The sequence below is a fragment of the Hoplias malabaricus genome, chromosome 3 (genome assembly GCF_029633855.1).
Source record: "Hoplias malabaricus isolate fHopMal1 chromosome 3, fHopMal1.hap1, whole genome shotgun sequence".
NCBI classification, from domain to species: Eukaryota; Metazoa; Chordata; class Actinopteri; order Characiformes; family Erythrinidae; genus Hoplias; species Hoplias malabaricus.
The window spans coordinates 41991179-42108830 of record NC_089802.1 but is presented as its reverse complement, the minus strand read 5'-3'; the positions used below and the strand labels follow the sequence as shown (position 1 = coordinate 42108830).

The 117652-nt window shown below is 39.8% G+C and overlaps 4 protein-coding genes across 6 annotated transcripts; 1 reads left to right on the top strand and 3 right to left on the bottom strand.

Moving 5' to 3' along the window:
• Positions 1 to 32744: 32744 nt before the first annotated feature.
• Positions 32745 to 40063, bottom strand: avpr2b.1 (arginine vasopressin receptor 2b, tandem duplicate, 1). Its single transcript, XM_066663510.1, has 4 exons — positions 39608 to 40063; positions 36963 to 37151; positions 35187 to 35499; positions 32745 to 34894 (listed from the first exon to the last, which is right to left on the bottom strand). The coding sequence occupies exons 1-4, from the start codon at positions 39911 to 39913 to the stop codon at positions 34695 to 34697; spliced, it is 1008 nt and encodes a 335-aa protein (XP_066519607.1). The 5' UTR covers positions 39914 to 40063; the 3' UTR covers positions 32745 to 34694.
• Positions 40064 to 41153: 1090 nt separating this feature from the next.
• Positions 41154 to 48897, bottom strand: trnt1 (tRNA nucleotidyl transferase, CCA-adding, 1). Of its 3 annotated transcripts, none has more exons than XM_066664626.1 (8): positions 48661 to 48790; positions 47447 to 47585; positions 46894 to 47087; positions 46314 to 46452; positions 46058 to 46184; positions 44243 to 44436; positions 43491 to 43744; positions 41154 to 42957 (listed from the first exon to the last, which is right to left on the bottom strand). In XM_066664626.1, the coding sequence occupies exons 2-8, from the start codon at positions 47583 to 47585 to the stop codon at positions 42709 to 42711; spliced, it is 1296 nt and encodes a 431-aa protein (XP_066520723.1). In that variant the 5' UTR covers positions 48661 to 48790; the 3' UTR covers positions 41154 to 42708. The 3 variants fall into 3 exon arrangements, with proteins under 3 accessions (XP_066520723.1, XP_066520724.1, XP_066520722.1); XM_066664627.1 differs by lacking the exon at positions 48661 to 48790 and adding an exon at positions 48526 to 48604; XM_066664625.1 differs by having other exon boundaries at positions 41155 to 42957; positions 48767 to 48897.
• Positions 48898 to 51865: 2968 nt separating this feature from the next.
• On the top strand, positions 51866 to 57914 carry arl6ip5a (ADP-ribosylation factor-like 6 interacting protein 5a). The gene is made up of 3 exons (XM_066664747.1): positions 51866 to 52137; positions 53856 to 54073; positions 55947 to 57914. The coding sequence occupies exons 1-3, from the start codon at positions 51959 to 51961 to the stop codon at positions 56120 to 56122; spliced, it is 573 nt and encodes a 190-aa protein (XP_066520844.1). The 5' UTR covers positions 51866 to 51958; the 3' UTR covers positions 56123 to 57914.
• Positions 57915 to 64149: 6235 nt separating this feature from the next.
• Positions 64150 to 112461, bottom strand: frmd4ba (FERM domain containing 4Ba). Its single transcript, XM_066664718.1, has 23 exons — positions 112300 to 112461; positions 104096 to 104161; positions 103462 to 103556; positions 102968 to 103060; positions 101809 to 101893; positions 99050 to 99106; positions 96985 to 97007; positions 88091 to 88174; positions 87009 to 87074; positions 86073 to 86130; positions 84801 to 84887; positions 75904 to 75980; positions 74975 to 75113; positions 74268 to 74406; positions 73941 to 74074; positions 73682 to 73798; positions 73282 to 73510; positions 72710 to 72766; positions 72223 to 72355; positions 71522 to 71686; positions 70388 to 71136; positions 69646 to 69778; positions 64150 to 66258 (listed from the first exon to the last, which is right to left on the bottom strand). The coding sequence occupies exons 1-23, from the start codon at positions 112459 to 112461 to the stop codon at positions 66141 to 66143; spliced, it is 3066 nt and encodes a 1021-aa protein (XP_066520815.1). The 3' UTR covers positions 64150 to 66140.
• Between the last annotated feature and the right edge of the window lie 5191 nt (positions 112462 to 117652).

Sequence of the window (117652 nt, the reverse complement as noted above, 5' to 3'; positions counted from 1 at the left end):
TGCAAAAGACATAGATCATAAAACAATACACAACATTAATGTACAACTAGTGCAAGGCTAGTGCAAACATAAAACAGTGCACACACATTAAAGTGCAAAAGACATAGAACATAAAACAATACACAACATTAAAGTGCAACTAGTGCAAGGCTAGTGCAACATAAAACAGTGCATACACATTAAAGTACTACAGTAGCACCAGATAGTTTTGCATGAGCAACATTTATTATTAGTTAAACAGTAATTCTAGGTGCTCACTTGATAGTATTTGGTGCACACTGTACAGTATTTGCTGTTCAAGTAACTGAGTAAATCCAACAACCACCAGATATTATGATGTGCGTTAGACTCTATCTGGTGTGCACCTGATACTACTTGCTGCTCACCACATAATATCTGATACTCATTTGACAAATTCTGGTACTCACTTTATAGTATTTGAAGTCAACCACCAGTATTTGGAGCTCACTTAATAGTACTTCATGCTCATGTGGTGGTATCTAGTGCTCACTTGATAGTATTTTGAATTCACTTGATAGTATTCAGTGCTTATCACATAGTATCTGGTTCTCAGTTAATAGAAACTGGTGCTCAACTCATAGTATCTCACATAGTAACTGATGCTTATTTAATAGTATCTAGTGCTGACTCAATATGATCTCAATCATGTTTAATGCACACATAATCTTTTTCTCACTTGATAGTGTTCACTCGATAAAATATTTGCCCGAAATACCTGATGCCCACTTGATAATATGCCATTCTCACTAGTATCTTCTGCTCACCCTGTTGCTCATAGTTGTAGTGCTCATTTGATATTTTCTGGTGGTCACTACATAGTACCCCCACCCCCACCTGGTTCCTGTACCACTCCACTCACTGTACGGGAGCATGATGTCAGAAGGATGCTCGTGGCAGTGAACCCCAGGAAAGCTACTGGCCCAGACAGGGTACCTGGCAAGGTCCTTAGAGCATGTGCTCACCAGGTTGCCCTCACCTTCACCAGAATATTCAACTTCTCCCTGGCCAAGGCAGTCATCCCACCCTGCTTAAAATCAGCAACTATCATACCAGTGCTGGACTTCGTAACCCTGGACTTCTTATCCACTTCCTATCCACTTACTGTGCAATAAAGTTGACAAAAGCACTGCTAAATTACTTACTGTGCAATAATGTTAAATACAGTTATGCCCATTAAACAACTTCCATAATATGCTATATTAAATTTATGTGCTATAACTATGTATATATAACACCATATATATTTTTTTATATTTTTTGTAATTGTATATAGAAATCCTCTTCTTTATTTATTTTACTTATTTTATTCTTTAGTGTTACAGTGTTATATTTTATAATTCATCTATGTTTACACTGGAAAAGGAGTGGCTTTTAATCTTATTGTACATGCGTATAATGACAATAAAGACATTCTATTCTGTTCTATTCTTCCCTGATCATCCGCTGTAGTGCTCACTTGATAAAACCACAACAACAAGGTGTTCAGTATACAGATATCTCTGTGAACTCTATAAGGTAAATTAATTTAATTTTCAACTTTTTTGCTTTAATTTCCTCTGACAGTGGAATAAAAACAAGAGCAATAACTTTTCTCTTTCCTAAGTTACGTAAGGCACTACTGGTGCTTGTGTAAGAGTTGGTGGTGAGGATAATAACATGGGAGGGGGGGCTGTATGGGGGATGCAGGCTTGAAACAAAGGAGGAAAATACCACTATATCAGGGCATTATTTAATCCGAAGGGCACAGTGTTCCGATGCACTCATTTCACATCTCAACTTGATGAAATTATTGTGAATTATTATGGGAAATGAACTTATCACATGACGGATTCTAAATTAAGAGCAATTTCGAAGTAATGTCCAGCTTTGTATTCAGTCACACTTGTTTGGGAAATGCATGCATCTCTGCTGTGACCACAAACACACACACACACACACACACACACACACACACACACACACACACACCAAAAATACACCTTCACCAGGGAACAAATTTTGAGTTATGAATTAAAAAAGTCTGTTTGACTTTGATTTTTTGCTTAACCATTGCACAACATGAAGAAAGTAAATTGCTTACAAACAATCAGTCAGACACAGTGTGTAGTATAAAAACTGACCAGGGAAAACAAGTCATTCCCACTGTTTTTGTATTGATTTCACTCTTATGAAACTGTTGAGAAGTCTAACAATTCATTAGAAATCAGTGAGCTGAAAAACGCATTGGCTTGTCCTTAAAGCATGTGTTTTGGTGCAGTATTTGTCTCAGCTCTGTGTCAAGGCTAGTACTACTCACGACTGAAGATTAAAAGCATGCCAATTATATACAGATATTCAACATTCAGCCAAAGGTTTGCAGAAACCCACACATCCAACATTTCTTCTGAAATCAAGGGTATTATTCGGTAGCTATACCACCAATTGCTGCAGTACTCTATTAAAAATACTTTACAATAAACATGGGAATGTTACTCTGAATATGTCACTGATTCCTGCCTCATAAAATATGTTAGGTCTGGTTTGAATGCTGGATATTTATCCCAGGCTTAAAAATCCAAGTTCTATCACTCCACAGCCTAGTTCTGGGGCTTTTCACACCATAAAACAGTTTGAAATAGCAGTCACACTAGAAATCTGCAGCTTGCATTATTGTAGGGCATCGTAGTGTGGTTAGCATCTTATCCTTGGCCAGCTTAGTGCTCTATTTTCACATATTTTCTGCCTTCTTGTAGTAGTAATAGACATAATGGACAATTTTCAGTGTACTGAAACAATCCCACAGTCCACCGCAAACTGTAATGTACAACCCTTGCACAATAGGTGAAATTATTTGACAGCCCATACCCATAATGCACTGCACTTCTTGGTAAAACTGGCATGATGTAGTGTCTGAAATCGTTCACTACCCTCCTTAAATCAGTTCACTATAATAGTGCACAGTATAGTGAATATGGAGACATTTCAGACGCAGAGTAAATTTATTTCTTCTGAGCGGATGCAGGGCTAGAAACCCAACAAAATCACAAAACATAACCATTAACAAAAAAATATATAAAATAAAAAGAGGAAAACACACAAAAGAATGCTCTGCTGTCTCTGAGGCAGATTCTGAAGAACTACAATTGCACACTTGGTTTATGATTGCTGCCTCTGAAGAAGCTGAAGAATGACATACAATAATGCTCTGCTTTCACAGAGGGTGCAGCAATCATGTGCTATTCCACCTGGTGTTAGTCACTGCCCAAGAGGAAGTATTAGTGTGTAACATCCTGTAGCTACTTCTGAGGAAATAATCATAACTCATATTTTCAGGAAAGCACAGAATCTGCCTCAGAGAAAGCAGAGCATTATTACTTTCTGCAGCGGTTACATTTTCCAACACAAGTAAAACAATATAGTGGAACACTTCCAACAAATTATGAAACAGAACTAATTTACAGACAAAAAAAAAACAAAAAAGGCAGTAATGTTGCACGTTTATTCTTAGCTTTTGTTTCATTATTTGAAATACACTACTAGATTAATCCAGTTGTTGGGGTATAACAAGCTCAATCCCCAGCAATGCCACTGCTATCCATGGTCTGTTGTGCAACTGAATAGTTTTTTCTTCTCTCTTTTGAGTGTTCTGTATATTGTTGAAAATGGATATCATTAATTAGATATGATTTCAAGTTTTAAATATAACTTTATATCACAAATAATGCAGACATGCAATTACTCTCAAATAACTCAATTAGCCTCTTCACCCAAGCATTTAAAAACTGCCCAGAGCCAACCCACAACCACCTACCAACTCATGAGTAATCTAAATGAACACATGGTTCTAATGAGGAGGGAATGTCCATGTGATCTTCCCTGCTGGACTAATTACTCTAAAAACCCATATGCCATGATACCCCCAATCACAGACCATACTCCCTCCATCTGGATCAAAACGAGGGCTAAGAGAGAATGTTCTCCTCAGCTGCATCATATAATTAAAACCGAGACATATTGAGTGAGCAGTGAAACACACAGTGGAAAGGAATTAGAGAGCTGTCAGCATGAGATGTGTCTGGAGGCAAAAACATGCCCGAAAGACAGGAAAAACTGCACATCACAGATCATTGTCTTTTAAAAAAGAAATTCCACCAGTTTAGGACAAATACATGACATATAGCAATGGCTCAGATAACAGTTAAGTTATTCAGAATGGTTTGCTGTGAAATTGTTCTAGAGAAACCTAGATTTAAACCTCTTTTTCTTGTCGCGCTCCCATGCATCATGATGCCTGCTGCTCTCCAAGGTGTTGACCTGATCCAGCCTCTGCCCTTATGCATCCTGTTTGAGATCTTTGCCTTGCCTCTCCTACCTGCCTTGCATGGCTATGCAAAGGCTGTTTTAGCTCAAATTGACTTTGCACCAGTTTTTTCTCTCCCACAGAATCACTGACCATCTCTATGAGTTCATTTTTACAGCTGTGTAGTTATATGTTGTGCTCCGGTGTTAATCAGACGAAGACAGGTTCCCCCCTTTTGAGTCTTCGTTCTTTTCTTGTTCTTTGTGTGATTGCTTGTAAGAGGCTTAGACACAAGAGCTCTGTAAAGCTGCTAGAAAAAAACCATCAAGCCACCTAACAATGAACTTTGTCTAGAATAATTCAAGTGTTCTTAAATGCCCCACATGTTTTATAAAATTCTCAGCATGTTTGCTCACCATTTGCTGCTCTCCAGGTGGTTTACGTGCTCAAAACTGGTCTAATGTGTTTACAGAGCCCTGGTGTCAGTAAAAAAAACTGTATGCTAGGCTTTCTCTGTCTCTCTCTGCTCATGGAAGAGCAAAGGCATCTGGTGTTTTTAGATAATAGAGAGAATTCCAAACAATGAAAATTCCAAAACGACAGGAGGATATTGTTCTATTTCTGCTCCATAGGTGGGTAAATTGATATTTTGTGTTGCTCTTATGTATTACTTAAGGTGAAGTGTCTCCAAATTTTGTAAACAGCTAACTGCATTACCAAAAGGGCTAAAAAAAACTAAACAACTCAAGTTACAAATGAGTTTCTGTGGTAATTCACACAGTGAATAAAAAATTACAGACAAGTTAAACTTCAGTCACGTAGACATACCATTACACCTTAAAAGACGCAGAGATTCTGAATGTAAAGAAAACCAATTATAGAGATGCCCAAACAGCCTTCACTCCGGTTTTCCAACTTCTTTGTGCACCTTCAAGTGAATAATGCTGTGAATAATTATTGTTTTGTTAAACAAGGACGCATAAGAGACAATGTCTCCAATTAACCTTTGCCTTGCCTGCCGTCTGTCAATTTTTCCTAGTGGGTCATCTTGTTGTCAAGGTGATGCTAAAGTGGGAAAATGCTAGCCTTTGCTGTTAAAGAGTGCTAAACCATCAATTCTGTATAAATCCCAAGCCTTGAGCACACTTAAATTGTTTACCAGACAAACAGACCATCAAGACCTCATACTCAGTGACTCAATAGAAAACAGTCAGTACAGACCTGGAGGTCATACCAAGGAATTACAGCAGAGTGCATTCATGGCCTTTATGTTCACGTTCATGTTTTGGAATAGAAAGTAGAAGAGTAGAAGTAAATGTGGATATTTACAATGAGGGGACTCAAAAATGCAGTAAATTTATAAATTGATTCATAAATGGTAAGATCAGGTGTAGGATGGCACGGTGGCGCAGCAGGTAGGTGTCGCAGTTACACAGCTCCAGGATTTGATTCCTGCTCCGGGTGACTGTCTGTGAGGAGTGTGGTGTGTTCTCTCTGTGTCTGCGTGGGTTTCTTCTGGGTGACTGTCTGTGAGGAGTGTGGTGTGTTCTCCCTGTGTCTGCATAGGTTTCCTCCAGGTGACTGTCTGTGAGGAGTGTGGTGTGTTCTCCCTGTGTATGCATGGGTTTCCTCCGGGTGACTGTCTGTGAGGAGTGTAGTGTGTTCTCCCTGTGTCCGCTTGGGTTTCCTCCAGGTGCTCCAGTTTCCTCCAACAGTCCAAAAACACACGTTGGTTGGTGGATTTGCGACCCAAAAGTGTCTGTAGGTGTGAGTGTGTGAATGAAGGTGTGAGTGTATGTGTGTGTTGCCCTGTGAAAGACTGGCGCGACTTCCAGGGTGTATTCCTGCCTGTGGCCCAATGATTCCAGGTAGGCTCTGGACCCACCGCGACCCTGAACTGGATAAGGGTTACAGATAATGAATGAATGAAAGATCAGGTGTACAAGTGGCACTGCAGGTAGAGTGATGGACACACAGCTTTAGGGTCTAGGGGTCTTTGGTCCCACAGTCCAAAAGGGGCATAAATACACCAGGGAATTAATATTATATTTTTAAATATTTGTGATTTTTATTTTGTATTTGTCACCCTAACTTTTTCATCACTAACATAAAGGGGCTGTCATCACCATGACTACTAAGAGATGCTTTTCCCATCTGGCTCTGTCTTGCACAACATTATTATTCCAGCATCTACAACAGGAACAACAGTGGCACAATGAGTAGATGGACAGTGTGAGTAGGGAGCAGATTCAAATTGAGGATTTCTTACTGCAGTTTGATTTAATTTGATTGTCCATCAAAAAGGTCCAAGGGCCCTTTACACTGAGTTAACAGCATCAGTGCCAGGAACTGGTCCTTGAGAATTTTCTCCTTTCTGTAGCAGTGTTTCTCACTGAAGTAGCAGTGCTGACTGCCCATGACCTAGGGAAAGATTTGCCAGTTGGGGAACAGTATGTGTATCTTGTCTGCTATTGATTTCCTATAATTGTTAGTTGTTTGGCGGTGGTTAAATTGGTCTACTTAACAACAAGATAGGGCTAAAGTGAACAGAGAGAGAAATAGACACACAGAGGGAAAGAGAACGATGGCATGTTTGATGTAGGGTTTGTCAATGTTATTTTTGCATCTTAATTACTCTAATCTAAGCCACACATCTAATGATTCAAATGCAATTTGAAGCATCCTACACTCTGACAGTAATATTACAGTAAAAAAATATACACAAAGTTGGCATTTAGATTAATCTTTTATTAATAGCATGTTCTAGAATGTTTTAATTCCATTGTCTAACTAACTGAGCCACAGGTGGGCGAGGGTCTTCTCTAATTCTGATGCTGTTATTGAAAATAGTAGCATTTCTCCTCAGAAGGATTGCCACTCATGGGTAATAGAAAAATGGCGAGTTAAAAGATATGAGGAAGGACATGTTTTACAGCAACCTTGTCCCTGTTTAACATACAGAATCATATAGTTGCCATCAGCAAAATCTTGCAACGTTCCAGGAGAAGAAACTTTCCATTCCCTTCATAACATTTTAATAAAGGTCGATAGAACAAAAGTTATCCAGTACATTTAGGACCAGTTCTATCCGTCAATTCACTGTGCACCTGAACTAAAGATGGGAACACATGTATTTCAAACTAAATTAAGCCCATGACCATTTTGATCCAGTAAAAACGGATCTTTTTTATTATAATTTATTTTTAATAAAAAACATAATATGAAATCACCACCATTTTGAATCTACAATAATAGTGTAAGATGGTTCAATTATGTTCCCTAATTTAAGGTAAAGAATATGTACCTTTGAGGGTACCACTACAGGGAAATTTTTTCTAACAGTGTATTTAGGGTTCTGAGCAAAATCAGAAACAATCATTCAATGATTTCTTCTCCAGGAGATGTTTCTGAGGAGAAGAGAAAAGAGATTTATCCACTTGCACAGGGAAAGGAGTTCTAGGAATATCAATGGTGTCACGCCCTCGTCTTGTCATGTCTGTTTTCCCGACCATGTGCTCGATCTCAGCACATGGCTTTGTTTTGTTGTTGTTCTAGTCCCGCCTTTGTTCCGCCTCCTCGTTTGTCACCAGTTAGATTAGATTTGGTTGTTGAGATGTCCCTGTCCTTTTATACATATTTTCAGCATTAACCCAAAGGTGACTTTTACAGAAAATATAATTAATTATTGGGTGGTCTCTTACATTTGCACAGTGCTGCATTTATGAACATAAACTTCTACAAATGGGGTTCTGAGCTTATGAATAATCTAAATAGCATAACATTATCGCATTGTTGGTCCTTTATTACCTGCAATACTGAGACTTGTCGTTTGAGAAGGAATGTACATACGGTAGCCAATCATTTCACAGGAAACCACCCAGGCTTGCTGACCTATTTAAGAGTTGAAGCACATTCCTAATGTCAATGCATAGAGCAATTACTGGGTCAAAAAGCCAGAGGGAAGATTAGGTTCGTTCAGAGAAGTCCATTTGTTTATTTTTTCAGAAAGGCTGATGTGTCCTCTTTAGTGTTAACATGGCTCAGGAAACACACTTACCTTGAAATAACATAGGCCTTTTATCATTATCTGGAGGCTACCTTGAATCCAGGTCATAAGGACAGAGAATTAGGTCTTCATTATGGTGTGTGTACATTCTGGATGGTTGGTGAACCACTTAATAAAGACAGATGTTATACACATGCTGCTTCCTGAAGTGGACTACCAACACTAATGTACTGGACTACTTTCAGAGCCAGCATCACACATATTTACTCAGGTTTAGTGAAAAATCTCCATTTACTTCAAACACTACCAAATAATGAGATGAGCTGTGACCCAAGTCCATGAGTGTAATAACCACTCTATAGAAAGCACATTGTCCATTGTCCCATACTCACTTCTGTGGAACAGTGGAGAAAATGTGCATATATATATATATATATATATATATACACACACACACACAACAATGGTGAAATACACTGGATGCTCATGTGTCTTCAACACTTGGTCAAATAGTAGTTATCTCAGGCAAAAAGATGCAAAGAACTAGATATACAAAAAGCCACCTGAGTGTGCTATACATACCGTATAAAATACAAGGTGTGGATCAAGACTGGAGAAGGCTCAATCACTGAGACTTTGGAGTTTAACAATGTTGTGAAAGTGGAGGAAGGAGGTTTTTACCAGGAAGCTAACGTGTGAATCAAGTTTAAGTGCAGAGTACAGGATGACACATAAATTACAGGCCTCAGGAGTGGGAGACAGACTATCATCAACTGAACGTGAAAGGGAGCTGGTTTTATTGCTAATAAATTTAGAGCCTGAGAATGATTTCAGTTTATATTAACTTTCAAAATAATTGCATGAAAAGCTCATCCCCATGTTAATGCACTGCAGATGTGTCGATTTCACTTGCAGGTGTGTCAGTGTACCAGTCTCAGTCAGTTTTCAAATCACCCAACCAATATATAAATGTGAAAATAAATAAATCAATATAGAAAACCATTTTAAAAAATACACTTATATAAAAACAAAAATAGCTGAAAGTAAACTTCATGTATGAATTTATAAAAAAAAAAGATATAGATATAATAGAGTGTATTTATGTCCTGTTTCATGACAAAAAAATGTATTCATTTAATTACTTGTCTTTTTCTATAGAAGCCAGAGGGGGCTGGAAAAACTCTGAACCAATTTACTGGGTCATTTCTATGTAGCATCAGCATAACAGATAGCAGGGGTCCAGATCCAAGCAGAGAGAGTAATCACGGAAACCAGAGCACAGACAAAGAGAATAATCAGCACAAACAAGCAGCCTCCTGAGAGAATTTGATAGCATTCAGCTACAAAAACATTAGGCAAAATGTACATTACATTTAACTGAAACACGAAAAAGGTACAATTTTAAATGACTGTTCTTAAAGTTTGGGGATTTGAAGACTTCTCTGGAGTGAATGCATAATTGCACAGAGCATATGGAAGATTACATTTAAATGTGATTTGTGGTGCTTTCTCTTCTCAGATTGAATCTGTAGAGAATTCTGTAGAGTATTCAGTGTGGAGTATTCAGAGAGAGCTCAGTCAATGCTTGGTGAAGGAAGTATCTTCAGGGGTTGTAAGGGAATTGATTACATAATGCTGTAATTTTGTATGCAGATAAATTTTCACTGTCTGCAGAAAACTCGTGTGTATGGAATAGTGTGGTATCATGTCTACTTTTATCAACACTCTGGTTTGTAGAAAAATTGTACATATAAATGTGTTCCCTGTGGACAATGCCTTAACTGATCTTCACTCAGAAAATCAATAAAACATCATATGATCAGGGGTGTGCACATTTTGACTGCAGCTGTATATGACCAAAACCTGCTGCAACCTGGTGAATAAAAGGAACTATCCTGCTGCTCCCTGAGAGAGAGAGAGAGAGGGATGGGGAAATCAAGGGAGGGAGGAGTGAAACAGAGAAAGTGAGTGTTTTTCATTCACATACTGAAGAAGAAAATCAATGCACTGAACAGAGCTTTGGAGATACAATAATAGCCTTCCCTGCATATTTTGCTCTGTTTTTGTGATAATCATGAAAAACATCCAATGCCGTACTCTCTGCCTTGTAATTGAGTTCAAGAGCAGATCAAAGGCAAAATAACCTGCATTTTGCTTGGATAGTGCGAATTAGATTCAAAACCCTTGACCAAGGATTAACAGTTCAATAAAATTAACCTTACAATGAAACACCCTTCCATCAGGTAAGTGTTAATGGATTCATGGAAATATTTTTTTGGAAATACACTCATATCCACAGTTAGACTGTGAAAGAAAGAAATTCAGTCTGAAAAGCCCACACTCTACAATTTTCATGTATTCAACCTTTCCCCTGAGTGTCACTTGTGTTTACCACATTCTGTTCTGAGTCATTTTGAATGCTTCAAACTCTCTTTACTTCTTACAATAATAATAAAAAACTTTCTTTCACTATACAGTGAGTCATTCAAAATCAGTTCAGGCTGAAACCTATGTGGATCCAGCAAAACTGCTTAATACATTCCTTTTATATATGTCTATATCATCACTCTCCAAAGAAACATAAATCTCAACAATAGTAACTTTACTGGAAAAGGAAAAAACTTTCAGCAGAAATCAGTGTAAAATTGTGGAGTATTTCTATTGGTCATCATCAAATTTTCATAGAATGTAATGGACAGCTGCTGTGTTTAAATGATGTCGTAAACTAGACATACACAAAAAAGGCTATAGATGTTTTTTTTTTGGAGAGTGACAAAAATAAATGATAAATATGAAAAAAGTCATTCATTCATTCATTTTCTGTAACAACTTAATGGTCTTCAGCGTCTATACACCTTGAATGGGGCATCACACAATTAAACACACATCTATAGGCACTTTGATTCAGTTGATTAACAAACCCATCCACAAACATGTATTTTTTGACTGTGAGAGGAAACTGAAATACCCAGAGAAAACCCACACAGACACTGGGAGAACACACCAAACTCCTTGTTACTCAGTGCTGGAACTGCTACTCCTCAGCTGTCCAGTTTTAATGTCAGCGCTTGGTGTTTTGTGATGGTTGTAGAAAGCATTGTTAGAGGCCCTCCCCAAAAACTTGTCAGAAAGACCAGGTTGAAGAGTTTTGCTTTCAGTGTGCTTTGTGAACGAAAAAGCTTTTTAAATATGCCAATACCACATATGAACATGCCTGTTTCTGTCCAGGGCGGCATGGTGGCGCAGCAGGTAGTGTGGCAGTCACACAGCTCCAGGGGCCTGGAGGTTGTGGGTTGGAGTCCCGCTCCGGGTGACTGTTTGTGAGGAGTTGGTGTGTTGTCCATGTGGGTTTCCTCCGGGTGACTGTCTGTGAGGAGTTGGTGTGTTCTCCACGTGTCCGTGTGGGTTTCCTCCGGGTGACTGTCTGTGAGGAGTTGGTGTGTTCTCCCTGTGTCTGTGTGGGTTTCCTCCGGGTGACTGTCTGTGAGGAGTTGGTGTGTTCTCCCTGTGTCCGCATGGGTTTCCTCCGGGTGACTGTCTGTGAGGAGTTGGTGTGTTCTCCCTGTATCCGCGTGGGTTTCCTCCGGGTGACTGTCTGTGAGGAGTTGGTGTGTTCTTCCTGTGTCCCCGTGGGTTTCCTCTGGGTGCTCCGGTTTCCTCCCACAGTCCAAAAACACACGTTGGTAGGTGGATTGGCGACTCAAAAGTGTCCATAGGTGTGAATGTGTGTGTGTCTGTGTTGCCTGTGAAGGACTGGCACCCACTCCAGGGGGTATTCCTGTCTTGCGCTCAATGATTCCAGGTGGGCTCTGGACCCACCGCGACCCTGAACTGGATAAGCGGTTACAGATAATGGATGTTTGAATGTTTCTGTCCATGTTTCAACCTTAAAGTTTCATCTTCATTCTTGGTGTGAAAACATGGATATGTGCACTGACTGGGTATTAATAGGTATCACACATATGCTGTGTTTAACTCCCTTTATTTCTAGGTGTAAGCAATGGCCCTGTTCTGGCAATTTTTGTGGTCAATGGAATTTAAGGCTTTAATCGATATGTACTAACTAGGATACAATATGGAACTGAACACAAAGCACTTTTATAAGTTGCCTTGAATAAAAGTGTCTGCTAAATGTCTGTATGAACTGTCAAAACTAACACTGTGAACTAGAAACTATGCATTATCCATATATTGCACTGCAATGCAGAGGCCCCATAAAATACTTATCATACTTAACATAACACTGCAAGTACATTAAAGTCTACTTATCCAAAGTTACAAAGTGTAAAGCCAATGTCAGTTTTGTACCTCCATTAAATTACACAATCCTTATTGCTGAAGAATGACAAGAAAGACAATGGGATCACTTATGACTGTGTTGAACTGCTTCAGCCTTATGTCTATGGAACAAGGATGTTTTCTCTTTGCATTTTCATGTGGATGAAGATTTTTTGGAAAAATCCCCTGTGGTTTGGAAGAAAATGTGTTTGACACATAAGAACAGGTCTAACACATTTGTCAGAAATCTTTCTGAAACATTAGACAGCCTGTGTGACTGAAGCTCCTGCTCTCCGTGCCCCAAAAATAAACCCTACCTCAAAGTCACTTAGCTGCTTGAGGTCATCTAGGCCTGGTGGAAGAACACAGTAGGATGTTAACTGCTTTAATTGCACCATTATCTGGACGTTTCTGTTCTTGTTATGTTCCTCCACCCGTGTTTCAGAGACAAACAAAGCAACCCTAGCTGGCACCAACACACATCCCTAGCAATCAAAAAGCCTCTTGTCCAGAATCCTCCGGACACTGTAGGGAAAGTGACTGCCAAATAATCGCCCTCTCTGAGACCTTCAAAGCAAGCACTTACACAGAAATCCAAAGTGCGTGGCAGTGCTGAAGTCACAGAGCCATTTCCATCGCCCAGAACATGTGCTCGTCTATGCTGGCAAAGTGGATTCTGTGGAGGGAATTATAGTGAAATTGTGTATGATGGAATAAGAGAAAGTCTTGGTAGAGCTGGGAGTAAGAAGGAGATTGTAGGATGGTGAGGTAGTGACAGTAATTTTGAGGCTGAGTGGGATTGAAAAGATGTAGAAGCAAGTCGAGACACAAGTGAGGTCTGCCACCTGGGCACACTGATTTCTGTAGAAGAAGCAGAATTATGTACAGATCCCTGGAGGATGTTTTTTATAAGGGTATAACCTTTAAATAAACCTTACTTTAGTTTACTAAACCTGGCTTTCTTTGCTGTTATTTTATCTTTACTGGACTGTGGAGATCACTGATGAATCAAACATCTGGCTCACACTGGTGATGTGCCCATAACCACAACACTATGTTATTAACCATCAATGTATAAACAGTTAGATGTAAACAAGAAAATCAAAAAATGTCTTTATGGCCAGATAATCTTATACAGCTGAACAGTCTGGTTCCAGAAGTAAAAATCTTGTTCATGATCTCCATAGGGATTTTGATTGTTACCCATTATAATTTTAACAGCTAACATAGACTTCCCATGTCTGTCCAGAAAATTAATGGGATTCTTACTTCTGGAAACAAAGCTGCTAAAAAAGTGGGTGATTATTATTCAGCTCAATTTCTTTCCATTCAAAATCTGGACCCAAACAATAATAGCATTAATTCATTCCTTTTCTGAAACCGCTTTGTCCTGTTCAATGTTGTGATGCATTCAGAGCCTACACTGAATCTTCCACCTATCAACATGTGTTTTTGGACAGTGGGAGGAAACCTGAGCATCCTGAGGAAACTCATTCAGACAGCAGTTTAAAAATAGTTTTTGCTTTTAACACTTTTTATATTACACTGTTTGATTTCATGGACTAGCAAAGTCCTTTGTCTTTTTGCTGTTGCTGTCATAATGCAGGGTAATGATTGTGATGAAGTCGATATTTGTATGAAAGTGGGGTGCATGACTGACTAAGAAGGACCTAAAAAAAAAAGATAAAATCAATCTGAAAACGCACACAAATAACAGCAACGGCTGACAGAAAAAGATGTAGCTTGGACATTTTTGGTGATTTAGAAATCCTGAATGGATGCATTTTTTTACATCCCAAAAAGAGGATATGTCTGGTAAAAAAAAAAAAGGATGTATATTTCTTAATGTGGATTGTCGACTTGAAAGTGGCCGTAGGTGTGAATGTGTGTGTGTCTGTGTTGCCCTGTGAAGGACTGGCGTCCCCTCCAGGGTGTATTCCCGCCTTGCGCCCGATGATTCCATGTAGGCTCTGGACCCCCCGCGACCCTAAATTGGATAAGCGGTTACAGATAATGGATGGATGGATGGATGGATTTCTTAATGTTCTTAAACATTTAATTCTACTGATCAGCAAATTCCACTGTTTTAATGTGATGCTCTGGAGCAGTTGCCCACAAGCAAAAGGTCTCCAACCCAGTGCCAAGTGTCAGCTTGAGGGGTATAAACCTACCCAAGCATTGGGCAAGGCAGCTGTGAAACTGTATCTTTGGAATGAGTTGGTGTGGCATTTGAGATCCAGATTTCAGTTTTGTTTTTCCCATGGCTTAATACCATTAAATCCTCACTTCAATGACCCAACATAAAATATAAAGCTTTCTAAGAACATTAGACGCTGTTACTCCAGAAAAGAGGGGGACCACACTCATTTACAAGAGATGTCTACAAACTTTCTAGACAGGTAGTGTACACCCATATCCACTTCACAGCAGCATGTCCCACCTGGACAACAAAGCCTAACCCAGGCAGATGAAAGTGAATTAAACGAGCCTAAAAATGGGTTCTTTCACTCTTGGAGGAACAACCTGAACTGTGCAGAATTTCCTCATCTCTCTGATCATTCAGGGGATATAAAAATGGATGGGTGAAATGAAAGGAAACACTACATTCACCATAACTGGAGTAAAAACAAGGCTCACATGGTGGTGTTGGCCTCCTACAAAGCTGGAGGTGATTCAAACCCTTCGAAACCTCTCTCTAATGGCACCAAGTGTGACCCAGCAGGATGTGTGAGCCCACTAAGTGCATGTGCATCTAATAATCCTTTCAGCCCACAGCCTCCAGAGACGTAAATATGAAGGACACTTAATGGCATGGAGAGACTTCCATGTCATGTGCATATTGGATCACACATGACCATCACATAGAAACCTGCCCCCAGACTTTCTGCAGAGCTCCAATTTATTTTGTGGCTTGTTGAAGGAGAAGTGACTGGGGTCCCTGAAGAACGTACAGTGATAGGAATAAAAATTCATAGATGATTTCTTCCTCTCTCACAGAGAAACACAACAGTGCACAGCAGGTGAAACACGTGCCGAACACTGTGTCTTTTTCTTGGCAGGATGCTGTAGCACATCCCAAGAAGCTCATTTGCCAATCAGGAGCCAGCGTGAAAGCTTTTTGCACAACACAAGAGCCCCTCTGAACCCTGGGTACACGTGAAAGCACTGTCTCAGGTCAAGATGAATGGGCTCTTAAAACGGCACGTGTAACTGAGCTAAATTGGCATCCTTGGTTTAGGACATTAGATGGATTTTTTTGGACACCTGCTCAACCAACATTTCTTCTGCCTCCAGAAGTAGGACTACACTCTCAGAAAAACTGTCAGTGTTGTGTGAAATTGTTTCATATTTTATCTCATTTGTAAATGTTAAAGTTTAATTGATTTCATAATCATTTTTAATCCACTATGAAAATACAGATATTCAATATTCCTTCTAGAGAAGTGTGTGTAATGGACCTTCAATGTGCACAACTGGATTTCAAGATCCCTGCTGGATGTTTAGTGGGAGATTTAGGCTGTAGTTGTGAGTATTTGACTGCATTCAGTCAAGAGAACAGTGTTAAGGTCAGGTACTGATGTTGACTGATAAATTGCAGAGATCTACAACTTATTATAAAGATACTGGATGGAGCTCCACCTATCCAGATAATGCAGTTCCGGTACTATATTGCCCAGAGCTGGTGCAGATTTATACACTTCTGATGGACTCTTGGCATTGGACTTGGTGGTCTAGATTTTGGTGCAGCAGCTCCAGAGCATCGAATAATATAGGAATTGCTTATATATAGAAATTAAATAAGAAATGAATGTGTGGTTCAAAATTGATCATCCAACATCAGTAATCGGCATCACTACTGTTCTCATTGTTTAATGTAGACACATCATTCCATAACTATTCCAACATCTCATGTTGCAGGAACACTAAGTACTATTTTAATCTTAAAATTACTGTTTCAAATTATTTCAATTGGCTCGGCACTGCAGAAACTGCACTATGTATTTTTTGGAAGCAGGTAGAAGGCCCCCTCCACCTTGATTTCAGGACAGAGCTGTAAAAGTGCATTACTTGATGCAAATATTGGGGGATTCCAGGAGCCAAAATACCAAACCTTTACCTAGTGTCCTTTTAATTCTTGTCAGAGAAGTAAAGGCTATTACAGCAGTAAAACACAAATAAATACTTATTTATTACATTCATTTCAGAATGAAAGTGGAAGCTGTGGGAAAATACAAGCTGAAAGGAAGGAGACTGGGTGTGGTCCATCTCCTAAGATTTTGCTAAGTCATAACTACTGACCCCTTACACATCATTTGGGTGGGCCTCTAAAATGATACATGGCATTTTGCTTCTGAAGAGATGAGTGTCCATTTTCGCTTCTTTCCAGAAAGTATTATGTTTTCATAACAGGAATTATGAAAAATATTGATCCTGAGCATATCCACATTCAAGGTCCAAAGCTGTGGTAAACAGTCAGGTGTCCAGAGGCAGGTTATGTTCACATCCAGTGGAGAGTTCCCTTAATTATTTTCCATCATGGTCAAAGTTTTATGTTGTATATTATAAACAATGTTAAATGATAATCTATGTATGTTAATATAAGTCAAAAGTCTGGCTTTAAAATCATCATTTAAAAGCATACTACATTACAGCTAAGTCAGTCCTGCTTCAAAGCCTGTGTGAAATGTATGTGCCCAGTTCATTCTGCCCCATGTTCAAAGTGCAGTGCATTATTAAGATGCTTCAGCCCATGTCTAATTCCTTTGATGAGTTTCAGACCTACACTCTCAGTGCGCATCAAAGTGTGGCCATGTACTGAGTGGGCTATTCATCCTACAGCTCTGTTCTTATTTACCTTCCCATAGTGATTCCAGTGTGAAACCCAGTGCATTTGGCTTGAAATCCAGGCTGTTTGATTAATCCAAACACATTCAGGTAAACACACATGTTCTGTATTCGGAAATACCCTGCTGATGAGTCTCTGGACAAATAGTCAAGGAAAACATAGTTTGTAAATTATAATTACTGATCCAATCTTCATTAGCTCAATTTATGCAATTTCAATTATTCAATTTATGCATTTCTTACTTCTCATTGTGACTGTAATGAGATAAGCAGCCAGGTTCCTGGACATAGTTTTATATTAAACATCATTGGACATTCTTCACTAAACAGATTTTACTGGTCCAGGAAAAGGATTAACCTGTGCAATTCAAGCTAGTACACACAGAACAAGGAGATTTCCATCTATGAAGCCATAACATTGTCTGCTATGTTTTGATTTTACATTTGTTCAAGACTGGGAATAGATTACAGTAGTTATGAGTTAGTTCTGTGATGTGGTAAATAATATACTAATATTACAGTAACTAGTTGCACTTACCCATAATTGAAATGTAATTTCCTGTTGTTACTACAACATTCTCCAGTACGTTTTATAACACAGACACCCCAAAATACCCCATGTTCTGACCTGTTTTGTCCTTTAAATGCTCAGGCACAGTGCTACATAGAGTCATTAATACAGAGTGAAATTACAGTGAAAGTACACAGTGTTAGAACTGTAAAATGCAAACATTTCATTCAGTCTTAAAATTCAATTTATTCTTAACATCATGGAACAGCATCAGTTCCTTTGACTAATGAGAGAATTGATGTACAACCTACACAGAAAACTAGTCTTTGTTTCAGTGCTCAAGTAAAGCACAGGGCTGGGTTTCCCAAAAGCATTTCAGAACAAAGAATATTCTTAAGTGGTAGAGAAAGCATCACACTGATCACTATCTCTCCTTGTTAAGAAGATATTAACACTAACATGTTTTTGGGGAACTGGGTTTAGATCAGGAAAACCAATGAATAGGGTTCAAATACTCTGCTCAGGTGAAGTACAGATTAGGGACTTGGAGGTTGTGGGTTCGAGTCCCGCTCCGGGTGACTGTCTGTGAGGAGTTTGGTGTGTTCTCCCTGTGTCCGTGTGGGTTTCCTCCTGGTCACTGTCTGTGAGGAGTGTTGTGTGTTCTCTCTGTGTCTGTGTGGGTTTCCTCCAGGTGACTGTCTGTGAGGAGTGTGGTGTGTTCTCCCTGTGTCTGCATGGGTTTTCTCCGAGTGACTGTCTGTGAGGAGTGTGGTGTGTTCTCCCTGTGTCTGTGTGGGTTTCCTCCAGGCGACTGTCTGTGAGGAGTGAGGTGTGTTCTCCCTGTGTCTGTGTGGGTTTCCTCCGGACGACTGTCTGTGAGGAGTGTGGTGTGTTCTCTCTGTGTCTGCGAAGGTTTCCTCCGGGTGCTCCGGTTTCCTCCCACGGTCAAAAAACACATGTCGGTTAGTGGATTGGCGACACAAAAGTTTCTCTAGGTGTGTGTGTAGCCCGGTGCTATGACAGCTTCTATATATTCTGTGAAATTAATAATGTTATTAACAGTTTTTGGAAGGTCCAGACAAATCCAGTTTCAAATAAAATACAAACAGATGCAAGTATTTTATAGAAAATTGATTTAATTTTCAAAACTGTTATTTCTTAATAGTCTTGCCATTGATACAGTAAAGTTGTGCTCCAATGCACAAAGTAAACAAAACACCTTTGACACCAAAATCTGAACCATTCACTTTTAACCAAGTTATAAAGAGGACAAGCTATGCATGCAACTCTGCTCTGCTCTATATATAATTAATTGGTGTAACCTTTCAGTCTGTTCTCACCCCAATTGTATCACCAATTACTAAAAGCCTGGACACACCACTGCATTACCACATCTTACCTTTTGTAAACTCAGATGATATGAAATTACTTCCCATCACAAGCACAAATAGCATTATTAGACTTGATTACACTGGTTTGCTGCACAGAATTACGTGTAACTGTAGTAGTGTACTGGTTGCTGTTATGTAACCTTTACTATTCTTCTAAGAACGAAACACACTGTGTACAGCTGACACCTCTAATGAACGATTTCTACTTCTTCAAGGAGCAACTGATAATACAATACAAAACCCAAATGTGAACTATCATTAGTCACCAATAACCTCTATAGGAAAAACGATATTGGAAAAGTTGTTTTTTTCAGAAACCAAGAAAGTTAGGAACAGTTGAGTGATAGCTTTTTTGGTTTCTTGTATCTGAGGTAGGTTGTGATGAGCATGTTATGTAGTGGAGTTTAAAAGCACACCGATGTAGTCCAATCATTGTCCATTTTATCAGCTCCACTGACTATATAGGTGCACTTAGTTTTTCTACAATTACAGACTGTGATGCATTTGTTACTCTCCATACTTTATTTGCAGACTTTCCCCCTGATCTTCAATACTCAACATCCCCACAGCGCAAGGTGTTGGTGTACCTTGTTGAGGAAATATCCAAGACAGGAGCTCACCTGTCTCTCAACCTCTGTTTCTAGTCTTGTCAATATTCCAAGTGATTTTGTTTCTCCTCTCCTGTCATGCCCCCATCATTTGCCTGTTTCTCTCCATGCCCTCTTATCTCTTTATGTAAACAGTTCTTCTTCTCCCTTGTATTTCCATGTAGGTTGGTTCATATCTTGGTGGTTCATAGTGTGTGATGAGGTCTTGCAAGTATTCAGGGGCAAGACTATGTAAGGATTTATACGTGAGTAAAAGAATTTTGTAATCAATACGGAATTTAACTGGAAGCCAGTGAAGGGCCGATAATACTGGGCTGATATGATCAGATTTTCTAGTTTTAGTGAGGACCCTGGCTGCAGCATTTTGAATTAACTGGAGTTTACTCAAGTTTCTGCTGGAGCATCCTGATAAAAGTGCATTGCAATAATTTAATCTTGATGTAATAAAAGCGTGAACTAATTTTTCCGCATCTGGGAGGGATAAGGAATTTCTTAACTTAGCGAGGTTCCGAAGATGTAGGAAAGCTGTTCTTGTAATGTTACCTATATGCTGATCAAATGATAGATCTGAATCAATTATAACACCCAGATTTTTAGCTGATGAGCTAGGGAGAACAGGGAAGTCAAAATTATGTATTAAGTCTAATACCTTATTTATAGCATGTTTTGGACCTAGAAGGAGAACCTCGGTTTTGTCGCTGTTTAGCAGAAAGAAATTGTATGACATCCAATGTTTCACTTCTTTAATACAGTCCTCCATTTTCTTTAGTGTAGGTTTGTCATCTGGTTTGGCTGATATGTATAACTGTGTGTCATCTGCGTAACTGTGGAAGGTAATGCCATGCCTGCTAATAACTCTGCCCAGTGGCAGCATGTATAATATGAATAGTAAAGGTCCTAAAATGGAGCCTTGGGGAACTCCAAATCTCATTTTTGTATGAGTAGAAGAAACATTATTTACGTTTACAAACTGATAGCTATCTGTGAGGTAAGACTTAAACCATTATAGGGCTGTTCCTGTTATTTCAACCATGTTTTTTAATCTTTCTAGCAGAATAGTATGATCAATTGTATCGAAAGCTGAGGTCTAGTAGAACTAGCATGAATACGCAGCCTCGATCAGAGGCAAGAAGAAGGTCGTTTGTTATCTTAACTAAAGCTGTTTCGGTGCTATGGTGTGGCCTAGAACCAGATTGAAATTTTTCATATATGTTATTCTTATGCAAGTATGACCTAAGTTGTTGGGCCACAACTTTTTCTAAGATGTTAGATAGGAAGGGAAGGTTAGAGATGGGTCTGTAATTGGATAGTACACTAGGATCAAAATTCGGTTTCTTGATCAGGGGTTTAATAACTGCTAGTTTAAATGCTTTGGGTATGTGACCTAGTCTAAGGGACGAATTTATGATTGTTAAAATGGGATTGATTATGACTGGTAATACTTCTTTAAATAGTTTTGTTGGTATTGCATCAAGTGTGCAGGTCGTACAATTTGACGAGTAGATAATTTTCTCCAGTTCTAGCTGTGGTAGTGGGTCCTCTAGTCTTTCTTCTATGTTTTGTTCTATATCATCCACACCAGATGACAGACAGGCTGGCTTTAGTAATATGGTATTTATTGTTTGTCTAATATTTTCAATCTTATTGTTAAAAGTCCATAAAAGCATTGCTGGTGTGAATGGCTGGGATCTGTGGATCAGTAGCTGCCCGATTGTTTGTATGTTTAGAGATTACATTAAAGAGTGCTCTAGGATTGTGTTTATTATTTTCAATCAGTGAGGACAGATGTGTTGAACTTGCATTGACGAGTGCCCTTCTATATTGGATAAGGCTGTTTTTCCAGGCACAGTGAAATACTTCCAGTTTAGTCGACCGCCATTTCCGCTCTAATTTCCTTACGGTTTGTTTTAGGGTGAGTGTTTCTTCATTATACCAGGGAGGGGTTTTTTTCTGTTGTAGCTTTTTACGCTTAAGCGGTGCTACACTATCTAAAGTTGATCGAAGTGTGTTATCTAAGTAGCCCGTTAGTCTGTCCAGCTCCAGTGGGTCCGCTGAACTACTAACTGAGGTCAATAAATCAGTGATGTTTTCAGTAAATTTAGGGGCTTTAGATGGGGTTAGTGAGTGCTTTAGATAATAATGAATCTAGACAGAAACATAGTAAAATAAACAATACGTACCAAATACGACAAATGAGACTAGGAATGAAACTTAATAGAACATACTAAAAGAAACAAAATACAAAACAATGGGACAGTGACCAAGACAACGAGCAACAAGAGCTAAACTAAACAAGCAAATACAGGAGAAGCACTAGGAAAATAAAGAGAGAGACAGAGTAAGAAACAGAGCAAACAAAAACAAAAGCCTACACCATGGAAAAATAAGAGAAACACAGAAGAAACAGGAATAGAGTCAGAAAAACTAAAACAGCAGACCACAAACAAGAAAATTACCATAAACGACTACAACGTGACTGGGCTTATAAAGACTGACTAATAAGACACACCTGAGACTGTCACAACAGAGAAGGCGCAACCACTGAGGGAGAAGTAAAGCATATGAAAATCTTAAACAGACAGAGCACAAAAAAGGCATAATCAACAAGAGAAAAAAGAATGAATCAAAACCAGGAAGGAAATACAAGACCAAGACAGCGAGGGATAGTAACTAAACCTGACACACTGACAATGATGATGTATGTTGTGGTTTGTAGTCCGGGCAAATAGCCTCGATTTAAGGCATGCAGATTCTGGGCTGGATGTTTGGCAAAACCCAATGCACTGTAATCTGTGTATGTAAGAAATGTAATCTCTTCATGACTGACAATTACTACAGTAATTACTACAGTAAACAAAAATATATGTGTATGTTGTAAGACATTCTGAGGAACTAATTTTTCTGGCACATCAAACATTACAATACAGAGTAGTTATGTCCAAATGTTTCATTCGACTATCAATAAGTGAATTCATCCATGGATGCACCCACTGTGAACACAGGCTTTCAACTGTGTGCATTGCTCTGTATCTCCATACAAAAGGCATGGAACACTGTAGAACAGCTCCATCTGATTCTAAGGTCACCATGACCATGTCAAGCATTGTCTAGACAGGTATAAAGTCAACAAGAACTGAGCACGGAGCTGTTACACGGAGCCTTAGGAATGATGTAGCTCCATCCAAATACATTTGGGATGAACTGGACAGCGGTTTGTGACCCAGAACTAATTATCCAACATCAGTACCTGACATCACTTAAATCCTTGTGGCCTAATGCCATCAAATCCTCACAGAGAAGTTCCGAAATCCTGGTTAAAACTTTCCCAGGATTGCTGCAAGCAAAGGGGAGAAGCATATTAACACACATTAATGTATTATACACAAACACTATTGTGGATGATCTCGGGTATCTTGAACTAAAGTTTACAGACACATTAAGAATAATCTCAGTCACAGACACACTGTCTATGAGTAGCTGGAGATTCTGATATCTTTAGTGCAGCCAGTAAGCCACAGATAATGAATGAATGAAGAAAAAAATTCAGGTTGACAAGTGTGACATCAGTACCCGTCAAGCTGAAGGAACACAGTCATTCATTCATTCATTCATTCATTATCTGTAACCCTTTTCCAGTTCAGGGTCGCGGTGGGTCCAGAGCCTACCTGGAATCATTGGGCGCAAGGCAGGAATACACCCTGGAGGGGGCGCCAGTCCTTCACAGGGTAACACACACTCACACATTCACTCACACCCTCACACCTACGGACACTTTTGAGTCCCCAATCCACCTACCAACGTGTGTTTTTGGACTGTGGGAGGAAACCGGAGCACCCGGAGGAAACCCACACAGACACAAGGAGAACATACCACACGCTTCACAGACAGTCACCCAGAGGAAACCCACGCAGACTCAGGGAGAACACACCACACTCCTCACAGACAGTCACCCAGAGGAAACCCACGCGGACACAAGGAGAACACACCACACTCCTCACAGACAGTCACCCGGAGGAAACCCACGCAGACTCAGGGAGAACACACCACACTCCTCACAGACAGTCACCCGGAGGAAACCCACGCGGACACAAGGAGAACACACCACACTCCTCACAGACAGTCAACCGGAGGAAACCCACGCAGACACAGGGAGAACAGACCACACTCCTCACAGACAGTCACCCGGAGGAAACCCACACGGACACAGGGAGAACACACCACACTGCTCACAGACATAACCCGGAGGAAACCCACGCAGACACAGGGAGAACACACCACACTCCTCACAGACAGTCACGTGGAGGAAACCAACACAGACACAGGGAGAACACACCACACTCCTCACAGACAGTCACCTGGAGGAAACCCACACAGACACAGGGAGAACACACCACACTCCTCACAGACAGTCATCCGGAGCGGGGAATCGAACCCACAACCTCTAGGTTCATGGAGCTGTGTGACTGTGACACTACCTGCTGCGCCATCGTGCCAACCTTGAATACTATTAAACATCTCAAAATTTTTATTGCACTTATACTTACAAGCCATACCTACAATTTACCTATTTACACTTAAATGATGAATTGATTTAGAGCTTTAAGGATATATCAAAGGAGCTATTGGTATCAAGTAAGCATCAAATACTATGCTGTGCTCACCAGCAATGTTCTTTCCGCAGCTTAATAGCACATTCAAGAGGAACCAGTTTCTTCTGCCTCAGGAAAGAAATATTTAACAAAACTGTCTAAAAAGTCCAGTACGTCTAATAGACATGAACATACAAGTAGCTCCACATTTGGTCAAACCTGAGAAGCTCTGATGTACTGAGGTTAGCGTGCCAAAAGAAAGCCCAGTGGAATTCAACTAAAAGCATTAATTACCTTCAAGGGTGACCAGTCCTGACCACATATTTACACTTCTCTGTAACCAAAGAGACATCATGTTCACTCAGGTCCAGTTTGCTCAACAGGACACAAGGACCTCTTCTTTTGGATGGGGCTACGTTTCCATTTTAAAAGCGTTCCACATGGCTCAGACATCTGTTATTGCAAAGTGTTGCCAACTCCACGAAGACTAATCCGTCAACAACTGAAAATTAACTTTCAAACAGATCGCTCGTCTGATGTTTCATACCCTATTCCCTCAGTAGCTGAAACAGCCACATAAAAAGCCAGGCTGTGCCCATATATTCTGACCGAGAGAACTGCTATGCACTTTCATGGGTAGACTCACCATTGCAACTAATGACACACATGAAATGCATGATTCATATTACAGGAGGGCAACTGGGGGATCTGACCCTAATTAAGATTTGACTCTACTGTATAAGTTAATGTAAGTAGCTAATACACTTTATGGTCTTCTGAGATTGTGAATTTGATTGTGTTAACATGTAGTTTCTAACTTTTGCCAGAAGTTATGTTAACTGACTTTAGCTGATAGTATGCTCTTTCATTTCCAGTGTAGGTCTGGCAATTTATTAGCAATATAAATGTCATTTTATTTATTTATGTAATATTGTTTAATTTTAGCTAACACCGGGGCTTAGTCAAGAGCAGTGAGAAAATGTAGGATTTGTGGAGATACATTTTGACATCAATATATGGTTTATTATTTAATGTTAAAGAAATGAAGTCTAACTGTATTAGTTCAAATGTGTGACTACTTTCTTGAACTCAGATTAGATTTTATTCACAGAGTCAGTATGGACTGTAAAGCACATGCCAGCACTGTACTTGCCTCCTATTTTTTCCTGGAGAAAATGTTTGCTATATTACAATGCTAATGTGTCCATTGCCACATGGTATTTGTGTTAAAACCTCTCAGATCACAGAATAGTTTCAGAACAATGGGTTCAATACAGTGGTTCATACAAAAAGCCAGACCAAACTAAATCATTTAGATTGCTTTGTAGAAATTATTAGTTAACAGAATGGAGAAATGCAGCCTATTATTTCACCAGAAAATGAGGGGTTAGAAATAGCTGTAATTGCTAAGTACAGAGAAATCGAGACGTTATTCTACAGCAAAAGCTTCAGGAAAATAACAGCCCTGAACTCCATGTCTCAGGGGTCAATGAGAACTACTTTTCATTTATATACACTACTGCAACTTATACTGATCAGCCACAAGATTAAAACCCCTGATCATTGCAGGGAATACCACTGACTATTTCATTATAGTGACACCTGAGTGGCTTTGAAAAAGCCAATTTGTGATGAACTCTTTTGATCAGAGCTTCTCCAAAATGACAGGTCTTTTGGAGTGTTCCCAGTACACTTCAGTTAGTAATACCAAAACCGGTACAAGTAATTACAACTGGGGAACCTCAACAGGATCATGGGTGCCCAAGTCTCATTGGTGCATGTGGGGTGTAGCCCGTTTGGTTCAGTCCCACAGAACTGTAGTAAAAAAGGATTTGACTGAAAGGTGTAGAAACACATTGTATTGCAGCTTGCTGTGGGGCTGTGTTTGTGTAACCACTTTCCATATACTTCTTGGACATGAATAAGCCTTGGCTGCCTCTTGGGCAAGACTCCTAAAATTGGGCCTCATTCGTGAAATGCGAGCAGAATGAATTTGCATGTTTATAAGTTGTTGTTTTTTTCTTCTTTTTGTTTGTTTTTTTGTTTTGTAAATGTCCAAATTCATTAAAATGTTCATAGTCTCAAAATGTTTGTAGGTATGAACAAATTGTACACCTGCTGATGGAATTGTGTAAAGTGTGTTTAATGTTTAGTTTTTTATTCATTCATTCATTGCCTGTAACCCTTATTCAGTTTCAGGGTTGTGGTGTGTCCAGAGCCTATCCGGAATCACTGAGCACAAGGCGGGAAAACACACTGCAGGGGGCGCCAGTCCTTCGCAGGGTGACACACACATTCACTCACTCAGTGTGTGTTTTTTGGACCATGGGAGGAAACTGGAACACTCAGAGGAACCCCAATCGGACAAGGGGAGGGCACACTCCTCACAGACAGTCACCCGGAGTGGGGCTCAAACCCACAAACCCAGGCCCCACAGTGTAATTAAAAGTATTTCACTCAGCTACCAAAAAGTTGTCTTCCTAATACAGCTTGTTACGCAGTCTGTAACCAGTAGTTATAGGGCAATTGTTTGCTAAAATACTTTTACTCGTGATCAGGTGCTTAAAGGAACAGTAGGTAAGGATGGCCTTTTTGCTTCCTGGATTCCCTTTACCTCTTTGCAATACTTTTGTTAAATCATCACACACAACACACACACACACACACACACATACAGTAACCTAATGAAATGAATGAAAATAACATAATGATAAGGTTTTACATCTGTTGCAACACCCACAACTCTGTATTGTAGCAGGCCAAGCTTACAAAAGAAAATATGCATATAAACACATGAAAATAAAAGGTGCAGATTTGAATTCACTTCAATAAAATGTAGATTGCAGCTCAGAACATTTGTTTTCTGTTGATTTTCTGTTGAGATTTTGAAGGCTTTTTTGCTGTGATTCCTCAGTCTAAGAGCTTCCTTATATTGTGGTCATTTGAAGTTCATGGGCATGGATATATCATTATAATGGTATTAGTGTTCATTAACATACAATATTCTACTAATTAATCCAGGGTTTTATGCAGCGTTCATGAATCTGGCAGATTTTTTTTTGTCCATTAATGTCCATTGTACTTGTAACTTAATCACCGTTTGCTTGTGTTTTTATGAGGGTTTCAGGAATGAGGCTTACAGTTTGAACATGAATCACCCAGCTTTGCACATTGTGTCTTATCTTCAGTCAAAACAGCAAAATAAAGATCTGTTTTTAGCCCGCACAGTAGCAGGTGGCTCTTCATGAAGCATGTAAATAAAAAAAAAAACAGCATTTTTGCTCTACTCAGGTCTCTGTCCATAAATCCACATGCCCTGCCGTGCTTAGCCACAAGGAAAGAACACACACGCAAAAACACAAACCTCAAATAAATAAAATGCCGGATATTGATCAAACAGTTCAGAGATGCCACAGAGGTGACAGCAGCATTTGATGGTGACTGAGTGGACACGGTCGATAACCTCACAGGTGAACAATAACTGTAAAACTGTCCGGTAATGGACTTGTGTGACACACTTAGGGACCATTTCAGAATGCTGCTTTCATCCTTTACACCATTACAGTCTGAAGGTGCAGAAGGTGATAGTGCTCTTGTTTGAAAGAACTGTTCTTACTCCTAGTGCACCAGAAAAGACAGTGTGTCTTCTGAGAGGAAAAACTAGTCTAAATGTTGTTTGCGAGGTCACAAGTTCAAACCCTGGTGATCTGGGTTAGTAGTATGGTTTGTTTATGTGAGAGCACAAAGACGAGGTTAAACAGGGCAAAATAAATACAGTGAGTTTAAGGCTGAACTGCAAGCAGCTCATTAAACTTTAAATGAACAGGGCTGTTTAGACAGGAGGAGAGCACTGCTGTGGCGCTTGTGATATTTTGACAATAGCAGGTCAGAGACATTTCTTTAAGACCCCAGAACTGCATACTCTTGTAGAAAAAGGGTATATGTCCCATTTAACACTGTTTTACTAGTAAATCTAAAACACCTGTCTAACACACTGAATTTCTGTCCTTTTTGTTACATCACATGTAGATGGTGCTACTGTAGCGAAGACTCTGCTAAACTACAATGTACAAACAAACAGTCACTATACTGGAAAAATATTAAATCAATGCACTTAATTTTTAAACAGTGAAAGCAGAATGTTTTCCGCAGAGTTCTGAGACCTCCACTTAAAAACAAAAGAATGCAGATTTTATGTCAAAACTGAATCCATTCAGGGGCGGCACGGTGGTGAAGCGGGTAGGTGTCGCAGTCACGCAGCTCCAGGAACCTAGAGGTTGTGGGTTCGATTCCCCGCTCCGGGTGACTGTCTGTGAGGAGTGTGGTGTGATCTCCGTGTGTCTGTGTGGGTTTCCTCCAGGTGACTGTCTGTGAGGAGTGTTGTGTGTTCTCCCCGTGTCTGCGTGGGTTTCCTCCGGGTGACTGTCTGTGAGGAGTGTGGTGTGTTCTCCCTGTGTCTGCATGGGTTTCCTCCGGGTGCTCCAGTTTCCTCCGACAGTCCAAAAACACACGTTGGTAGGTGGATTGGCGACTCAAAAAGTGTCCGTAATTGTGAGTGTGTGAGTGAATGTGTGAGTGTGTGTGTTACCCTGTGAAGAACTGGGACCCAATGATTCCAGGTAGGCTCTGGACCCACCGCAACCCTAGCGGTAACAAATAATGAATGAATGAATGAATCCATTGATACTTGGCCATACTCCTTACTTCAAATACTGTAGAAATTGCAGGACCGTGGGGTAAATAAAATGCAGTGCACACATCAGACTGAAATTCAACAGCATGAGGAATGATTTGTGTATACCCGTTCACCCAATATAACCTCTGAAATGAATGCCATTTGATTGGAGTTTGTTCCTCTTTGCAATTCAACCAAACGCTTACCATCACACATACGAATATTTCTGTGAGAATTTCATTGCGTTCAGCCATGAGAACATGCGAGAATAGCAAGGTCAGGTGCTAGATGACAAAAAGCAGTAAAGTAGCCAACACTTTGCACTGGGCACAGTGAGGTTCGGATCATGTGCGACTTCTTCAGAGCGCATCATTCTGTTGATCAGTGTTTTTGTGCAGTGGGTACACACTGACTACACATAACAGGTAGCTGTGTGCTGATTACTTTTCAAGGTGGACTGTTTCAGTTCAGGTTTGTTTACCAGAGAAGAAGTTGAGTGATGTGAGAAAAGTTCTGCTTTTCATTTCAGTGCATGTTGTGCATATCACTATGGAAATGCAGTGAATTTCTCTGCTGTTTCTTCTCCAATCCCCTCCATGAACTGCAGAAACAGTGGGGAGGCTGTTACTGTGTGTCTGAACTATGGAACATGACTTCATTGAAGAAGTGTGGATTATCCATTCAATATTCATTGCTAAACACTTGTTCCGTTTCAATCAATACAAGGTTGTTATGGCTGAAGATACGATGCATATAGACAGGTGCATTTTGTGCTGAGGCCTCTATTCAGGCTTCTATTACAGCCTGCAGTGCTCAACCAAAAGGAAAGAAACCGGAGGAAGCAATCTCACAATCCCTGTAATCAAGTCTGTATTTTGTAACATGGAAATTAACTTTTGTCCTCAACTTTGTAGACACCCTTATAATAAATGTACTCAGCTACTTTATTGTGTACCAGTTTTCGACACAGAAATTCAGTCATGCATGCACAGCTCATATAGTCTATATAGAAAAATATAAGCCAAAATTGGATATTCTGGAAAAGCTCAACACCGTGCTCAATGCCAAATGTCAGCTAGAGTGGTATAAACCTGAAAGTTTAAAAAAGGGCCAGGAATACAAATTTTACCAGGTTTTTAAAAAAAATGCTCCACTCAAAACAGTTTATTGGATACTTGAGGAGAAAAAAATATGAAAAGAAAGAAAAATAAAATAACAGAAATATTTCCAACATTCCTTTCCTCCAGGGTGTATTCCCGCCTTGCGCACCAATGATTCCAGGTAGGCTCTGGACCCACCGCGACCCTGAACTGGATAAGCGGTTACAGATAATGAATGAATGAATTAATCAATGAAAAATAGCACAGTAAAATTGATCCAAAATAAATTACTTTGCATCTTACTCTGAAAGTCCTCCTGTGGAGGTGGGGTTAGTTTGTTTGAGATATGAGCTGTGAATGAGCTATCAATGAAATGAAATATAATCAGTTTCACACTGCGGCCATGTTCTAAGAGCAATGAAATATATTAGATGTTTATTAAACCAATATTAGAAATGTAACCTGTAATCATCTCTTCCCAAAAACTGTTATGAAACCAGCACCACTACTCTCCCACACCCAGAGATAAGAACCTGTTGGTACTGACCTTCTCTGAGGCAATCAACCAGACAAAAAATTAACACATCACCTCTGAAATACATGTCCTAGATTAGGACTCCTCATAATTCAGCTTAGCCTGCACATATTGCAAACACAGATCACACTTGTGAAATATACAATATACGTATATGAAATGAAATTTGATACTGAGGAGCAGTGGTATATGAGCTTAACATCAACATACTCCATAGTGCCATGTGAGGGATTAGAGGGATATAAATCCTGAGCTTTGGAGCGGTGGAACTGCATGATGCACATAGAGTTTGGCCATATATCGTACACCAACATTCTGTTTTGACATCTCTCCAGCTCAAAATAAACCACTCCATGTGTTTCTCTGAGAGATGGTCAATTCCATGAATAAAAGGTAAGCAAAGATCAATGAATGTTTATTCGGTTTATTCCATGAATGAAAGAATGTGAGCTCCGTAATTCCTCATCTCATTTCCCTTTTCCCTTTTCATATCAAAGCCTGGGTGGCCCATTTGCAGGTGCATTTGAGAGCCTTCTCTTCCACTTTGAAGCCTATTTGATGTAGCAATGTGGGCCAAACACGTCTCTGTGATCAGACATACATTTGTGGAAATGTAACATATTTCCCTTTGCAAACAGATGGAGGGACACATCAACGAGCTCCATTCTTGTTTTGAATATTTCTGCCTCTGCTGGAACATATTACATCCCATTCACAAGGTGTATTACTACCAACAACGTACCACCAAAGCATACTCCTTCTGAGGAAATATGTTATATCTTAATCTGGTAAATTTTGACCTAGAAATCTGCAGAACATGGCTTTGATGTGCACAGGACAGAGAGGGCAGTGCATTACATTCAAAACAGAGAGGGCAAAGCATGCAGAAGTTACTGATGGGGGGGCGGTAGTTGCAAATGATCTCCCATTATGCCCTGCGTCCTCAGTAAAACAAGCCCTTTCTATTTGTTGCTATTGTTGTTGTTTCATATCGTGCATTGTTTTAGTGTGGTTTTGTTGTGGTGTTTAGTGCTCACTGTTTTTGCCTCCTGCCCCCTGCATACTGTGAGTTTAGACTTGCGCTTGGGCTTTAATAAGTCTTTCTAATGACAGTTCTGAAATGCCTCTTCTCACAAAGAGCTTTTTATAAAAACAACAGAGAGTAATGGACTCTTCCTCAAATTCTGTGTGGTTCTGAAACGTAACATAATTAAATTGTTTATAATATATTGGAATTTTTCTTACCTTCTCTCTGTATCTGTCTCTGACCACTGCCATTTACACTGTGTCACAATCTATGATGAATGGAACAATGGAAATGATCCAAAATAACTAGTAACTAACACTGAATATTAATACAATTATATACTTTCAGTAACAACACAGGAACACAACAATGCACACTCTCTCTCTCTCTCACACACACACACACACACACACACACCTATCTCAATGACCTGAGGAAAGGATCGATCCCAAGATACCTACAGTCCAAGCACAACTGGCCTTGCTCTCTCTGGGTGGGTAGAATTGCTTTCCCTCCCTTGCCCATTATTACATGCCCAGTGCATGCTAACAATGATGTCTGTGAGATGTCATACAAATGTAGACAGCATTCTCCAAGAGAGCTGAGCTGTCCAAAGCTGCTGTGATTGCAGCAGTTTGAAAAAAGCTGTTAGGTGGCTTCATTTTATCAGAGAAAACATGTGCTCCCCTACTAACATCTCTACATCAGTGTACAGCTCCTTTATGATTTTAAAGCTTAGAGACTTAAATGAAGTGGCGGTATATTTGTTGCCATTCTGAAAGGATCTTGCTGATTTTTGCATGAAGCTCATTCAAAGAACAGGAGTCAAATCAAGCAACACAAAGCAGCACTTTATTAATGCTTACATACAAAGCCGACAAAGCAAAAATATACAAATAATGAGTATAGAAAACAAGACAATTATCACTGCACAGGTTTGCTATTCAGCTCAAATGAATGGGTTTCACATCCATATATTGTACATTAATGATCTTCTATAAATGAACATTCAGGTCAGATCACATTAAAGGACTTCTATAATTGGACATTCACATCATTTACATTAATGACCTTTCTACTGGAATCAAGTCTGATAGTGAATGTGTTTTTAGTGTATACACTAATGTTATAATATTTGTGTAGTGAATAGTTGAAAGCAGTCAAACACTGTGAGGGCCTGTTAAACACTAAAATAATTAACACTGTGAATGTGGTGACATAAGGCAAATAATACATTACATCTACATTCATTTTTTACATTAAAATGGCCACTGTATGTAAATATTTAAATAATTATATTTATTCATTCATTGTCTGTAAGCACTTATCCAGTTCGCAGTGGGTCCGGATCCTACCTGGAATGACTGGGCGCAAGGCAGGAACACACCCTGGAGCTGGTCCATCATAGGGTGACACACACTCACACGTTCACTCACACTCACACCTCTGGACACTTTTGAGACACCAAATCACCTACCAATGTGTGTTTTTGGACCGTGGGAGGAAACCGGCACAGACACAGGGAGAACACGCCACACTCCTCAAAGACAGTCACCCGGAGGAAACCCACGCGGACACAGGGAGAACACACCACACTCCTCACAGACAGTCACCCGGAGGAAACCCACGCAGACACAGGGAGATCACACCACACTCCTCACAGACAGTCACCCGGAGGAAACCCACCAAACACAGGGAGATCACACAACACTCCTCACAGACAGTCACCCGGAGGAAACCCACGCAGACACAGGGAGATCACACCACACTCCTCACAGACAGTCACCCGGAGGAAACCCACGCAGACACAGGGAGATCACACCACACTCCTCACAGACAGTCACCCAGAGGAAACCCACGCAGACACAGGGAGATCACACCACACTCCTCACAGACAGTCACCTGGAGCGGGACTTGAACCCGCAACCTCCAGGTCCCTGGAGCTGTGTGTCTGCGCCACCTTGCCGCCCTAAATAACTATATACAGACATAAAACACAATTTAATTCCAAATCACATATCTTACTGCCTAAAGGTAACAGTGTGTTCCCTCTGATTAAAGTACACATAAGTCATAGAAATAAGTCTCCAGCAAATTTCTCTAATGATTCTCTTACTTATCAGGATAGGATCATTATACTGGCACCTAGTGACTTGGCTGTGTCTAAGATTTCTCTCCTAAACGTTTTTTTAAATCTGTCAGTTATTTCTAACTTCTTCATTCGGGGTTTTTTTCATCTTGAGCACTGCACTTGCACAAATGAAAATGTAATATTTATTATAATAATGACATTATTTTTTATAATACTGATATAATAAATTACAATTTACATAAATATTATTTGCTATCTTACTTTTAGGAATTAAAAATAGCACATATAATAATGTGTTTTCTCAGTTTAAACTACTGTCACTTCCATTTATTCATTCACTCCATTCCATTTCACATTAGTCTGGGACCACTCAGATAAACACAGAGAGTTTATTAAATCCTACGCATTGTGTATCAAACTGAGGGACGCTTTAAATATGTTTCAATTTTTTTTTCTAGCATGGCACCTTAGGCCCTCTGTATTACAGTAGTGCACACTAGTCACAGTTACATCTGTTAAACCTGTAGCACTGAAATGTACTGATAGAAACAGTTTGCTCAGATTAACATCTGACACATCAGACAACAATGTAATCCAATACATCATCATTAAATATTGGTCAGAATGAGACCCAAATCAATGTAATGGCTGTTTATAACATGCATCATCATCATCAACTCCTTTGACTGAAGGGTCCAGGGTTTGTGTGCTTTTTTTGTTGTTGCTTGTTTGTTTTTTTACCTGCAGTCAGAGAGACTTTTAAAGCTCAGATAAACCGAACTGAGTATAGTAGCCTCCTCAGGCACAGAGTACTTCCTCTGCTTTTGTGAGAAACAGTGACAGAGTTTGGGCACCTCTCCGCTGAAGAGCAGGTAAATGCAGGGGTTTGCACAGCTGTTCAGACTTGCCAGCAACATCAGGATAGTGAACGTAGCAGCTGCAGTTCAATACGGAACAACATTAGTGAATATTTCATGCCAAATTCATGACAAATTATTTCTTATTTAATAAATAAATAAATACATTTAAAAATGGTTAAATTTATATAGTGAGTTTCTCATACCCAAGGTAGAAAACAACGTGCTAATATTGACTAAAATAGAAAAAATAATTAAATAGAATAATTTTTATTTTATAAATGGACATAATGGACTTCTATAAATTGTAGAAGGTTTACATTAACTATACTATCTATATCTCCAAAGACTGAGAGTTTTCCATTCACTTACAATCAGTGGGTGCTTGGCTGTCCCACACTGACCACAGCTGGACCGTGAAGAATGGCGACCAGCAGAAGATGTATGCAAGTACGATCACCACACTCATCCTAACAGTTTTGGCACGAGCTTTAGAGACACCAGAGGCTCGTGTCTGGCTGTGTGCCTCGCCACTGGCTCTGACCGCACGGCAGATCTGGACCTGGCACACCAGCACCGCACCAACGGGCACCACAAACACAGCCAGAGCCGTCCACGTTACGTATGCCTGCAGACCCCATGGCTCTGTAAACTCCGCCCAGCAGTCGAAAACCCCCGGAGCCACCTGCAGACAAATAGACAACATGTCCAGACAAAACGTCTACGTACATAAATAAGGAGTCAAAGCATGTCACTGCGGTGTTAAAATACATTTAGACATGGGCGATGATGATATTTACATGTGGAACTGACACCACTTCTTTTCAAACTGCTACTAACATCACAGCTTTTGAGCTTTACATGCTTGGAGGAGAATATTAAATGTCTTGTTTGCTGTGTCAACTAACAGACCCAGACTTTGCCATATTAGCTAGCACAGTGTTGAGTGATGGGTGGCCATCTTACCCACCCAAATTATAAACTCTTTACCCGAGTTAGCAGCAGAGGGTTATACAACAAATCAGGATTTCAGAATTAGCCCAATCACTTAAGCCTAAATTAAAATGCACCCAATAGGAAAAAAGCAGAGGGACATTCATAGTGAACAGTCCTTAAATCTGGACTTAAGTCATCTAGCTAACTCATAAATCCTGCCTTGTACGACAACCTACAGGGATCAAACTTCATTAATTCATTCATTCATTGTCTGTAAGTGCTTATCCAGTTCAGGGTCGCGGTGGGTCCAGAGCCGACCTGGAATCACTGGGCGCAAGGTAGGAATACACCCTGGAGGGGGCGCCAGTTCTCCACAGGGCAACACACACTCACACATTCACTCACACTTACACCTAGGGACACTTTTGAGTCGCCAATCCACCTAACCAACATGTGTTTTTAAAGCATGGGAGGAAACCGGAGCACCCGGAAGAAACCCACGCAGACACAGAGAGAACACACCACATTCCTCACAGACAGTCACCCCGAGGAAACCCACGCAGACACAGGGAGAACACACCACACTCCTCACAGACAGTCACCCGGAGGAAACCCACGCAGACACAAAGAGAACACACCACATTCCTCACAGACAGTCACCCCGAGGAAACCCACGCAGACACAGGGAGAACACACCACATTCCTCACAGACAGTCACCCAGAGGAAACCCACGCAGACACAGGGAGAACACACCACACTCCTCACAGACCGTCACCCGGAGGAAACCCACGCAGACACAGGGAGAACACACCACACTCCTCACAGACAGTCACCTGGAGGAAACCCACGCAGACACAGGGAGAACACACCACACTCCTCACAGTCACCCAGAGTAGGACTTGAATTCACAACCCCAGGACCCTGAAGCTGTGTTACTGCGACACTACCTGCAGGTGCCCTGAATTAAATCTTCAAATGGTAATACCAATGCTTTGACAGTTGCACCATTCCAGATGCTAATAAAAAGATCTTAACCAACCAATGTATAGGTGTGGCAGTAGTTGAGAGCAGTAAAACTAATTAAACTTGCTATATTTAAAATGTGGATAGTAGATAAATGCAAATGCATTAGGTGAGGAGTGAGCTATGTTCTTATGAGTGTAAGTCAACATAACATAGGGGCAATTGAACCCTGCTTTCCATACACACACCTGCACACGTGAGAAGATGAACACCTGAGGCAGACCCCCGGCCAGAGCCACACCCCATGCTGCACACACTGGAGCCGTGCAGCTCGCTCGACCACCTCGCCGCAGTCTCGCCATCGGGTCACACACGGCGCCGTAGCGGTCCACTGTCATCGCCACAATCATGTAGGCAGACGCAAACATGCCCACCACCTGCAGTCACGGTAAAAAGAAATGTTCTCACCTCACTTCACTCTCATTTTTCCCTTGGAGAAATCCAGCTTAGACTTAGATTTCCCAAATATGGGCAAGAAGCCTGGTGATAAAATGACAGCATGGCTACAGTGGTCTATTGGCCCCATTCATGGAGAACAATTCATGTTAAATTGAAATGCAATGCAATGAATGCAAGGCATAATTTCAATTTCACTGATTCACATCATTTGGCCTCTTTAGTGAAAAAATGTGTGCAGATTAGCATTTAAAAACATAAGGAAGAAGTTGTTTTGCCTTCAGCTTTGTGGTACTTGTAACGTGCGTGACTCATTGTGTTCCAGTGAATGCAAGTTATATTAAAGATTTGACAATCAAAAGGCACTTGTCTTGAAGTACATTCATCCTGCTGAGGGAAAAAAATACCTTGCTGATCTAAACGGCTCTTAGCTGGTTTATTCTGGTCTGGTTTTATTCTAGAGTCACACACAAAATATTGTTGTGTGTGTGTGTGTTTTTGTGGTGGTGTATCTGAAGCGGACATGAATGTGAAAAAAGTGAAATGCAATGTGTGATTATGATTGCTTTTAAACAGTGATGAAACCAGAATGAAAATTAGCTTCCAATTACACTGATTTAACAAGGTTTGTAATTCTGCATGATATAAGCTGTGCACTGACAACATGTCAATGTGTATTTCATTTATTTCTGACATGAATCAACTCTTTTACATATTTTTAATGAATATCCTAAAGTATACTTCAGTAAAGAGGCATGAAAACCATGTAACAGAGGCTTAGCTTTTCATTTTGGAGCCTGTTCTACACATTACCATGGGAAAGTGTCCATTGCATTTCACCAAAACTCTTCTTCAAATGTATTTCCAAGTGTGTTTCATAGGTGTCAGAAACCCTATATATTCACTCATTCTAAAAGGAGGAATATTTTGTCCACAACCAGAAATTTAAATTTATAAAGATTTAATCAAAAAGGTCTGTTTTATCTCAGCTGTGTTTTAATACTTTATTTTGGTGAGTGAAGCTCTGATATTTTGACTCCTTTCTCATGTGGAGTGATATCTATTAGTTTTTTCTGTGTACAGCATGAGACATAACATACACATGTATCAGTTTACCATCTCTCAGTCTGAGCATGTGTTTTTGAATGCGATATGAAAGAACAAGAGAGAAATCTGAGGGTGGTTATTATACTGATAAATGTTTTAGAATTCCCATCTCAGAAAAACAGTACATGCTAACAGCTGGACACATGCAAAACCTCCTTTATTATTTTAGGACACAGAACATCACCCTTCTCTATGCAACGCAGCATAGCAAGATAACACATCTATACACAGTGTACCATATATATTGTATATACACAGTATATATAATATATAACTACAATATAACTATATACACTATAACATACTGTGTATATACAGATGTGTACCACCTTCCACTGCAAGTATATATTTTAACATTGATTGCACACAGAAATATTTTGTGAAAACATGCTATAAAAATTTGAAAATACAAACACACTATATGTCCAACAGTATCCAGACACCTCTTCTAATCCGTGAACTCAATTTCCTTTTGCTGCAGGGATTCAGTTGTTTCACACCACTTCTACAATCTCTAGAATTATGCATCAGTCGCTAAAGTTAACCATGGCTCAGTGAAACTAAACCCTCACATCATTGTTCCTATGTTGAGTGCAAAGCATTTCCAGAAGAGAAGAAGCTGCCACTGAATCCACTGCCAAACAGTTAACAACCATCAATCCATAAGAAATGCTGCTAAGCAGATGTCCACAAAATGTCTGAAACAAAATGTATTCACATTTCCTTGGGGAAAAGTGAAGGAACTCTAAACCAGCGTGAAAACTCTTTGGATCTTTAAGACCACTGGGTGGCAGAGGTTTGTAGTCACATGCTCGTCCAGGGAGGTATTCCAAAAAAGCAGAATTCCTCAATTAGCCAAAGTCAAGCCTCTCCAATAGGAGCTGAGTTGAAGGACATCCCTATTGGACTGTCATCAACTTTGGGCTTAAGTTAGCTGGCTAACAGAGAAATTCTGCTTTGTGGAAAACCCTCAAGATGTTCACTCTGAGATTAAGTGTACTCATAAACAGTTCACCTCTCTTTGCAGCAGTAAGAGCTTCTGCTCTTCTGGGAAGCATTTACACTAGATGCTGGAACATTGCTGTGAGGATTTGACTGCACTCAAACGCAAGTGTATTAGAAAAGAATGTGTTTCGCATGTTACAAGACCCAATGCTGTTATACCCCCAGTGTTATACCCCTCTAGGCAGCACTTGGCATTGGGCATGGACGACACTGACATGGCAAGATCTTAGGCTCATGTGCAGCTGCTTCAATTTATCCCATGTCGTTTCAAAAAGAGGTTTCCAAACACTTGTGGACATGTAGTGCACGTTTACACAGTAGATACCTGAAGATACTTGACCGCGCGGCACACGGGGTCCGGCCCCACGAAGCGGTCCGTGATTTCCCACACGAGCTGCGGACACACCTGGAAGAAGGCCACACCCAGGTCCGCCACGCACAGGTGCAGCACGAACACGCGCATGCGCGAGAGGCGCTCACGACGCCGCAGCAGCAGCAGCATGAGCGCGGAGTTGAGGAGCGCGGCGGCAATGAAGATGAGCGCGAGGAGAGCGATCTCAACACGGGCGAGCTGCTCGTCTCTCGGGTCGCTGAGCTCCAGGCTCTGGTCACTGAGGTTTAACACTGACATCGCGCTCAGCTGAAGAGACGGTTCCTTCCCTGGAGCTTCATTCCGCGGTGGTGTCAGAGCTTGGAGAAAAGTTTCTGCTCCATACAATAGTGAGTTCTTCTGTTTTCACTAGAAATTAACATACATCTCAATATAACGCCCACCTTTGCTAGTTCTGAGGTTTTGGAAATAAAAAGCTCTCCGCATCACACACCGTGCGTGAACTTGACTTTATAAAGCGGAGAAACAGAGGGCGGGTTTAACGCGGAGGGAGAATAAAGCGCCAGCCAATCACAGCACATGAGGGCGGGGTTTGATAAAATAACGGTTGGAAACACAATGGTTTAGGAGCACTACCCTTCTACTTACCACACCGAAGATAAGATACATTCACTGCTGACACAAAACTGAGGGCTGTGTGTGTGTGTGTGACAGGAATATTTCATATTGCGGGGAAAAAAACCTGTATACACATTCACATTATAGGGACGTGTGGGGACCTCCAGCTCGTACCTACAATTTAGATGATATTTTAAAGTAATATTTTATGATTGAGGTTATGGTTAGGTTAGTACTTATGGAGAAAAAATAATGGTCACTCTCCTCAAAATGAGTAGAAATGCCCCCACAATTCATAGATACAAGATTGTGTGTGTGTGTGTGTGTGTGTGTGTGTGAGAGAGAGAGAGAGAGAGAGAGAGAAACTGCATAAACTAATCAACCAAAAATTAAAAATGACCTTGTTTCTACGCTCATTGTCCATTTTATCAGCTCCACTGACTTATTCCACATTTACAGACTTAAGATAAGATTAACAGAGCAGTATTTAACATTCGTTAGGACCCACATACCGTATTAATTTATTAGCGTTTGTCAAGCTAAAGCCGTTTTTTTAAAGTAGCAATACCAAATACACTGTATGACCAACCCCAGACGGCGAGCATATATTGGTCCTCTGGCATAAAAAGGCTGTCACACCACTGACTGTAGACCACTGCTGGTCCACCATCGCACCACTCAGATTACTGTCCTGTACAGGATAGAACTCATTTATAATCTCCTCAAACAGATTTTACATTCACAGAGACTTTTATTCTGGAAAACACACTAATACAAATATTACCAACAACTCTGAGAGATATAATAATGAGTATAAGCCTGATATAAAATTATTCTGATAAAATTGTTGACACTGTACTGGATTAAGATTATTTACTAATCTTTTATATAAAAATATTATATTTAATCACCAGTGGCTAGATCATTGCTGTGAGGATCTGATGGTTTACTGGACCACGCTCAAAACTAGACACAGGGAGAGTAAGCCCTGAGAATGTTATGGAGTTTTGTGAGGCTTTGCTGTGAGCACAGAAGCCTGATCCCCACTGTCCCTCAGCAGTCATGGAAGAGCAAGAGGCGACGTTTCTTAGGAAACTGAATGGAGTTTTCTGTAATTTATCTTAATGCTAAAGATGCATTAATTTATGTTACAACCCATGCTTTAATTGCTTTTATTTCATACATTAGGTACCTCTTTAAGCCCTTTTCCAATTGACCACACTTGACTTTGGGCTTAAGTTATTTACATATATTTACATATAGCTCTACAAGCTCAGGAGGAAGTGAAAAACACATCAAACTAAAAAACAGATTCCCTCAAATCTCTGTTGATTCATTGTCTGAATACAATTTCTGTTTCTCTAGACCAAGAGGGTATTAACCCGTTAACCAGCTAACTTAAGTCCAAAGTTGAAGACTGTCCAATAGGCATCAACCTCAGCTCTGTAACTATTTGTCAGATTTGACTTTGGGCTTAAGTTAGTTGGCTGAGAATTCAGGTGTGTTAAACCAAATCCACAAAGATGGTGTGGGTGCTGGTTTTCTTTCCAACCAAGCAGAAGCGGCACCTCATTCCACCTGTTTTTGATCAATGGATCCTGGCTTTCAGTAGATTGGGGCTTCTGCTTGGTTGAAAGGAAAACCTTTGTGGATTTGGTTTGAGAGCCCTGCTCTAGACCATAGAGACAACAATAACGCAAACAGTTTTTTGTTTTATTTACTCCAAAACATGACATGAAGTTTTATATAGCTCTGGAAGACCACTGTACTTTTCATCCTTCGCTCTTCATAAAGAATCAATGCCCAACATCGCATTGGAGGAACAGCTCTGCCCAGATAAAGTACTCCTCATCCTCAAACAAGTAATAACACCACCTCTACATTGAGAGGGCAAAATGTCACAATAAATTATAACTGAAAAGCAGATATTGCTGAAATCAGATGAGTCACTTACATTGCTCTCCAAATTGGCAAAAAAAATGGATGAACATAAAATGCCAAACAAAATCGCTAATGAGGAAGAACAGAGCTAGGTTTAGACTGCTGTGCTGTGGTATGAAAAGAGAAGCATGCAGAGCTTTTGTATATGTCCATGACTCCTGTTGTTTTACTCTTGCTCATTTCTCCACCATTTTCTAGTTCTTACCAGATCCTTGGAGCCCAGCTGTTCTGAGGCACTGTCAGCATTTCTACAAAAATGCCAACAAGCAGAAAGCTCATGGGCTTCAGATTATTATCAATGTTCTTATCCCTCAGCCAGCTGGGGCAGCAGGGAGCTCGCCAACAGTCTGTACAGAACCCGAAAATTATTAACCTCATATACAGCCAATATTTCTGCCCGTCTCATCTCTGTGTTAGCTGTACATTATTATATGGAGGTAGGAGTGCATCACTAGTGCTGATCTCCTGAATGAATAAGGCATTACAGCAGATTACACACAGCAAACCAATTCAACACTGGTTCTATTGATGTCAGATCAGGAGCTGCTGATACTGCTGAGGAGCTCTTCCTTGCTGAGCTGATAGTGGCTCTTCTTCCACACATCGCGAAGCTCCTGCAGAGTTGTGCCGATCTCTTTCCCTGAGGTAATGCCCAGGCGCCGTAGGTCATGGCCACTGACTGGGAAGCGAGGGATGGACCAGCGTTTCAGCTCAGCCAGGAGCTTCCCCTCACCCTGGTACTTCAGCAGCTCCAGAACTTTGCTGTGAGCATCAGGCTCTCGACTCTACAAACACAGTCAGATTCAAGCCTCCTCAGTTAGGGTCGTTCATTTAGACAAACAACTCACTGAAACTGCCATTTCACATTGGGGAAGGTTTTTTGTTTTTTTTTTTAAAGAGTTTATTGTCCTGTGTCTCCGAGACAGATACTACCGTACAGATTGTATGTTTCCTTTCAGCACATGCAAAATGTAGTGTATATATCTAGCAGTATTAAGTATCAGCTAAATTATAAAAACGATGTCTGAACTTCAGACCGATCAGTCTCTACTGAAATTTCTTTAAGAATGGCTGTCTCTCAAGTTCTCTTTGCTGTATTAACACCAGACTTGAACACAGTGCTCTACCTTTCAGATGCAAACATTGGACCAAGGGTTTCAATTTAATACAACTGTAAATGGTACAAATTTGTATAAGCTGTAACAGAGTTCTGTGGCCTTGTGTATGTCAAATAACAACTGTTAATATGTATAAAAAACACTCAGGGCAATATGTTAAGTCAAAATATGCATATGCAGCGTACATTCAGTGTACTTACGTCAATGATGAAATCTGTGAATGGTTTGAGGCTGTCATGCTCATCTTGGTTCTTAACAAGGTCTCGTCTGTGTTTCACCAAAAAAAGGCCCAGGGTTTTCTCCTCTCTGGAGATCTTTAGCCTCAAATCCAGCCTCTCTACATCATCTGAGCCTCGGAACAGAGCGGAGAGCACAGTCATGGGCTTGGGAGACATGCCTTCTGCCTTTTCACATACCTGCTTCATGTCCTCAACACTGCCCTCTGCTGGGAGACCTGGAGAACAAATCACAAGACTGCGGCTTTGGTAAAGTGTATAATATACAATGAGGATCCAATACAAATCAAATTTTTAATTTTTAAAAATAATTTAATTAATAATAATAAATTAATTAATAAAAAATTAATTAATTTCAACTTTCTCCCCAGCATGAGTAACAGAGTACCCAGTAAAAAATAATTCATTCAATCATTTTCTGTAACCACTTTATCCTGTCCAACAAATTTCAACAAATTGAATCCCCTCTGCAGTAGTTACAAACTCTAATCTTCTGGGAAGTTTTCATAGTAGATGTTGGAACATTTCTCTGAGGAATTTCAACTCAATAACTATAGGTGCAATGGCAAGTTTGGACACAGAGAGAACACCATTCAACACATTAGGGAAGAACTGTGCTCCCTATTCATACCCTTGATTTCAAATTAATCTCTACATAAATAAATGTAACTTTCAATCAACAGTAGAGCTCCAGCCAAACTGTGAGCATATCTCACCCATGTATTGAGCCAGTCCAAGCTCATAAATGAGCTCCAGCAAGTGTGACACATGGTTCCCCGTCAGCATCTTCTTCAGCTCCACCCAAATCCTTTCTCCTGAGATTCCTGCCAGGCCACGAGCATTCTCCTTAATTGCCTCCAGAGTTTCTGGATCATGCTGCCCTGGATCAGACGCCACACGGCCAAAGAACCTGTAAAGTGAAGCCACAACAACTAAGTAAAGTATTTGAAAAGTAATATTTAATTGCAGAAGGTAGGTGTTACAGTCACACAGCCCCAGGGTCCTTGAGGTTTTGGGTTCGAGTCCCGCTCCGGGTGATTGTCTGTGAGGAGTGTGATGTGTTCTCCCTGTGTCCGCATGGGTTTCCTCCGGGTGACTGTCTGTGAGGAGTGTGATGTGTTCTCCCTGTGTCTGTGGGTTGCCTCCAGGTGACTGTCTGTGAGGAGTGTGGTGTGATCTCCCTGTGTCTGCGTGGGTTTCCTCCAGGTGACTGTCTGTGAGGAGTGTGCTGTGTTCTCCCTATGTCTGCGTGGGTTTCCTCCGTGTGCTCCGGTTTCCTCCCACAGTCCAAAAACACACGTTGGTAGGGGGATTGGCGACTCAAAAGTGTCCGTAGATGTGAGTGAATGTGTTGCCCTGTGAAGGACTGGCGCCCCCTCCAGGGTGTGTTCCTGCCTTGGACCCAGTGATTCCGGGTTGGCTCCAGACCCACCACAACCCTGAACTAGATAAGCAGTTACAGAGAATGAATGAATATTTAATTGACACCACGAGGCTTTTAATATCCCATTACCCCTCAGCATTGCAACATGCATAAAGCTACATATGCACATGGGCATTGACACAAATCACTGGTAGTTTCATTAAGCGCTATAAGGAAAATTACCACTGTAAACATTTCCTGATGAATAAACTCATAACCATTCATGCGGTGTGATGATTTGTTACATTTCAAAATACTGGAGCCCTATCACACTGTTCTAAAATATTTGCCTCATGGATAATGTACTAGATACAAATAAAGTGTTTAAATATTTCACTCATCCTGCTGTGGCCCTACAGCTTCAAAATGTAGCACCGTCAATTGATATCTTCAGACCGAAATGCAGGAGCAATGTACGGTTACTGTGTTATTTAGAAAGAAACTGCAAACTGAAGGATGTGCCAAGCTGCTTATTATTATTTATAATAAAGGTGATATATCCTAGATTTTAAACATTAATATAGTAACAAACAACTAGTTTCTATTGAAAGATATAGTGGAGTAAGGATGTCCTGAGCAGAAAAAGAAGTCACACACCCTCTGTGTGTGTTCTCTGCTCTTTGTTTATATATTCAGGCCAGTTGTACATGCATGTAAATCCCTCCCTGGCGAAACACTGGGGACAGCATTGTACATGCACTGTACATGGCAGAGGGCAGTATGAAATGTTCAGGTGAAAGGGACTGTCCAAAAATTAGACAAAACAAGGACTGTTTTTTATCAAAAAGGGCTGTGGAATGCCTCCAACAGGCAAAAATAATGGCTCAGTTGTGCTCATCTTTGTTTAACAGCCTCTTTCTCTGGGCTTCACAACACTGAGCTGACACTGAGATTGTTTTAGCTTAATGTACTAAAACAATGACACAGGAAAACCAAACTTCTCTCACTTATTACTGCTCGCGAGTAAATGTGCTGAAATAAAGAATCTATAATATAATAATAATATTGTACAGTAAGTTTTCCTGCCCATTGTAAAATTGTATTAAGCTTTAATTATAAAAGTGTTTTTTTCAGCAAAATGTCTTGTGATAATTTAACACAACCACACCTGAAATATCTTAAAATTCGCAGGTAGTCCTCCTGGATCCTAAGGGCAGCACTTCCAACAAAACAAACCTTTCTGTTCTGAAGATCTTCATAACCTTGGAAATAATCATAGAGTGTCCCATCCAAACCTGAGAGGAAAGCAACAGCACACCATCACACAAGGAATCCCACATTTATTTCAGCATATAATAATTAGTGTCTAACATGTTACTGAATGCGGAAGTGAGCTACAATAACAACTGCCGTATCTCGAGTACCAAGGAACATGGAGTTAATGGTGAGGTCTCTGCGTTCGGCATCTTTTTGCCAATCTGTGGTGAACTCTACTTCAGCGTGTCGTCCATCTGTCTGCACGTCCACTCGCAGCGTGGTCACCTCAAAGTTCTCATTATGCACCTGCACGAGGTATAAACAATAGCACAAACTCATACTGTTAACACACCTCTCCCAGTTTCACGTTAAAAGCAGTACAGTGTTCTGGAGTAACTTTATTTCATTCCACAGTCAACACGTGTTTGTGTGGATTAGTGGGTACCACTGCTGCCCTCTAAATGGCAGACTCTAGTTCCATTTCCAAAGTGACAGGAATACCATGTTATACCAGTTAAAGTCCTTAGGCAAGACCCTGCTACTCCTATAACACAATTAACACTGTTAGTAGCTCTGGAAAAGAAAGTCTGCAAATGCCTTAAAAGTAAATGTGGTGAAAGAGGGGAGGGGGGAAAAAACACTTCATTTTAGTGCATCTAATGGACTATGCATGTGTCCATTATAAGCCCACTGCCGCAGTACTACGGAAAATACAAAGTGGTCTCTGAGGCCCTGGACATCTCTCACCCTGGCAGTGATGGTCCCATGTTTCTCTCCTTTGTTGTTGATCATTCTGATCCCTGCACTCTGGAACATGTGCTTCATTTCTTCTGGTGTTGCTGTCGTGGCAAAATCCACATCTTCAGGTCTCTGTCCTGAGAGTAGGTCCCTCACCGCTCCCCCAGCGATCCTCAGCTCAAACTGGTGCTTCTCAAAAATCTCTGGAAGAGTCATTTAAGTGTTTAAATATTTCTTAATAATAAAAGTGGTGCCACATACACCTCATTAAAGAAGCATTAGAATCAGGTTTTATTTCACAAAGGAAGTAACAATATGTGTTTTGTCAAGTGCACTACTGTGCGTGTGAGTGGGCAACAGAATACAGGCTTAAAAACAGCCAAAGACATGCGTTTTTTTTACATTATGTTCTTTTTGTTCTATTATAATATTTTGGAAAAAAATTATATGTGATTTAATTCATTGTCAGTAAACAAAGGTACACTCTTGGATTATTTATGCTTCTCTAGATAAGAGTATGTTTACATTCCTGAATGAATTAATGTACCGTGTTGAATCTCACCTGCCAGGCTGTTCAATCCATCAGTGAACAGTGACTCAAATTCCTTGGTTTTCAGCTTCATAGTGAATAAATATCGGTGACTCCAAGTGGGATGAATTCTGTTTAGTAATTTATGGCTGAGGAATATTCTTCCCCACATCTAAGAAAGAACAAACAGTCATATGTTAGAACTGAGCTTTAATACAGTCATAAATTAAACAGACACACATAAATAATTGTTAAAATGGGTTTTATTCTTTCCTAGCATATGACCTTCACAAAATAAATAACTGTGATCATTACTCATTTTGCAATTTTCCGCCAGTTTAAAATGCTACCAGAGTGCACAAGTTATGACTTTCCTGTGTTTCTACTGAAAGAATCTGAATTAGCCTAACAGTAAGACAAAATCTGGACAAATCCCAGTTTTTAAATGCATTGAAAGAGTTAAAATATAATTCCACAATAACCTGGAAAGAAACACAAGTATCAAGTGAGGTTAAATTTATTTTTATAGCACATTTATAAAACACCAGGTGTCTTCTATTTTGCATTTGAACTTAAACTATAGCTAAATTTAGACATGGAGGACGAATTGAATAATTAAAAACTACAAAGAAAATAAATAAATAAAAATACTAATTTTCTTAAATATGCACAGTAAAAGGATTAAGGAAAAAAATCAACAATAACACAAAAATTAATAAACACAAAGGGCAGGACAGAAATAAACCCAGGCAGAACAGACGAATAAAGTGTGATCTGCGTGTTGCCCTCTCCATTCAGTTTCCAATTTCTAAAGATACGTACTGTTTCTAAATCATTTTCTGCTGGTTTTCCTCGGTGTCTGCATACTATAATATCGCGGTAATAATACACTACACGCGGTAGAATAATAAACCAAATCCTGCATTCATATTTGCCTGACACTAACATCCAAACCTGTCACGTTAATGGTGGGCTCAGTCCCAAATAGCTTCATATTCCCTACTTGGTGCACTACGCAAATCTTGGAACCATGGCTTATATCGTTACACAGATCATTTTAAAACTAAAATCCAAATATAAGTTCAAATTCGAGTTCTCCACTCCACACCTACCCGTGCAGTTGAGTTTGGAACCCGTTAATTCATGCCCTACATAGTGCACTATTTAGGGAGCAGGGAGAGATTTGACATATACACTTGGTGAACATCAAATATAAACGCAAATAATGTTTAAAATCTTAGCTTTACTGGCTGCTGTGTGACTGCTGTAGCATCTGGCCAGATAAACGACACCACCAGTCGTTTTCATGAGCGGATAATACCGGACTAAACAAAGTAAAAATGTAAGTTATACCTGTAAAATAAAAGTGTGTTTCACTGAGCCGCCATCAATCCGCCATCACAGCTCTCTTCTACGTCCTCAAACACGAGAGCGCGCTGAGCGAAACCGTCCAATGAGGTGTCCCTACCTCACTAAGAGGGGCGGGATCAAGGAAGAAGGTGTCTTTTCAGGCGATTCCAATATTTATTTCCATTTTTAATATTCAGAGTGAAAAATCGTTTATATGGTTTTCTGTATTTAGATTAATTTTACAACATAATGCTTTTGCCGTTTTCAGTCATAATAATATAAATTATCCTTAAGGTTTTTATATATTTTTCTCAGTTTGTCAGTGTATTAAATACAATGGAAATAATAATTCATCCATCCATTATCTGTAACCCTTATCCAAATCAGGGTCGCGGTGAGTCCAGAGCCTACCTGGAATCATTGGGCGCAAGGCGGGAATACACCCTGGAGGGGGCGGAAATAATAATGTGCTATTTTATTATTATTAGCAGTAGTAATTGTAGTAGTAGTAGTAGTAGTAGTAGTAGTAGTAGTAATAGTAGTAGTATTTGTAGAAGAACTGTACCATTATCAATGCCATTAAGCAAATTCTCTACATTTAACCCATACTTGGTCGTAAACACACAACACTTACACATACTGGTCACTACATGTAGCTAAACACACTAGGGGAAGTGAACACACCAGAGCAGTGGACTTCAACCATGCCAGCAGCTGGTGAGCAATTTGGGGATTAGACGCCTTACTCAAAGGCACGTTAGCCATGAATGAATAATAATACAGTAATTACTCCACCCAATACCAAAGTAATTAGGTGTCAAACCTGTTCATTCATGACCTACATAATGCAGTATAGAAAGCAGGGAGAGATCTGAATTAAACAAACTTGAATAATAATAGTGCTATTGTTATTATCAGACATAGAAGCCACAGTAGTGTGGTGGTGCCGTGTCCTCTGCTGATGTTGGTCCACTGTGTCCAAGGTCAACGCAGCCGTCTACCAGGAAGTTTTAGAGCACTTCATGCTTCCTGATGCTGTCCAACTTTATGGAGATGCAGATTTCATTTTCCAACAGGACTTGGCACCTGCACACAGTGCCAAAGCTACCAGTACCTGGTTTAAGGACCTGTTCTTAATTGGCCATCAAACTCACCTGACCTTAACCCCATAGAAAATCTATAGGGTATTGTGAAGAAGAAGATGCAATAAGCCAGACCCAACAATGCAGAAGAGCTGAAGGCCACTATCAGAGCAACCTGGGCTCTGTAACCTGGGCAGTGCCACAGACTGATCGACTCCATGCCATGCCGCATTGCTGCAGTAATTCAGTATTGAGTGTTGTACGTGTTCATACTTTTCAGTTGGCCAGCATTTTAAAAATCCTTTTTTTTGTATTGGTCTTAAGTAATATTCTAATTTTCTGAGATACTGAATTTTTTTTTTATTAGTTGTCAGTTGTAATCATCAAATTAAAAGAAATAAACACAAAATATATCTGTCTGTGTGTAATGAATGAGTATAATACACAAGTTTCACTTTTTGAATGGAATTACTATCTAAATAAATACTAAAAAAAAAAACTATTTCATGATGTTCTAATTTTATGACCAGCATCTGCATATTTAATCTTTTTAAAATGAACGCATGAACATTTTATTTGGAGATTATGTAATTACCCTTTCTCAGCCTAGTGTGATTTTCTTTTATTTTAAAACAGCACTAAGTTCTTAAGTAAGCAAGAAATGTGCAGAAAAATGTTATTGTGTAGGTTGTAATAACTCTATTTCCCAGAGCTGGTTAATTTGATGATTGTGAGTTTATTTTCAAAAAAATATTCAAAGAGAACACCATCATAATTCTGTTAATCTATCAATAAAAGGCCTGAAAAAGTCTTATCAGTGCAGTGAGTCATGCCTCTCAATATCATTACTCAGTTTATCATCCCACTGACCCAGAACTACCTTTTTTGAACCTGTGGTTGTAACATTAATAAATACTTGATGCTTGATGTGCTCCAGTACGCTGCCTAAACCAAAAGACCGCTCTGAATGTAGATTAAATGATAAAGGCTTTACAGTGTGACATACATCAGCAAAAGTATATTAGGAGATGTTCTCGCTTTATTCAGTAATGCCACATATTTCTGTCCTAGCAAAAAAATCAAACCTTGGGGGTAGCTGGGATCAAAATTTTGCACGTTTGACCCCCAGGACTGGAACAAAGAGCCTCTCCTCCCTCAACATCCATAGCACATGCGCACTTAAACAAGGCACCTGGCCCCCAAAGGGGCAAAATGGCTGGATGTCCACTGCTCTGTCTGTGTGTGTTTGTGTGTGCCCAATGGTAGTGGTTAGGGGACTGGGCGTGTAACAGGAAGGTTGCCGGTTCGATCCCCAGAGCCAACAGGTCATGACAGAAGTGCCCTTGAGCAAGGCACCTAATCCCCAACTGCTCCCCGGGCGCCGTGGCTAGGGCTGCCCACCTCTCTGGGTGTGTGTGCTCACTGACCCCTAGTGTTCACTAGTGTGTGTGTAAATGTGCCTTTCACTGCATGAATCGGGCTAAATGTGGAGAACAAATTCCTCTCTGTGCAAGTAGAGGGCCCAATAAAGTGATTCTAATTCTAGTGTTTGTGTGTGCTAAAAATGGCTCACTAGTGTGTGTTTTGTGTGTGATCAATGCCCCTACTGTGCGTGTGTGCTAAAAATGGCTCACTAGTGTGTGTATGTGTGTGCTAAAATGGCTCACTAGTGTGTGGGTGTGTGGGTGTGTTTTGTGTGTGATCAATGCCCCTACTGTGTGTGTGTGTGTGTGTGTTAAAATGGCTCACTAGTGTGTGTATATGTGAGTGATCAATGCCCCGATTGTGTGTGTGTGCTAACAATTGCTAGTGTGTGTGCATGTGTGTTTCACGGATGTGTTAAATGCAAATACTCAATTTCCCAAAGGGGTTAATAAAGTAACACTTCTCCCTCTTCTTTAAAAGATATGATGATCTCCAGTGAGCTATTCACCCCCTCGGGCTGTTTTCCTATCGCGAGACTTCCGGGAGACTCACTCTTTAACTTACGTTGTATCGCGAGATTTGCCGGACACCCGCTCCACGTCTGAGCGTCTGGTGGACGGACTGTGTTTAGGCTCTGGTTTAGTTGGAGTTGGAGTTGGAGTTGGGGTTCAGATCAGGGTGATTTCTAATGGCGAAGGTGGAGCTGAGTCCTTTAAGATCGTGGGATGATTTCTTCCCGGGGTCTGAGCGCTTTTCTAAGCCGGATCTTAAAGACTTACAGAAATGGAACAACAGAGTCGTCAGTAACCTGCTGTATTACCAAACCAACTACCTGACCCTGGCCGTGCTGGTGTTTCTCGTCGTGGGGTGAGTGTCAGGGTGTGATACATTGTGAACTGACATTCTGTATGAAGTGTTTAATCTGAGAAACTGAACACTCCTCCTTTCGATCCACAGCTGTGTTCATTTGTGCTTCTCCTACATCCGGTTCGACTGTGCTGTTTGTTTAACTTTGTTTTTTTATTATAAGGTTTGGCTCTTTTTATAAAGTCATGTAGGCTGTTTTATATAACACTTATATAACCACACGCGCAATATGCTTAAGTTTTATGAAAAATAAAATTAAAAAGTAAAGCAGAAAATGCTACAGAAGTAGTGCAGGTGTTTCCTCCCATTTCTCAGTCTCGCCAAAGAAGACCCAGACTCCAGTGAGAATGACAAAAATCTTTACTTTTAGTCTAGAGCGTGAAAATAAGATTTTAAATATAATAATAATAATAATAGCCATTCTATATCTTACTGGTTTGTTTATACTCCTGTAGCCAACTTGGCATTGGCCATGGAGACTTTAGGCTCATGTGCATCTGCTCCACTCCCCCCCCACCCCCCTCACCCCAATTCTATTGATTAGTGCTTTTCAATGGAGATTATAAAAGCTGTTTGTTTGTGCTGTGCTTGCCCTAAATATGAACTTTGACTTCTCTGTATCACGTCTCATGCACAGGACTGAGACAAACAAACATCTGAAAGTGCTCCCACAACTGTGTGATGTATTAGGCCGAGTGTTGGATTGTTCTAACATTTCTTCCCATTTTGGAAGCATTAGATAATTGTAGGATCTAAATTTATCCAGGCGCGGTGCCGTTTTAACCCCGATGACACATGGTTGCTAGGAGCTGCTGTCTGCTCTAATGCCTGATCCTCTGGGGTAGAGGGGGCTGTGAAGGATGTCCAGCTGCTGGCAAATTTCAAGCAGAATGATTTGCAAACAAATCTAATCTGCAGTGTTTTCTATTCGACTGTAAATATCAGCTTAATATTTTATAAATTTATTTGAATTCACTTCTTTATTTTGTTGTTGATTACATTTTCAACTAATTTCAAAACACCAGCCTTTGGTCTTTCTTTAACTGCCTTCATCCCAAGCTCATTACATCCTGAGATGTGCTATTCAATAATGACATGGGAAGAAATATAAATGTCTAAATTCTAACAGAGTATGAGTGAGCAGTGGGAGCCTGAACTCACTGGCCAGGCCCTGGTTATAGCTATTTGGAACTAAATAGTAAAGGCACATGAGCATAAATACACTGCCTGATATTTCATAGTATATGTATAGGTGGGACCAACAGTGGGCACTGTCCCTCTGGTCTGTGTGGATCCCAGTTACTGAGTCCTGTGATAGGGACACCGTCCTGAACAAATGGCGCTGTCTTTTGGATGAGAATTTGAACTGAGGCCAGGGCATTTCCTCAAAAAGCGTGGAGCGTGACTCCAATGCCTCATCGTCTCCATCTTCAAATCAGACTAGACTAGAGCTTAATCTGTTCCTCTAGTCTCGTCCTTGCCTAATAACTAAAGTGTGGTGAGCCTGCAGGATCTGCACATTAGTGTTGGTGGAGGTGACTCCCTCCAGTGTCCCAAGGAATGTACACCACTTTTGGTTCATATCCTCACCACTGAGAGCAAATCTGATTTTTGTATTTTTTCCTCAAGCAACTAATTGCTAGCAGCCTTTGGCCAGTAGATGTCCCCGTTGTCAAATTCACACTGAATTGTGTCTCTAAATTTCCATCTGTCCTCAGGTTTATGAATCCTCTGGGGATGTTCACTGGAGCTGCGGTGGTGGTGTCAGTGTTCCTTGGATTTCTGTGGGTCGGGGACAACAAGGCAGCCATCAACAACTTTAAAAAGGAGAACCCCACACTGTTTGTGTTTTTAGTGATGCTGGCCAGCTACCTCCTCATGTCTCTCTTTGGAGGAGTCATGGTCTTCTTGATGGGGATCAAGCTTCCACTGATTTGTGAGTTTAATACACTCTCATATTCTGTGTTTTTTTTAATTTATTTTTTTTTGTGGTTCAGCCAGTATGTGGAGGCCCTCTTTAATCTTTTGTTTAATGTTGCAAATGAGCCATGTTACTTAAAGTCTCATTAGACTTGACTTGGGCGGGGTTGGAAAGTCTCTATCTTCCCACATATCTGTTCCGCTTAAGCACAGTTCACATGCTCTTCACAAGATGAGATTAGAGTTGGATTAGATTAGTTTTTAAGCATGTTTTAGAAGGCATTTGGATACATGTGTACTTAAAGGAATTCAATGTAAGAATTGGCTTTTTTGGTCTCCTGGGCACCCCCTATCTGCTGCTGAGTGTAATTCATGTTTACACTACTGACGTGAAATCAAGTCTCACATGCATCTCTCTCCCTTGCTCGTTAGCTCACTCAATTAAACATGACTAGCTCTCGCACACTCTCCCTGTCTCTCTCTCTCTCTCTCTCTCTCTCTCTCTCTCTCATCGAGTGATGTTTACAAAAGTAGCGAACATCTCTCTGGGCTTCAGCTGATGTTGAGCCGGGGAATTTGTGTAATCTAATAAAATAATGTTGACTACAAGATAAAACCCATATATCCCTCATAATACACACTTTACTGTGTTATTACATCCATAAATTGTAACTTTGGTGGTACACTAGCTGTTATAACCACAGCAACTGACAGTAAAGCACTCGTTACCAGAGTTGATGTCCAGTGCTTAAAAACTGAGCTAATCTGGCTAAAGTTAGCACTCGCCCTCGTTCATCATTAATTCTCAAAACCAGATTATAACACTGTCCTCAACAAAGCTTGGGTTCCACCAACACAAAGTGTAACTTCAGTCATTTAATCCAATTTAATCCAGCGAAAAGCACTTATGACCAAAATGGATGTCTACCGTGAGCTAATCCGGCTAAAGTTAGCAGCTGCAAACCCTGGCTCACTGCTCAGTAACTCTCAGAAACTGATTATAACACTTTTGTCAACAAAATTATCTCTAACTATCACCGCAACACATGAAAAAAGGGCAACAAATACTGCTCCAGCTTGTGTCCTCAGGTCTGTTTCAGCTCACTCTACTGTGTAAATTCAGTCCTGTATTAACTCTTGTACTCTCTCTCTCTCTCTCTCTCTCTCTCTCTCTCTCTCTCTCTCTCTCATATAATGTTTGTACCAGGAATACAGAGCTAGATTCTTCTTGTACCTACACAACCATCCACCTGTGAGCTACGTGCCCTAAAGTATTATGACTGCATTCTCCCTATTACAGCTCAGAGGAACATTACAATCATTTAGAAACGGTAATTTTACATAGTGTTCCTTTAAAAATGCTTAGCACTAGTGTTCTTAGCACTTAAGTAATTTTAGGCCACAGATCTACATAGAAAACCATTTTGAAACCTGGTCATTCTTCTGTAATCAAGGGTAATAGCTGGTAGTTTGTTATGCCCCCACACCCCACATTACTGCAATAATGCTTTACACTAGATGCTGGAACTTATCAGTTAGATTGCAGTCAGACATGAAGACTTAATGAAAAAAGGTACAGAATGGAGCTCCATCTCTCTGGAGAACACAGTTCAAACTAGTAGAGTCCAAATACTAGGGGCTTTAAAGCCCTTTAGGCCTGGCATTGGTCATGGAGGCCTTGGTCTCGTCAGCTGCTCTAGGGTGTCCTATCCTGTTCCTGCTTGAGCTGGCCTTCGAACCCTGTTCTACTGGGCTGTGGAGTGCAGCAGTATTATCCATTGCACTATGCAACACTGTTATTAATTTGAATGTTATCTTTCTACATATTTTCATAGGGTCCAAAAGAAAAATGCAGTCATTTGCAATCCTCTTCATTTTTTTTTCTCCAGTGATATTCGCTCATGCCTCTCTGCGTCTGCGCAACATGAAGAACAAGCTGGAGAACAAGATGGAGAGCGCAGGACTGAAGAAAACGCCCATGGGCATTTTACTGGAGGCTCTGGGGCAACAGGAAGAGAACCTGAGCAAGATTCAAGACTTTCTGGAGAACAAGCTCAAGGAATGATGCAGCTCTGGAACTTTCTGCCACTCCACATAGCTGTGAATGACTGTATATCTTTTATTTTCCTCTGATCCCGGTATGAGGTCTCTGTACTCTCTATGCAATGAAAATCCAGCTGTGCAAACTGCTGGATCTTCCAAAGATGTGTGAAGTTTACACAGTGGTTCAACTGGAACATTATGACATGTTATAAAGCGCACTTTTCTGTCATGTTTAGAGCAACATGATGAATGTTGAATGATCCTGTGATCACTGTGAACTGTAAGAACCTTTGTGGGGTACAAGATCTGAACGTTACAAATCTTAAACCTTCTTGAATGCAAACACACTCATAATGAAGGTTCTTTCTCCTGTTTTCCACATGAGCAAATACTCTTGAGAAAGTTCTCGGAGCAATGAGTTTAATATGACTTTCCTTCACTAGGAGGCAGGGGTGGAAATTGGCCAGAAACCACAAGAGCACTGTGAAATGTGAAAGCTTCTAAAAAAACACTCCGCAATCCGTAGTGTCACTGAAACATCAGCTCTATTCAGTTCAATCTATTTTAACGAGCTATTCATGTGTTTGAGGGAGAATACCCACTTGTGCGCCAGACTTTTATTCACATTTTCTTCTCCACACTAAAGTTACATGAAACTGCTGCATAATTTAATGTGGAAAGAGAAAAAATAATGTTTCCAAACTCAGCTGAAATAAACACCAAGTAATATCTTTACTTTAAAATTACAGCTTCAGCAATCATGATGTTCTACTGAAACCAGTATTTGGGAGAATATAACCCTCTAGTCACTACTCCAGGCTCAACACTACAGAAGCTAAATTATGTAACTTCTGGAGGAGGGTAGGAAACTCCTCCCCCACTCCCCATTAATTTCAGTACAGTGCTGTAAAAATGAATTGCACTAGAGGGAGCTTTTTTTCTTTTTAAAAAGTATCTCCTGTGAACGTACCACCACACGTCTCTTATCTCCACTCCTTCAACACTCAGGGTTATATGAAGTAGATTGCAGTAACCCTTAAGGCACATTCCAGTGCACAACTTACAGATAGCATAATGTTTTAAGACATTTTCCATGAAGTATAATAATGACTAAAACGTTCCTCCCTTTAAAGTAGGCCATGTCCACCTCTGCCTTTAGGTTTACCTTAGATTTTGTTTCATCTTTATGTATGGTGCTGGGTAAACGCCACTGAGAGCAGTCTTCCATCATAAACACAGCCGCTGTCTTAACTTGTCTTTTGGATAGAAGACAGAGTAGACGCATGGCTGAGAGAAATCTGTGCGATTTATTGTTTATGCTTCAGTGCAAATGAATTGTGGACAGTAGTATGCCCTGCTCCAACAGGAGAATAACAGATTAAACCTCATGTCTCAGTATTCTTCTGGATCAGTGGGTTACAACATATTGTTGCTGTCAGAATGAAACCGCTTATCTGCAAAATATTAAGTTTAAAGGAGAAGGAAAATGTCCTTGTCATTTAAAAATGATTTTGAAATATTTTTTTCAGCCGTTACTCATGGAATGTACAGCACAAAAGGTCACTAGTTCTCATATTGCACAAAAAGAGCTTGAGAAAAATCAAGAACAGCAACAAACAAAGAAAACCCAAAAGGTTTTGGCACAATCGTGATGAATTACTAGATCAAAACTATTGGTCATAAACATTTGATTTGTCAGTTTGTGTTAAATTAAGGGTAAATAGCAAATGTGTTTCATAAACCTGAAAAGATCTATGCAATTCATTTATATTGTACTTTAAGAGAAATGTAACATGTTTTAAAGTCCTAATAAAGATAGCTTATTAAAAGAAAAAAAGTCTGAATTACTGAAAATATCCTGCGTAATTCACCCAGTGGTTTGATGTGAATTGATTGATGGTAAAATAAACATTCCAGTTTCTTTACAGTGGTGGTGATAGGAACCAAAGGGCTGTTCATCAGAGTTAAAGGCTAAGCACCGCTTAATGGACCTCCATGAATATTTCACATTATTTTAGTTACTGACAGATATAAGTATGAATTAAAATGAAAATAGCAGCTTAATGTGCTTTAAAACTGACAATTTTATTAAATTGACGGAAAAACCCGAGCTCGCTACGGAAATTCTTGAACACAACCGTGACGTCACTGGTGGACAACAGCTGAACAACGCCGCGGTAAAACACCGTTATGACTGACTGTTATGACAGTATCTAGCGATAGCTAAATAACCAACATTATTCATGACAATAGCCTCGCAATGAGCTAAACTCAAATTTAGAGGTACCGTTATTCCTGTAAATGTGATCGAAGTCGAATTCATCCGACACTATAAACCTCCGTAATGCAGCTACGTAGCCGAGTATAATCTGAGCCACCGAGTTTAGCAAGTCAAGCTAACGTTAACTAACACCAACTAAAACAGGCGAAGTGAGTGTCCTTACCCTGTTTACCTCCATGTTACAGAGGCTCTTGAACACCTTTCGTTGGTGTCCTTACATGCCCATATTGTTGGAAAAGCGCCAGTGAAATGAGCTACAGATAACGGAGTGAGCGGATGGTCCTTTCCAAAATGCCCGTTTAAAGTTGACAAATTTAGTCCATTTTCTGGATATTTTGGGCCATTTGTGAACAGGTGTCCCACTGTACACTGAATTATTGCAGACCAAAAACAACACACCTTTTCGTCATTTTGCATTAAATTAAGTGGTACTTCTAGAGTTGTTGCCTACCATCTACGTCACAGGCAAGAGACCTATTAGAGTTTCCGAACACCGTTGGGGGGCAACGGTCTTTTAAACCTTATTTCTTGAATTAGTAAGAAATAACACGTTTTCTGACTATCAATAAACACAAGTTAGGAACTGTAATTCCACTGTATTTATTTGTTTGACACTTTCATATAGCTGGTGCTTAGCCTTTAAGCCCAGAGCTGAGGGCTGGTTAATGAGTGTGTTCCTGTGCTCTTTCATATTTGTTTCATTTGGCTAAACAAAGAAATGCTGCTTTAAGTAACCACCAGGGGTCGCCATTTCTACCATACAAATAATTTACCACATCCTCCAGTGCAATTACTCGTCTTCTGAGTTTAATATTCGCTGCAGAAAATGGCGACTCCCTTGAGCCCATTTAGTCTTTTACCCTTCTGCTTGGATTTGAAAAAATGAATTTTAGAGAAACAATCTTGTCTCAGAATGTTTCATAGATTGGAGCATATCTGTAGCTATTTAGTGTATTATCTCCATTTAACACAGACGTCTGCCTCCCATCACCACCACTGTGTACAGTTCTGTTTCAGCACGTTTCTCGTGCACCTCACAACAAACCTTTCACAAAGACTTCACTAAGTCTTTAAGGTGTAATTATGTGAAACTGTTAAAATGTCTGGAAAATCCCTTTTATTGCAACAGGAGTTAATAATAGAAGATCAGATGTTTCAGAAGAAAAGCTGAATCCACAGTGGCTCCTTTCCCTGTGGTTAAGCCCATGACAGCATCATGTGGGAGATTGATAGGGTCCCTCCTCTTCGTCCCTCTCTTCCTCCTCTCCTTCTCCCCCTCTCTCTCACACACATACTCTGACTCACCCTCTTCTCCCCGGTCAATAGCTGCAGTAGATTACTGAGGCCTGTTAAGTGTTCTGCTGAGTTTTGAGCACACTCATCTGCAGTTATTCATATGAGTCCTGTTCTAAACTGCTGTGTTAGCAGCTCCAAGCTTCATACGCTTTCATTTTAAACACAAGCCAGATGTGAGCGCCATTCTGTTGTTTCAAATATATCAACACATAACTCATTTTTGTTAGTATGATGTCGGAAGTTCAGATACTCTCAGTTCTTTATTAAAACACATCAAAAGTGCTTCGCCAGTGCCATCACTTATTGACCACTTTGGGGCCTTTGTTTAAAATCAAACGGACCCAAGTTCATCCACAATTTCTTTTAATATCAAAGGTATTAATACTGAGCTTGTTCCCACTTTGCTGCAGAAACAGTGTTTATTCCTCTGCAAAAACCATTACATTAGCTGTTACAACATGGCTGTGAGGATTTGATGGTGGTGGACAGAAACAAAGTAAATGCAATTTAGTTACATTTCTTAAGAATGTACATGCATTAAAAACATCAAAAGAAGCACAAAGAAAGCACACCATTCACGGTGTAGTACACACTCATCTGTGAACCTGTTTAAAGCAAGCTTTTATTCAACAAATTTGTAAATTAAATACATTTATAAATAAAATAAAATGTATTTATTATTAAAAAATGTAAATTAAAAAGTTTGCCTGTTTATAAAACATTATTTCACAGCCACTTAGTTCTCTCTAATGGAAGCCCTTACCTTCAGTGTTTGTGCTTATGATCAATTGAATAGACATCAGTGTCAGACTAATTAATGACATGCTTTTAAAGACGGGTAGCCGAGAGTTACACTAGAGTCTTTTCACTTACAATACATTGATTAATCAAGAGTTTTGTTAAAGAAAGAATAGCAATGGTACATTAGAGTCATGATAAATCATGGTACTTTTATTTTCAATACCGAAGTTCACTGGAAGGCAAAATCTTTTTTAATTTGAAAATCTAAAGTGCAGACTTTTACTGGAGCAATATTTCACCTGGATTATCACTGGTGCGAGTGGATCAGACACAGCAGTGCTGCTGGAGTTTTTAAAGCCCTCAGTGTCTGGACTGAGAACAGTTCACCGACCACAAACATCCAGCCGACAGCGTACTGTGTCACTGATGAAGGACTAGAGGACGACCGACACACACTGACTTCACATCTACAAGGTGGACCAACGGGGGAGGAGTGTCTCACAGAGTGGACAGTGAGTGGACACAGGGTTTAAAAACTCCAGCAGCACTGCTGTGTCTGATCCACTCACTAACACACCACCACCACGTCAGTGTCACTGCAGCACTGAGAATGATCCACCACCACATCACACCTGTAAATATGAATCATCATTTTAACACAGTATTAGAATCAGATCTAGGGTTGAGGTTCATTAAATGTCAAGCAGGTTACAGAAAATATGAAGTAACAAAGGAGCAGAACTGATAAGGAGATAGAAGGCGGTGTGTGGAAAGCTTTACTCATCCTGACTCCTATTTGAGACAGTGTGGGTGTGTGCGTGCTGCCTGTGGATGAGTAACACTTCGTCTGAGAGAAAACTAACAAGGCTCTCCTCTACTCTCCAGCAGCAGCTGTTAGAGGAATCCAGGCTGAATCTCCAAACAGCCGCATGGTTTTAATACTGTCCCTAAATGACTTCCACTGAAACAGTGCCATCAAACCACGCGCTGGCAGGTGGGCTTATTTTTAGATTTCGAAGCCCTTTAAACAGCTATTTGATTTCTTCTGGATCTATTCTGTCCTATGTTTTTTCTGAGTTAGAGCATAAACTGATCAGCCAGAACATTAAAAAAAGCTCTTTGTTCCTATATACATTGCCCATTCTCTGAGCTCCACTGACTCAACTTTCTCTTAACGTGTGGGCTGTAATTAGAAGTGTACTAAAGTACCATGTACTTTCCTGCAACTTTTCCACTAACTGCCAAATATAGTGTATATTTAGCCTAATTTTCGACTATCTGACTTTTAAGTGTGGTGTAAATATAGCTTAGAAACCTCTATTCTCCACTATTAACTGTTGGGAATAGTGTAAATATAGCTTAGTACCCTTAGTTTTCCACTAATGGCTGCATATTTTGTAAATATAGCGTAGTAACCTCTTATTTCCTGTAAGTATGATGTAATTATATTACTGTTGTGGTCAGTTACATTTCCAGAATTGATTTTATCTAGTCGTGATTGTGTATTTTGGTCTCACTACCAGCGTTACCATTTTACACAGGCAGCCGGTGTTTCATTAGAGCTCTGGATCTAAGACTCCCTCCTCCTCCCTGAAAGGTTGAGGGTGACCTCATGAGCACTGACCTTCAGGTGGAGATGAGTCTGTCATCACTGCAACATACTACACCTTAACAGAGTTCACCTCCTGAAGACCAGAGAAGTAGTGGACCATGTTTAGCCGTCGCTGTGGTATACCTGCAGGGGTCAGCTCATCACATCTCAGTAGTGAACCAGAAAATCTCTGACGAAAAGGTGTATGTAATACTTTAGATCATATTTATTTAATATAAACATCATGCTTGTTTTGAAAGATAACTGTAACGTAGTGCACTGACTGTGGGTAACACTCCAGCACTACAGTTAACGCAGTGTGAGTGGGTTTCTTCCAGTTTCTAAGGTGTTCTCCCTGTCGAAAAACACGTTAGTAGGTGGATTCGCTTTGATAAACTGTGCACAGAAGTGTGTGTGTGTGTGTGTGTGAGAACGCCTGGGTGAGTGTGTCAAATTGTCTAACCTCCCTAAAGTTACATAGTGCAGTTTCTACAGTGCTGAGCTCAGTGTAGCAACGACACATGCTCTTTCCTCTGTATTACAGATCAGTGGAGAATAGATACTGAAGCTGTCATTTTAAAGTAAATAATAACACAATGTTCATTTTATTGAAGTTATACTACATTCAGCTCTGAGCCCTAAACTCAGAACCCTGTACTGACTCAATACCTCATATTATGGCTGTGGTTTTCATTCCCTTTTGAGTACTACTCTTAAGAATAGTCACTTATACTGAGCACTGAAGAAAGACACATGCACACAGATAAGCACACACACACACACACACACACACACACACACACACATCTGTGTTTAACAGCTCTCGCCTCGGGGAAGAGCTGCTTGTGAAGGTGAGACAAATAGAAGCTCATTGTTTGCTTTAAAGTCCAGAGTCAGCTGGGGTCGTCCTCCCAGATTTCTCTGTGCAGCTGCTGCCCTGATGGAGGAACGAGGAGGGGGAGAGCCACAGCTGCAGTAAAAACACCCCAGCATGCACTGGACGAACTGGAGAAGTGGAGTGGAGCAGAGGTCACCAGGAAAACAAGCAGAGTTCACTGTAGTGCACTGGGAGAACTGGGAGAGGGTTCTCATGGAGAATGAGCACCGTTCACTGCAGTTTTCTTTTCAGAGTTCATGGCAATGTGTCTTTGACTTTAACCTTTAGAAAGAGGCAGTGAAATATGATGTGTTGTCTTTAAGGGGAAGCTAAATTTTCACGATTTACATCAGTTTTGAGGAATAAAAATGATTCCTGTAGAGTACACATACAGTAAAATTGTATGCATAGTAGATTCTGGCACTTATTCAGCACTGTAAACACACCAGGCCTGGCTTAGGCTTTGCTTATCTGTAAGAGGAATGAGTGTTGTGATCTGAGAGGGTGTGTCTTTCAGGTTCTTCTGGTTTTACAGAACACTGAATCATCAAAGTCCAACCAGTTTTCTGACCCTCACAGCCGATTAGACTGTAAATCTGACATGGTTTAAACGTAGGGAAATGTGCATAGCATTAAATACCCTCTTTAAAAGAATGGTATAAAAAGTTTCACACTGCTGAATAAAGAGGATAATAAGAGGATACCAGTAAACAAGGAAACTATGAACACAAACTGCGCTTCATTAGAAAGACAAACTGCTCATAGCGGAGGAAGGGTGCATGTGAAAGAGATAAACAAGCTTTTTTATTTTTTTATATATATATTTTTTTGAATATTATCAGCATTATCTCCACTTCCTTCTCACAGTACAGTTTGGTCTATAATTTGTCACAGGGTTAGAGGGCACTGTTACTGTTTAGAAAACAAAAATCCAATTATATATTGACTCTAAAGCTGTTTTGGAGTAATTCATTTCAACATCGTTTGCTGAATCCATGATTCACCTCTAAAATTGTCAGAGGACGAACTCGGCTTATTTAACGACTCACATACACACCACGGATATCTGTGGGAAGGGGGGTGTGGGGGTAAAACTGTTACAAAATGCCACACTGCAAATGGTCAGGGCTGTACTCCAAAGAGGTTTTAGTTGTGTGTCTTTAAAGTTTTAATAAACAGGATTTAAGAAACAGCATTTCATTATTGGAGTAAAATCTCCATTGATTAGGTGTAAAGTAAAGTACAGTAAACATTTGTCGTTTTTGAGCATTGAGCATTTTTTTATTCAAATGGATTTCATCAATACAAATGACTAAGAACCAGCTTAACAAATCAGATTACTATATATATTACATGCTTCTCAAAAACACGGAAAAAATTCTCTCTAAAAATGAGGACAGTAAGAAAGTCTATTTACAAAATTCACATATACATCAACAACTCTCTGCTGGAGAGAGACTGCAAACACCAGGCCTTAGTTCCCAGTATCAGACGCAGTCAGATTATTATAAACACACCAGGGCTGTAACCTAGCCTTATTGTATTTAAAAATACGGAAATATATCTTTAGTATCAGGAAGGAGAGTGTGGACTTCAGGGAATGAAAGGAATTTAGAAAATTAAGTGGATGAAAGTTCAGGCAGTATGTGTCTAATGCTATTTAGTGTGCCATGATGTTGGAAAGGAAAATGTTAACAGGTGCAGATTAGTTGTCCTTTCAAAGTGGATGAGCAAAGCAATACAGTTCCTCTCAGATAATGAGGGTTATGAATGATTCAGGAAATAAAAACAGTTCTCTAGTGGTGGAACAATATGGGAAACTTATGATTTAACGCCATGATTCTGTGATCAGGTTCACATCCGGAACTGAAACAATGCCTCTTCATTTCTGATTATAACATGATTCCTGTGTTTGTTGTTAGCGGTGTTAGCCCAAACTGGCACAGCTGCAAGTCAAATGTTAAAGGATTCTTTGTCTGTAGTTCTGACTGCTGAACAACTTTCAAGTGTCCCAGACAAAACTACAGAAGACAAGTCAGCCTTGTTTGACCTTTGAAGCGAGAAAGATCTGAGGGAGACATTTAATTCACATCACAAAAATCACATAAGGCTTCCTTTAGAACTTCAGCTTGCGTTAACAGTGTTCGACATGATTTACTTAATTCCCCATATATGGACCATCGATGTTTGCTACATGACACCAGACGAAAGGAGAATTGTTTAGTGTTTGTTTGGAGAAATGAGCCTCTCACTCTGAAAACAGGAATCAGCAAAAATGGTTTAGAATAAAGTTGAAGTCTGAAGATAAAGATTTGTAATGACATACCAACAAAAGAATATTTAAATACTTGCACTAATCGGGCCAGCCCTAAGTGTCAGCTTAGTTGAATATGAATGTAGCTTACAATCTACACTGCACTCAAAGTCGAGTATGTTCCACGATTACACACGTTTAAACTGAAATCTGTATTTCATTTTGGGTGCTTTAGTTCATCTCTGAGAACCACAGTCTGTACACAAATCCTGCTGTTGTTTTGTTAATCGATTCGGAATCTTTCACCAGAGTGGGGTGATGGGTGTAGGTGTCAATTCTTTTCCCACTCCTCTGATTATTGGCTGAGGTGATGAAGCCCTGAAGAAAACAATACTGACTGAACAAGCCATTTCCTCACAGCTGTGTTCGAAGCAAGTCAGAGTTCAGTGTGTGTGCATAAAATCTTGGTAAAACTGACTTTGCCAAGAGAAAAGATAACATCACACGCAATATAAGGGTTAAGATCTCAAGTTCTTGAGCTAGAGTTGACTGCAAAAATGTCCATGTGGGGCTTTTCACACAACAGAAAACCAGCTGGGTTCGAATCCTTCATATTAATATTTGCATGTGTCCATGCGGTGGATTTAGTACTTTAATATCCTTCTGTGGTACTAAGGAACTAGTTCTTTTTTTTTTGGCTCAAATATCATGTTCCCAGTTTCAGTCGGTATTAACAAATCCCAAAGAAAACTCCGCAGGCGTGTCGCAAGGGCAGATGACGTCCTGCATCACAAGTGCTAGGGCCAACCTCACTCCAAAACAGCGTTCAGGTTTAAATCCATCTGAGGGAAGGAACCATACTCCTCTTTAAAAGTCACATGGCGCTTGCCTGGTAACATTCCTTTGCTTTTGAAGCACCGGAACTGGTCACTTATAGAAAAGCAAACTGAGATGGATGTGAAAAAGGCACGCAGAAGCATGAGGAAGGCTTTTCCTCAGTCTAGACTATAGTCCCAGGTTTAGAGTCTTCATGCCAGTAAAGAGTCTGGTCCTCAGAGTCAAAACTGTCCACCGGGCTGCTGACGTGTGCGTCCGCTTGGCTCACGTCTATATACGACCTGAAATACAGAGAGGAATGATTAGAAGTGTGCATCAGGAAATAAAAGTTCTTACTATAGAACATTTTAACCCCTTGTGTTCTGCATTAAATCGCAGGAAATGTGGGGCCAGAGATACTGTTCTACAAATAGGTGAGGTACATTCATTGTTTAGTAAGCTATTTTACTCCAGATGTTGAGAGATTTAGTAAATCTGGCACACACAGGAAGAATAAGAAAGCCTGATTGTTCTTACAGTCAACAGCCAGGCTCTGAAGCAGTTAGCTAATTTAAAAGGGCCCATATTGATGAAAAAAGCTATTGTCCTGTCATTTTGTAGTATGTATTCACTGTTAAATGTTTAGAAGATAATTCACAGTCCACAAATGGAACGTAACCTGCAAAACTGGCTGTTTTTGTGAAGTTTAAAAAGAACACAACAACCTCACTTTAATACACACACACACATATATATATATATATATATAAAAAACTATTTAGCCTGCTCTAGTGTAACCTTCATCATGAAGTCATGAGTAGTGTTTCAGCTTGGAATTAGGTGCAATCCAGAGATACCTGAACTAAAATAAATATATATATAAAAAGTAATGTTATAAAAACCTTCATTTGAAAGTATAAATGAAGACTGGCCGATGGTATTAATAAAAATACCCCATACTAATGGGTGTTACTTGTATGAGAACGAGATGGATAAATAAGACATGGGCCCTTTAAGGATTTTATACAAGCAAAGCACTTAGCAGCTTAGTCTGTTGTTGAACAAGGGGTTAAAATATTCACAAACCAGAAGCAGGACATGTACAAACAGCACACAGCAATCAACACAAAGTGCAGGGGTCACGTGTTCTCCCTCACAAGACCCCCCGTCCCCCCTCACCACCCACCCACCTCCCCCCAACGTCTCCACACCACACACACAGAAACACCCACCACCAGTGAGCACACAAATCTCTCCAGCAGAAAAACACTGTGTGAAGCTGCCGGACAGGTTTGGTGCTTGAGGAAATAAAGAAGTGCTGTGAGTGGCTGGTTGATTGAGCAGCTTGGTTAGACAGCGAGTGTGAGGAGGGTTGGGAATGCAGCTCACCACATTTTTTAGTGCTGTGAGTCTCACACTAGCACTGAGTGAAAAAATAGTCCTGGTCGTAGCCACTGGCCACAGCACCAGGCAAATCTAAAGGTCCTGGAGCTGGGCTCCTCCTACCAAGCGCAGGTGGAGCTGTGTCCATGAGGGGCCCGGGGGGCGGGGCTAGCAGACGGGGGCCTCGGCTGGCATGAGAGGGATGGTGGTTAGTCAGATAAAGCAGATAAAAGTGTGTGTGTGTGTGTGTGTGTGTGTTAGGGGTGGGCAATATGTCAATGCTATCATTATTTTGTTAGGGATGCACTGATATGAAATAAAAATACTGACATAAATATAAAATAAAAAACATAAATGATATAAATATCAATATAAAATACTGATACAAAAGATGTGCTGTTGCTAAATTTGTGTTATTGTTATCATGTTTCTATTGATTTGTTAATCATGACAATTCAACCAGGTGTAAACAACATTTTGCATTTTTAAATGATGAAACAAAACCAGAAATAGAAGGTTTTGTTTTTAACAGGGAAAATACATTTGTAGATAGATATGAGAGCAGTAAAATGAATAAAACACATAGTTTTACGCACAGTAAGCCAGCACCATCTAAACGTTCCAGGGTACAGTAAATACAATAGGAAGTTTTGGTTTTAAAATCTGATGCTGGTGGTACACTACTGATCATCTGCTGATACAGACATGAACCCAACATCTTAGTGCATCCCTAGACGTTGTGGCACATTATATTACAAAAATATTTGTAATAATTTTTGACGTTTGTCAGGTATTTCTAGAACAACTGTATACAGACACAGATCAATTATAGAGAATGACAACCAGTGTATGATGACTGTGTAAATGACTGACCCAACTGCATTTTTTAAAAATGTGGCACTATTGTCTGTCTACATTGTTATTTTTGCCATAGCGCCCACCCTAAGTACATTTTCTGTCTCCATGCAAAAAAAACCCAAATAAGAAAAACAAAACATGAGTATGTGAGTCTTGACACTATGCCATGTTAAACTGTCTGGAGAAACACAGAAACACTTAGAAAAGCCATGCAGTTACATTTTACATACAGAGGAAAACCAACTCAAGAGTCCACAAATATCAACACAGATGAGTCTTCAGAATCTCACTTCACAAAACTGGAGCCAAACACACCAAAGCAGCTGAAACCACATGGCTGCAACACACTGTTCTACTTACTATCAAGGGCTACATTTAGCAAAGGAAGCTTTATTAAGTCTTTCATTTCTGGAGCCACCAGAGGGATGCAGGACAGAGCCAGACAGATCCGCCCCATAGAGGAGAGAGGGAGGAGGAGGGAGGCAGGAGGAAAAAGAGCAAGTGTAAGAGGACAAGGGAGGAGAAGGGCAGTGCCAGGAGGGTTTAGGGTGGGGACTGGAGACGTGTCTATACGAGAGACAGAAAGCAAGAAATGAGATAGATAGAGAGAGAGATAGAGAGAGAGAGAGAGAGAGAGAGAGAGAGATGTAGACTTTGGGGAGAATAAAGTGTGAAGGCAAGTTCTGTGAAATATGTTTTTGATTTATAACTTCTAATTAAAGTTATAAATCAAAACCAATCTGAATTATTGGCACTACTGCACCTGTAGCAGATCAAACTCATTTCCTAACCCACTTCCTAATGCACACACAAAAAAAAGAAGTGTATAAACCTGCGAGTTAAGCTGCATTCACAAGAATATTTTGGTGTCTATCTCGTGATAAATCTTGCCATATGATGTGTGACAAAAATCAAGAATGAATGGCATGAAGCTTTGTGCTGTTTGACATCTGAAGCAACATTCTTTGACATCATTTCTCAGCCAATAGGAGATGGCTTGAGGCGGGGCTTCAGTTGGTCAAGTCTATAATTAGAAAGATGGAAAAGAAACTAAAAGGTTTCATTTTTGGCCCATTGTTCGTGTGTTTGTTTTCCTCTCCCTTAAGTAGCATCTGCAGCTTCTCAGACTGCTGTTACCAATAAAAATATGCTTTATCTGCCTCACTTCCTTGTTTGAAAAGCCGTTTATTTCTCCCGAAAGCAGCTAATCTATTCAGAAATAGTTTCAATGAGTTTATTGGGAATATGAACAAACACCAATCTCCAGCCAGATAACTATTTTACAGATACAGATATATTATTGTTAACTGGTGCTATCAAGCATTGTTGTGACAAAGAAACAATCCAATACGACTTGTCTTCTGCCAAAGGTCCTTCACACAGTGGAGCTTCTTGACCCTCTGTTTAAAACAGATCCTTTAAGAGTTAAACCAGTTTAACAAACATACCTGCTGTGTGTTGGGTGGCTGTACTGGACTGAGCTGTAGCTGTAAGAGTGTTGTGGATGAAGAGTCATGCTGTATTCAGACAAGCCCACAGCCAGGTGGCTTCGCCAGTTACTCGCATTAGCTGCAGAAGGCACTGGAAAGTAAGAGGAGTGGAATTAACAAGGTGCCTGAAAAAGACGTGTGTCACGTGTTATGAGTGCCAGAGTCCACATAAGTGAAGCCGGATCTTTTCATTGTAATGAGTTCATAGTGATCGCAGGACTTTCTCATGGTGCTGTGATTTTTCATACAGTGACTGGGTTTTAGAAAGATATCCATTGATGGCTTTTAACCAATACTGCAGTAATGTAATTATCTATAGTTTATCTATTACTTTTAGCTTGAGACTAGAACTCTGATTGTGTGCCAGACTGCTAGTTCCGTTCATAGACTTCATGTTATTAGATAAAATAGCAGCTTAGGCATTTCCAAAACTGGATTTTCAAAATCAACTAATCGCTCAGCCATATCATACAAATATAGTTTGATAGAGCCTTATTACAGAAGTTACCACACTTGGACGATGATAAGAAACAAAGTAAATTGTGCTTGGATAATTAATTTAATTCCAAACATCACTGGTTCCACAAATATTAGTGGAAAACACTTGTGTGATTCAATGTTCCTTTCTGGTTGTACACTTTCCTTTAGAATTTCAGTCTTACTGAAAGGTTAAGCCTAAGCGAGCTCTGAAATGGCTCACCTGATGTGTATGAGGTGGCGCGGTCAGCAAAGCTGTAAGACGGCTGAGTGGTCCTGTAGGTGTGGCTGTGTGGTGTGGCTCTGTCATAGTCATAGGAGGGATGTCTATATCCGGTGTTGCGATTATACCAGCCTCGCAAGTGCTCAGCCACCATGGCTTTCTGCATGTTCTTTGCTACGTTCTCGTTCCTGGAGGGTGGACGAGGCCTCGACTGCCTGACAGTGGCATAGGGATTCTGGTTCATGCTGTCAATGTCATCCTGGCCATAGACTCTGTAAGGGTCTTGTGTGGGATACGCTGGGACGTGGTACGAGGGATTGACGTTGTAGTGTCCCTCCATCTCGTTCTCATACAAGTAACCCCCGTTAGTATAGGGTTCGGGCTCAGGCTCGGTGTAGCAGGGGTATCCAGTGACGTAGTATGCAGTGGTGGTGGGCCGGGCTTGTGGTTGGTAGCTGTAACCTCGTGAATCATTCTGGGCCAGGTTAGGCATGCTGCCCGTGTTGGCGTAAATATTGCCTTTGCGGCGCTGGTGGCGATTGCGAGCTCTCGAGTGGGCACAGTACTCCGAGCTGGACTGGCTGGTGTGAGAGGAAACATCATCCAGGACCTCTGTGCTGTTGCTGCGTCGAGCTGGGGGCACAATTTTGAAGACGGGCTCCGGGCCGTCCGTCTCTGATGGGAAGAGAGACTGAGATTCTAAACTACCGCTCCGCTGGCGGAAATGATGAGGGCCATCATCCTCGGACCTGCTCACACAGACAAACAGATAAATCAGACTAATTCAGTTAAGTAACAGCTGTCATAGAACTAATTCAGACACCGTTTACTAAAGCCAATCATCCATGTTTTTATTTTATTATGTTTTATTTAATATTCATACAAGTCCATGAAGATCACACAGCAGAAATCAACAGTATACAGTTGTAAATTGTATAAAAGTTGCGTATAAGTGGAACAACCTGTCCTCTATATTTTATAGTCTATAAACTCTAGGACCAACACTGAGAACCATTTTTGGCCTGTGTTTAACTAATCCAACATTGCTCCAATATTTTCTCTTAAAATGAATGATCAAATCATTTAACAGTAGTGTTGTCAAGGTGGGTAAGGACAAGGAAAGTGAGGAAGTACCTGAGCTGGATACTGCTGAAGGCATTGCGGGTGAGTTGGGGGGTGGGAGGCATGCTCCTGGAGTCACAGGGCGTTCTGGAGTTCTGGTAGTAGTGACTATTGTGTGCCGATAAGGCGTCTCGGTGGCTATAAGGGTAAGGTTCCTGGACTTCACCATAATTTAATCTACAACACAGATAAGAACAAGGCTTTCACAACAATCACTTCCTCTAAGGTGGAGTAGTTCTCGTTAAGGAAACAAACCTTAATCACTTGGGGAGGAATAAATAAAAACAAATATACAGTGTGATATATTTTCATGACCCAATGAACAACAAAAAATACTCTTCTTTTATAAACATAAATAAAAACACAAAATATACTTATTATTATTAGAATTGCAGGCTACTCAGAGCCCGACTTTCAATAAAGTGTAAATTCCCAGTTCTTTGTTCCTGTGCAAGATAGCACATTTTCTCTCCACCCTTGTACATTTATTGTTGTCTGTGTTTTAACAGCCACGCCACAACATGCTTTACTCCTCACGCTCTATTTTTAACCCCACGTTCTGATAAGAGATTTAAGTAGAGGCCCAAGCAGGAATGCAGGGTTTGTTTCTTAGAGACAAGCCTCAGCTGGCTCAAGAGAGGATGAGACGAGGAGTGAGGCAGTGAGAGATGGGACTAAGCCAGGGCAGGGTGTTTGTGCTGGGCTTGTCTCACCCGTTGGAGTCCTGATGCTCATCTTTGGAAAAGGCCCTGCGATCCGAGTGGTAGGGAAGGTCCAGGGTGTCTGATAGGCGTGGAGAATACTGAACTGAACGAGAACGCTGCCTCTGTGTTATCAGTGACTCATCTGTGGGTTAAGAGAGAAAACAAGGCGCTCAAGTTCCCGTACACTTTTTTCTGCTGAATTACTTCTCCCCCGAGGCCCACTTATAATGTGTTTGGATTTTAACGTGCCAGTAACTGCTGAAATCCAAATGAAACTACATAAACATTAGTTTCTATATACAGGCAATATACTTTTGGGATATAGGTTATATTCTGAAAATTTATATTCAAACACTGCATTAAAAAAACATAGAAAATTGACATTTTGCTTGATATTGTTCCTAAAGGAGGATTTTATAAAGTGATAAGATAAAAGGTCTTTTAAATATAATACAAACAATAAATAAATAAATAAATACACTGGTGTTATCCTTACCATCATCCAGATTAAGGCTATCTGAGAGAGAACTGAGATCTGCTACACTCACATCATCTGTGAACATCAGAGAAGACCAGGTGTTAATGTCCATTGTTTTCAGTTAAATCATATTTTTACTCAAACCATTATAACTTGTTTTTAATGTAATCTTTTTCTCTACAATAATTTCAAAATACCAGCAGCCATTTTCACTGTGCGAATATGAATAACAAAATTTTATCACTCAATTAATAATAATAATAATAAAACATTCTATAAAAAAAGTTCTAACTCTCATGCGACATTTTTTTTGTTATGAAACCACCACCACAAGTCATCAGTAAGGTAAACATCAGTCACATCCGTTACATCTGTTATGTAAGAGAACATTTTGTATGCTTCAAATACTATACTCCAAAATCCTTTACTCTGTGAACTATCTTGCTAGCTGATTCCAAAGCAGTGAACCAGACGAGTACAGGCTTGAATCATTTCCCCCAAACTCCTTATTAGTAGCCTGTTAAATTAAGCGATATAAATCATCTTCTCCTGCCCCTTTTGGGTGTTTAATTAGAAAAACAAGTCTGTACCAGCAATGATGAGGGAGGCTCTTTGTGTTGGCACCTTGCCCGTCTTGACTCTGTATTCATTAATCTCATTCTCGATCTCCTGAAGCTTCTTCATAGCATCCAAGCAGTTCCTTCTCCGCTTCTTTTTCACCGTTTTACAAAGTTCAGATTCACTGGCAAGCTTCTTAGCCGCTTCTACAATCTTCTGCTGCAGAGCAAACCTGCTTTCTAAGTTCCTTAAGTGTGGGTCCTGAGGGCAAAGAAATTTAGAGTCAGCATAAAGTAGCATGACATTACACCATTTTAGCAAACTGCTATCAAACAAACAGCTTCACTGGTGACTTGTACTGTACAATTATACAGACGTAATTCAAATTGTATTGCCTAAATAAAAACTTTGCACAAGAGAAGACAGACATACTTCATCATAAGGGAATAGGTCATCTAGTTTGAAGGCAGTTCCTACACGTTTCCGTATTGCAGGGGGCTTCTCTCCTGACTCTAGAGGGTATTCTTTAGGCAATTTCCCTGTCAGCTCCTGTTGGGGGAAGGAGGGGTAAAAATAATTTTTTAAAAACACCCAAAAAAAAAACACAAACCTACACACCAAACAATGTTTGTAAATCATACTTTAGATACAAAGATACAATCTACTACAAAGAGATGAAACAGGCACTCACTGCTTCTCTGAGGCAGATCTTTTTAAGCTCATTGAGCTTCTGCGTCAGAAGATCCTGAATGTTCTTCTCCTTCTTCTTCAGCTCTGCAATCTTCTCTTTCTTCAGTTCCTCACTTACCTCAGAATCTGCAGAGCCTGGAGACACAAAACAACATCAAATAGGATACAATCTCCATCTCCAAGTCTATAATTCTGATAATTATGTTGAACTTGGAGACAGTCCAAGCTCAGCTGATTACTTCAAATACAGTAAAAATTAATGGGAGGAGATCCTCAGTTCAAAGGTTTTCTCTGAGGACCAATATTACATTGTCAGTGAGTTTATTACCTGCAGAAACCAAGCTTCCATTGCTGGCCATGATGAGCTGATCTTTCTCTACACTGAGCAGCTTACTGATCCTGGGGGCTGCAATCTCTGTGAGGTCCATGGCGATATCCCCCAAACTCTTGGCTGTGGCTATTTTAGTCTTTACATAAAGATGGAAATGGAAAGAGAAATTAAAAAAAAAAAAAAAAACTGTTGAGGACAGATAGTCATTACATTACATTAATGGATTTGGCAGTGCTATATAAAAGTCCAATCAGTGAGTTACTGACTGAGAGGAAGAGTTCCATCAATCAGCTGGACGGCTATTCCTGGACCAGCGCTGCACATTTGTTTCTTACCAATGAAAGCTCTTTTTGAGAAGATCAGAGCTAGTCAATGTTCATTAAACACATACCCTCCTGAGTATTTAAACGTAACCTACACTCCTTAATACAGAGTCTAACGTGTGAAGATTTCCAACTTTGATTTTTTTTTTTTTTTTTTTTTTTAAATCTGATGATTAAACCACATGTAAACTAAAAAATATAAATAAAAGTATTAAACTAACAATATCACCCATGACACATAGAATATATCTGCCGATTACGATCCTGCATACACATTGAGTACACTATAACAACATACTGAACATGGAGTGAACTTTAACACTGATCAGACAGGTGCATTACTGACAGACATAAGGCTAATGCTACAGCAAGAATACTCACTTTACTTTGCTTGCGATCCAGATAAAACTGGTGCTGACTGATGGCCATGGCCCAGATGGTCTTGATCAGAGAATGGCTGGCATACCACGAGTGGATTGCCTGTCCGGATTGTCCGAAAGTACGCTTCGATGATGCCTTCCTGTATTTTAACACAGACACATGGTTTGAGGAGGCATTTATGACCTAATTGGATTTAATTAGCATAGTACAGCACTATGCTACAAACAATGACAATGCAGCTACTTAAACAATAAGAAGGTACAATATATGCACTAATTTTTTCAGTTTGTTGTAACAGTTTATTTTGCTAATCCACCCTAGATGCTTATGTTGCTTTTTTATACTAACCCTAAATGTGACTGAAATTAGGGCCTTCATCTCCATATGTGATATTAATCCTAATCTTCCTCCTGAACACAAATCCCAATCCTAACACTAACAATGCTGCAAATCTAGAGGTTTTCTTTTAACTCAGAGTTTGAAAATGATTCCTTTTCACATACTGCAAGGCTTCGTGTGAAAAGTTAAATGCCACAATGTGTACACATCAATTCTAGACATTATATAGGCTGTAGCTGGATATCAGCACTGACCTTGAGCTGCTGCAGTTATAGTACACTGCTTTAAACTTTCTTTCCATAGTGTCTAGATCTAACTTTGTGATTGCTTTGTTGACGCTGCGCAACATTAAAAGTGGAGCCGATACATTAAATGGCTTTGCATCAGTGACTTCTAATTACAGTTCTAAATACAGTGTAGCCAGAAGCAGCCTCCTAGGAACTAGGAGCACTGCAGAGTGAGGAGCTAAACTGCTGCAGTCTTTAACCACATAAAAACAGACTCATAGGAGTTAGCATCTTCTCAAATGAATATACAGCAGGAGTTACACATGGTAAAATAAACATTTCAGTGCTAGAATGTTTCCTCACCTCTGAGGGTCGTTGACTTCGACTGCAAACTTCTTCTCACGGAAATACAAGTTCTCAAGCTGCTTCCAGCGAAATATCTACAGGTGAACAGGAACAGAGCAGGTTTATGAAGTGTCAAAACCATCACAATAACTGCTTTGTGGAACATTTTCTGTAGGTAAACAAGAAGTGTTTGATACTAAATTAATGAAAAACAAACAACCTTTTAGTCCACAAACCCAAGCCCTCTACATTGTGGAAGTGATGAAGGATATAGCACCGAACTCATACACAATTCACCAGACGCTACTATTGACAAACCATCCCCTACAACAGCAGTGCTAGTGGACTGAATATCGATACGCTTAGCTGGAAACAGAGAACAAAAGCAGCTGATACAAGGTCAGTTTAACACTACTGGTGCTTTAATACAACTGAAGAACAGCCAGGGTCGAAGCCTTTCAATATCTGCCTGAAGGCAGGGAGCTGAAAACAGAGCTGTGGAAAAAAAGCACAGCAAAACATCTGCTGCTCAGAAAGTTCTTTCCCTGTGAACACATCTCCAGCTCTCCCAGGCTCTGAGCAGCTACAGTGCAATATCCAGCAGCTACTATCAGTGTGCGGGGGAGAGGATTTATGAGGAATGTTAATAAACATTCCCTGCCAGGTACCGGCAAGTCACTGCCATGAAAACGATGAAGGATCACCAGAGAACAGCCTAAGCCCAGAGGAAATAATAGAGGATAAGCTGACAACCAGGAAAAAGACTCCAGGTACTCTCATTAGACACAGAACCAAAGTTAATTTCAAATGAACTGTAACCAAATCACTAGGAAGTTCTATCAAGTTTCTGAGTATTGAGTCATTCTCTTTTTTCAAGGAATACGAATGTCTGCCACAGTTCCCTCTTTCCAGGTAGCGTTTATGGTAACTGTGCTCATACACATTTCCCAAAGATAACAACCTTGCTCAAGGACTGATAAAATGAAGCTCTTACCGTCAAAGGTAGGAAGTCTGAACAATGACAAAAAAAAAAAAATACACATATATCCCTGGAGAATAAGACAGGTTCTTCTGAGTCCTGTGGTAGCCTTTCCCACAGGGTTGGGGCTTCTTTGAACAATACTCTCTTGTCTGCTCTCTCAGAGAGAAAGAGAGAAAGAGAGAGAGAGAGAGAGAGAGAGAGAGAGAGAGAGAGAAGGTGTTGCAAGAGTTTCAGCAGAACGAGTCCCTCCTCTTCGCTCCTCCTCCACGTGACGTCATCTAACCTACCTCCAGCAGACTGACAACTTTTAGTAGAGTACACGTTTCTCAGCCTCTCCCTCTCTCTATACTCAAGCTTACCCTTTATTCCCCCCTCCTCTACCTCTCCCATTCGCTCCCTCTCTGGCTGTGACTTTAACTTCTAGTCAGACCTGACGAACAGGTTACACACAATCACAAGCCTACTAGTCTCTCTTGGGAATGAATTTTCATTCTTTTCATTCAGGCTATATTCTTTTTCACGCACCCAAGTCTCAGCACACCCTTGTACAGCTACTCATTAAGCTTTGTGCTCTGTTTCCTGTGTGGAAAGTTTTCCACGCTCCAAATTGGATACCACCTCCTGTTGATCTGAAGTGCTAACTCCCCGGCCCTTCCCGATAGCCTTCTGAGGCAAATATGTGTGGAATCTACAACTTTCTTTTAATCATTAATAGCTGGCCATGGCACTCCTCACCTCTCTGCAAAAACAAGTCCCAGCAGTTAAAGCACAGCTCCGGCTGACAGCCGAGAATGTCTCACCCCTTATCAGAGGCCACAGGAGATCAGCACCTATCTCTATTGAAAGCCACTCTATTCAGCGTACAGATAAAAACACAGGCCTTTAAAGATGATAAGGTTGAATGCAAAACATAACAAAAGAACCAAATAATTAGGAAACTGAATCAACCCCAACTTATGTTCAAATAACGTTTAAATAAAGTATAGCGCCAATAGTGTCAGAAAGTTTTCAGAACTGACAAGTTTCTTGAGGGGGGAGAGGGGAAGAAAAAAAAAAAGGAAAAAAAAAACAATATAAAGGTCTTTTCATTAAACCGTGTGGTATCCGGAGAATCTTGTAAAAAACCAAGGCAGTTTCCGCGTTACGACTGTTTACTGTAGACCAGGAAAACAAATCAAACAGCTGATCATTTTCCTACAACCAAAAGGTGTTCTGTAAATATATATATATATATATATATATATATATATATATAGAGAGAGAGAGAGAGAGAGAGAGAGTGTGTGTGTGTGTGAGAACAGGGGGGGGGGTGCTCTCAGTATCAGTATTAAAATTCTGGTCTTGTGAATATCCTATGGACTGGATTAACTGAGTAACACTTGCTTTACTAAATGGATAGGATCTTGACAAAGCAAGTTTAATTTTAAAACACTGTTTGTACACTACAATCATTCAAAGTGATTTACAAATGAGAAACTACAACGATAATTCTAATATATATTTTAAAACATGTAGGTAAAATGAAATAAATCATAAATAAATAATTTATAATCTTGATAATGTGTAGATGACACACACTAAAAAGTAAGTATTTTAAACTGAGCTCTTTTCATCCTGGATTTAAAAGTGTCTCCTAATGCTCTCTGATAACTGCTTCGAATAAAGAGAGGTATAGTAGGTAAACGGTGCTTCTCCATGTTTAGCCTTTACCATAGGCAGGACTAACCGACTAGTTCCTAAAGAGTTCACATCTCTGTAGCATATCTGACAAATATGCTGGACATACACATTTAAGACATTTATAAACCTGTAATAGTCCCTTGAAGTCTAATCTGTAACTGACTGGTATCTAGTGTAAACGTTTAAAAACAGGGGTTATGTGTTCTCTTCTATTACTTCTAGTGAGATTTCTGGCAGCTGAATTTTGAAGGCGTGTACAAGTTTCTCTAGGTCCGGTTTAATAAGAAAATCTCTACTCTTGTTAATATTAAGGTGACAGGACACAGAGACGTTGGTAACGGCTCTGACATGACGGCTAAAACAGATCCAGAGGCCATTAGATGTAACTTATGCATATTTCACTCACTCTGGAGGAGACAAACGCCAAATCAAATTTGTATAGCGCTTTTTACTACTGATGTTATCACTAAAGCAGCTTCACATAATTCTGGTAAGACAACGCTGACCTAAGGCCACCATGCTCAATGCCAAGTGTGGGCTAGAGGATAATGCTCACAAACACAGCGCTGTAGAGCAGAGAAACTGCCCCCTGGAGGGATCATGCTCATTTCAAGGAGTTCTGATCCAGAATGTATCCTCCAACATCGGTAACTGATCTGGCTTATGTCCGTTAACAAATGAATATGTTTCAAGGGCTGGTGTTTGATGGGACACTAGGTGAGTGTGGATGAGTGAATGAGCGAGTGATGTTTTTCACCCACCCGAACAGCTCTGTCTACCTTCTGACACAGCACACAGCCACACTGTATTTACAAAGCAAACATCACATGAAACTTTAGTACATAAGTAGATGACCTAAGGCATCTTCAGCCTATCATCACAACTCTGTGCCAGGTCACTTTGGTTCAGCGCTGTGCAGGACACGTCAAACAATTAGTTCTGGTATTTTTGATGTGAAAATCTTGATGAATTACATTTCAGAATCAAATCGCAGAAAACCGAGAATATTAGCATTGTCCTGATTACACAAAATGACAAGCCATTACCATTTGCAACAACAAATGAGGACAAATGAATTATGTTGATGTTCTGCAGCGCACGTCTGAGACGCTACCATGAGTCACATGACCACAGTCATGAAGCATTCAAAAAATATGTCACAGATTCTAACACGCCTTACACCACACTGAACTTCCACCTACAATGGAAAGGCGGAAATGAAACATCCAACCTAAAAAACTGAAGGGGAATGTAAAATATGCAGAAAGCCAGGATGACAAGATACGACTTGAAAAAGTCCTAAGTAACAAACACAAGCCTGAATATAATCTTAAATGTAAATATAAAAAATGCACTTATATTGAAACTGCCAAAGCAGTTACATAATATGTCCATATAAATGTATCCCCCAATGAAAATACATAAATATATATTAAATAAATATAGAATGTGCATCTACTTTCACTTAAAATAAAGGGCTGATTTCCCAGACAGGGATTAAGCTGAGTCTTGGACTATATCCTCCTTTGAATGGAAAAATCACAATTCAGACCAGGACTAGGCTTAATCCTTTTCTGGGAAACCATCCCACAGAGAATGTAAATAAAATATTTATTGTTTTATGGTTACTTCATTCATTTTCTGTAACTGCTCATCCAGTTCAGGATCTGGAAGGGGTCTGGAGTCCACCCAGAATCACTGGGCGCAAGGCGGGAACACACTCTGGAGAGGATGCCAGTCCTTTGCAGGGTGACACACACACACACACACCTACGGACACTTTTGAGTCGCCAATACACCTACCAACGTGTATTTTTGGACCATGGGAGTAAACAGGAGCACCTGGAGGAAACCCACACGGACACAGGGAGAACACACCACACTCCTCACAGACAGTCACCTGGAGGAAACCCACACAGACTCAGGGAGAACACAACCACACTCCTCACAGACAGTCACCCAGAGGAAACCCACGCAGACACAGGGAGAACACACCAAACTCCTCACAGACAGTCACCCGGAGGAAACCCACGCAGACACAGGGAGAACACACCAAACTCCTCACAGACAGTCACCCAGAGCGGGACTCGAACCCATAACCTCCAGGTCCCCGGAGCTATGTGACTGTGAAACTACCCGCCCAATATGGTTACTATTGCAGTAAAGTTAAATTCATAGATATATTTAATGCAGCTGCCTACCCTCATCTAATCATTCTTTTAGAGCATGAAAATACATAAAATACCAGTTTGACTTTTCTATCACATCTAAAAATATGTCAGATACCGATAATTTCTAAAGTAATTCTCTGCTGATACTTTATAATTCCGATGCCATGCCTAAAATATCACATCATTTTTTCCTGAGAACCTACTTGTCTGAGCTTGTCCTATTTCTGTGACCACAGATGTGGGATTAGAGTCACATACACACACACGCCACACCCATTTCATCATGGCACTGTATTAAAGATCCTCTCGTCGTCACCCAAAACATTCAGTTACTACAACAGGACAGTGTGTATTTGGCCTCAGACCACAATGATTCAAATCAAATAAGAACGTCTAAACAGTCAATTCATTAATAGTCACTGGATAAATAAGACCAAAACTCTGTATTTACAAAGGAAATCAATAATAAAACTAATACACTAAAAACAGAATTACAGTGGCAAATAATTATAATAGATCTTGAATAATGCTGCATTATTCAATAAGAGCTGCTGAATGCTCTTATTAATCCAATACAGATTACTAATAAAATGGCTGGGTAAGGTGTTAAGATTTCAAGGAATGCAAAATGAAAATAAATCACTTTTTCAGTGTATGTCCTTGTTAAATCCAGCACCTGAGAGCACAGAAATAAGAGCACTGATTAAACAAGACAGAAAGAAAATGAACCCAGTGAAAAATGGCTGAAAATTATCCATTAAAATAACAGGGCAGTTCAGAAGGTAAGAATGCTGCTGTGGTGTTTGATCTTTGTAGTATTTTGACCAAAGCATGTCACTGACTTTTCATGTTTTAAGACTCCAGAACTGGGATCAATTTAGAGAAGAAGAGGTAGGATTCGTCCCCTTTAAACAAGTCTTTGTTTATGTGTTTGTTTATCAGAGGAGCAGCACGTGTAGCTGATGCTGGGCTAACTTTCAAATATGTCTGCACTCCCTTATTTTTGCAGAATTACTATCTTTCAGATTTTTTCCATAAGGCAGGTATCCATGTTTAGGTACTGGTACTGACCCAGATGTTAATTGGCCCATAATTTGCATATCCATGCATTGCTTGAAAACCACATGCATTTATTTGATGTTATGTAATGCTTGTTTACTTATGTGATGTGTGTGGTTTTAATAATTATATCATTATAATTAACTGTATTACTCCAGTGTCAAACTTAAGAAAACAACAGATACATGCAGCAAGAATACTTTGGGCAAACAACTGAGTTGAGAGGATGTGAACCCGGTTTTCCAATGAGATCATAACCTCTCGCAATAAAAAAAAAAAAAAAGAAAAAAAGAAAAGGCATCACGGTACAGTAGGCACTTTCATGCCACATCATTTCACAGGGTGACGGGAAAAAAGTGGTGTTTAAAAGCTTTTTAATCTGACGACCCCCAATAGATCCCTCATGTGAAGCTGGCCTGGGTGCGAGACCCTTCCTCTGCTCCCTGAGCACCCCCACTAAGCTAATTGTGTTTTATTGCTTGATCAATTGTTTGGGCTGAGAGAGGAGCACAATGAGGGTGGTGGGGGGATTTGCATAATGAGTTTGGTCCACTGGTAGCGGGGAGTCGGGGGAGCAGACAAAGGCCAGCTACTGCTGACAGCAAGCACAATCCACACTGGCAAGAAGCTCTGACAGTAGCTGTGTACTCCCCCCGCAAAAAAAAAACCTGAGTAAAACACTGAAGAGGGAGGAGCAAGAGAGGCAGCGACAGAAGAAAGGGTGGCAAAGAGAAGAAAGAAGAGGGAGAGGAAATATAAAAGAGGGGACAGATCCAGCATGAGGCCCATCATGCCCCCCACCCATGTTCTTGTACTAACTTTGGCAGGAGAAGAGCTGGCTGAAAAAGAAAATTAAGGGTGGGGAAAGAACCAGGCCCTATTTATACATCAACTTTGCCAGGGCGATTCCCAAATGTGTCTCTATTGCTCTTGTAGTTAAGAATGAGTGAAATATTTAAAATAGATAACAAACAAAAATACAAATATAAACTGGTCAACATTTACTGGCTCTCCACAGTCTAAAGTACTATTCAGGTGGGATTAGTTACGCAAGAAGGTGGGGCAATGTAATTTTACAGCAGGACGCCTATAACATTTATGACCGGATAAGAAATCTGGGTCTAAATTACAGAGAGGGGAGTGGCTCCTCACTTTACGCATTGCAGTCATGCTGAAAAAGTTCAGCTGCTCACAAGTGGAAAACATTGAAACATCTGATTTAATCAGAATTTCATTTACGCCAGTCCTCTATCCTACTATGCTGATGGAATGCAATGTATAATTAGCAATACATGTATAGACACTAAGTCTTACATATATCAATAATTTAATAAGAATGTCATTATTTAATTACTATAATAAACATAAATAAGTACATGAATAATAATTTCAAACTATAGAGAATACATCAACCTATATATATATATATATAGGTGATATTAATGAAAAAATGTGATAAATTAATAAATACAGACACAGAGCGTGGCATTAAATACTGGTTAAAAATAACTAATATCGAGTCGTCTCTCCAGTGTCAGTAATAAATATTTTTAAGCAATACTCTGCCAACATATGAAATTATTCTGGTATTCTCATTATTCTCAGTCGGTTCTCAGGGTATTTTTATTTGGATCACTGAAGATTATAGCGCTGTACTGTGCTCATGTTTAAAGGTGCAGCTGTGTTTCTGCACACTGTGTTTCCTAAACTAGTTCCTTCAGGTAGAGTGAGCCTGTAATGCCTGTCTGTAGAGGAAACAGGAAACATGTCTGAGAACATCACATTCTTCTCAAAATCATAATCCAGCCACTAATTCTTTTCCACTCAAACCTGAGCTTTTCAAGGAAGTGTTAAAAAAAATTATTCTGGTCTGAGTTAATGCAGCACTAATTAATTCTGTGCCCAGGCAATTGATAGTGTGCAAAGAAACATTAGTTCATTATTAATGGTGTTTATTGGTGAACGTGGAATGTATGTATGGTCTGGAGATTGGCTCCCCAGGGCAAGTAGTCACTTAGGATACAGTCATTGTGTTGTTTTTAGTGGCCAAAACGTGAAATGACAGGGTCATGGGCACCAAGCCAAGTCATTGGCTCCTGTCTGTTGTCGTGGATCCCTAATATCTATGGTATGGTTAAAGCCCCAAGAACTTGAGGTGCCAGATTCAGAAAAAAGCTAAAGTCTGTGTGAAATATAAACTAGTGAGACAGCATAAATGGGCCAAACCCTCCTTCAGTCGCCTGTCTTTGGCTGGAACAGATTCAGCCCGAGCCCCTGGCTCCAGCTCTGCTCCCCACAGCGTTTAACAATTACACCATCAGCTGAAGGGCTGGGCCGCAGAAAGAGACATGCCCATTAATGCCTTGCCACTGAGTTTGGCACGCACACTGATATACACAGACATACACACACAGAGATGCACAGTGACAAACACAGGATCACCCACACAGACACACCCAGCTGTGCTCTACCAAGTGTTGGCCTAATGGATGCCAGGTAAGCACAAACTGTAATGAGTGGGTCCTGGGGTAAAAGGCAGACCCTCAGCCAAATGAAAAATAGGATAGTGTACATACAACCAGAAGGGAAGTGCAGGAAGACAAAAACTGTCAGAATGAACAAGTGTACAGAGGAGATGAAGATCCTAGTTTACAGAAACAATATATACTATGAATTCTACACTGAAAAGAAAAAAAGTGTATGTGAAGTAATCTTAAATTTAGATAATGATCGTCATTATTTAACTGCGTTTTACATGCACATACAACACTTTAAGCAAACAAACAGACAGAGCAGATATTATCTTCACACAGCTCTGTGTTGATTGCACCATGGGCATAGTTTCTCGTGTCAACAGGTTGTTCACACTTTGCTGTCACTCTCACTGTTTACTCCAGATTCCCTGGCTTCCCTAGCCCTTTTCTCACAGTTTCTCTTTGTGAGTTTATTTACAGGTTGGTGAAATATTAACTTGAGAAGATAAAGTTTTATAAAAGTGACAGAGAAAACTCAGAGCACTGTACCTTTCTAGGCTTCAGCTTGTCCTGTTGGTCATATTGTGCAATGCCTTTGTAGCTAATTCCCAACCACCACGGGATCCCCTGCTTGTCCTGTGAAAAGTGGACAGTTTAAGAGGCATAGTTTAAAAAAAAAAAAAAATAAATAAATAAAAAAAGGGAAGCTGGAATGTTACTGAAGCCATTTCCCCATTAACCAAATAAAAAGATCAAACACACACTGTGGCTAGTCAATTTAGAAGCATCATTTGAACTTAGAGTTAATGAGCTAACTCAGCAAAACTCATACACCGCTACCAGCAGGTACACTATAAAGCCAAATGTTTGTAGAAATCTGTATGTGCAACATTTCTTCAGAAAACAAGGGTATCACTAGAGCTTTTCTTCCCCTTTGATACAGTAACAGCTTCTAATTTTCTGGGAAGACTTTACACTACAGGCTGAAACATTGCTGTGAAAATTTGATATCATTCAGCCACAAGAGCATTAGTGAGATGTGGTATTGATCCTGAATGCTCCATCAAGTGCTGTTGTTTGTGCTGTTCCAGAGCATCATATTTTTCATCAACGGCACATAGAATCAGACTTCTGTTTTTCCCAAAAACCAGCTGAAACATTGACTTTTTCATTCATTGTCTCTAACCCTTATCCAGTTAGAGACAATCCTGGAATCACTGGGCGCAAGGTGGGAATACACCCTGGAGGAGGCGCCAGTCCTTCACAGGGCAAACATGGATTTGTCTAACCACACAAAAAAAATGGCTCCACTGTCTTTGGGTCCATCTTAGATGACTTCAGGCTTGATGGTCAAGCACATTCATCAGCAGTTTCCCTGGCTTTTACACATTGAGATTTCCCCAGACCCCCTGAATCTTTCATGATATCATGAAGCATCGATGGTGAAAGATCTAAATTCTTTGCAGTCTTGCATTGAAAAACATTTGACGATTCTTTCACAAATTTTGTAATAAAGTGACGAGACAAGACCTATTGCTGCAAAGACCCTTTGGTAAGCCTTTTATACCCTTTATATTAATCTGCTTATAGGCTGCTTTAACATTGTGAATTTTACCTCTGTAGGACTAATAAAGGAATATAACCATCTATTGCATCAGAACACAAAGACATGTTTTTTAAATAAATATTTCACTCTTATTTTGCCCTGTACAGAGTTTTTAAAACAATTAAATCAGACTCATGTTTTAATTACATTTTACAAAAAATAGGCACTACAAAAAAAAAAAAAAAAGGGAAAATAAAAAGCTAAATGACACATACCTTCACTTCATAGTAATGAACCCCATACGTAGGTTGAGATTCCACCAACAAAAGATACCTGTTGATTAAAAAAGCAGAGGTTATTCATCAGAAATGGGAAAGGAGTGTCTATTAAAAAGGGTAGTTCTGATAGCACCATAAGTTCAATGGGTTTAAAGAAATTCATAGGCTTTCTGTTCAAGTACAAGATAAATTACTGTCAGAGCTTTCAAGGTGAGAAAGTCTATTTATCGATGAGCCCTGGGATATAACTCTTGCTGGTGCACACGACCTTGTGTTACGGAGGGAAAAAATAAGACATGAAGGTGGATTGTAAAGCCTACAGTCATTGCTTTGCTACAGGCAACGTGGTTTAATTAAAGGTAAATTTCACAGATTTTTCAAACTCATTATTAACATGCTAAAAAGCCAAGAAAGTTTTGATATGAAAGGGTTGCATTGATGGTGACTGGAGCCAGATTTCTCTGGCCTCTTCAAGTTAAAACACATTAATATATAACAGTGACTGATGCCACTTAGCAATAAGGTTCTTGCCTACAATATGTAACTAAATCCATTCATGACGGAGAGGTACAAGCAGAGTGCAAATGTACCAATTTCAACAACACATAAAAAAAGACAACAACAAACATGAAGGTTTAGGTTTTGGACCGTAATTAAAAGACTGTTGTTGTTGTTGTTGTAGGTTTATATCACCACCACTATAAAATATCTATGGTCCTTTATAATGCACCATTTCACAAAAAACACTCTGATGGTGTTTGTTTACATCTTTGTGACTGAATTATGCAATTCTTCTGCAAATGTACAGTGTGGGAGACAGATAAGTGACCCTTTTACAAATAACTTCACTTTGGCTGTGGTCCAAATGATGGGCCTTTTATCCCTCAGTGCACTCAGGGTGATGATGGTAAGATAAATTATGAGTGTGCTTACTTTACAATGGCTTTTCCTCTGGTGAACCCCTTCAGTGTTTTGTAATGCTCAATTACCCTGTCTTCACTAGAGAGAGAGAAAAAGAAAGACAGGGAAATAGACACAAACCAGGAGAGAGAAATTAGTCACAATTCACACAGGCAAAGTGAACAGTAATTGAGGACTAGGCCAAAGTGTGAATATGCCATTTGTAATGACATTGCTCTTTAACCAGCCAGACACACAAGTGCAGCGTGTTCACCCGTGAAATGCCATCTGGCCAACAGTCCTGTCAATCATAACTTCTGCTTTCTGCCTGGCATCTTCACTAATTACACTCCACTCCACCCAATAGAAAATGGCTTTAAGGCTGGAGCTTCACAGCTGCTTCTACACACGTGTCTGTATTCACCCACACGCATTCCTCCACAGACAGACACACAATCTAATCACTTGTCCAATCCAGCTGCTAGTCCTCCAGAAGAGTCACTAATTCAGGCCTTGATATCAGTACACTACTGTTCTAAACAGGTGCCACCATAGCATCTAGGTAATGATGATTTGGCAAGCTGTGTCCTTTTATATACATCTCAGACTTAATCTAACAACTCATACATGGAAAGAGTCAACTTAATCAATTATTTTGTTGTCTCTAGATTTTACATATATAATTTTATTTATGTGTTCTGTTTAAATACACAAACTGATTAACTGAATGATAGACAAAACATGCTAAAATTGGTAGCAGAGAAAATATTATAAACAACATTTTGCATTATAGCAGATACTTGTATTAAAAATTAGAGGTAATTACTACAGACAGAAAAAAAGACAACAGTACTTGGTACCACCCAGTGCTCCAACATTCATATTTATATCACAGTCCCAGCAGTCATTAATAACTAGCCAAGACTTGGCTTAATTATCCTGCTAGTTACAGAGGCGTAAACTCATTGCATCTGGCTGTTTTAAAGGCACACTGACCATTTTAGATGTTATAATTAAAGACTGTTAGTGAGAAAATTAAGGCTTTTTTAAAATGAACAGTAAACTGCTGTGCAAAAAGGTTTAAAATGGTTACTCCTCTTTGAAATGTCACTTACCAGTAAGTCAGCGAAGGGTGTTCCTTTAAAACGGCTGTGGGGAACGTGGGGAGCTTCTTCAAGTCTGATCTTGCACTTTCATCACTAAAAAAATAGAACATCTCATTAACAAGAAAGCAAGACCATGCAATAACTTTATCCCAAACTGCGTTACAAGACTACTGTGTAGAAATCGTAGCCCACCAAGACCTTGTTTAAGTTTCAGTTAAAATGGTCATTAAATGAGTGCAGTCAGCCCTACGTATCCTTCGGAGATTGGTTCCATGAGCCCTGCTGATACCAAAATCCACAAATCCCTTATATAAAATGTAATATTTACTGGGGCTGGCCCAGAATATTCAGCTATTCAGATATGGGTTCATTAGGTAGGTATTGGGTTTTTAATTTTAAGATTATGATATTTGTTCTTTTTGATAAACGTGGTTATAGATAAAGGCAATGCTACACTTCAGCCGAATATGGGAGTCGAAACTTCGAAGCCCTAAAAATGGTATTTGGGACAGCCAAATTCACATAAAACCTACTCACGTGCTCCTATTAATCTCTAGTTCACGTATAATTCCTTAAACATTATAAATGTCGTTTTTAAATAATTGTACTCCCTGTGTAGTGCACTTCTCAAGGGGATATAGATCGTCCATTAGATAATATTAATACAACATAATTTATATTTATTAATATGTAGGAATCTGAAATCTAGTTACATCTGAATGTATACATTGTTGGTATTTTTGACTTGTAATGTAATGTAATTCACTATATTGGGAGTGAAGCACCAGCCAGAGACAAGCATGCTGTGTGATGTCAGCTTTGATGAAAACCTCCAGTTACATCATCCACAGAACAGTGCCAACGGTGTTTTCAATAATCTCCACCTTGGAGTTCTGTTTTCAGTGACCTACAATGTGGTTTTCGTGTGGCCACAAGGCCAATATGTAGACAATAACCTCAGTGTAAATAAACAGCTGTGTGGACAGGGCCTCAGTATAATGACAAACCAAAGCGTATTAACTTTGTCATATTTTAAATACAGTAGCCCACATAAAAAAATAATCTTAGTGTATTTTGAGTAAACTGTTTTTTATTTATGGTCATATTTTGAGGTTTCAGTTTTTGGCTGACCTAAATTTTGGTTTTGGTGTTGGAAAAGGATCTGAACTTCGGTGTGTCACAGTACTTTCATCCTTGAGAATGAACAGAATCAACTTTGCATGTTATTAAGAAAAGAAAATACTGAAAATGTTGATATTGTAATATACATGCAAAACACAAAACTTACAGTTAATACTATGGCCATTGGGACATCTGTATATTTTAATTTTATATAAATTTGGAACTTTTAATATCACCGTATACCTCAGAAATAACATATAAACCACCAACTGCATTCATATAATTGAGTTAGTGTCATTCACACAACAGCTCTACCACTGATAATACCCAGCAGAAATTAATGTTATGTACAATTATTTTTATATTAAGAAAATATTTCTTGACATCACCAAAATTGCATCTTCTGAGGTTAACAAAGTCTCCTACTCTGGACGCCTTCTGCTCTAAATCATGATGATTTCCTTCGGGTCTTCCACACTATTGAGTCTGTATACAGCAGGACTGTTCAGAGCCATAAAGAATCCATCTAAATTTGGCTTCATATCATTTATTTTGTCCACACGTGCCTCATATCTCTATAGATTAAAACTGCAGTTTGAGGCAATCTGGTATTAATGCTAATAGTATTTTATCTTGGTGAAGGGAACATGCTGTATATCAATGTCAAGATGGAAGATAAAGTTACCTGTTAGTCACTCAAAGCACACAGGCAGAGCAAAGTGCCTTTCAATTATAAAGCAACAAAGAGAAGTGCTGCTTGGCAGAGTCCTGCACTGCTAAACTAAAACAAAAGCCATTCAAAAGATCTGGCAGGCTCCATTGTGTTATGAGGTTGGGACACAACCCACACATTCTCCAACAGGGCTGCAGCATTCTGTACAAGAACTAAACACACTTTAAATATATTTACATTGTCTGGTTTATCCACCTTTTTCTGGGGTAAGCTGAAATATATGAAAGCGTTTGCATCTTCAGGTCATGCAGCTTGATGTTTGATGACTAGTGCAGATAAACCACATACAATTCACAAGTTTAACAAACATAAAAATAAAATAAAATACCCCCCCCTCTAAATATCATAAAATGGCTGACAGTGTGATAACCTAAGTATTTTATTTACTTTGCAAGTAGCTGTGTAACGTTCAGATTAGTCTGTTTTCTAAACAGTATACTACATGTTCATGTTTACTATGGTTTCACATGAATGCTCTAGTGACACTGGGCTGTGCCAAACCCTTCAACTTCAAAATGTCTCTGTTTACTTTAAAGACGACATATAACACACAAATCACTAGTTCAGGGCACTTGCACATTCATTTGGGGATCAGAAGCCTACTAATGCACACACTGTAAAACAATACAATTCTGTCTGTCTTTTTGTGGGTCGTCTAAAACAGAAATTATGGGACAAATGAGCCATTGTGATTTTGTCTGCACCTTGTGTCAAACGCAGAGACTTTAGAATCGTTCCACCCCCTAATCTGATTCTCTCCAGTCACAGAAATAAATCCCAAAACTGTGTTCACTTGGTGGAAAATATGTAACATGTGCCCTTTAAAGGGAACTTCTATGATTGTGGGGAACTGCAGTTATCTTTAGTTTGTTTGAGTTCAGAAGCCTTTTAATGTGAGCAGTATAGTTGAGGAAAAAAACAACTCTTGAAGTTGGCTGAAGTTAAAATTTTCTGTAAGATTTTCTCACTGTTTGAACTACCGCAGAAACTCATTTAAAACTCTACATGTTGAGTTTTATAGCACATTTGGTCTGTTTACATTTTTATGCCGATAGGCATCTCCCGAATATATCTCCCAAAATATTTTAGGTGGAGATAAAACCTTAACTAATTCAGTAAGACAGTAAAAATAAATCAACATTACCTATGGAAAAGGAATAGAGCGTTATCCTCATCTCAGTTGGTGTGTTTTAATATTGTAATTCTCCCTGTTGTCTAAAATATTCCAGATGGTTTTTAATTGCTGTTCATATATTTTTAGCCATTTACTGACACCGGGGCTTTGTAAACACTTTAGACCAGTTTTGTGCATGCAAAGACACCTGAGAGATAACAAACGATGAGGAAACATTCTGATCTTATAGTTTGATCTTAAAGTCTGAAATTACAATTAAGTCTGGATTGATTCTGATGTAGGGCTGGACAATAATTCAATATATATATATATATATATATATATATATATATATATATATATATATATATATATATATATATATATATCGCAATATAATGTTTTTAATAACAAATGCATATTTTTAAACACATTTTCAATATTTCAATATACATTACAGCATCTGTCACTGACTGTCGTTCATTACAGGGCGCTGCCGAGTTCACTGCCTTCAATTTTAAAGTTAGTTTAAAAATATTTATATTGACAAAGCAAAAAGGTTTGTTTGATGGTGATGTCATGTTTCTTGTTTGTTCTGGGCATTTTTTTTTTGGCTTTTATGTTGATTATAACAATATCGGAATTATATCAACTGAAATTTAGAAATATATTGTGGGAAAAAAAAAAAAAAAAAAAAAAAAACTGTCCTTTTCGTCCAGCCCTATTCTGACGCTTAAGAGAGAATTGCAAATCTCAGACATTGGTCCACATCAACAGAAAGTGAAACATGTTTGTTAGGCATATCAGCAACATTACTGAGGGATACTTAACATACTTCTTTGTTAACAAAAAGTATTCCTTCCTGGAGTGCTTGGCTGAGCATCACTGCATTCAGAGGGACTATACAAGCCAGTAGTTTTAACAGTTCAGCCATTCATGGTTGATGTTTGACGGCATAAATCTGGCAGCTGAGCTGGGAGGGTTGATGATGTGGTAATGTACAGTACACTGCAGCACTCTGACCACAGTGCCCTGTCAGCAATCTGGAATTCATTACACTGTCTGTACTATCAAACGGCTCGCTGTGGGGGGCCAGGCCTCCACCCTGCCAAGGCAACGTGTAGAGGAGGAACAGTAATGTGTCAGCTATTTCACTAAAGACTTAAACCACCCCCCATAGGAGAGAACATGGAAAAAGGAAGGTAAAATCAGAATGTTATAGTTACCACGACTAGGACTGGACACAGGATGTGAGCAGTGCAAGAAAATGGCAGGTAATTTGAAGTTCCACAAGTTACCATCACAAAATTAAAAGGAATTTTGAAAGGTAAAAAAACTACCTAGTCTTCCTTTAAGACAGCTAGGGCAAATATGAAAATGATAAAAGGTTGTGTTGTATTTCCTAGACAAGCATTTACTTGCAACACTACAGACCAACAACATAGTGCTGTTACCTAGCAAGATATTTTGATAGTAAGAAAATGTATTAAATTCAAACAACTTTATTTTTAATACATCTTAATAATTTATCATCATTTTTTCTTCTATTGTATTTGAAACTTAAGTTTCCTTTTCTATTTTTCAAAAATTTTAAAAGGTGTTATTTATTTATTTATTTATTAAATATTTCAAGGTTCAAACTTTACTAAGACAATCGCTGAATATTAAAAAACATAGCATGTATATGGTATTTACATAAATATATACTAGACCAATGTATTGTCATAAGGACAGATAAGAAAATATCCCAAAAAACTGGATAACACACATACACAAGAGGAATGCTGCCTAAAATGTGTTGTGCCACTGCATTTAAACTGAGATTCATCTCAAACGAGAGGTTCCTCTTGTTTTTAAAAGAACATCACTGTTGACATCGGTATCTATCCTGATGCCTGTTTGTCCACCAAGAAGCGATATCTCGACTCCCTCATGCTGCATATCCACCCAGGCTTATAGAGGGAGGTGGAGGAGGGTGAAGTAGATGGGGGCAGTTGGAAGGATGTGGGGGTCCTCCACTCCTACTGCCCTAATCTCCTGCCATGCTGCTCCACTACAGCTCCTGCTTTATGGGGAGGATTTGGGGCCTCCAGGCATATGGATAAAATACAAGCTGTTGGAGTGTGCAGAAGACAGGGCTTCACTCTAAGCATTGTGGCATGAGGAATGATGCTTTCAGTTTTTTATATTCTGTCCTGGAACCTCTTCTGCACGACTGAAGTCACTCGTCTTATTTTTGAACACAGAGAAAATTTCCACCGTACCCGTCGCTGTGCCTAAATGAATCACGTAACGAGTGTACGCCATGTTGTGTGTAACTGCATGACTTCATTACGTAAACAAGTCGGAATATCACGATAATCACAATATAAATTTTTTACTGTTTAAAATATTTTGCAATATTATTGCACATGATACAATATTTCACAGCCCTACTGAACAGTAATATTTCTTCAAGAACCATTCCTTTATAGGAATCCCTATACATCTTATTTTCTAAAACAGTCATGGAGATGTTTCTACTTATGGAACGGAAGTATGGATGTGTTATATTTAGTGACGCACGGTATATCGGTGGCCAATATATTATTTGCCAATATGTGGATTTTTTTAGTTATTGTTATCAGTCCGATATTGGAATTTTAGCTGATATTACAAACAACTTGCGCACAGACACCTGTAATTACACAACTAAGTGTAGACTAAGGCTGTGTGGACGTTTTTCACAGTTTCTGCGGAGAACAGTTTCCGGGAATAAATTTCTCCGTCTTGAAAACTAATTTAAAATATCAGTGACACTCAGTACACGCACACACACAGATAGTGGCGTAAACACACACACACACAGCTGGTTAAACAACAGAAAAATATTCTCAACCACCATAGTGCAGGAGCCCAGCTTATATAAAACTAGATATAGAGTCTGAAGTTATTACTGAAACACGATGATATACGATTACAAACACTCTCTCAAACACTCAACTACCAGCCCTTCTTTTATAAAACAGAGTCATTCAGTGCCTGAATTTATTACTGAAACACGATGAATAACGATTACAAACACACACTCCCTTGTTCGCTTGGAGCTGCTTTATGCCAATTTCTCTCTAAAACAAACCCGGTGCTGCACTAATTAGTGCCCCTCTAGAAACCATTCATGCCGAACCAGCAGTACATCTTTGATAAAATTTATAAAAGAACTATAACTAATATACTAAAAAGTACAGAAGTGTACAAATACTGAAGAATATACCTGTCATATGACAACCTATTATAAAAAGAATTTGTTTTACTTTAACCCAATGTGAACTTGCTTTAAATACAAAAAGATAAAATTATCGGCTGTTAATATCGGTATTGACTACCACAAGGTGCTAATTATCGGTTATCGTATCGGCGCAAAAAATTCAAACTGGGTTCATCCCTAGTTATATCATGAATGTTACAAGGAAAATTACCTTGAAATACTACACTTGCTACAAAATGAAGATCTCCGGGCATTACACAAAAGAAAAACACACGAAATTCTCCCTATTACCTCTTATTTACGATAAAGGCAAAGGCAGCTATTTCAAGCCATACACCTTTCCTGAGAAAAAGTGTCCACAAGCTCCGCTGAGCACACACACACAAACACATCTCCACTTTCACTCTACATGACACCGAACTCTGCACAAAGCTTTGTGTTCAAATAATGCATCATGGGGCCATTGGTGGGACAGAGGCAAACGAAGGGGTTTAGCCTTAAACTACCCACTCATCCACTTTACAGCCGTAATGTTCACAGATTACCACTGGCTTTGTTGTACAATAGTGCACTGACAGTACAGAGGACCACCTTAATGTGATATTTATCTTACCTTATATATATATATATACACACACACTTAAAGAGAGTACTAAGAAAGGGTGTGTATAGTTTGTATTATATTTATGGGTAACACTTATGGACCTTGACCTTATAATCATTCTATCAACACTGTTAACATTTCAAATGTTATAAACCCACCAGATATTTTATACAACTTTGATATATGATGCTTTAATGTAAGGGTAAGATAAGGCTACAGTGCTATAAAAGGAAACCTTACAGTGGGGAATCCAAGCCCAAGTCACTGAAATGAGATTACTTTGGGTTTATTTTTTACAGCTCTTCTCAGTGTCACTTAGTACAACCTAGGAAATGATCAACTAGCGTCAGGCACTCCATGAACAAAAACACTGTCAGCTCCCAAACCACGATCAATTTCTAGCGCTTACATGTATAATCAGTCTTCTTAAATGTACACTGTACTTCCACCTATCCACTAAGAATGTAGAGTTGTGTAAAAACCATTTGTCACTAGTTGAACATTTTACATTGTAGGCCTTTACATCAAAAGGCATTTTATGACCACTATACATTATTCATGAAGCAGTCAAGCTAGGTATTAGCAACAACCAGAAATGATCAGTATTTTTATATAGGACAAAATAAAATCTGTTAATCCTATAAGCCTCTTTATTAAAGTGTAGATTTACCTTTTGTGATTTACGCATCTCACAATTTAGAATCAGAATCACTTTATTCCACCAAATACAGACTACCGTATTTTCCGCACTATAAGGCGCACCGGATTATAAGGCGCACCTTCATTGAATGACCTATTTTAAAACTTTGTCCATATATAAGGCGCACCGGATTATAAGGCGCATACAATAGACGCTACAGTAGAGGCTGGGGGTTACGTTATGCATCAATTAGATGGAGCTGCGCTAAAGGGAATGTCAACAAAACAGTCAGATAGGTCAGTTCAACTTTATTAATAGATTACAACCCAGCGTAGTTTAAGGTAAAACATGTAGTGCAATGTTAATATACCCCACATAGTGGGGGGGGGGGGACTTTTCCTCGATTCAATAATAATAACAATCACAATATAGTAACACTCGAAATAGTGCAAAGCGATAACAATATATCAATAACTCAATGTTGCTCAAACGTTAAAATCACACAACACACAAAATAAACACGTAAAGCTCACTTTACTAAGTTATTCCTCTATTCCCGTGTTCTTCTGCGTGACTGATCGCCTTGAGTTTAAACTCTGCGTCATATGCGTGTCTCTTAATAGGAGCCATTTTGGGGTCTTTACATAAAAAACAAATGGAAATGAAATATATATACACCGGTATATATCCAGCATGCACAGCGCGCGGAAGAAAATGAAGTAGGCAGCTACTTACCGTAGTTGCGAGACCTGGCTCAATATTGGTCCATATATAAGGCGCACCGGATTATAAGACGCACTGTCGGCTTTTGAGATAATTTGAGTTTTTTAGGTGCGCCTTATAGTGCGGAAAATACGGTAGATAAATACTGGTTTTAACTGTAGGATCAGTTTCATTACACACACACACACACACATTTAAACAAATAACCAAGTAAAAAGAACATAAAAAAAAAACTTTGCATTACTACAAAAATGGCCTCCTGAAATTCCTGTCTAGCAGCTGTCATGCAAAACAAATTCAAAATGTGGTAAATGCATCCCGATACTAAAAAGAAATATACACTTAGGAACAAAAACAAAAAAATACAACCGGGAATCTAGTTCCTATGTTGTAATGAATTCAAAAGGAATTTAACAAATTTCAGTTCCTGGGCATATTAAAGAACTCCACTGCAGATCTAGAAGTAACTCAGTAACACCTCTGTACTTGTCTTATATTAAGTGCAGGCTTCTATATCGCCAGCCTGGATCATATAACACTGGCATCTTTCCGCCTTTAACAGAGAGGTGATGACAACCCACTGATGACTCAGACTTCAGATATCTTCCATTGCTCATTCATGGATATTCACATTACCCCAAGTTCCAGTCATTGGTTAGTACCACAACAAACAATGACACTAACTAGAGACATAAATAAGAGGCTTAAACTCATTTTTACCTTGTGTAGTCTCCCTTTGCCTCCTGAAAGATAAAAAAAAGAACAATAAGAGTCAAGATATACACAAGTTTATTGTCATATCCACAGAGGAACAGGCTTCTTACATTGCACAACATTCTGGACTAAAAGTTACTGCACAAACACTACATAAGTAAAAAAGTTATAGGCTCATTTATCTTCTATATTTATGCCTACACTATACAATCACTGATGTGTGAACCTTATTAACACCTAATTTTCAGAACACAACATTTCTTGGTTCATCTATTAGGAGTCAGGAGATTAATAGCTACATATTATCCCTTCCATATTCATTCAACCCTGTACCCTACTGTATTGCATAATTAGTGATAGTGTTCCTAATGTGCAAAGCAGTCTTCTGCCCTTACTGCACTGCTTCTGCTTCTCTTTATAAATGGACTTGTGTAGGCTGCGTGCCATAAGAAGCTTAAGTCTCATGAGTGAGTGCACATGCAGTGTCTCAGTGTAAACTTTACATTGGAGCTGTGTAGACACAACAAGCTTGTTCTCACAGACTTGTTAGCTCAACTTGGGCTTGTGTTATGGCTCTGGGAAGTAAGAGTCAACACTACAGATGTGATTCAGATCAGACTGGGTTGCAATTAAGCAAATGTAACTCAAAGTTTTAACATCAAGAAATATTTTTAAAAATCAATTTTAAACACAGAATCTAATATAAAATGCATTTAACATGCTTTTATTGCAGAGTGACTAGCAATTACACAAAATGATATACTAATATCATGAGCACAAGTGGTGGTATTTATATGTTAGAAGATATATCACATGTAAAATGTGCAGTCTGTGACATGGCTAATCGTTTAAGCTTTGAAACTCAAATGAGCAGATCATTAAGACAGGCATGGTTTCTGACGTCACAAACCTATCAAGTTGCTGGGCAGCAGTTTTGAGGCAAGCTTGAACCTCAGGAAAGCAGAATAGGGGTGTGTAGAGTTATGGTTGAGAACAGTTTACACGTACTAAATGAATGCAAAAGTGTAGAGTTACAACTAAGCCCCTTTTAAAGCATGATTTTCTAGGCATTGCTGTTTCCACATATTTTTCCAAGTTTATATGAATGTTTTAGGATGAATGCTTTAAAACATGACATTTCAAAAATGTTTTTGAACTGTAACTTACGTTATACTGCCTGACCAGAAAATTGTAATATTCTACATTCATTGCTCATGTTGCTCATCAGCTCCGCACACACTATACAGGTGCACTTTGTAGTTCTAAAATTACAGACAATAATCCATCCATTGCTCTGCATGCAATACTACTCCCCTTTTGCCTAGATCTTCAATAGGTCCAGACCCCCACAGAGCAGGTATTATTATCACTGTCAGCAGTTACACTGACATAGTGGTGGCATTTCATTTCAGCTCTGAGTGGATCAGACACAGCACTGCAGCTTAAGTTTTAAAACATAATATCCACTCTGTTAGACACACCTACCTGGTTGGTCCACCTTGTAGACTGTAACCCACCCGTTGCTGCACATTTTGTGATGGTCATCCTAAAATCCTTCATCAGCGGACACAGGATGCTGCCCACAGGACTATATTAGCTGGATATATTTGGTTGGTGAACTAGTCCGATTATTTTAAAAACTCCAGCAGCACTAGTGTGCCTGATCCAAGTGTCTCGTACCAGTGAAACACATGACTACGCCAGTCACTGCGGTGCTGAGATTGATCCACCACACACATAATAACTGTTATGTGGTGGTCCTCACCATTAAAGAACACAGTGAAACGGGGCTAACGGTAAGCAAAGCAACCCAAAAAGTGATATCACAAACAACTTTTATTCATTCGCATTTGCAACCGATAACTCGTGTAAATGTATAGCTTTAGCTCCCACATAAAAATAATAAGACACCGGCAGGAATATTTAATTACTTTTAAACAAACTTTAATCCTGCAGTCCTCTTCTGAGTCAGCTCCATTCAAACAGACGGAGACTACTGAGAAATGAAGCATGTTCAAGCACATAACATTAAACAGCTTGTCAAACTCCATAAATATCAACATTTACTCACCTGCAGCACGTAAGCGGCTAACTTGAACACGTGTTCGCTCTCTACCTCAATAGATCCCTATAGAAAAAAAATTAAAAATGGGGTGAAAAAAATCAATAAATCCTCCTTTCAACTCTAACTGCGACCACTGCGAGTTCAAACTACTCCTCTCCCCCCAACCGTTACAGGTTCCAAACAGGGCGAAACCATTCACTCATAACGCGGGGGTAATAACGTGTTCTAACCATTATAATTATTTCTGTTTGTACTGGGTTTATTTCAGGGTTTTAAAAAACGATATCACTCCACAAAGAGACTCTAACTGTATTAAAAATATAAGCGTTTAATTTTTCTATTTTAGAAACCAATCGTCGTTACCAGTAAACGAATTGGTTTAGTCCGCTAGCAGGTTCAGCGTCAAGGGAATGGGAGATAATGCTTTTCCTTAGAGGACAAGATAAACTTAAAATTTACCTGTTAAAAATAGGTGTTGTTTGCTTTTAACAATCAACGTCTATTTGTTTAAGTTGTATATACTTTTAACTATATACACAAGTTTGAAAACACCTCGAACATTCCTTATAACGGGAGTAGTCAGCCTTATTTTTCTAGGAAGGCTAACTAGACGTCGAAACATTAATGTGAGGATACTGTGAGAACATAAAAGAGGTTAGATGCTGAATTTGGATGATTAGTTCTGGCTCACAAATAATCCAAAATGTACTGAACAGAGCTCCATCGTTCCAGAAAATACAGTTCCCCTGTTTCTGTGTACAGAAACACAGCATGGCAGAGCTGTGGAAAAGCTTGCCATTTAAAAGCTGTATTTGAAAAAGAGGGCAACAGTCTACCAACAGTGTGCAAGCGGCAAGGCTGGAACTGGTTCATAGGTCAGACTAGGAACATGCATTAATGACATTTAATGAATGATTTATCGAATTGATGCCTGCCTTACCTTTGCCACAACTTTGTTTACACATATTAAAGCATATATAAGACATTTTGTCCATATCATGCCACCACAGACATAGATACAGTATAGTTAAGTGGAATGAAATGGAAATACCAAAGGAAAATAAAGAAAATATGTGTAGAAAGAGAGAGAGGAGTCTGGGCTGCCCGCCCTGCGTTCTTGGCATTGCCCTCCTCTTAATTAACACAAACCCAATCCAATATCCAGTGTGCCAGTGTAATTCTACACAGTCCAGCAGACAGTCCCCCACTATCTGGAACTGGTCTCAGACCAGTGGGCACCTTTTATTCAGTTTACTCCCCCCTCAGTTCCACTGGTGTGCTTTGAAAAAACAAAACCTAGTGAGTCAAGTGATATTTCTGGAGGATTACAGAATCAGAAGATACTTTGTACACGCTTCTGAATGCTGGCATTGTGCAGCGAGAAACAATGAGGCTCCTGGCAGCGGAACAAGGAGCCGAATGAAGTTTAAAATTACTGAAGGTCTTAGAGCAAATCTGGAGTAAATGCTTTCTATTGGCAGATGCCTGATGGGGTGCTACCGTACAACCACAGCTAGCTCAGAGTAACAGCTCTTAAGGTGGGGAAAAGCTGGACGGCAGCCAGTTGACCCCACCAGCTTCATGCTGTGCATGCTGCCAGCAAACAGCCATCAGATAAAAGACTGTGACTTTGGTCCAGCACACTCTGGAGACAATAGAAAGTATTGCAACCTTTGACATGATTAAATGATAGTTTTTGGAAAAGCTGAATTTGTTGGTCTTATGAGTTACACAAGAGCCTAGATGATCCTGGTGATGCCACGGTTTGGAAACACTGTGGCAGTTCTGGATGTGTATAATTGTCTTATCTCTCCCCTGATCACTCAGCCTAATGCCTGAGTGATCATAGACATTTGTTGGCTTGCATGACAGAACTGGCTGTAAGTGCTCACCTCCAAGCATGTTTAATTTCAATTGTGTTGTGCTTGTAGAGGTTAGCAAATAATTGGTATGAGGTTCATGTGTGTCAGAGGAAGCATGTGCTGCCTTCACCCCCCAGCATGGTAGCATCATGTGAGAGGTGGACTAAAAATGGAGAAAAAAATGTAAAAAACGTGCAAACATTTGCACAGCAAGGCTGAACTGCAGGCAAAATTCATCCCACACTTGACTCAAACAGCACTCAGTTGTTACATAAGCTGATACAAATGTGATCATATGAATTCTGAAACTGTATGACCTGGATACAGTCATATGCAAAAGACGGTTAGAATATTAGACTCATAGTTCAGGCACGTGGTTTACATGAAGCTAGTTGGTGGTAAGCTTTATAGCTATAGGTCTATTATACTTCTATTATTTTTTTATCTTAGTTTTGTGACCAATTATCTACATTTGAGAAGGAAAATGGCATGTTCATCAAATCGTTCTTGTAATATGTAACTCCATATGTGTATTCTGATGACTTTGATCAATGAGTAACAGATTATTTTCATTTTAGCAGCAAAACACAAATGCACCTGTCTTTCATGCATTCATTCATTGTCTTTAACCTATTCTTTGGCAGTGAACACACACACACTAGTGTACGGGGGTAGTGATCACACACCCATGGTGGCGGGCAGTCATCCCCAGCGCCCGGGGAGCAGTTGGTGGTTAGGTGCCTTGTTCCAGAGCAACTCAGCTGTAGTTTGATGAATCAATGAGTAATTTGTCATTTTCATTTTAGCAGCAAACAAAAGCACACTTATCCTCATTTCCCTAAATGCAGAAAAGGCATGTCTGAGAATATGTAAATGAAGTTATGAAAAGTTATGAGCACTCACATTATAAACTGAAGACTTCGCATTCCGGTAGAATAACTCCACCGTGGTTGTGTCTTTTAGAAAGGAGATGCTCTCAATGTAAAACCTGTCAAAGCAGAGGTTTGATCAGATGAAGTCACAGTGATTTAATTCTGACTTTTATTCTGAATGTAGATGTGAATTTGGACAGAATACAGAGATAACTGTGTGCATCTACTTTTTATTACACTTGTCAAGTAAAATACAGAATAATCTGATCAAAACGTCTTTAATTGCTGTATGCTGACACAAACGCGCCCCCTAGTGGATAAGACTGCATTATGGAACCTGCATAACAATGTCACACATCTTTCCATAAAATCCCATGCATCTTCAAAAATTTGGTTCCAGAAGAAGGCAAAAACACTTTTTCCTGGTTGATTTTGAACCAGAGCTATTGGGCAGTTCATCCTTTTAATATTAGCACAATTCAAAGGACATTTACTTTATTAAAATTGTACAAAACGCATAAAAACAGAAATTGTATTTGTATTTTAATTTATTTAGACTGAGATGATCTTTTATAATTTCTTTCTGTGTCTTAAAATGGACTATGTTGATATAAAATGGATTGTGGTAGTAATTAAGTTCGTAAGCAATATCTGACAGTTATGCTACAATCCCACTGATGATAAGTAGCCTTATTTTGTCTCATCAATTATTCATATATAATTCATTTCTTGGCTTTAAGCATGTTTTACAGGTTTAATTTAGAATTATACATATAACATAGATATTACAAAAAATAATAATAATAAAATCTCCAAAAAGACTGTAAAAAATCATAATTTTCAGTGAGGAAAAATGTTTTAATTTAAGTTGTTTTGAAACATGTCCTGTGGCCTATTTCTCATTAAATGTTGACACAATATAAACAGCAGGTGGCGTTTTTCATATGATGTAAATCATAAATGTCAGTAATGGAAATCAGAGACCTGGTACTATACTACACTAATATCATAGTGAGCCTATATTAAATGTAGTTATCTGACGTGAATCACCTCATGGCACTGACTTGTATCTCATTGACATACACTATACACTCAATGACACAGAGTTTACATAAAGTTCACCACTCACTCACATCTAAAAACTGCTTCACATAGGAGTGCTATTCCGTGACTGAAAATATTACACGTACCTAACTTGGAACTTGAGTTCAAGTGGTCCAGTCTTTTTGGAGAAGTCATGCTCCAGGACTCTTCGGTTCTGCTGCAGCCAGTTCGTCTGACCACTGGTGAGAGAAGAGTTGCTTGCTGTAGCTCATAAACCATTACAGTGAATCAACTATAAATGTGCTTGCTGTGTTTTCTTTAACTTTGCTTTAACAAATAGGTGATTATCCTCTTTGATAGATTCATACGTACTGTTTAATTAAATTCATTCATCTCTTAGTTTCATGGCATTTTTCATGATAACATTGCCCCTGAGTCTAAAAGCCAACATGTGAAGTGACACTAACATAATTACTGTCAGAGAAAGTTCCTGGAGACTGTGAGGTTAATGAATAAAGATATGGGCTTTAATCCAAATACATTACTTCTAACTTATTTCACTACATGACAGCTCATAAAACTGGGTGGATCATAAAATATCAACAGGAATGTGTTCATTGCTAACAAAGCTCATACTTACGTCTCATCAGTGAAAGAAATGCCAAAGTACTCCTTCTCTTTTAAGTTAAAATGGGATGAGACCAGGTCCAGGAGATCTCTGGATAATAGCTTTGGCTGAGGGAAAACGGAGGAGTGAGGCTTGTTTTATTCTATAGACAGTGATATGCTCATATTAGATATTCCAGGTCTTGCTCAGATTCTGTGATAGAAATGTGATTTTCACTGCAACAAAACAGTACAAACCTGATACATATTTCCTGGAAATATCAAATACTACTCAATTTTCTGAATTATGGCATCCTTAAAAGGTCAAAATACAAATGACCACCCACCTGTTTCACAAACATGCTAACATCCTTTTCACATGCATGAAAAGTTGACAAATGAAATTCAAACTAATATTAAATTTAGGCAGTATCACATAACACCAGCTACTCAACCTGTACTCTCCCAATACATCATCTCAGCTTTATGTACAAGGCAATAGAACAGGATTTAGTTCAATGAAGAGCTGAACCATTTCTTTTGGTCCATAAACAGTGTAAAGGGAAACTAGTATTTTCACAGTCTGAATAAAAAAAAAGAAAACAAAAAAAACAGCAGGCTGAGAAATATGTTTCATACGACTTTGAATAAAATTCTGAAATTCTTACCTGGACCAACAGTTCCAACTGTCTGTCGTCCAGCAGCAGCACCTGGCACTGCCGGCCCTCCGTCATCTGAGAGAGGAGCACACACACGGAGACATTATTATAACTGTGTGAAAGAGACTCGTTGACCAGCACAGCCTATTGAAAGGGTTGGCATTGAGTGTTATTGTCACCGTCTGCGTGGTCAGCACTTCAAATCCACACTTGCAGCAGTGACCTCTGGAAACCAAGCAGGCACAGGCAATAGCTATAAAATACCTGTGAGCTAAGCACAGTTAATCTAATGATGTGAGGGCATTTTAAGAGTGACCTTGTCCATCTTTGTCCATGTGAAAATCTAGTGTGTGGGTAAATTGGAATGTGGTTCCATTGGTTTGATTGATGTCAGTGTTAAACTGACTCAGCTGCTGCTCTGTATAAAGATTAATACTACGTATGGAAGCTGGAGGGGAATGCGCTTTTGAATGAATGCCTTTCATAAAAATGTTCAGTTATCTAATACGACTTGAATGGAATAAGTGAAGGGTCTCACACTAAAATGCTTGTTCATTTAGCAGTATCATGTTCTAATGCACTGTGACGTAACTCATTTTGAGTCTTATCCTTCTGTGAATGAAGATATACATGATCTTTCCAAAGTCCATCTATGTTTTAGTAGTATAAATCTTAAGTAAGAAAATCATTCATTCATTCTTTATCTGTAACCTTTATCCAGTTCAGGGTTGCGGTGAGTCCAGAGCCTACCTGGAATGATTGGGCACAAGGCGGAAATACACCCTGGAGGGGGCGCCAGTCCTTCACCGGGCGACACACACTCACACATTCACACGTACAGACACTTTTGAGTCGCCAATCCACCTACCAACGTGTGTTTTTGGACTGTGGGAGGAAACCGGAGCACCCGGAGGAAACCCACGCAGACACAGAGAGAACACACCACACTCCTCACAGACAGTCACCCGGAGGAAACCCACGCAGACACAGGGAGAACACACCACACTTCTCACAGACAGTCACCCGGAGGAAACCCACGCAGACACAGGGAGAACACAACACACTCCTCACAGACAGTCACCCGGAGGAAACCCACGCAGACAAAGGGAGAACACACCACACTCCTCACAGACAGTCACCCGGAGCAGGACTCGAACCCACAACTTCCAGGACCCTGGAGCTGTGACAGAGACACTACCTGCTGGGCCACTGTGCCATCCTTTAAGTAAGAAATACTGAAGCTATTTGCAACTACACAACTTTCAAATAATTATTAGGATTAGTGCCTCATCCTGGACAGTGTCATGGTGTCCAGAGTCTACACACAAAGGCATGAAGAATGTTTCCTCCTGTTTTTCTTAGAACCAACCACCATTTCTCGATTATAAACTCAATAACAAGCAACTTTAAAGTAACAGTCTTTTTCTCCAATGACTCTAAACTGGTTCATTCAGGGACGAGAGTCACGTTTAAAAGAAAGAATAATAAATATAGAGTGAAAATAATAAATGATATAATGAGTAATAAATGACCATTCTTATAAACATTATTCAACATTTTGGTGATAAATTGTACTTCAACAACCCACAACCATCTATTTACTGTAAACACAGTAACAACATGAAAGACATTAATAGATACGCAGGAGAAATTTGTTGTTGACCTCTGAGGAAAACAGTTCTTGGAGCTGATATGACAATGTGCATTTAAAGAACTCTTCCAAGGAAAGACGACTTGTTTCACAAAGCTGGATGTGGTCATCAGGAAATGGACACTGTAGTAAAGAGAAGCATGAGTCAGAAATATTTACACTTGTAGTGATTAGAACCAGATGCTTGTAGAATGGAACACCTCTAAAAGCTTCCACACAGAAATGATATATTCCAGAAATGATGTGCAGTAGTTATTTGTTAAACTTGAAATGTCTGTGCTGTGTGATACATGGTAAAGCAGCAGGAAAGTACTGAGAAACACACACACGCAGGGAGAGAGAGAGATGACGCACACCCCCCAACAGGAGCTGGAAAACCACTAATCTGGTGTAAACTTGAGTTTGTTGGGACACATTGTTCTCTCCACAAGAACACCACAACAATGCTGTAATTCTCCTCTGTGATGATTTAGTGACTGTTCTGCAGACATTCAACTCCCAACCCTCAAGACCTTCAGCTGCAGGTCCATTTTAATCAATAATCATTTTTATCAGGCCTCTTTTAGCTGACTGCATAATCAATACCAGCCCCTGGTTGAAATGTCCATCTGATGTGAACTTAGTTCATTAAATGATATGAAAATATCCTGAGCTCAATGGGTCGATATTCCACTAATATTTCTAAAATTCTGTTTCATAAAATAGCTGTGATTAAAAAAAAAAGCCCTTCAGAGTATCTACAGAAACTTACAGATTCATTTAACCCATCTGTGGCAGTGAACACACACACACACTAGTGCACCAGGAGCTGTGAACACACACCCAGAGTGGCGGGCAGCCATCCCTGGTGCCCGGGGAGCATTTGGGGGTTCAGTGCCTTGCTCAAGGGCACTTCAGCCATGGATGTTCTAGCCGGTTGTGAGGATTGAACTGGCAACCTTCATGTACCAAGCTTGGTCTCTAACCATTAGGCCAAGGCTGCCCGTATATAGAAAGTCCGACTAAACTTTGGTATTTGATCCCAGGCCGTCTGTGTGCAAGGTGAATACACAACCACTGAGCCAACGAGCTGCTATTACAACTGCCCAATCATAAGCTGTCTCTATTTTCATTTGTTAGGTTGCTAGAACTTCCCTAACATTTTGACTGCTACACCATTATGAATGGGTTTTTAAAAATATATGCTATGTTTATCTCATAAATACTGTATGTAATTTCTCTGTGGAAGCTTTTAGAGGTGCAAGTGTAAATGTTTCTGACTCATGTTTCTAAATTATTTCATGTTGAACCACTCCAGTTGAATTTGTTAATCATGCAGAAATGTGAAAAAAACCTGGTGAGACTGGATTTAATTAAATGATGCTGAGTTATCTGCCCTTACCATATGCAAAGTGCATCTGAACTGATAAAATGTCTTTAGTTAACCCTAATTAACTCATCCTCTGTGGGCACTGTCAAATAGATGGATTAGTTCATGGATGTTTAGGAACAGACAATGTCACATGTTACTGAAATAAATGGCTTGACAGAGTGTGACAACTCATTTAAAATTATTTTGTTGTTTTCCCATATTTCACAATAATAATAGCCCTAAATACAGAAAATAAAGGCAAATGAGATTAACACTTAAAAACATTGTGTTGCACCTAATCCATCCTAATGGACAGAATTATTGCCGCTGTTAATTACACAAGCTCCATTGTCTAAGCAGGGATTATTCACTATAGTAACCCTTTAAAAGACCTTGTGTGAACTGGCCAAGATTTATCAGAGCCACACTGTAATGGCCACACAGCACTAAAACATATCTCATAATATAACAGCACATATTTTTACTGATATACCCAGTAGTGTAACTACTTATGGCGTGCTCTGCTTTACACTTAGAAGGCATTGTTTTAAGAAAAACAATGTACAAAGTACAAGGTTTCCACACAATCCATTTATAGAAAGCCAGCTAGAAATGAGACAAAATCAGAACAAACGCAATTTACCTCTTTCAGTCTTAAAGTTCCCACCAGTGTAATCTGGTTAATACCTCCCTGTGTTGTTTTTTATACTCTAGAAGATGTATCATGAAAATAATCAGTGAGTACCATGGCTGAGCATTTCCTTCTAAACTGCAGTGTTCCAAAAACAGTGTCAGGTGAGTGGATTCAGACAGACAGGGTTTATGACATCATAAAACTAATCAACCAATCAGCTTGTGGGGTTTTTACTTTTAAACTACAGGCAAGTTGTGTAGGGGTGGGTGGAGCCAGAGCAGGGACTAATTGCATATTCATAAATCTTCAAGCACTGAATAAAGGCGAATGTGTAAAGTTAAATTTAAATATTTTTAAGGCATTATGGGAAAAATAGGTTTAATATTTAAAACTCACACAAACGTGCATTTTAATGTAAAACATCAACTGACATATGATTTGGCCTCATTAATAATGAAAAATAATAAAAGAATATTTGCAATATGAACACATTGATAAACACGTTCATGTCATTTTGATCTGTCATTTAAACCATGATGCCCTCGCCAACCCGCACCATGAAACCTTACCTCGACCAAAAGACAATTGCCAATGTTCTTAAAGTCCCTCTTGACAGCCTCAGCATTATTTGAGCTCATTGTGGTCCCTCCACCCTGCCCCCTCCTCTATTGTCTTCACCCACCCCTCTTAAACCTCACTGATGCATGTCTTCTCTGTCTGGCGTGTATTTTCCTTCACAGCCGCCTCGTTGTGCTGCTCACAGTCAGTCATGGCTCTGCCTGGTTCTGAGTGGCCTTCACATCACCACTGACCACTGTGTGTAGCACTCAGCATGGAGAGTAATGCCTGCAATTGTTGCCCACTTGACCAAGGCTCACATAGAATAGCCACATAAGAGAATGACCATTCAGTTCCTACCCTGCATTTCAGAACAATTACCATAAAACTTTACATCACAGGGTTTATATTCTGTTTAAAGATAATATGATTATTATTAATATTATTATTATTAATAATAATGATAATAATAATACCTGATACAGTTAAAGCCGTGCAATTCACAGCAAAGATAACAACAGAAAAGTGCAGTTTTACTGTAATTGATTCCCACAACACACTGGTAGGAGATTGTCTTGTGTGAAATTGTCCACAGGTGTGAGTGTGTGAGTGTGTGAGTGACTGGGTGAGTGTGTGAATGACTGGGTGAGTGTGTGAATGACTGGGTGACTGTGTGAATGACTGGGTGAGTGTGTGAGTGACTGGGTGAGTGTGTGAATGACTGGGTGAGTGTGTGAGTGACTGGGTGACTGTGTGAGTGACTGGGTGACTGTGTGAGTGACTGGGTGAGTGTGCGAGGGACTGGGTGAGTGTGCGAGGGACTGGGTGAGTGTGTGAATGACTGGGTGAGTGTTTGAATGACTGGGTGAGAGTGTGAGTGACTGGGTGACTGTGTGAATAACTGGGTGAGTGTGTGAGTGACTGGGTGAGTGTGTGAGTGACTGGGTGAGTGTGTGAATGACTGGGTGAGTGTGTGAATGATTGGGTGAGTGTGTGAGTGATTGGGTGAGTGTTTGAGTGACTGGGTGAGTGTGTGAGTGACTAGTTGAGTGTGTGAGTGACTGGGTGAGTGTGTGAATGACTGGGTGAGTGTGTGAGTGATTGGGTGAGTGTGTGAGTGACTAGTTGAGTGTGTGAGTGACTGGGTGAGTGTGTGAGTGACTGGGTGAGTGTGTGAGTGACTGGGTGAGTGTGTGAATGACTGGTGAGTGTGTGAGTGATTGATTGAGTGTTTGAGTGACTGGGTGAGTGTGTGAGTGTCTAGTTGAGTGTGTGAGTGACTGGGTGAGTGTGTGAGTGACTGGATGATTAACTAGGTGAATGTTAAATGGCTAATCCACTATCAAACATGTGTTTTGGATTGTGAGAGGAAACCGGATTTCAACAGAAACAATTTAAAAATAAATTTAGTTAAAATTAAGTAATTGTGCTAATGAAATGTATGGCCAGAGAGTCCAATGTTTATGTGTGTGTGTGTGTGTGTGTGTGTGTGTGTGTGTGTGTGTGTGTGAGGGGCAAAGGTGAGTGTGAGAGAAAGAGAGCGTAGGAGGAAAAAAGGGAGGGGTCATGTGATGTGCACTGGTCATGACCCATAGGTCAATGGCCCTGAAGCCCCATCTTAGCGTTACCAACTTCAAAAAAGGCCCCTCAACACAACCCCCTCACTCAAACTCCTGATTCTCTTTAGAACTGACAACAGATAGCACCACAACCTTTCCTAATTTACTCTTAGAATCACATTGACGTGTCTTCAGTGACCTGAAAATATGAAATCCCTGTGAAGTCTAAAAATGTCAGCTATTACTGCTGCAGCTCCACACCAAACACACTCAGAGTCTGCTCTGAATGGATATAACAGAGTTGTAATGACTCAGACCTGCCAGCTACATACTACTATAAACTACTATAAAGCCCTGATGCCAAAAGTCTGGAGGGACGATCGTGTGGCTTCATATAAATATGAACCCAGCGTCAGTGATGACAGCAAGACAGCAAGTGGTTTACTGGGCAGTAAAGCGTGTTTATAAAGAAATATTATACCCAGGCTAAGGTTTTAAAAATATAATTTTGGTCTTTAATTGAACTCATTCAAAAAGACATTTGTAAAATCCATGTAATAAAACTGTATATAAAAATATGTTTTATAAGAATTATGGACAGTAGCTTATTTAAAAATAAACAAATAAAATTTTAATTAAATGCACATATATTCTTATGATAAAAGAACTTTCTTTTTTTTAAACCAGCCTGTCTAAATCAGGCTGTCATGCTCCCTGTCTAAAATGATATTCAGAAACATTAAAAACCGTTTTGATGGCTTCCATATGGACTATAAACAAGCAGTAATAGTGGAAGCACATCTATTTTGTTGGAAAGGACTTTTTCCACCTCAGCAACCCAAAATATTAAGACTAAATCAGCAGAAATTGACATTATCATGAAAGCCCTAATTCCTAACTCTTTAACAGCTTTCCCTCTCTCCTCACTGAAAACACTGTGACTCTGGAGACAGTGAGAGGGACGTGTAGAAATTACAGGTTTGAAACTATACACAAATCGATTCACACAATGCAGTCAATAAGCCTCCGTTACTCATTGGTTACATTAGCGTCATAGCAACATTGGAATACTCTGCAAGAAAATACTATAGCCACCTTTGAAATGGCTCCCCACTCACTTTTCCCTACGTTCCTCACTATACAGTGCACTAAAGGCGACTAAATTCAGGAGTGTAGTGAAGGATTTTGGACACTCACGTGCACTGGTTCATTTCTGTGCAACGGCACATTCTGCCACATAAACACTATAAACGTTAGCCACCAGTCCAGTATAACCAGCGTCTAACTGCACACAAAAGAAGAGCCTAAACATGCTGTTGTAAATACATTATAAATATTTGGCATTAAAAGCATCCTTCTGGGGACAGCTGTGGGTAACTGTGTGTTCTGGACACTGCTTACCTGAACCAACTCTTTATTACCTCCAATGATCCCATCACATTAACCAGTTTACCTAAGACTAGACATATTCACTATAAACTATACGCTTAAAGTAAGGATGGCTAAAACGTATAATAAACGTGCGAATCTTCACATAAAGGTTACTAAGAGTAACTAGTATCTTTTAGGGTACAGCTGTTGTACATTACTTGCTGTGGTGCATTGTGTGATTGTTTGAGTGCACTGCAAATAGTGCACTATATAGTGAAATTTATAAGCACTGTTTCGGACAAACCCTGGAGCAATTTCACCCGTTTGACTATTCCCCTGACAGAGCTGATCCAGACCAACCGTTCATTTTCAAACTGATGAGGGGGGCATTTGTTTAAGAATGAGTGAGTAAGTGAGTGAATGTGTGAGTGAGTTCATGTCAGATCCACACCAGACATGATGCGAATCCACTGAAGAATATCATGTTAAAGCCTAAACTCTCAAACCCAGTTGATACATATCAGACAGCTCCACATCCACAAAGACAACTCTCAGTCCCCAAATACAAACCGCACACTCTTAAACCACGAGGAGTGCCGCAGATGCCAAGATGAGACAAAGGTACAGTTCAACTACTAGTTATTTTGGAAACTCTTTTCAAATTTTGTAACATAATGGTTAAGACAGTTTATTAGTTTAGCCTTTGAGCCCCTTTGTTCCTCCTGATAGCTAACATTTTTTTATCAGCTTATTTACGTGATAGACTGCTCTTAGGTACTCCAGCATGTGAAGAATCTCTTACATAGCACAAGACTTTCACTTTACACTTTTCTCATCAAAAATCCAGCAACAGTGTTGATACAGTGATAGTATTTGAATCGTTATGTCTTGAAAGTTAATTAGTGTCATACCAAAGAAAGAGTTGTTCACTGCAGCACGAGTTTTGAAGGAACATTCTACAAAGCATAGGACTTGCATTGAAACATCTACTCAAACACAAATCCAGTAACTTTAACTGTTTTTTAATCATCATATGATGCATTCTGAAACCTGTTCTAATAGTTGCAACTTCGTTAAATGCCGTCATACCTGATAGACGTCTCCTATATGACACAACATCTGAAAGAACCTTCTACATGGAACAAGAGCATCACTGTAGCATCTTCTCACCACCTGCTCGGCCACGGTCCACACTAACTGACTCCCGGAGGCCACAAGGTCCTCCACCCCACAAAGAAACCCCAGAGCCATCCCTTTACTCTCCTACACCCAGAGTTGACTGAAACCGGACTGGATCCCGGGGGAGGTTTGGGTCAGAAAGCCATCGCCTGGGCTCCAGGCTCCTTCAATAGGCTCGAGTCCAAGACTTTCCCCCTTGGAGCAGAGAGTAAGAGGCAGGCCCCGGAGCTGCCCACAGAGCAGCCCTTCAGACGAAGCAGCTCTGCCCACTTTACACACACACACACACACACACACACACACACACACACACACACACACACACACACACACAAAGTATATATACATACGCGCCAGCAGACACAATGACTGCCCCAGTCTTTCCGCTCCATCCACATAAACAAGCATTGTGGTTTCTGACTCTATTCTTTTCGTGCTTTCCACGAGCCTCTCTCGCTCATAAACTGCCCTACGCACAGGCGTTTACGTAAATATTTACTCCCTGAAAAAGAATAGCTGTTTTTGTGCTTAAAGAGATCACTATACTAAAGAAAGATCACATATTTTCATAACACCTTCATATCTCTCCACAGCTAATAACAGCCTTTAATATCCCACCCAATGCTGTTATTTTTAGCTTTCATGCTGAAAAACAGGGATATGAATTGTATTTTAATATATTCTGCTGGTGTGTGTGTGTGTGTTTGTGTGTTAAAGTGAGCGTGTGTGTGTGTAGGTATTGGATGTCATTTCCTTCAGGCAGCAGACGTCTCCACCCGGTATATTCCAAAGGAAACCTTTAAAAATAACCGCTTTCATTTGACTGTCCATGGCATCAGGCCAACACCAGTGCAGCGTGACCCTGACTGCACTCTGAATTTGGAAAATAGAACAGACCTCAAAATATTGGGAAGAGGAAAAACTAAGCATAAAGGCAGCATGTTCACTGCACTCTGCAATGACTGGGCTACTCCGGGTAACTCAAGAATACTGTCCAAGACCAGCCTATTACTGTATTTTTCTCCTCTCTCGCAAAGACTAAAGTCGCAAGTGCTGTTTATCTGCTTGTCTGATGAGGATTGTTTTGGTGTGTCACCAAGTCCTGAGTGGTTGTTAGGGCCCTTGTGTTTTAAACGATTTTTGCATCCTTATGCAGGTGGATAATCTCATATCTATTCACTTCTGAAATATCTCCTGAAAATCAATAGCCTGTAATTAATGACCATTTAGAAATGAAAAAAAATTAGGGATAGTGTCTGACTTTGTATAGTACTGTGTGTGACAAAAAACAAAAACTATAAACAAATTTATGTCATAAAGCATAAATTTCTCAAGATACAAAAGTGGAATTGAAGTAATCTACCTCAAAATACAGTCACAAATAATGTAAACACAACTGACATAAATCAACCAAGAGAAATGGTGTAAACCTCCTCATGTTCTGAGGCTTACAAAAATGTCACTAGCGTCATAAAAACACAAACACAGAAAACACATACACACACACACACACACACACACACAGCTGACATGAGCAGCAGTGGACCATCTGAAAGCTATTTCCTCCTGTTTGTTCCCTTGTTGCCTCTCAGAACCTAACTTGGAACATGCTAACAATAAAGAACAGCTTGTTAGCATGAAATGGCTGAGTTGCTCTTCACTTGACATGATTCAAATGCTTCAGTTTAATAAACTCATCTCAAAGCACAGATGGGAAGTGACTGAAACTGAGGGGTGGTGGGGATGGGGTCAGAAAATTCCCTAGAGAAAAAAGCAGCAACTACAGCTATAGCTTAGTAAAACAGGCTAATCAGTTTTCTTTCTATAAGCCATGACCAACAAATCCAGAGTGGTTAGTAGTCATTCCTTTAATGCTAGCATTAATATTAGCATTACATTTGTATAGTAACACGATGGACATAAACTGCTGTTTGAATATTGGTACTTTTGCACTGATTAATACCTAAATATTGTGGTAAGGAGACTAGCACAGCTCTGTGGCTCTATGGATGGTGCTTCTTCTCCTTTCATCAAAGGCAGATTGCTAGCCAGCTTTTATTAGCTGGTGTAGAAGATTTATAGCTCTTTCCCACTGCATGGTACCTGCTCGGCCTGGCTCTGCTTTTTTGCTTTTCCAATAGGCAATCTGGTATTCAATCCCTGAAAGCAGGTAGCTCATCCTCGGTATGAAGCAAGCCGAGTAGGTACTAAATGTGACGTGTAAACCTTACAGAGCACTGATTGGCCGGAGACATGTCAATAACCACAAAATGCAGACCTCCAGTACAAACTATAAAATCTCCAGGTTACAGCAAGCTCGGGGCTGTGTTCAGTCCAAAAAAGAAACCATGTGAATATGTTTCAGAGGTCATTGTTGTAGTCTTCAAATCCTGTGGTTCTCATGAGAGAAGGGGGTTTGTAGTGTCACTGGCTACATTTCACGGGAGGGTTGTAAAACCTGTCACTTCGTCAATCCGAGTCAATCCGAGCTGATTCCATGCAGTGGAAATGCACAATTATTGCTCTCCTCTAAGTGTGACGAGCTGCCCAGTGTGCAGTAGTTGCTCTCTCAGAGGAAGCTCTCAGGTGGATAAGGTAATACAAATACCATAAAACATACAAAATAATTAGGGATGTTACAAAGCTCAGTCTTAGCCAATTAATTAACAATAACATCCAGGTCTACTGTAGCTAATCCTGTGAGTTGTATCATTCTCTGCTCCATGGCTAATAATAAAAATATTATGAATGCCACAGCATCAACATCAACAACAACATCAACAACAATATCAGGTGGAATTATGGAGTATGTTGTGTGCACGGTGTTGTTGGTGTAATACAGTGGTTAAAGAGGACAGAGAGGAGCTTTAGCAGGTTCAAACATGCCCCTCCATCTACATTTACTGCATCACTCATCACTGTACTTCAGGTTCCAGCAGAAGATCAAAATACGACTCATTCAATAATGCCTCTCTGTCTCTCTCTCTCTCTCTCTCTCTCTCTCTCTCTCTCTCAAACTCACACTACACTCATGTTTTTCATGTCACCTCTAGCACTTCCTCAGAAATGACGACAGGGGACAGCTACAAAGTAAATGCTTGGATTAAAAGGACATGGGTAAAAGCGCCTTCTAACTGTGACTGACAACTTTCTGACCTCAGGAGACTGTAGTTTAGTCAACGCTGCAGTTCAGTGATTTGCCTGGAGTCAGAGGCTGAAGTGAACCTCTGGAAGTGAATTAGCCCAGAGCAGTGACTAGGGTCAGTACAGAGGGCAGATTACAGGTCATTATTACTCACTGCAAGACCATACAGGCCTGAGCTAATATTGCTGCTCAAGCTCATACTCTGTGTTTAGGGAAGCATCATGCCATTGGAATTATATCCGTATCAGCAGATTTTGTTTCTTGCCGGCCAATCACAGAGCTTATAAATCCGTTTCCAAGACCACGGTGACATCACTCCGTTAGTCAGAGGACAGTTCATATAGACAAATGTATGCTAACATCACATCAAAAAACTAAAATGGTGTCTTCAGTTTTGCTCTGTACAAGAAAAGAAAACGGACAATGAAAACCACTTGTTGATGATATAATTACAATATAAGGAGCATGCACAACACTCAGTATGCATCACATGCCTGGAAGTCAAGTCTGAATCTCAGCTGTGCTATATTTAAGGGGGTGTGTGGGTGTCTTTGCAATGCAGCAACACTCCCTAAGTATTGCAGTGTTGTTCCTCCAAGTCTCCTGATTTAAATCAATATAATCCAATTCAGATTTGGAACACAATACCCATAATGCACCATTGCCAACACCTCAACTTATCTTATGAAACTTATTTGATTCCATCCATTCAGGCTTTTATGCTGGAAAGGGATCTACTCTGCTCTCGGGTGAAAGAGAGAGAGAGAGAGAGAGAGAGAGAGAGAGAGAGAGAGAGAGAGAGAGAGAGTTTGGAAAGGTCTTTTTGCTTTAATAATAAATGAGGCTGTGTCAGCTCTCTGAGGCTCCTACTGTAGCAGACAAAGCAGTAATCAGGACAGAGACCAAAACAAACACCCTCTCTCACACACACACACACACACACATACACACATATATATATATACAGGTTGTTCAGGGTTCACACGCTGCCTCCAGGTTGGATGTAAACACAGCTGTTCTGAAGTCAATGCATTAAAATAAAAACTCACTCTCCTCCATATTTCACTGCCCTGAACAGAAATGCTTCCAGATTACGGATAAGGACTGTAACCTAGCTCATGTTTCATAATCAGCTTTTATCGCCCTCACAGAATAATAATTAGGCCATCATTTTATCCAGGTTAAGGTTGTGATTCAGGTAGGCACATTTCAAATAAAGTTTAAATTTAAGGGCCCATGTGGTTGAAGTTGAGTATTCACTCAACAATCCATTGGAATATTATTGTTGTTGTTGTTTTGATGTTGTTCTTGACCAAAATAATGGATAATGTAATTCAGCAAAACACTCATTACACGTGGTTGAAAAGCACTGTGATAGGTTGGAAGGCTCATTTGCATATAACAGCCTTCTGTGATGTCAGCAGGGCAAAGGCCAGTGTAGTAAAACCTTGTACAGCCTGAGGAGAAGGCCTCATAATGCCTCACTATTACATGACTAGTGATAAGGCAGGTTGTAACACTAATCCGAACCTAAACCAATCATAGCGAGTATTACAGCGTGTAATAGTATGACAGAGCGTGTGATCCTATAAGGCAGCACCTTTGAAACTGACCCCTACATTTCTCCAGCATCCCTGCCTCTGCTGGGCAGACCACAATGACCTCACACTCTGACTCATTCTTCTCTGATGTAATCTGTGTTTACTCACTGTTGAGGAGCCTCTAAGCATTATGGGTTGGTTTGTACAGGGGGCGTCTTTCACCACAATGCTCAGTTACTCTCCTTGAGTGCTCATTGTCCTTCTTTCAATTAGGGGACAACAGTGTGTTGTTCTACACGACTCCCACAATGCACGGTTTAAACAGGAGTCAGCTGTAGTTGCTAAGTGAAGCCAGCAGGAGGGGTAGGATCCCAGGGGAGTTACTGAGAGGTTGGATATAAAGCTCAAACAAACAAAATCTCCTGCAGGAGAAATCAGTCACTTTTACCTCCAACCAGCGTCAAATAACCAAATATATTATAAACGTGATCATGTATTTACTCATTTGAGATGAAGGACCACACTGCTTTGAAGAACAGGAATGAACCAGTTTATGCTTCGTACCAGGGGTCTCCCA

Bases quoted from the DNA above. Each gene is read 5' to 3' on its own strand.
- avpr2b.1 (XM_066663510.1), bottom strand. From the start codon at position 39,913: ATGTCAGTGTTAAACCTCAGTGACCAGAGCCTGGAGCTCAGCGACCCG. The intron at 37,152-39,607 runs GTATCTACTGTG...CCGTGACTGCAG, and splicing joins GCGCGGTCAAGTATCTTCAG to GTGGTGGGCATGTTTGCGTC. The intron at 34,895-35,186 runs GTAAGTGAATGG...ATTGAACTGCAG, and splicing joins CAGCCAAGCACCCACTGATT to CTGCTACGTTCACTATCCTG.
- trnt1 (XM_066664625.1), bottom strand. From the start codon at position 47,585: ATGTGGGGAAGAATATTCCTCAGCCATAAATTACTAAACAGAATTCAT. The intron at 47,088-47,446 runs GTGAGATTCAAC...TGACTCTTCCAG, and splicing joins TGGATTGAACAGCCTGGCAG to AGATTTTTGAGAAGCACCAG. The intron at 44,437-46,057 runs GTGTGGTTGTGT...TTCACTTTACAG, and splicing joins CGAATTTTAAGATATTTCAG to GTTCTTTGGCCGTGTGGCGT.
- arl6ip5a (XM_066664747.1), top strand. From the start codon at position 51,959: ATGGCGAAGGTGGAGCTGAGTCCTTTAAGATCGTGGGATGATTTCTTC. The intron at 52,138-53,855 runs GTGAGTGTCAGG...ATCTGTCCTCAG, and splicing joins CTGGTGTTTCTCGTCGTGGG to GTTTATGAATCCTCTGGGGA. The intron at 54,074-55,946 runs GTGAGTTTAATA...TTTTTTCTCCAG, and splicing joins GATCAAGCTTCCACTGATTT to TGATATTCGCTCATGCCTCT.
- frmd4ba (XM_066664718.1), bottom strand. From the start codon at position 112,461: ATGGCTCTGGGGTTTCTTTGTGGGGTGGAGGACCTTGTGGCCTCCGGG. The intron at 84,888-86,072 runs GTATGTGTCATT...CACTTTTCACAG, and splicing joins TTCATTACTATGAAGTGAAG to GACAAGCAGGGGATCCCGTG. The intron at 72,356-72,709 runs GTAAGGATAACA...CTTAACCCACAG, and splicing joins TAGCCTTAATCTGGATGATG to ATGAGTCACTGATAACACAG.